The following is a 141,287-nucleotide window of genomic DNA, read 5'->3' as shown; positions in this document are numbered from 1 at the left end:
AGCGGTAACTGAGGTTCACTATCTACCCCCTCAACGAAAGTCACGGTTAGTAAGCCTAGTGGGAAACAGATGTACTGTGAACTGTTTTATGGACAATCACCCAGCTAAGGTGTTGTGGGATTCAGGGGCACAGTCCAGCATAGTAAATGAAAACTGGCGGCAAAACCACCTCCCTCACACAGTCGTCAGACCTGTTTCAGAACTGTTAGACAATGAGACGCTCACAGTGTTTGCTGCAAATGACACACCCATTCCCTACATTGGTTGGATAGAAGTCAGCTTCAGACTAGGCAGTGATTTGTCCCCAACCAGTGAGCTGCAAGTTCCAATATTGGTATCCAGTGACCCGGCTGTGGCCAGTGATCCCATCATTGGCTACAATGTCATTGAAGCTATCGTGAACCAGGAAGAAGTAAAGACCAAAGGAGGAAGAAAACAGCTAGCACACTATGTGAGTAAAGCATTTGAAATAACTGTACGCACTGCACATAATGTTGTCAAGCTTGTGCAGAACAGCAGTGAAGGCCCAGAGACAGGTGTGGTAAGGACTGGTGTAAGAAGAGTGCCTTTGTCAGCGAACCAAGTCACTACAGTTTATGTACGGGCACACGTTAGTTCACATGCCCGGGGCCAAGACATGCTCTTTCTACCTGATGGAGCTGACCCACAACCAGAGGGCATAATATTCAGTGATGTACTGGTGAAAATCCCAGATAGAAAAGTACCATATGTGCCCATCCCTGTGACTAACACCACAGACCACACCGTTTATCTGGAGAGCCGTAAAGTGATTGGATACCTTGAACCAGTAAAGACTGTATACGCAGCTGGCATCCAGGCTAAAGTAAATGAGCTGACACAAGAGAACAAAAATGGTACAGAGCTAAAGTCACACAACCCGAGTAACACACAGACACGAGAGAACCAACAGAGACCAAAGTCATGGGACCCACCAGTGGATCTCCAGCATCTGGATGAAAATCAGCGAGCGGCTGCGAGGAAGATGTTGCGAGAGGAATGTGAGGCGTTTGCATATGACAGTGACGATGTCGGCTGCATACCATCCCTGAGGATGCATATAAGCCTCCATGACACAAATCCTGTGAAAAAGACTTACATGTCCATCCCAAAACCCCTGCACAACGAAGTGAAAGAGTATTTGCAAGACCTGCTTAACAAAGGCTGGATCACACCATCACGGTCCCCCTACTCATCACCTGTGGTGTGTGTCCGCAAGAAAGACGGCACTCTCCACCTTTGTTGTGACTTTAGGGAGCTCAACCGCAAGTCAGTCCCAGACCGCCATCCAATCCCAAGGATCCAAGACATGTTGGATGCTCTGGGCGGGAGCTCCTGGTTTTCTGTGTTAGACCAGGGTAAGGCGTACCACCAGGGTTTCTTGGATGAAGAAAGCCGCCCCTTAACCGCCTTCATCACACCCTGGGGGCTCTATCAGTGGGTACGCATTCCCTTTGGCCTGAGCTCCGCACCCGCTGAGTTCCAGAGAAGCATGGAGCACTGTATGGCAGGCCTCAGAGACACTATCTGCCTCCCATACCTGGACGACAACCTGGTGCACAGCAGCAGCTTTGATGAACACTTGGAACATATCCGCCTTGTCCTCCAGCGTTACAGAGAGCATGGCGTTAAGCTGACCCCAAAGAAATGTGAACTGTTCAGGCGAAGTGTGAAGTTTCTGGGAAAGCTGGTAACAGGTGAAGGCTACACAATGGACCCGGCAGAGTTGGCCCCGGTAATGGCGTTAAAGGAAAAGACACCTGCAACCATCGGAGAGGTACGTCAAATGCTTGGTTTCCTCTCTTATTACAGGCCTTTCATCCCCAACTTCTCCCGTGTAGCCCATCCACTCTACAGCCTGCTCAGCCCTCCATCTTCTGAGAACTCTGCTCCAGTCTCAGTCGACAAGTCCAAAAAGGAAGTGAAGAAAAGTAAAGGCCACTTACCATCACGGGCGCCCATTCAGTGGACGACCTCCCACCAAGAGACATTGAACCAGCTTGTAGATGCACTTACACGACCCCCCATTCTCGGGTACCCCGACTTCACAGAGCCTTTTGTGTTACATTGTGATGCATCACAGGTTGGGCTAGGTGCTGTTTTGTATCAGCGGCAGCAAGGCAAGATGAGAGTCATAGCATATGGCTCCCGCACCCTGAGTCCAGCAGAGAAAAAGTACCACCTGCACTCTGGCAAATTAGAGTTTTTGGCTATGAAGTGGGCGATTTGTGAACGTTTCCGGGATTATCTGTACCATGCCCCATCGTTCGTGGTGTACACTGATAATAACCCACTAACATATGTGCTCACTACTGCGAAGCTTAACGCCACAGGTCACAGATGGGTCGCGGAGCTGGCCAGCTACAACTTCACCATCCGCTACCGTCCAGGCAAGACCAACGCAGATGCTGATGGGCTGTCGCGAATGCCGCTGGACATTGACAGCTACATGAAGAGCTGTACAGCTGAAGTTGGACAGGAAGCCATAAGCGCATCAATGGAGTCTGTAACGGTGGAGGAGAGAGACCCTTGCCAAGGCGTTGGAGTTATCCAGGTGAGTGCTCTGAAATTAATCAAAGATTCTGACACTACCCAGTCTTTTACACCAGACCAGATACGCAGAGCCCAGGAAGCAGATGAAGTTCTGGCAAGAGTGCTCTGGTATAAGTCGCTGGGTAGAAGACCAAGTAGAACTGAGGTGAAGTCAGAGCATCCTGCAGTAGCTGCACTACTCAAGCAGTGGTTGAAGCTTCACGTCGACCAGAATGGTGTCCTGCGTCGCCAAACATCACGCCGAGAGCAGCTACTGGTCCCTAAAGCCTATCGTTCCCTGGTTTTTAAAGAACTCCACCAAGACATGGGCCACTTAGGGGTGGAAAGGACGCTCGACCTGATTCGAGACAGGTTCTACTGGCCGCAGATGGCGAAAGAGGTTGAACACTTTGTTACAGAAGAATGTGAGTGTCTTAAAGAAGAAGAAACCGAGTAAGCAGACCCGTGCACCTTTGTCCTCGGTCCAGTCCACTTACCCATTCCAGCTGGTGTCCATAGACTTCCTTCACCTGGAAAAGTGTAAGCAGGGCTACGAGTATATACTTGTTATCATGGATCACTTCACGAGGTTTGCCCAAGCCTATGCAACGAAGAACAAAGCAGCTAAAACAGTCGCTGACAAGCTCTTCAATGACTTTGCACTCAAGTTTGGCTTCCCAACCAGACTACACCACGACATGGGCAAGGAGTTTGAAAACAAACTCATGGCAAGACTGAAAGAACTCTCTGGTATCCAGGGCTCCCACACGACACCCTACCACCCACAGGGTAATGGACAGGTGGAGAGATTCAACCGCATCCTGCTGTCCATGTTGCGGACCCTGGAGGACAAGGAGAAGGATGATTGGAAAGAGTCGCTAGCTAAAGTCGTCCACACGTACAACTGTACGAAGAATGAGGCAACAGGCTACGCCCCATATTACCTCATCTTCGGACGTTCCCCACGCCTGCCCATCGACTTGCTCTTCAACCTGAAAAGGGATGAAGCTCATGTGGACTATGATGACTATGTTAACTGCTGGAAAAAGAGAATGCAGGAGGCGTACACAGTGGCTTCTCAAACTGCTACCAAGGAAGCTGCTCGAGGCAAAGCGTACTACGACAAGAAAGTTAAAGGGAGAGATCTTCAGCCTGGGGATAGAGTGCTCCTCCGAAATCTCACTCCTCGTGGTGGTCCCGCGAAGATCCAGTCCTTTTGGGAAAACCAAGTCTACAAAGTGAAGGAGAGGAAAGCAGATGACAGTCCACTGTATGTCATCAGCCCTGAAAATGGCCAAGGCAGAGATAAAGTGGTGCACAGAAATCTCCTACTGCCCTGTGACTTCCTACCAAGTGAGAAGCCATCAACACAGACTGTTCAGCCCCAAAAAGACTCTCCGACTGTGACAAGGAAGAAGTTCAGACCTCCGCGTAGACAGCAGCAGCCAGGGAATGGCGACACATCGGATGATGACGAAAGTGGCACCTTCCAGTGGTACCTCAGGCCGGTTCCAGGGAGACGACAGAGGCAGACTCCGCTTAACCCTTTGGCAGAGTCCTTCCAGCCTCATCTGAGTCTCCACTGTCAAGAAGAGGATTTGCCACTACAGAGCGAAGAGGATTTGCCACTACAGAGCGAAGAGGATTTGCCACTACAGAGCGAAGAGGATTTGCCACTACAAACTGAAGAGACTGGGCCTGGGCAGATCCAAGGCCCTGACTCTGACAATGACAGGCCACTGAGTGGTGATGCTATGACTGACATTCTAGCTGCAACTGGTGGTGAGACTGACTCTGTGAGGCAGCGACCTCAAAGACAAAGACAGCAACCAACGGTACTGAGCTATGACACTTTAGGTCAGCCAACTTTGGTTCAGAGGAACTGTACAGTGACTACGGCTCAGGTGATCGACTGTAATGGCTTCTGGAGACCATGGGCTGTGGGAGTGTGTTAAAGCTATGGTTGAATAGATGATGCACACAGAAATGTCAGGTGACATTTAATTTTGTGGGGGAGAGTGTGTCTCCAACAGTGTAACACATCCTTCAAGAAAAACATGATTTTCATGCAGGACAATGCTCCATCACACGCGTCCAAGTACTCCACAGCGTGGCTGGCAAGAAAGGGTATAAAAAAAGAAAAACTAATGACATGGCCTCCTTGTTCACCTGATCTGAACCCCATTGAGAACCTGTGGTCCATCATCAAATGTGAGATTTACAAGGAGGGAAAACAGTACACCTCTCTGAACAGTGTCTGGGAGGCTGTGGTTGCTGCTGCACGCAATGTTGATGGTGAACAGATCAAAACACTGACAGAATCCATGGATGGCAGGCTTTTGAGTGTCCTTGCAAAGAAAGGTGGCTATATTGGTCGCTGATTTGTTTTTGTTTTGTTTTTGAATGTCAGAAATGTATATTTGTGAATGTGGAGATGTTATATTGGTTTCACTGGTGAAAATAAATCATTGAAATGGGTATATATTTGTTTTTTGTTAAGTTGCCTAATAATTCTGCACAGTAATAGTCACCTGCACACACAGATATCCCCCTAAAATAGCTCAAACTAAAAACAAACTAAAAACTACTTCCAAAAACATTCAGCTTTGATATTAATGAGTTTTTTGGGTTCATTGAGAACATGGTTGTTGTTCAATAATAAAATTATTCCTCAAAAATACAACTTGCCTAATAATTCTGCACTCCCTGTATAACAGATGAGATACTATAGCTGCTATAGTATTTCATCTGTTGGGTCAGACCACAAGGGCCAGTCTTCACTGCCCACATGCATCAGTGAGCTTTGGCCATCCATGACCCTGTTGCTCAGACCACTTTTGACAGATAATGACTGCTGCATACCAGGACCACCCAACAAGAGCTGCAGTTTTGGAGATATTATGAAGGAGCTATAAAGATGAAAGATTATTTAAAGTGACACAAATTTCTTGCCAAACAAGTCTTTCTACTCTTACTTGAGACAGGGTTTTCAATATTTCAGCATACACTGAACCCCACCTTTTAAAAAATGAAGTATTTCTTGGGAAGCCTTGGGGAGAAAGTGTCATGCAGTTTGACTTACTGAAAACGCAACCTAAGCTTCTGTTTCTCTTTGACACAGGCTCAGCATCATCTTGCGGCACCTTTTCCAGAGTTCAACACTGAATTGTGGGGAATTGTGTGTGTTTTTACACACTCCTGATACCAGTGTTGGTCAAGTTACTTGAAAAAAGTAATCAGTAACTAATTACTTCCCCAAAAAAGTAATCCAGTTACTTTACTGATTACTTATTTTCAAAAGTAATTAATTACTTAGTTACTTTTTAAAAACACGATTTACAACCTGAATAGGTGATAAAGTGATAGATCTTTGAGCCCAATTCTACTTTTTCTGCATAATCCATCATACAAAATGTAATCAAATGAAAAAGTCTCTTTTTAAAACTTGTTTTATCATTTTTAATCTTTTAACTTTATGCATCAAGCAAAACATTTAATTATATGCAACATTCTCTGACTTGAATAAATTAGTTTAATATTTAAACCTATTTTCTGCACATTCCAGCTCATAAAATAAAATATTTTGTGTGTTTACACTCAGTCTTTCAAATAGATGCAAGTAAAACACAGCAGAAAATAAATAAAGTCAAAGACTCAGCGGTCCTGTTGCTCTATTTTCACCTGTAAAGCAGGAGTGGGGTAGGCGGAGGGTTACCCTGGTGCAGGTGTGCCGCGGTCAGTGGAAGAATCCGCGAGTTTCTCTGTGAGTTTCCCATTACGTCGTAGCTACTCGGTGCTTGTTTGGAAGTTTAGGGGTTTTTTTGCTGTAAAAAGAAGTTTTCTTCCCACGCACAGCGGACACTAATGTTTTTGTCACTTTTTATGGAATCAAACTCAAAGTAAGGTCAGTACTTCCACGCTTTAAACGCTGCACGCTCATACTCTCTCTGCACTCGATATGTGATGCACTGTTGATCTGCACACAGCTGTTGTCACGAACGTCGCACTCGCTTACGTCACTGTCGTGAGACACTCGCAAAAAATCACGGTTTTAGTAACGCAGTAACACAGCGTTCCTACGGGAAAGTAACGGTAATCTAATTACCGTTTTTGCAATAGTAATCCCTTACTTTACTCGTTACTTGAAAAAAGTAATCAGATTACAGTAACACGGCAGAGATGGGCAGTAACACGTTACTTGTAACGCGTTACTGCCCATCTCTGCCTGTTACAGCTGAACAGGAGTCATGGGGTCACTTTTCAGCAAAAGACAGCAGCTCTAGCTTTTAATCATTCTTATCGTGTTCTGTGTAAGCTATTTGGAAATTGAGGGTTTACAACAGAGTCCATGTAATTCCTAGGCATTGATTTCTTGCTAGGTGAGTACTGTACAAAGTGAGTATTCCTCCAATCATTTGTGCTCTTGAATGCCATCTCGTTAGAGACTCAGAGATAAGCTGATGTGAAGATAGAACAAACTCAGCTCGTCTGCCTTTTAGAGGAGTAAGTGCTGACTTCTTTTCAGTAAACTCGTGTATAAAGCCTTTGTTTTAAAATATGTTTAAATCAGCCTGTGGATGATATTCTAGTCTTAGCTTGATTTGTATAAGAATCCCTGCGTACATTTCTGGGTTAAAGAAAGTTTAAAAATTTTTATTTTACCCTATAAAATATTAATTTCTTCTATTCTTTTAGTTGTTAGGTGCCTATACAATTTTACCATGAGGTGGATTTGTTTCCCCACTCCCAGAGTTCATTTTTGAGTTTGTCACTCTTACAACAAGCAGGCAAACTGGAGGATGTAGAGCAGCAAAACTCATCTTACAGTGACAATTTAAAAAGTATTGTTTTTTTTATCTTAGATAAAATAATCAAATTAGAGCAACTAAATTAAGAACTAAAACTTCAATAGAGGAGAAATAAGAACAACTGCAACCTTCAACCTAAGTGTTCACCCGTGTACTACAGCCCTGAAACTTTCTTGGGATTTCCTTGAGGAGCACTTGGAAAAACAAACGTCTGACTCAGTTGTGGGTTACTGTGGGTTCACCCTAGCACAAATGTAGCCTCAGATTAGTGTAGCACAGCAAGCGGTTTTCTTATTTGTAGGCACACAAGAACAAGTTTGAAATGACCAGCTGGCATGTTAGTGGCCACTGGTGTGATCAAAGTGTGCATATGTCAGCCAACCTAAGAGAGAGAGAAACTGATTAGCTGAAGTGCAGCAGCTGTGCCAATCACTTACACCTGATACAGCTCGAAATCACAACTCACTACCACATGCACTTTACCCTGCCCACACAGAACTACAAGCACAGAGTTGGATTGAGCCCCTGTTTGAACAGAGAAGATGCGTGTCTGGAGAATTCACAGCATGAACTCACAGCGTGTGAGTGTGGTGATATTGCGTGCCATACATTGCTTACAACGGGGTCCATGATTTGAGTCCTTTGCTGAATTTCCCTTCACTTACAAAGAAATGAACAGTCTCTAATATTTATCGTAGTTCCATCAAACCCACTACACTGCATTGCACATCACTTACTGAAAAAAGTATTTGATCCCCAAGCAAAATATGACTTAGCACTTGGTGGAGAAACCCTCGTTAGTAAGTACAGCAGTAAGACATTTCTTGTAGTTGGTCACCAGGTTTGCAGTCATCTCAGGTTCCCTCAGGCCCACTCCTCTTAACAGGAACTCCCCAAATCGTTTAGGTTTTCTGGCTGCCACATGGCAACTCAGCTCCCTCCACAAACTTCAAATTCAAATAAATTCAAATTCAAATTTTATTTGTCACGTACACAGTCATACACAGTATGATATGCAGTGAAATGCTTAGACAACTGCTCGTGACCTAAAGAAAAAAAGAAAAGGCTATGAATAAGTTAGGAAATAAATGTGAAAATTAAAAAGGGTAAATTTAACTAGGAAGGAATAAAATAAAATATATAAATTAAAGTTGAAAATAAAATAACTGTACAACAAATACACAATACACAGTATAGAACTATATAAGAATGTATGAAGAAATATAAATATATATATACACAATAACAGCAGCTGTACAAGTATTAACTGGAAATGAAGAATGTAGTGACCAGTGTTGTGCAATCCACATTATGTCCTGTGCAGTGCAAATATGCTTAAAGTGATTAAGTGATGAAGTGAAAACAATGTCCAGAAAGTCCAGTGTGTAAGAACTGTATGTGTGGGTCAGTACTGTGGGGTGGTGTGATTGAGAGACCGTATCGCCTTCCTATAGTATTGAGGCCTGGAGACTGGCTAGGTCACTCCATGACCTTAATGCGCTTCTCCTTTGTTACTTTGGTGGTATTTTTCACACCATTGCCAAGTTGGAAGACCCATCCAAAACTCATCTTCAGTGTTACGGCTGAGAGAAGAGAAGGTTCTTGTTCAAGGGTTTACGGTATAGTTCCCCATCCACTGGCCCCTCAGTGCAGTCCTGCTGTAATCTTAGCGGGAAAACGACCCCAAAGAATAATGTTTCCACCTCAGTCTTGAATATGTGTTCTTTGAGTCACACTAAGCATTTCTCTTCCTCTAAACACAACAGATTGAGTTGATGCCAAGGAATTTAACTCTCCCAAGCCTTCTCTGAATCATTCAGATGCTCACTGGCAAAGGTAAGACGGGCCTGGACATGTGCCGTCTTGAGCAGGGAACCTTGCCGGCGTTGCAAGATTTCCTTTAGATTTCCCCCCTCATGTAGTTTTGGGCTGATCCACCACGTTTCTCATGATCATCTTCACCCCATGAGGTTAGATCTTGCATAGACCTCCAGACTGAAGGTTACTGTCAATGTAGCTGTCACCTTAAAACAGAATGCATGAAACAGATCAATATAATACCAATTTTATCAGTTTTCAGTAACATCATTCATTCAGCACATGAAGGGGCGGGAGAGCAAAATACTATTTTCATTTCAAAAGTGTAAGCTGACATTTTCTGTTGATTGGTTAGGTCAATGAATTACTTTGTCCTTTCAAAGCAAATTAAAGAAAGAACGGAGGGTGCGAGAGAAATCAGCTAACTTTAGAGGCTGATATAGAAGAAATCTTTTTCTCTGAGTTACTGGCAGAAAGCACACGCAGTAGTAGTGACTTTATTTCAGCTAATGTAAACTCATTCATGATGTTTGTGTTATATTATAGGTTGTGACAGGTGGATTACTGTCAGGGGGAAGGAGCATGGCCCACCCTGCATGTGTTTGTCTGTTTTTCATTGTGCTTACCTTGATACCTAAAAGCCTAAGAAATGGTCACCAGGTGTTGTGCAATTACTTTTTTTTTTGTTTTTTTCATTTTTAATTGTGGGAATGTTTACGTCCACAGAGGCTAAAGCGGTATCTATGACTAGAGTCAGAATACGCTGACACTCGATGTCTTATTCTTGTTTAAAAAAAGTAGTTCCGCAATGAAATTAGTGCTGATCTTCGTGACATAACCTATTTGACATCATTTTACACTTTCTAGCAACAGAAAGTTTGAGTAGACGAATTATGTTCCATTATTTTCTCACTCTGGAGTCTGTTTCCTGCCCCGATGATCCAATGCATTCAGACAATGGTAACACTATAGCACAGTTATGTCAGTGTGGTGAATAGAAAAGTTACAGGCCTAAACTGTGACACTTGTAAACTGGACATTTGTGCATTGGAGTATTAAAGGAAATTCTTCATATTTAAGTCTTGCTTGTACTCCTCAGCTTGTGCTGGAGTTCAATTCAATTCAATTCAATTTTATTTATATAGCGCCAAATCACAACAAAAGTCGCCTCAAGGCGCTTCATAGATACAGAGAAAAACCCAACAATCATATGACTCCCTATGAGCAGCACTTTGGCGACAGTAGGAAGGAAAAACTCCCTTTTAACAGGAAGAAACCTCCAGCAGAACCAGGCTCAGGGAGGGGCGGGGCCATCTGCTGTGATTGGTTGGGGTGAGAGAAGGAAGACAGGATAAGAAACATGCTGTGGAAGAGAGACAGAGGTTAATAACAGATATGATTCAGTGCAGAGAGGTCTATTAATACATAGTGAGTGAGAAAAGGAAAAACTCAATGCATCATGGGAATCCCCGGCAGCCTACGTCTATTGCAGCATAACTAAGGGAGGATTCAGGGTCACCTGGTCCAGCCCTAACTATATGCTTTAGCAAAAAGGAAAGTTTGAAGCCTAATCTTAAAAGTAGAGATAGTGTCTGTCTCCTGAATCCAAACTGGAAGCTGGTTCCACAGAAGAGGGGCCTGAAAACTGAAGGCTCTGCCTCCCATTCTACTTTTAAATACTCTAGGAACAACAAGTAGGCCTGCAGAGCGAGAGCGAAGTGCTCTAATAGGGTGATATGGTACTACAAGGTCATTAAGATAAGATGGGGCCTGATTATTTAAGACCTTGTATGTGAGGAGCAGGATTTTGAATTCAATTGTGGATTTAACAGGAAGCCAATGAAGGGAAGCCAAAACAGGAGAAATCTGCTCTCTCTTTCTAGTCCCTGTCAGGACTCTTGCTGCAGCATTTTGGATTAGCTGAAGGCTTTTCAGGGAGTTTTTTGGACATCCTGATAATAATGAATTACAGTCGTCCAGCCTGGAAGTAATAAATGCATGAACTAGTTTTTCAGCGTCACTCTGAGACAGGATGTTTCTAATTTTAGTTGCTTGCCTCTCCCGGAGTTGGCTACCTGCGTCCTGTGGCTCTCTGGCACTCCTGCCCTTTGGCTTTGGACCATAATTTTGCTTGGTAAAACTGCATGATAGGACAGAGTGTTTAAAAAAAAGAATAAATAAATAACTAAATATGGTCGACCCTCCTGAGCTTCTATGTTGCCCAGAGGGGTCCATGAACAGGGGTGGGAACTTTGTGGTGAACTAAGACTATACATGGATCATCAAGGTTACTGACATCATAGGTCACTACCTCAAGTTGAAGAAGCATTTCTGTCTGACATTGCTGAGCCTGTGTCTCCGTTGCTTGATTGTGGGCCCCCTGGTGAGGAGGTAGGGCCGGTGTGGAGACTGACTAGGCCACGCCGAGACCTTAATATGATTCTTCTTGAGCCAGTCCTTTCCACCTCTGTGTTCGACAGTAGGGACTGTGTTCTTGGAGTCATAGGCAGCATTCTTCCTCCTCCAAACTCGGCAAGTTAAGATGATGCCAAATAGCTCGATTTTGGTCTCATCTGACCACAACACTTTCACCCAGTCCTCCTCTGAATCATTGAGATGTTCAAACGGGTCTGTACATGTGCTTTCTTGAGCAGGGGGACCTTGCAGGCACTTACAGGATTTCAATCCTTCATAGCGTAGTGTGTTACCAACTGTTTTCTTGGTGACTACGGTCCCAGCTGCCTTGAAATCACTGACAAGTTCCTCCTGAGTAGTTCTGGGCTGGTTTCACACCATTCTCTTTATGATTGAAACTGCATGACGTGAGATCTTGCATGGAGTCGCAGACTCCTGCACACCTGTTGCCAGGCAGCCAGACCCAAGTTGGCTCTTGCTTGTGTCAAAGCTGATGCATCACCTGTCGAGATCGGAAATACAGAACAAGTTAATCAGAATTTTTCTGATCCCTTGTGTGACAGTGACCAATGTCACAGCAAAGTCAAAGGATTAACAATTTTCTTATGACAGTCTCACAACCTTTATGTTCTAGAAGCCACCAATGGTGTAACGAACATAATGACTGGAGTCAGTAACACTGGGTATAATTGGATGCCTGAGGAGCAGTCAGCTTAACAAAAGAGTCATAGAGCTTAAAAGCAGGCTTCAGAACAAAGTGAGCAAGACCAGCCTTTGTTGACTTTTCCCCCCCAAACTATCAGCCTGCTGACAGGAGGCCTGTTAATCAGAGTCAATTAGCACTTAAAGCTTCAAAGACGCAGAGAAAAACAAAAAACTGATGCTGTTATGAAAAGGCCCCAGTCTGAAGGCTGCCTCATGACATCAGCTGCACTTTGTAATAGCATAATTGCGATCAGTAAGTCGAGGCATGTCCAGCTGTCACACAGGGATCAGAGGCTTTTCATGGTTAATCACAGCTTTCATGGAAGTCTAATTGCTGCTGAAGGTAAAAGAAATACTAAACAGAGTTCATAGCAAGACCAGGGGAGTATGTCAAAGAACCCAAAACTTCCAAATGTAATTCTTTCGATAAGCAAATGGCATTTCATATTTGGTTAGTACAGACTGCAGGAACTCTATGCAAGCAAGCTGGTTACTGATATTCAAAATAATATCAAATTATCACCCTTACCATAAAATAAAGTTAGTATGAATACATTTTTGTACATAGCTTGGGTCATATACAAATTTGTAAGTTTAACAAGAGCCTATGAGGAGGAACAGTGACCAACTCCCTGAAACTAAGACTGAAGTCATTAGGCATCAATTCCAAATCCATTTTGATACTGATTGCCTACCAGTTACAAATCCAAATGTTACTGCTACAAAGTAAAACACACGGTTTACATGCTTAAGGTGTTGGAGGGCCACACAGGCCTCTCTGTAAGAGAGGGTCTGAAAAAAGGTGAGAAGCAGCTGGATCGTGATGCATGCTCAATTATCCAGATCCTGTTCATCTGGACGTGGCGTTTTCAGTGGGAGAAACATTTCGAAGGTGAGTAACAAAACGTTCCTTCCACGCTATGTCCAGATGAACAGAATCAACCTTTTGGGAACAGCAGCTGTAGCACTTTCCTTTGAGTTTATTAAGGTTTTAATAATTTTAAAGATTTAATTTCACTAATTATAATTAGGGCTGGATCACGTGACCCTGAGCCATCCTTGAGTTATGCTGCTATAGACTCTGTCTGTTGGGGCACTCCCCTCTTTTTATTGCCCATGGGTTAATATTCTATACTGCAAGCCATTAAATGTAGTCTTCTCTCTACCATAGTTGGTGTTTTTGTCCGTGTCTCATTTGTAAATCCTTTTTTATTTCTGTCTTTTTCTTTTTTTTTTCTTTTCTTTTTTTTGGGGGGGGGGTCTGTTTTTTTTTTTCCCTCTAACTCCCCAACTGGCCACGTTAGATTGGCTCCCTGAGTATACTGCTGTTGGAGGTTCCAGTTAAAAGGCTGTTATGAAGTTATGCTATGAAGTGGCTCTATAGTCTATATAAATAAAGTTTAACTCAACATAACTAAAGTAATGATGTTCTAATTATTTTTGACACAGGATCTCACAGAAGAGGATTGGGACCACTGGCACGTCTCTTTTTTCTCTCTCCAGAATTCTGAGATTAAAGTCACATTTCTGACTTTTTTTCTCAGAATCCACCACTGCATCTGATATATTTGCATTCTGCTTGTTAATTTAATGCTTGGATGCTGCTGCTCCAAGCATGAAGCTTTCTTTGCACAGTTTATGGGCTAATCTGAAGTCCACATGAAGTTTGGAGGTCTGTGGTGACTGACTCTGCAGAAAGTTGCAAATCTCTGCACACCATGTGCCTCGGCATCTGTGCCCCATCACTTCATGGCTGAGTTGCTGTCATTCCTAATTGCTTTCACTTTGTTATAATACCACTAACAGTTGAATGTGTAATACTTAGTAGCTGCTCACAACTAGACTTGTTGCACAGGTAGCATCCTATCACAGCACCATCATAAATGTTTGTAGAAACAGTCTGCATGACTAGGTACTTGTTTTTATGCACCTGTGGCGAGTGAATACTTTAGGCAACAGCGTGTACTCCTCCAGATTAGTTAACACATGGCAGAACAGTCCTAGTGTACTAAACCATCCTACTACCAGCCAATTACCTGGCACAACATGGAGACTGTTCACATGCATCATATCAGCTAACCTTCAGATGAAGTAAAGGTTAAGACCAGGCAGACCAACCGAGATTGACAACAAGACTATGACTCAGTGCCCCACACATGGATACTGGAGTGCGTGGCACCCTGTTACTGGGCCTTCTACAGCCATATTTTATCAAATTACTCACATCTCAATCAATCAAAGCTTTATTCGTCACATGCAGGTTGCCCTGCAGTGAAATGGGACCCCCCCCCCCCCCCCACCCCCCCCACCTTACACATATAGCACAAACATTACATGGGGATACAGGTCGGAGATTGGTAGAATCAGAGAAAAAAACATTGAAATGTACACTACAGTGGGGAAAGTACAAGAGGAAAAAAGAGACCCCTACTCATGCTGTGCTTCCATGGTAGGACAGCATGAGAACAGGAAACAAAAAAACTCCTCTGCACAAAAAAGCACATAAATGTCCACAGCACAACTTTGTGAAGACATGACAAGCCACAGGGGTGGGTGGGGGGTGAGGAGTAATCCGAAGCGAACACAGCAGCCGCCCTGCACAGCGCTACCATTCCAGCGCGGCACACAGACCCGCCGCGTTCCCTCGCAGGAAACAAGCATCGAAGGCATTGGAAAGGGAGGGGGGATGATGGGAAGAATAGCCGTAACACAGTCGTTATCAGGGAGTGATTGTTCGGCTCCAGCCTCGGGCCTGCAGCTGACGCCGTGATGGGGATCCGCAATGTTCATGTTGATTTTGTTCATTTCCATGCGAGCAGCCCAGGAGAATTTTCAGGCTGCTCTTTACTTCTCGTTGAGAAAAGGGTGTCAATAGCATTCAGAGACCAGTTGGTCAAATCCATAATTCTCTTTTAGGTTTTAGAGAACGACAGTGGGAGGCTATTCCAGGGAAAGTAATGCACACAAGACAAGACAAGGACATAGAGGCTAAGCAGGGAAGATAAGGGTGAGGAGAGGAGAAAAGTGATATATTAATATCTAATATATTAAGGAAAATAATGGGAACAATAAAATAGTATTAAAAACTGCAAACTTGGCCCAAGTTTCACCTTAATCATGTGTCATGCATCGTGTAGTATACATGGGGTAATGAGCTCATGACCAGCTCCTGATCAGCAATCATATGGTCACAAGAAAATCAAACCTACAAATTTCTGACCCCTGAGATTCAGTCGTATAGTTTGAGCAGAAGCTGAAAAACGCGACTGAAAAAAATCACACAGTGTATGCCCAGCTTTAGTAGCTCAACCAATGAGGAGAGGGACCTCCAGAGACTCTCAGATACAAAAGCAGTTCAGACACAACAGAAACACAAGACCAGAGCTGTAACAAGCTGTGAAAGAAGAAATACAAGAAACAGATGGAAAAAGAATACAGAAACATATGAACAAAATAACAGTTTTATTGAATTGAATTGAATTGAATGAATGCTTTATTGGCCATATGCAGGTTGCCCCGCAGAGGAATAGGACCCCCCCCGACTTACACACACAACAAAGACATCACATGGGAATACACTTGGAGATCGGCAGCGTTGCAGAGAAAACACTGAAAAATTACACAACAATGGGAAAAGTACAAGAGGAAAAAAAGAGACCTTTTCTCACGCTGGGCACCTATGGGAGGACAGCATGAGAACAGGAAACAAAAAAAACTCCTCTGCACAAAGAGCACATTAATGTCCACATCACAACATTAGAGCACGTGACTAGCCACAGGGGTTGGATAGGGGGGTGGGGGGTAATCCGAAGGAACACAGCAGTCGTCCTGCACATTCTCAATTATTTTCCTGTGAAATGTTTCTTTTTCTTTTCTTTTTTTAAATTCAATTTGTGTTTGCAGTTTTTAATACTGTTTTATTGTTCCCATTACTTTCCTTAATATATTAGATGTGAGTAATTTGATAAAATATGGCTGTAGAAGGCCCAGTAACAGGGTGCCACGCACTCCAGTATCCATGTGTGGGGCACTGAGTCATAGTCTTGTTGTCAATCTCGGTTGGTCTGCCTGGTCTTAACCTTTACTTCATCTGAAGGTTAGCTGATATGATGCATGTGAACAGTCTCCATGTTGTGCCAGGTAATTGGCTGGTAGTAGGATGGTTTAGTACACTAGGACTGTTCTGCCATGTGTTAACTAATCTGGAGGAGTACACGCTGTTGCCTAAAGTATTCACTCGCCACAGGTGCATAAAAACAAGTACCTAGTCATGCAGACTGTTTCTACAAACATTTATGATGGTGCTGTGATAGGATGCTACCTGTGCAACAAGTCTAGTTGTGAGCAGCTACTAAGTATTACACATTCAACTGTTAGTGGTATTATAACAAAGTGAAAGCAATTAGGAATGACAGCAACTCAGCCATGAAGTGATGGGGCACAGATGCCGAGGCACATGGTGTGCAGAGATTTGCAACTTTCTGCAGAGTCAGTCACCACAGACCTCCAAACTTCATGTGGACTTCAGATTAGCCCATAAACTGTGCAAAGAAAGCTTCATGCTTGGAGCAGCAGCATCCAAGCATTAAATTAACAAGCAGAATGCAAATATATCAGATGCAGTGGTGTAAAGCCTTGGACTCTAGAGCAGTGTAGACGTCTTCTCTTGTGTGACAAGTCATGTTCTCTGACTACCAATCCAATGGATTGGAGTCTTGGTGTGGCAGTTGCCAACAGAAAAGTGCTTGTATGACTGCATTGTGCTAAGTTTCACATTTTTTGGAGGGGTAATTATGGTGCAGGGTTGTTTTTCTAGAGTTCTGCACCTTAGTTCCAGTTAAAAGAACTCATAATACTTTAGCACACCAAGACATCATGACTGGGCCCCAGTGCACGAAGCAAGGTCCATAGAATGGTAAATGGCCTGTATTTGTATAGCACTTTTACTTTTGAAGAAAAGTAACTTTGGTGTGGAAGAACATGACTGGCCAGCACAGAGTCCTGACCTCCACCCAGTAGAATACCTTTGGGATGAATTAGAGGAGAGACTTTGAGCCAGGCTTTCTCATCCAAGTGCCTGACCTCACATATGTGCTTATGGAAGCATGGTCAAAAAAATCCCATAAATACACTCCTAAATCTTCAGGAAAGCCTTCCCAGAGGAGTTAAAGCTGTTATATATATCTGATTCTGATTCTGATTCTGATATAGCTGCAAAGGCTGGTCTGAAATCATATTAAACATTTAGGATTAAGAATCACACGTCACTCAAGTTCATATGTGTGAGAAGGCAGATGAGCAAATACTTTAGGCAAAATGATGTATCTCTGTTCACAGAGACCCTGTGGTCAGGTTCCACCGAGCTTTAATAGTCCACTTGATAATTCTAATACGGGTGTAATACAAAGGGAGGATGCAGATGGGTGGACAATGGAGACACCAGATAAATACGATGCAGTGTTGGTGGGCAAAGTGGATTTCTCTCTCTCTATTTCACTGTAGTGTGAATATTTCTGTCAGTGTATTTGGATGAGATTCACAGCAGGGTGATTTAAGATAGACCTGTCAGCATGGAGACATACTGACTGCAGACAAGAATGCAGCTACGCTCCACCAACCAGCACACACACACAACCACTTGCTGCATAACGTTTCAGTGGCTTATGCAAATTGAACACTATCTCAAACACACACACTTGGATGCATGCAGCACAGCAGAGTGTCTCAGTAATGATTTCAGCGCCTAAGGCGAGGCAGTACAAAGAGGCCAGATGCCACGCAAATGCTATTTACAACACTTGAGTTGGAACTTTTTTAAATAAACACCATCTCACCTGTTATCAGCTAATGACAGTGGAGCTGATATGGATATGGTGCCAGCATGTACATGCAAAATGAAGACATCTTGAGATTAAATTTGTCTCCCTACCTCTGCCCTGTCAGTCCATCACAAATGCTGCAGAACATTGTAAATGTCAGAGAGGAATCTAAGAAGCTAATCGGAGTACATGCTGTGTCAGAAAGGAATGTGAGAAAGTATTTCTCTTCAAATCTCCTTCCAGTTGAAGAGAACAAACAGAAAAAAGTGTTGAAGTGCCAGGAAAGAAAGGTGCCAAGAGATGCTACACATCTAAAACACATCTAAGCTTTGGCATTTCATGCGTACCTCTTTGCTTATGTTGAGCTGAAATGCTACAGGCATTTAAAATATATTAGCCACAGTATGTTTCAATTTTTTTTCATGTGTTTTAGGATTTTAGGACGTGTATTTTTTTTAAATTTATGTCAGTATTTGCACTATCATGCACTGCTTGTGTAGAGTACCAACCAGACTACAATTTTGTATTTACCATTTCCACAGTACCAGTGATAGATGGACTGTTAGTCTAAGTTCAGTGTAAAGTAAAACAGTCATTGTCAAGTCAAATGTAAATGTATAAATAAGGGTTAAAAAAGTCCAAATATAAAGAGATATAATGTAAAACAGGTTAAACCAACTAGGATGCTTAGATGATTTATGTTTAACTGTATTGTTGGGATACTGATATCGCTAGCTAAGCACTATTTGCAGCTGTCAGAATGTGTGTTGGTCTAAACTCTGCTTTAGGTCCCAAAGTCAAACGAACACTGTGGCATCACTGAGAGTTACAAACTGTCTAAATTCTTTCATCTTTAATAAAATGATCAGCGTGGCTGCTCTACCAGGGGTAACAAGTGTAACATCCAGGCATCCATGAAAACAGGATTTATTAGATTTAACAGAGTTAGAAGTTAGCAGGAAGTTAGCTCGCTAGCTTCCATCTAAACATGATATAGCATGTTCTGACTGAGAGATTTATGAAGCATTCAAACGCACAGCTCTGCTATCACTTCCAACATAAATGAAGACAGAAAACTAAACAGCAGTGACGTTTGTAGGGTTACTGAAGTTGGGCTAGCTTCTAGGGCTGGACGATATATCGAGTTTTTAAATATATAGATATATTTTTATACGAGATATGAGATGTGACAATATTGTTTATATTGATATAGTCTATTTTATGTTATAATTAGTGTGAATGCTTGTAAAAGCATTCACAGTATTGTTGTTGTAATCTTTATTAGTGTGAATGCTTGAAAAGCAAAGTTTGTTAGTTTTGAGTTCAGCATTAAAGCTGTTTTTTGAGTTCAGGTTTTGTCTCCGGAGTCTGCACTATGGGTCCTCCATACCTGCACACAGCCTAAACATGACAACGACAAGATGGACACTGCAGCTATCAAACAGGAGCTGGTCGGTAAAACTAAAACATTTAGAGATTACTATTTTAGTGCTGTTAGCGTTAATCACGCGGATCACCCCTTGCATGGGACTGCACGGCGTCAACGCGTTCATAACAAGTTACTGCGGCTCGGCCCACGCAGCAAATCGCTGTTAATGGAGATTTGCCACATTAATGCAGTTATGGCGTTAACGTCATTTTAACATGATCATTATACTAGTTATTGTAACTACTATTTGGAGTGTCAGATGAGCAGCAGAATAATGTATTCTGTAGAGAATGTCGGGAAAGCGTCCCAACTAAAGGTTGGAGCACTACTACTATTTTCACCATTTAAAACAGCGCCATGAAGTGCAAAATGAAGAGTGTGAAACTGTGTGCTGTATCCCAGACCACGAATTCGCCCACCCTCCTGCCCCGAAAAAAACACCTTACAAATCTCGTATACCGTATATGTTGGGCTAGAAGCTTACACTAAAATCCTTTCATTTTCTCAAAAATCGACAGTGCGCTTTATGTATGAATTCTGGTTGTGCTTACTGACCGCGAACCGAGTTTATGTGGTACACGGCGCTCAGAAATCTGTCAAACAAAATGTTTTAGTGCGACTTTGCTAAGCTACGAAGCCGCACCGCTTGATGGATTGTTGGAGCATTAGGGCTACCGTAGTCTGGAGCCTCACTGAGTAAGACGTACTCTGCTTCAACATAATATTACCGTATTGTGTGTGTATAAGGACCACAAATGGCACCTGTTTAGAGACACGGTTACGAAGCAGATTTCGAACTCCAGGCTGTCAGTCACACAGTAGACCAGAGAACCGCTACAATGTCTGTCCTTGTTATTATGCTCAGCGTCTATTAGTTTACATTTTGACTGCACAATTGTGAGCTTTTTGTTATGCACAAAAACAACATTGTTTTCTTTTATTTATGGAGCATTATTATTTAATAAATGCTGATAATTTATTTCTGAGTAATGTTTTCATGTACATCTGCGCTGTATGTTAATAAAAGTGCCTGTGTGAGATCTGGGACACAGCTTTGATTAAGAACTCTCTTTTTGTTCTTACTTTATGGCTTTAAAAAAATATCGAGATATATATCGTATATCGCCATCCAGCTAAAAAATATCGAGATATGAATTCTGGGCCATATCGCCCAGCCCTGCTAGCTCCCATATATTGATGTGCTACATGGTGGCTAGCTACACAGCTATGTTAGCATGATATAAATATATTAGCACAGTGAAGCTGGAGGATGAATGCTAACCCTTTTCGACTCGATAAAAGTTAGCGTGAGGGTTCCTGATGGTTAGAGACAAATGCAATCGCATGGCAGGATGCTGTAAACGGACCAAACTTCAGTCAGGAGAACAACTGAGATAATCCATCCACAATATGAGGTTAGTCAATAATATACTGCTGCATGGGCTGTAGTTACATCGTAAGGGTTTAAAAACTGAACTTTAAAATGAACAGTGATGATAAAAATAATGAGCGGCCGACAGTGATCACTGCCTTTTTTAGGGCCTTATTCTGATTGAATAGAACAAGATGCATGTTAAAAACACAACAGCCACACACAAAAGGCAGAGTTGTTTGGACCTGGAAGCAGGGTTCATACGTCATCATTTAAAGACCAGATTACAGCATCGTGCACATTTTTGTATTTAATTCAAGCACATATATTGCTCGAGGTTGGTAATGTTTCATTTATGATGAGTAACTGTTACGAAGAAGAAATGAGAAACAGAAGGGACAAATTTCCAATAATATTTTTACATAAATGTTTATTTTCGGTACATTTAAGCTTGATGGTCTAAGTTTATGCTTATTGATTTGTAGACCAAAAGCTAAAGTGCATTATGCACTAAATAGTGATGTTTACTTACCTGTCAGTGAAAGGAAAGAAAGGAAACTGACTTGAGACGTTGGTTTAAAACTAACAGAGGATATGCAGAATTGTTTCAAATTTCCATTATTTTGTATATATGTAAATATTTCTAAATCATTTACAATGAAGCTGCATCATGTCTGACTATTTATTTATTCTCTTTTCAGGATGTAACATACCCAGTAGCCATGTCATCATGCAGTCCAAGGGGCTTAAGACTAAAAAGGGCTGTAAGTTCCAGTCTAATTCCATTTGCCTCTAGTCTGAAACACTTTAGCTGAAATTGAATCTTGCTTTCCTTAATCATCTTTTTTCCCCTTTCATCTGCTTCCTTTAGGGGTCACTGCAGTGGATCATCGGCCTCCATCTCACCCTATGCCAAGCATTCTCCTCTGACTCATCAGCCCCTTGCATGTCTTCCTTCACAACATCCATGAACCTCCTCTGTGGTCTTCCTCTTTTCCTCCTGCTTGTCAGTTCTACATTCAGAATCTATTGTCCAGTATATCCACTTTCTCTCCTCTGCGTATGTTCAGAACATTTCAACCGTTTCTCTCTTGTCTCCAAACTTCTCATATCCTTCTGATATACTTTGATTGTCCATCCTTGTCACTCCCAGTAAAAATCGCAACAAAAGGAACTCTGCCACTTCCAACTCAGCCTCCTGTCTTTTCATCAGTGCGATCGTGTCCAAACCATACAGTATAGCAGTGGCACCCTGTTGGTCATCAGCACTGGTTCATTCTTGAATGTTTGATTTGGCAGACGTTTTACATCAGACGCCTTTCCTGACACAACCCTTTCCTGTCGGTTTTTAGCTGAAATGCAATCAGTTTTTTTAAATCATTACTTCCATTTCACATTGTCATCTCTACCACTCCCTTGGGCCACCTTGCAATTATCAGTAGGAGGTCCATTAGTCTAGTTACTTCAGTACTTTCTGCTTGGAGCAAAGTAGTCTGAACTGTCTGAGTCACATCAGTGATACTTTGCTCCAAGCAGAGCACTTTGGGCAAACTTTATGTTTTTTAAATGTGCTATATAAATAAGTTGGATTTGTATTTGATGTTTATTTCACTTTACTTCTCATGACTGTGGGAAATCAGTTTGTATTGGGGGAAGACCTACCGGCTTCTATGCAAGAATGGAAAGAAGGCACGGAACAGTACAAAAATAAGATCTGCTCAGGACCATCTGGCACTATTTATAAGGTGTCACCTTCTGCAGACACTCTGAAGAACAAGAAGGAACCTTGGCTTTGGCCGAGGGCTCGTTTGTCCCTGCTGCATGTTGAAGGACTTACCCAAGTGCATTCCACCAGTTGATCCAGGTTGCACTGGATTAAGTACCACCAGAAGCAGTTAATCTGATTATGTTGCTTAATGATTTACTAAAGATAAGGTTCACTATAGTTAACTTTACCATCAGGGTGAAGAATATTTGCGACTCTGTTTGTGGCTGCCATGAACCAACTGCTCCAGGCAGGATGATCACTGTGAGGGCCCAAAACAGGACAGGATAAGACCCCTACAGACCCTTTGGGGATTATAATTACTTCGTGGATCCTAAGCTTGATAAGAAAGATGGTCACCTGGGCCCAGATGCATTTTAAACAAAGGGAAGTCAAGAAACCTGATGATACTGAAAGGAAAAGTCAGTTCAATTCAAGTTTCAATTAAATTTTATTTATACAGTGTCAAATCACAACAGTTGCCTCAAGGTGCTTTATGTTGTAAAGTGAAAAGCCTACAATAATACAGAGAAAACAGAGAAAACCCCAACAATCATATGGCCCCCAATGAGCAAGCACTTTGGTGAGAGTGAATGGTTGGGGTGAGGGGAGGAAGACAGGACAAAAGACAGGCTGTGGAAGAGAGCCAGAGAAAAATAATCATGATTAAAGGCAGAGAGGCGTATAGACACAGTGAGTGAGAAAGGCTACCAAATAAGAAATTCTCAATGCATCATAGGAAGCCCCCAACAGTAGTGATGTGCGATACCACTGATTTCCTTTCCGATCCGATACCAAGTAATATTCAGGGTGGTATCGACGATACTGATCCGATACCGATACTTTAACAAAAACTTATTTTATTTATTGTATCTCAAATTATAGCGTCATAATGATTACAGGACATCAGATTACTTGTTCTTATCACTTAATAATGCAGAGTTCATCATATAGAAATAAAAAACCTGAAGTTGTGCTATTTGAACACGTTGCCTGCCTGCAGCACTAAAGGACTCCGTGAGAGACGTCTGTCTCGCCCTAGCAGCACCTGTCCCTGTCCTCCTCTTCAGTCTCAACGTAAGCTCGTCATATTCTGTGATATGAGTTACTCTGAGGTGTTTGACGAGGTTAGTGATGTTGCCACAACCATACATGCCAACCCTCCCGATTTTTCCGGGAGAATCCCGAATTTCAGTGCCCCTCCCGAAATTCTCCCGGAGCCACCATTCTCCCAAATTTCTCCCGATTTTCCACCCGGACAACAAAATTGAAAAACCATATCGCAGAATTCATAGCGCGGCCCAGCCAATTCCAGTCTCCAACAATGGCAGCAGCGACTTAGTTTTAATATCACTCTTATTTCTCTTTCTGGGTCGCAAAAAACTTTTAACATATTTTCAGGTGAGAATGTAGCTGTGTGAACTTCAAATATCTGAGCCGACACATCGTCTTCAAACCCCCGCGGTCGTTAAACATGATATCCCTTGTGTGGTGTTCATATTTTTGTTACTCAGCCAGTGTTCATGGGTCTGGTGGACCCGCTAGAGTTTTGGCTTTCCAAATTAACACTATCAAACAATTTTATGTTAAATTACTCAACAGATGTTTACTTCATCCCAATTACAAACCATATGAACGGCAAACATGATTATTTTTTTCCCTTTACCTTTGTTAGATCACATTTATGAATTAATGTGCTTCTCGTTTTTCTTTTATGTAAAATGTTATAAAATAAATCAGTTATAATCAAGTGGAGTGAGTGGAAAGACAACACATTTACATGTGAAGCAATATGTTTCACAACTAAATGGGATCAGCTGCTCATCAATGGTGACATTAGGCCCAGGGATGTAAAACAGGGGGAGGTGGTGCACACACTTATCCCACACTGTCCTGATGGCAGCTAGCTTGTCTCTCTGCCGTCGAGCTGGTCTGTCGTCTCGGTTATCAAAACGAATAATCCTGGAAATTTTGTGAAAGTTTTCCGGAGACATTGATGCACAGAAAGGTTCTTGCCGGTTTCTGCATCCCACAGGATTCTGTGGATTCCCCTTTGGACCTGAAAACTCCTGCATGGATAAGAACCTGTTACGGATTCAAATATTGGGGATATTCATGAGAACACAGGCATTTTATCTTCTAAACGCTATTCAGTTCATTTCAAACCCCAAAGTAGGCCTTTGGGGTTCTTAGATGAATTTGGTCCATCTCCTTCCACCTCTCTCCAAAAACACACCTTCCTTCTAGATTACTGCAATCCAGAATAATTTTCTGGATGGAATCTGGGATGAAAAGCTCAAATGAAGACTTGATGTCCTGCACATCAGCCGTGTTGGACCTGGCTTATCACAGTAACAGCTCTGCAGGGTGGCTCATTTCTTGGGCAAGAAGACCATTCAATTTCACCAGTTATTGACATCCATATTTCTTCACTTGCTGTCTGGTGGGCTTGTTCTGGTCCTGGAGCTGGCTGCTGATGGGGTACTCGTCTTCGTTTTGTTACTAAATGGTGCTCAACCTCATGCTCTTCTTCAAAGTCACTGTCAGACTCTGAATTTTCAGAAATGTGAAATATTCTGAAACCTCTTTGTCAACATCATCATCCGAAGCCCCTCTCTTTCCAAAATCAACTGGATGGCCCTCGCAGCAGATAATCTTTTGCCATCTTGATCAGTTGTGATAAAGAACCACACTGGCAAAGTCTTATTTATAGTATTATGCTCCTAATTTGCAGGTGGGACAGGGTATGAGAAAATTTGGATCCCTCAAGAAAGAGGGTAAAATGTGTGGGAATGTCAGAGCAGACGTGTTGATAGTTGAATTTTCAACAATGTTGCAACTTTGTGCGGAGCAGGAGGGGAAGAAAACACTATCAGCAGCACCAGAAAGGAGGAAGACAGAGTATGGGAACACAGGACCTACACTTTCAATACTTTTATTAGACCTGGGTCCAGTGGACCCGAACACCTTGTATGTAATGTAAATGCGTGGGGGGAGGTACAGTATGAGGTCATTGAAAATTAGTCCGGATTTATGTTCTTCACAGAAAATAAGCCAAAGCCAATGAATTTCAGGTTGAAAAAATAATTCATTGTTTAATTTTTCTTTTGAAAAAGCTGAAAACGGGTCTCACAGACCCGAACACCATACAAGGGATATATAAGTCACTTTGATAACCTAAAAATGTTATTGTTTGGCTTTTTCAGTGTTTTATTTGTTCGTGAGTAAATCGGTTTGGCTGAGATTAAAGTTATTAGATTAGATTAAATTAAATTTAACTTTATTAATCCCTCGGGAGGGTTCCTCCGGGGTTTTCACACGGCTGAATAAATGACAAACAGAAAACTGATTAAACAAAGTGTGAGACGGTCGAGAGTTTGCGTTAGTGCCCGGTTATATTTTAGATAGCAAGGAGCAGACGGCAGAGTTTCAGTCCGCCGAGGGAGCTCGTGCCATACTACCCGGCTTTCTTTAGACCACGAAGGCCGGTCCTCAGGTGGAAGCAGCCTCTGAATTTGGACACCCGCGCTGTTTCCGGGCCGACCAATAATAACGGTGATTTAATGTATTTTATCCGATAAATAAACACTGTAAAATATATTTATCCTCCCAAACAGCCCTTTTGAATGTCTCCCTAATTCTGAGGTCTCAAGGTTGGCAAGTATGTTCACAACACCTCACTTTTTTTGCCACATGTATCGCAAACCACGTCTCAGCTGTTTGTGGAGGTAAAACAAGTCCGCACATGACTCCAACTACGCTCAGCCATTGTTGTGAGTGCGCACGCCAAGGGGCTGCGAGACATTTATACAGACGTATTTCACACAGTTCCTTATGAAAGGCGAAAGAGGAAGTAGTTCCTTTGAATGTAGACAATCCGAATGATATAGTTTCTTTCCACTGTGTTCCTGTTAATGATGAACTACAAATTTACCCTAAATTACTAAAATATCGATATTTTAATGTGAGAATCGATTCTAGAACATAAATGATTGGTATCGGAGGAATCGATATTTCAGGATCGATCCACACATCACTACCCAACAGCCTAGACCTATTGCAGCTTAACCAAAAGAGGATTCAGGGTCACCAACTTTCAAGCCTAATCTTAAAAGTAAAGAGGCTGTCTGTCTCTCGAATCCAAATTAGAAACTGGTTTCACAGCCAGGGGCCTGTCAGGACTCTTCCTGCAGTATATCCTGCAGATTAACTGAAGGCTTCTCAGGGAGTTTTTAGGACATCTTGATAATAATGAATTACAGTCGTCCAGCCTAGAAGTGATAACTAACTAGGTTTCCAGCTTCACTATGAGACAGAACATTTGTAATTTTAGAGATATTGCACAAATAAAAGTAGTCCCACGTATTTTTTTAACATCTGCACTGAAGGACATACAGTGGGGCAAAAAAGTATTTAGTCAGCCACCGATTGTGCAAGTTCCCCCACCTAAAATGATGACAGAGGTCAGTAATTTGCACCAGAGGTACACTTCAACTGTGAGAGACAGAATGTGAAAAAAAAAATCCATGAATCCACATGGTAGGATTTGTAAAGAATTTATTGGTAAATCAGGGTGGAAAATAAGTATTTGGTCAATAACAAAAATACAACTCAATACTTTGTAACATAACCTTTGTTGGCAATAACAGAGGTCAAACGTTTACTATAGGTCTTTACCAGGTTTGCACACAGTAGCTGGTATTTTGGCCCATTCCTCCATGCAGATCTTCTCGAGAGCAGTGATGTTTTGGGGCTGTCGCAGAGCAACACGGACTTTCAACTCCCGCCACAGATTTTCTATGGGGTTGAGGTCTGGAGACTGGCTAGGCCACTCCAGGACTTTCAAATGCTTCTTACGGAGCCACTCCTTTGTTGCCCGGGCGGTGTGTTTTGGATCATTGTCATGTTGGAAGACCCAGCCTCGTTTCATCTTCAAAGTTCTCACTGATGGAAGGAGGTTTTGGCTCAAAATCTCACGATACATGGCCCCATTCATTCTGTCCTTAACACGGATCAGTCGTCCTGTCCCCTTGGCAGAAAAACAGCCCCATAGCATGATGTTTCCACCCCCATGCTTCACAGTAGGTATGGTGTTCTTGGGATGCAACTCAGTATTCTTCTTCCTCCAAACACGACGAGTTGAGTTTATACCAAAAAGTTCTACTTTGGTTTCATCTGACCACATGACATTCTCCCAATCCTCTGCTGTATCATCCATGTGCTCTCTGGCAAACTTCAGACGGGCCTGGACGTGCACTGGCTTCAGCAGCGGAACACGTCTGGCACTGCGGGATTTGATTCCCTGCCGTTGTAGTGTGTTACTGATGGTGACCTTTGTTACTTTGGTCCCAGCTCTCTGCAGGTCATTCACCAGGTCCCCCCGTGTGGTTCTGGGATCTTTGCTCACCGTTCTCATCATCATTTTGACCCCACGGGATGAGATCTTGCGTGGAGCCCCAGATCAAGGGAGATTATCAGTGGTCTTGTATGTCTTCCATTTTCTGATGATTGCTCCCACAGTTGATTTTTTCACACCAAGCTGCTTGCCTATTGTAGATTCACTCTTCCCAGTCTGGTGCAGGTCTACAATACTTTTCCTGGTGTCCTTCGAAAGCTCTTTGGTGTTGGCCATGGCGGAGTTTGGAGTCTGACTGTTTGAGGCTGTGGACAGGTGTCTTTTATACAGATGATGAGTTCAAACAGGTGCCATTCATACAGGTAACGAGTGGGGGACAGAAAAGCTTCTTACAGAAGACGTTACAGGTCTGTGAGAGCCAGAGATTTTCCTTGTTTGAGGTGACCAAATACTTATTTTCCACCCTAATTTACGAATAAATTCTTTACAAATCCTACCATGTGGATTCATGGATTTTTTTTTCACATTCTGTCTCTCACAGTTGAAGTGTACCTCTGGTGCAAATTACTGACCTCTGTCATCATTTTAAGTGGGGGAACTTGCACAATCGGTGGCTGACTAAATACTTTTTTGCCCCACTGTATATGCTGGTCAAAAATGACTGGAGGCCAAGGTAATGTTGTAAGCATCTGGTTAGATACCATATTTCTAAGATTTTCAGGGCCGATCCAAATTAAGAAGCAGAAAGTTAGAGGTCATCCAGGTCTTTATGTCTTTAAGAAATAAAGTTTAACTAATTGGTGTGTGTTATCTGGCTTCATGGAAAGATAAGGTGTCAGAAAACCCATTCAAGACCAAGGCATCCAATGTCTGGTAAGAACTGATAGCACCCGAAAGGAAACATGGCACAACTTAAAACAAGGCTCAAGGAAATCAATACCATAACTTGAACCTTCCTGATTGGAAGGTTCAAGTTATGGTGTTTCCAGTATGGTATCATACCCAGAATCCAGTGGTCTTTTCACCAAGGCAAGCTCTGTAAGTATGTTGCAATTGTCTGAGGATGAAAGTCGGAAGGGTCTTGAGTGTAGGTAGTAATTTTGTGTATGTGTGAGGGTGAGCAGAAGGGAGGTGTGAATGGTTGTCTTTCAAATCTGCAATAGAAGGTGTTAAGGTCATCAACTAGTCAGGGATTCTTCTCAGGCTACGTCCACAGTAGCCCGGAGAGGTTTGAAAACGGTGTTTTCAACTGAAAACGCTCCTCGTCCACACTAACGTTTTCAGTCATTTTCACAGAGTTGTGCGTCCACATTGAAACGGCCGAACATGCTTCCGTTCCAGTCCTGCGCATGTGGGAAACGCAAGACGATTCGGCCTGCCTCATTTCCGTCTGCCGTTTATTTACTTTTCAGACTCTTTGAAACGTCGCGGCAAGATGTCAAGGAAAAGCACCGAGTTTTTTTTAAATGGACCAACAATGAGCTGGAGTTGTTGCTGCGAGCAACACAAAAGTACAAAGTTGCAAAAGCCAGTGAGAGTTAAAGAATTTGAAGAAAAGCTCTCTGGAGCACGTGCAGACTGATGTTAATCTTTAATAGGGCTGTCAAAACTGAGAGCAAACAAAACAACTGCTGTATAATGCCCTCCGCTATCTTAGTTTGATTGGTCACATGACTGCACCATATGACTAACGTGTCATCGTTTTGGAAAGTTTGCATTTTCGCTGTCCACACTGCGACGCGAATGCACCGCTTTCAAATGTATGCGTTTTCGAGAGCGCTTTCAAAATGCTGCGTTTTCCATCAGTGAAAACGGCGTCTCAGTGTGGACGGGAGGCCAAAACGGAGAGCAAACAAAACAACTGCTGTATAATGCCCTCCGCTATCTTTGTTTGATTGGTCACTTGACTGCATTACATGACTAAAATGTGTCATCATTTTCAAAAAGTCTGCATTTTCGCTGTCCATACTGCGATGCGAAAGCGCCGTTTTCAAATGTATGCGTTTTCAAGAGCATTTTAAAAATGCTGCGTTTTCCCTCTCAGTGTGGACGGGAAGCCAAGACGGAGGGAAACAATGCGTTTTCAAACAAAAATGCATTAGTGTGGACGTATCCTCAGTGTGGGGTGAATGGACTCCCGTAGCTGGTGACGTGTTGCAGGGCTCCAAGCTAGGCAGGGTTGTGTTGGCTAAGAAGCTGCTTTTCGCTGCAGCTACCCTGATTTCCTTGCTCAGCTTGTTTCTGGCCTACTTGTACCCCCGGTCCTGTTGCTGTAGCCCTACTACTTGGACTGGCACAGCTTCCTCAGAGTGAACCATGGTATGTTATTATTATATGTGCAAAAACTCTTAGTCTACACACAGAGGTCCTCACAAAAACCGATGCATAACCTCACGGTCAGTGAGTTAATTTAGGTCAGTGTGTGCAGCTTCAAAAATACTCCAGTCTGTGCAGTTGAAGCAGGCTTGTAATTTCTCCTTTGATTCATCCACTTCATCGTTTTGATGTCAGGCTTAGAACTTTTTCATTTTTTCTGTTGGTAGTTATGTGATCAGCAAGTCCAAGAGCTGCACAGGGAACAGCGTAATAGGCATCCTTCTCAGATTAATTCACTGTGTGTTGTGCCCAGGGCTGGATTGGCACAAAAAATCAGCCCGGGCATTTTGACTAGAGACCGGCCCCCCAGGTATTAAAGCCATAAAGCCTTTGAATGGAAACAGATGCTGTTGTGACAGTGATGCACAGTCTTGTTGGTATATGTATGATTTCTATACATTTTACGTCAGATAAAAACTTTGGTTGTAAGCTTCAGATAATTATTTAATAACAGTGAGACATTTTAAATGAGAATAAGAAACTATTTCTTTGTGCCCCCCTCTCCCTGTTAATGCCCTACCTGCCCCCCTGGCAACACTTTGCTAGACCCGCCCCTGCACAGTTACCAGCTGTCAGCTACTTAGAAAAGGATCCTGGTGTTATTTGTCTCTCAGAAACAGTTCATAACTTCAACTCATTCATGTCACCTAAAAGGTAAACCTGTTTCTCCATCACCTGTTCAGCTCTGATGATTCAGTAAGGACATCTCCTGGTTTCATCTTCATGTTTCCCTCTCACCAGATAACCAAACCAACATCATGACCAGCAGCTTTACAGCTGTGGCTCCAGCAAACATCAGCTGATACTAGAAATTAATATTAAATATATTCTAACAACAGCTGATCAAACGTGCTGCTGTTGTTTAGCGCGACATCTGCTGGTTTCCTCTTTCTGGCGCAAAGTGGGCGATAAATAAACAAGAGAGACGATCAGCTGATCATTGATCAGTTTCATGATTGAAGTAGAAACATGAGAGAGGGAGGGAGAGAATGAGAGAAGAAGAGGCAGCTGTGCAGCGTTACGACAGAATAACTCCAGCTTTGTGTCTTTTTCCATTCTAGCTGAAGTTCGGGACAAACTGTGTTCTTTTTCAGCTCAACACCAAACGCGTAATAATTTCTCTGAATACGGGACGGTTGGCAACTCTAATAATTAACCTTATGAACAAAATAAATTTTACTATTAGTAAATTCATAGCAACAGCTGTATAGAAACTCCGTCCTGCTAGCTAGTAGCAGTACGAGTTATTGTAACTGACTGTAAAAAGTCAGCACAACGAAAATAAACTCCACCTAAACTTGGTTTATATCTGACCCAGATGGACTGCAGCTCATAACTTCTTACCTGAAGTTCAGTTCACCTGACGCTCGGACCAGCGGCCGCCTCGGGTCTCTGCTCCTCCTGCCTCCGATCTCCCTCATCCACCTGCTGGCCTCCACCACTTGTTAATTTTACTGAATCTGAGGAAGCTCCGCGATGCCACCACCAAACATCTAGTTATTTTTACACACCGGCCAGCATCTGGCCAGTCCAACGCCTTTCATTGTTTATACCGTTACAAAAAAAAATAATAAAAAAAATGCCCGGTATGCCCGATGGCCAGTCCAGCTATGGCCGTGCCATCAGTTAAGCCTTCGCACGCGTGCCCAGGGTTGCCGACCCCTGGTCCAGACTAATCTGTATTTCCGAGGCTAACTGTAAATTGTCCCATTTAGGATGTGGCTAAAAAGCAGAACCCAGCCCTACCTACAAATACAGAGGGAGATCTTCAAAGGGCGATCGACATGTTTATTTTTTGCAGTTCAGTTTTAGAGTATATGAAAATCTGTAAAGAGTTTTTAGGATAAAATTATTTAGTTAAGGGTTAGGAGCGAAGTGACTCCTGAGTAATGAAAGACGGAACCTCTAACAAAAGCCACATAACCAATAAGAATTTATTGTCACAAGCACAATTTGTTACACAAAAATTATGGGTCACATTTACACATTTTATACAGATCTAGAACTCAATGTACAATTAACCTACTAACTAAATACCAATAGTTAAATATGCACTCACATTGGACACGATATCATTAAAACCTACACAAAAATGTACTGTGTGAAAGTAACACGAGTCGACATAAAAATCACATTATTTACAACAACATAAAAAAAACAATAAAACCATCAATTTGAGATCTTTAGCAAAAGGATGTTTGAAGGTTCTCCCATCAGTCTGAGACATTATACAATCTAGCATGTAAAAGCTCCCCCACTACAAAGTTTTAGTCTCTTAATCGTTGAAAAGATTATAAAGTAATAAATTCAAGTAGCGAGAGCTGAAGAACACCGAATACACTAGTTTATACTGCGCTTTGCTAGGACGGTATGGCGGTTTTTCCCTTTTTAAAGCAGGCTGGTGTGATTAGCAGTTAGCTTCATGAAGTGCACTTCAAGCCTTAGCAACTTTCTGCAATGAGATTTTTGTAAAAAATTTAGTTTTATGTATACAGAGAATCCTTCTATGGGCGCATCAAGTTTTCTTTCTAGAGATTACGACATCACTACATATAGGGTAATACAAGAAAGTTGATGGAGAGAGCGTTTGCAGCATCAACCGGAGGTGAGCGTCTCATCTCCTGCTGCTGTTTGGCAGAGTTGGTAATGATGTGCAAGAGGCCATTTCAGACAGATGGAGGTGGACATCGTCAACCCTTTATGCAACCGGTGATTCTGCCATTTGTGTGGCACTGAGACATTTTCTCTGTCGTGTTGAGTAGTGATACATGGAAGCTATAACAGAACTGAGACAAACAGACCCAGTTAAGGTTACTGCTACGCTGGTGTAGAAACTCTGTCACCATTACACACCGTATAAAAGAGGACCACAGGCTCCGGATCTTAAACGCAGAGGCAGAGCAAAGATGCCAGACACTTGCATTTTTCCCCTAATAACCAGCAGTCAGAGTGTCCACCTGATGACAAACTAAAGTGAGAATGCGTGGACGTCGAGGGGACAACGGCTTTCATTCCCCTTGATCTGTCAATTCAGCATAAACACTTCCCCTGTGAGATTCTGCTCTCAGTTAATAATTTCAAGTTACATCAAGCACAACAAGATGCTGATTTAGTAAATTATGGTCCTCACAAGAGTGAAAAAAGGAAGAAAAACGTGTCCTGGCCGATAACTTGTGGCTGACAAGCCAACAGGTATGCAGTGCACTCAAAATCAGACTGATGCTTTGCTTACTTACGGTTACAAAAAAGGGAAATGAGAAGAGTGCTGGGACTTTGCTAACCGAGTGTTATTGCAGTCCACTTTTTACAGTCTTCCACATGGATGCAGCTAAAGCTTGTGTCAGTAATGACCATTTACACACAAGTCTGTAAGATAGGAAGTATAAAATCTAATATAGTAGCAATCATTTCTGACAGGTGTACCTGTAATCTGCTTCTGCTAACACTAATTGCAGAAAGCAGTTTTAGACACTTTTTGAGAGCGAACCAAAAACAGTAATGTTCTTTACGCCTGACAGAGGCGCCTCTCTGCAGAGATGAGGTATGTGTATGTTCACTGGTACATACTGCAGATCCTGGAGCCTAACCAACAGTGCGCTGTACGTTTGTATGTGTGCAAATGACGATGTCCACCCAGACATTCATCGTGACTAACATGGCTGTGTTGGTGATTTAGCTATACAGAAAAACGAGACAGAACATGAGATAAATGCATACATCAGTCCAGTTCTGAGCAGGAGCAAGATGGAGAAAGGCGGATATTACTCAGAGAAGGGTGGGAACATCCCAAGATCAGCAAAGTCCTCGATGTTATAGTTGGCTGTTCCCTGGGTGGGATCTCCAGCCATGGGTAACATGTCCTGCAGAGACACACAGGGATGGAGAGTCAGAGGTTCGAGGTGTGCAGAGGACACGGCTCTTATCAGACATATTACATATCTGTGTACACTGGTCAGCAGCCAGCAGCTGGAAGGCTGACCAACTACACAGAGTCCAGCAGCAGGACAGTCTCCCTCAGCATTACCTGGAAGACTTCTGTCTGGCTAGGGTTGGGGTGTGTGTGCTGTTCCCCAGTCTGCTGGGAGTGATGCTGATTCTGCCACTGGGACCAGACCTCACTGGGGCGACCCTGGAACTGGGCTCCACTTTGACTGCTTTCACCGGACACATCTGAAAACACATTTATTTATTCGTGAAAACATTTCTGACAGATCCTTTGATGCACAAAGTATTTAGAACAGAATAATCCTTTAATTGTCCCACAAGGGGAAATTTGGGTGTAACAGCTGCAAGAAAGACACATATACAAACAAACAGGACACAGAACAGAAACATACACAATGTTTACATATTTACATCAAGGACAGTGGTTACCACAGACTCCTGTACCGTAATTAAATAAAATTCAATTAAATACAGATAAGAGGCAAACCCTGGTTATAGTGTGAATCGGTTGATAACATGTGCAAGTTACAGCGCAGATGTAAACATCTGTGTTTGTTGGAAGCAGTCTGACAGCTGCAGGGAGGAGGGACCTGCGGAAACGCTCCAGGATTTAAAAATGGTAGAGAAGGCACTGACTTATTACAATATTTAATAAATCTTAAATCCAAGAAGAACTTCTTTGACATCATTTGATCGGGATTTGAAAACACCCTACTGTAAACGAACCACGGTTGGCTGTTCGGCTAAAACATCATTGTTTGATCAAATCTCTTGCTCAATATAATATAAATATATTTTAAAAAATCCAAACCCAACAAAGCTAAGCAGGTTAGGTTTGTCTTTTTTGGCCACATGCTAAGAACTCGAAGATGCAATCTTTTCAGATAAAGCTCATCTTAGTTTTAGTTTTCTTTGTTGAAAGATTTTTCATTCTAAAAAAGCCCGACCCAAACCCTGACCTATATGGGTGTTGAGAAATGCTGCCGTTGCCAGGAGTGTTATTGAAACTCGCCAACTATGCTGTTGTGATTTCAACAGAAAAAACAAAATAAATGAAACACAATTCTACAAGAAAGCAAAGAGATTTCCAACATGTAGTTACATTTTGTGTTTTAATCTAAAAACACCACCACACTCCATTTTAAGCCCTTCACCAACCTTATTCCACAGGGAGTCACAGTGCCCCCCCCCCACAGGATGAGCAATGCATTTATTTTTCCTGATGTTTCTCCATAAGACACAGCTAATGTGTTTGGCCAGTTTTTTACTATTGCCCTAGAGCAGCACGTTAACAATGTTATAGAGACCAACGCAACAGTTTCAGATAAATCTTTCAATTTTATTTATATAAAGTACTAAATCACAACAACAGCTGCCTCAAGGCGCACAAAGCTCCCATTACACCCTAAACAGATGGACTCGACATTAACACTGCTAACTACTGATGGGTAGTATTAATCAGGGCCGCATGTGGTGCGCTTGCCTCATAGGAAGAAGGTCCTAAGTTCGACTTCGCCACCTGGTGGGGTCTGTCTGTGTGGAGTTAGCATGTTCTCCCTGTGTTAGCGTGGGTTCAGTCCACAGTCCAAAGACATGCAGTTAGTGGGATAGCTTAACTAACCCTGACAAGGATAAATGGAAGAGACTGGATGATTGGATGGACAGGCTTAATCATACTGTGGCATTAACAGCAGTGGAATTAGAAGGAATGATTGTATTAGTGGATTTTAAAGAGACATTTGATGTGCAACTAAAATCAGACATTTTCCAATGAGGCGTGTTGCATCTACCAAAGATGGAAAATCGAGTCGGAGCTATGAAAGACAAACTGATTTATTCAGTATCTGATGTCAACTCTGAGTAACCTGCTGGACCAATAACTCTGGTCGATTTCAAAGTATTACCCAACTGCTATATTTTATGATGTATGCATTTAAAAATGTATTTTATTTAAACTGATATGGGGATGCTACATTCAGGTAGAGTACATTAGTGCAGTCTGTGCCTGCATGTGGTGGGGACATTGCAGGAGTGTTTGGACCCGTTGATAAGGGTCAGACAAAGATGCGTTTAAAACACCAGTTAAACCCATAAACCCATTAACTGGAGCACACACAGCGACAGTTTATCATAAATGTGTAACGTATATACATCTATAACATATGCAACACTGACACCGTCACTGACTTCATGAACAGGTGCATGAGGTTAAGACAGTAAATCTTTCCCACTAGTACCTCCTTGGAAGGACTCGCCACGACTCTACTCTGATTGACTTGTTTTCCGTTACAATCCGGTACAACCTAACTGCGTTGCTGTCGTCATAGCAACGCGTATGAATGTCCCGCGACATGAACCCTACAAAAAAGGTGAACTTTAAGGACTTTGTGGCTTTTCTTCAGACTCGGGGGAACACGGCGTTGTTCTTTGGAGCCATTTTCCTCGTGTCCAGGTTTCAAAGACGGTAGTTTAAATTTTAGTGAACAAGACGCTCTCAAGACTCATCGAGTGACGCTACCGACCGGCATGCAGTCTGATGACGTCACAGTTAGTAGCAGCTTGGATCGCTTGGAGCCCCGAGCGAGGTAGCAGATACTATGACCCTGGACAGATGGAAAACCCTGAAGACCGTGGCGCACCATGCTGAATCGATCTGAGTGGGTACTAATGGAAAAGGGGCTTAAACATGGAAGGTGCATGGAGTTAATTTGGCAATAGAGAGCACAAAAGATAATCTAATGTGCGTCTATTAAAAGACCATCAAGTGGGAGTTTTGAGCTTACTTGAGTCCGATAACTTTTACAATATACATAATGAGTCGGAGCAGCTGGATGTCTGTAACTGCACTGTAACTCTTGTGTTTTCCATGACCCTGTTAGCCAGCCATTAATGCTGTGTGAGGTGACCAACAAAATGAAATGACTGATGTTACAGTAGGTCCATTAAGTAAGAGTCGACCTCTGAGGACTTTCGGTCCTTGATGTCTAATCTACAACCTGTCACTTGATGCCATGTTGTAGCTCACAGTTTGGGAAAGTTCCTTTCACTGTCCAAACTCTGCGTACACAATTTAAATTGAGCAGTCGTGTTCGGCAGTGGATAAGAAGGTAACGTAAGTATAACATTCAGTAACTTTACAGGAGTTCTGGTCAAACAGTTGCCTACTTATTGTATTCCAGCTGAATAGCTTTTTACATTTTTTTAAGAAACTTTAATTCAGAATAAAACCACTGGGCTCTACTTATGAACACTGTGAACATGATGAATGTCAAATATGCCCAAGAGCCGAACAGTCGTGTTGTAACCCTGACAGGCTAACCCATTAGTCAAACTGCCTACCTCGTGATTTAGACTAGTGTCACTAAGTCAGTCAGCAACTGATAAGAGTCACTGAGTAAAAACGGTGAAAACGTGCCAACATGACAAAGAAAGAGCTGCAGGGCTGCACCGAGGCCTAGTAGGAGATTAAAAAGGCTTTATTTACATTTTAGTATAGTTAAAGAACATGGAGTTGGAACTGGATAAACAATTACAACAGATCCTGTTTACAATTCTAGAGAAAAGATACAGAAACATGATCCCCGAAATGTTTCTAATTGAATGTATAATGCCAAAGATTACACATCCCATCAGCAGTCATCTCGCAACATGAAAAAAAAAAGAAAATATAACAAAAAACCCTGTACTTCACCTAATCTTCCAAAGAGAAACATGTCAAAATAATGTTTGTTTGTTCAGGACATTTCTATGAAGTATTACTAGTATTGCTTGTAAAGCAAACTATGTGATTCTGTGAAAATAATGCGATACAATGGGTTTTTTCATATCTTGTCACTTTAAATAATACAATCTATTATCAGCCCAGGTGAGCCAACATTTTTCTTTTTTTTGTGCTAATATTAAACCTTCATTTCTTGTACCCCACTTAGCCTGTTATTAGACTCTGGCTGCTCTATCACGGCAAAAACCTAATTCATAATTATTCCAGGAGGAAACAAGTGCTGCTAATGATTCTTTCACAGCTTTACTTATTGAAACCTTTTATGACTGGTTTCACTGGTGCCCGGCAGCCTCGCTCTGTCAGTGCGCCCCAGGGTGGCTGTGGCTACAATGTAGCTGCCATCACCAGTGTGTGAATGGGTGGATGACTGGATGTAGTGTAAAGCGCTTTGGGGTCCACAGGGACTGAGTAAAGCGCTATACAAATACAGGCCATTTACCATTTTTGGTTTCATCTCAAAAGGATCAGTTCTGGTTATCTAAGCTCCAATAAACAGTGTAAATTTGGGCTTATACAGAAAGGTGAATTAAAGAAAGGCGGTGTGCTTAAACAACTAGAATAAAAGGGAAGATCTTACCCGTTTAAAAAAAATACAAGATAGTAATTTACTGAAAAACTGGTCGATGCATTGGCATATCAAATGTTGTATACTTTAACCTTCTGGAGTCCAGGGTATAATTGGCCGTTTTTGACTACTTTTGATTTTACCTCTATATTTCACCTTTAAAATATGTTTTTCTTGCCTTGTTTGGTATAATTATTTTCACCACAACCTCAAATATCTGAAATTTGAGTTATTTTTTCATTTTGGTATACTATATTAGCACAGTTGATCTAAATTCAGACAAAAAATTCAAAATCTGAGTAGAAAAAAGTTCTATTTTTTACTGTAAAACCCACAAACATGTTTAACGAATGATTTTCATAACTTGGAATGCAAATAGAAATTGTACATTTCTAAAAATTATGCACAAGTTTTGCAAACAACAAAGTTATATGGTACTATTTACCTAAAAATGCAGCAAAGGCCTCAGGCGTTTTTTACATAACCATTTAAATCTATTTACAGAACAATCAGCTGTGCTGCATCAAAGAAGAAGGCACACAAATTATTTGTGCCGGTCCAAAAATGTAGTTTGTGTTCAGTATAAGACAGAGGAGAACAGCACAGGCCTGAACCTGCAGGTCTGACAGCAGGAGGTGCATCAGTCCAGTTTTCCATGTTGGAACAGCGTTTACACTGGAATCTGCCTTTGACGGCTTTTTTAGAGCAAATCTGACATTCAGCAGTCTCACTGACACACAATACAAGACAATAACTACACAACACACTAACTACAGCCTCCAAACACGCTGAACGTCACTAATGTCTCACATATGGAAACTCGCTCTCTCTCTCTTTCGCTCGCCCGCTTTCCGTCGCGGGTGTCACTCCTAAAATCTTCCCCTTCTCCCTAAACAACCAAATGTCACATGTTGCCTTATCATTTTTTTGATTGGCTGACATGTAAACTCTAACACCAATAGGGAAGGGGTGTTTTTTCTTTTTTCACTGGCAAGCGGAGAGTGTTTGCTAGCGCTGTCTGTAGAAAACGCCGTTTTTACCGTCCTTCCCGCTGTAAACGCCGCTGGTTTGTTCAGAAAAAACGTCGCGTGTATTTTTTAAATCATAACTCTGGTTTTACGTGGCCCATCGACACAATTCAAAAACTGGTATGTAGACTCTGACGTGCTGCATCTTGTAGCTGTGTCCTCTTAAATTGGTCATGTGATTTTGATGCGCCGGCGCGTCCGGCGACCCCAGAGGGTTAAAGATGCCAGTGTATTGCAGACTGCTGTCAACTGAGTTCTGTCTTCTTAGTCCTCCCAGTTTAAAATAATAATAATTAATAATCCTAGCTCTGCCTGCACCTGCTCAATTATAAGTTTAGGAAAATGCATCAATTTGTTGGAAAACATAATTACACATTAATGTGTTTTCAAAGAACGTCCACACGTTTCAGGCTTTGATGCAGCTACAATAATAATAATACAATATTAATAGACCTACAGATTCTTATTAAACACTGCAAACACCACAAAACATCTCAGCATGGAAAAAGCTCAGGAAACCAGAACTTCATTGAAACCAAAAAATGATTTCATAGCTCCCACACACAGATGCAGCTCTGCTTGTAAAAATACTGATGTCTATGAATGGTGGCTGTCAGACAGTCAGACATCAGTCTCCTCCTGTTCTGTCTGCTCTGCTTTCCCATCCATGTATTTACTTCAAAACCAGGAAACTGAATCTTAATTGAACTGAATATGGAAAATATAAGCCATGACAACCAATCATTGTTTTTTCTTGAAGTTGGTAATGCTTATCCATTATCTGTAATATACAGACCTTTTGTAGAATACATACAACATGATAAGCATTACTTGTAATTAACATGATAAATGGTAAACAGACTGTTTCCTATATTGTGCTTTTCTACTCTCCGGAGCACTCAAAGCGCTCTACACCTGTTCACACAAACGTTCTTCTTTTAGTGCTTTCTAGCTAACATTCATGCATGTTCATGCTCCCATGGATGCAGAAGATGCAACTTATCGTTAGTATCTTGCCCAAGGATACTTTGCATGCAGACTGGGGGAGCCGGGGATCGAACAGTAGATGATCTGCTCTACCTCCAGAGCTACAGCTCGCCCACGTTAAAAGATCATGCTAAGCTGAAGCTAAAACTACTTGTGGTGTAACTGCATGTAGCCTGTAGTGTTTTACACACATACAGTGGTGTGAAAAGGTCTTTGCCTCCTTCCTGACTGAAAATGGCACCAAGATCTGGATTATTATGTTTGGTTCATGGTTGTAAAGATTTATGCTTTCTTTTGAAATCTTGAAAGCAACTTTAATGATCGTACTTTCATCTCTATGTGCAAATGTTCCACAAAAAAGTTCCCCTCCGTCAGTAAAGACACTTTCAGACTGTCGGAGGCAGAATGACCTTTTTCTATATGTGTGTCAAAGAACCACGAGAGTTTGTGAAGCTTTTTAGGATTTTTTTTATTTAGCTCCTGTTACACTGATAGTAAATACTTTTTCAACATAAGCATATGCTGGTTGTCTAGATACATGCTATAAAAAGTAGAAATACTGGTAAAACATTAGTGGCTTAATGTTTGAGCCTATTTGCTCATCAGGGTTAGAAACCTGAAAACATCCTTCAAACTAGGCCTCCAAAATACAGTAGAGGCTCAAACAGGATTATGACAGTATGAAAGGTTAAAATACAAAGTATTAGTTCACAGTAAGCCAGCTATTTCACTGAATGGAAAAAGCTGCTCCGATTTATTGAGAGCTCAAAGCTCTTCCTGCTACGAGCCACATTTTCCCTTTTCTCCATCCACACAGCTTTTTATTCCTCCAGCTGCTTCATCTACATTTACACATCTGGTTGAAGAAACACGTATGCTGACATGGAGAGGACAACTCCACAAACACACTAACGGTCCAGGACGTTGGAGCCAACATCACTTCACACGTCCTATTGGGAGAGGCGAACTATTGGAAACTACATGTGGGATATCTTTAGCACTGAATAATGGAATATAAGTCTTTCCTGTGATTACCTCAAACCCTCCACTATTAGTGTAAATACAGTAATGACACACCTCCCAGACTCTGCTGCCATGTTAGTCTGTGAACACACTTTAACAAGGTTCAGTCACAACAAGCACAAACAGGACTCCTGAGTTTATAATGTAAGGTCCTGTATGGGAGAAGCTGTCTGACTTTATCATTTGTAAGGATATTAGCTGTCACAAAGAAGCATTGCAGCCTCTCTAACACACTTTCTTTCTTTAGCAGCTCCACTGTGCAGACAAGTCTTTTTTCTTGAAGATGCAAATTATTTTCTTTGCTACATGAATCATTATAACTGTTACCTTCAAGCATTTCCACTCCACAGAAATTACACAACTGAACTCCTTCTCTCACCCCAACCAATCACAGCAGATGGCCCCGCCCCTCCCTGAGCCTGGTTCTGCCGCAGGTTTCTTCCTTTTAAAAGGGAGTTTTTCCTTCCCACTGTCGCCAAAGTGCTGCTCATAGGGGGTCATATGATTGTTGGGTTTTCTCTGTATCTATGAAGCGCCTTGAGGCGACTTGTTGTGATTTGGCGCTATATAAATAGAATTGAATTGAACTGTACAGTCGATTCACTTCTGCATTCTATTTTTCGAATGCTTTCAATGCTGAAATGAATTTTCAGACAACATCATTTTAATAGGAAGAAAAACCTTTTGACTCAGTCTGGGATTAAGTGAAGATTCATACTGTTATTTAAATACTCTGTGAAATAGTCACTAATCATCACTTAATAACAAGTCAATCATTTGAAGAAAGTAACAACGAACTTTTATGTTGTCCTTTGACAGATGGTGGACTGTGGAAACTCGCTTGTTATGCAGCTCGTGTGTGGGGAGGATGGAAATCATGTAACAGTGGGCTGTACCTTTATTTGTACCACATGACAGGATGTGAACATGCCAGTAAAGACCAAGTTATACATGTAAACAGAACACAATGAGAATAAGAGGCAAACAGACGTGCTTACCAAAAGCTGTGCTGCGGTTTGTCAGTCCTGAGTAGGCATTGCCGCTGGGGGAGGAAGTGGCCGGGGAGGACAGCGGACTGTAGGAGGCTGGATCAGTCTGGTAGCTGTGGCCAGAACCAATACCAAAAGGACTGGACTGGGCTTTACTGGACTTTAGAACAAAGACAGTGGTTAAAATCCACCTAAACGTAATAATAATTTTCTCACATATCAAACCAGCATATTAAGCTCATAGCTCTTTGCACATAAATCTATTTAACGCTTCATTTTTTTGTCTCCACTTGTTTATTAATGCTATTTGTATTTGATCTGTTTGCACATATTAACCTGCATCTGTGTGGACAGCAGAGAAACAATTTCATTGTACAGAGAAATGCTTTTACTTTGCAAACACGACAATAAACGCGTTGAATCTTGAAACAAAGCAAACCAGGGTTGTAGTCTACATCTATCACACATACTGAATACCGACCCTTTAGAAAGAAAATACATTTACTTATTTATCCGCCTTTGAATCCAAACTTAGCTAAATGACTTTGTACAAATTATTTTCTATGACAGTTATACATGCGCTACACCAATTTAACTTCACCAAAGTGCTGCATATTCTGTTATTTGGGCACTAATTTCCAGACTGTGGCATACAGCATGTTAGTGTGAGGGAGAGTGTGTTTGTCCTATACGACTTTATCAGTCGTTCTGTTGCTGTGGGGGAAGTTTTGCCCACTTTACAATCTGGCTTCAATTATTTGAAGTTTGGTCCAAACACAGCATTTTAATTGGGTTGAGGTCTGAAATTTGACTTTGCCATTGCACCTCGAGTTTGTCTTTGGTCCAGCCGCTCTGTTATAAATTGTCTGCAGATGTCATTTTCATGTTGCACGACCCAAGCTTTAGGCCTCAGACAGACGGCCTCGCATTTGACTCTGGAAACGTGCTCGACTCAATGTCTGCAAGGTGCTACTGTGCTTGACCTGCACCTGCCATGACGTCCAGTTATGTTGAGGTCGTTAGTATACAGGAACCGATTGTTACACTTGCTGCTGATCAGTTAACAATCTGCCTTTGATTAGCAGCACCTGACAACTACTCATCCTCTTAATTCTGATGGAAGTAGTGAGACGTGTTTTGGTTTTTTCTTTTACACACTGCTTCTCCGTTTCGCCAGTTTTCCTGAAATACATAATGACACAGCGTGACCTCATGGGATGATATGCAAGTAGCTTATTGTAAGAGCTTCTGTCCGTCTGTTAGCAGTCCCACAGTGTTCAAGGTATCCTGATCAAATTTTATACGATCAGCTCGAGTTGATTTTCTTTTTGGTGAAAATTGGGTCAAAGTCAAGACTAGTAAAAACTTACTTGGTTTGCATAATTGATTACATGATTGTACTTATATATACTGCATCTTTGATAGGTATTTGTATTTTAAGGTATTTGTTCTTATTTAATGTTGTAACTGCCCGGCGACAGGAGATGGCAAAGAGCTGGTTGTTAAATTTAGAACACGAGGTCTTTTCTCTTATTAGGTAATAATTTTGATTGTTTCATCCAACAGTGTTTATCTCTTGTATCATCTGGCTGTTTTCTGACTGAACAAAGAATTCAGTCCAGTGGAATGACCTGACAAGTGTGGCCGTGCATGTGGAAGACGGATGAGCCTATTAAGAAACATATGCTGCGTGCAAGTCACTTTGCAAGAATGTGAAACAGAGACACAGAATATGGCAACAAGTCCATCTGCTAACAAGCACCAGAGTCTGGGGTACAGGAGCAGCTGACTCTAGGTATTTATTTAACTTTAGAAATAAACACTGTGTGTGTGTGTGTGTGTGTGTGTGTGTGTGTGTGTGTGTGTGTGTGTGTGTGTGTGTGTGTGTGTGTGTGTCTTCCATTCTACTGTTAGAAATTCCAGGAACCACAACTATCCATCAGTATAAGAGCAGCGTGCTCTGTTAGGACAATACGGTACTATGAGGTCTTTAAAGTGAGGACATTCTGCCTGGTTTCTTAGAGCGAGTTCTTAAACTGAGAACTTTGTCTAGTTTAAGGGTTAGTATTTAGCTGTGAGGGTCAATTTTAGCGCACATAGTCACATAATAATAGTGTGTGTGTGTGTGTGTGTGTGTGTGTGTGTGTGTGTGTGTGTGTTACCTGTCCAGAGAAGGGGGGTCGGTTCCCTGACCACGCTACCTGGCCTGGATTAAGCTGTCTGGAGATCTGAGCTAGATTTTGATTGGCTGAACCTGATGGCTGGATGTCGTTCACACCAGGGACATGGATCACAGAAGAACTGCTTACATGAAAACATGCGTGTGCGCGCGCACACACACACACACACACACACACACACACACACACACACACACACACACGCACACACACACACACACACACACACACAAGACAAAAAACAGGTAAGTTATACTCCACCTTTCTATGGAGGAATACAGTGCAATTAGAACCAGACGATGTTACCAGTGTTCCCAGTCCAAGGAACATCATGTACCATGAACATGTACCTGAAAGTTTTGCCCGAATGTCCCTGCTGAAAGGGAGAACTCTGGGAATAGAGCTGCTGTCCTCCAGCTGTAGAGGAGGGAACCATCATCTTCTTATCTCCCGCTTCACACATGGACAGGGAACCAAAACAACAGATGATTACACTCTGAAGTTAATAATGGGTTTGCTAAGTATGCTGGACCCTCTGCTAACACCTAACTGTGCACTTGCAAACTGTCTGCATGTCATTGCCATGGTTCCTGCATGTATTCAGTTAGTGATGCAGGGAAAAACAAACAAACAAACGGTGTGTCCGTCTCCCGTTAACAACAGCTTGAGTTTGTCAAGCTGAGAGGCCAGTAGCTTTTTCTAGTTGTCTGCGCAGGTGATTTATCACTGCAACAAATAAGCCGCGTCTCACTGACCAGCAACAGAAATGTGGTCCAGTTTGTGTTGTTGAACAGCAGATGTGTGTGCGTGTGTGGACGGATATTAACATCTTTGTGGGGACCTAAAATTGGAAGTTTACTATAATTGTGGGGACCAACATGCGTGAGTTTGAAAGCATTGTCGAGCCTCAAAATGTTACAATGTTACAATTAGGTTATGGTTAGGGTCAGGCATTCATTTTTGATGGTAGAAAAGCAGCTAGGGAAAGCGTGTCCCCACAAGGATATAAAGACACGTGTGTGTGTGTGTGTGTGTGTGTGTGTGTGTGTGTGTGTGTGTGTGTGTGTGTGTGTGTGTGTGTGTGTGTGTGTGTGCACGCCTACAGCCGGAGATGCTGGTGTACATGTCAGCAAAACGTGGATCTCTTTCCTGGGAGAACAGGGCTTCTGTCTTGTCGATGTTTTTTCCAGCCTCATGAACTCCACTGCCAACGCTGGCCACAGGTACCTGAGGGTACAGGTTTGCGTTTCAGGCATGATTTAACCAAAAAAAAAAAAATGCAGTAAACACATATCTCAGGCTGGATGCTGATTGGTTTAAAAGTATATTTTAAAAAAACAACTGCAACCTAGACAAAATGAAGACAAGCTGCTGAGGTTTCTCTTATCAAACACTGCAAACATTTTAAGAAAAAGGAACAACGTCAGCAACCATCTCAGTTGACCTCACTGCTGTCAATGCTTTCAGTCATGTTTGTCAAGCAATGGAAACAGGAAGCCACAAATGTCTGGTTTTTATGTAAATCCTTTCACATAAAAACCCTCAAAACAGGCAAAAACATCCAAATGTTTCAATTACATCGAATCCCAAACTCCAAAGAAGAGGGTTACCTGGGAAAGGTCGTAGGCAGTCAGCCCATCTCTCTGTTGAACCTCGAGCTCTGCCTGCTGCTGTTGTAGCTGCCTGCAAAGCACCACACAAACACTTCAGACATGTTGTACTTACCACATGATGTAATGATCAATTACATCAATTCTAAGTTTAATACAATAAGTATTGAAAGAAAAATAGAAATATTCATATAGAGTATAAAGTACAGGCACAGCCAAAGACTTCATATCAGTATTTTTCAGTTCTTCTGATTCCAGGTTGTTGACAAACATGCAAACATATTTCTCCTGAACACTCGAGAACCCTCAACTCAGCATCTTGCTCTGTTGAAGAAGACCTACAACGTACAGCGAGTCCAAAGGCTGCCAGCAAAATGTCCAGTCAAGCAATGAGTGCGTCAACACACAGCAGGGCGATTTACTCATGAGTACATTTTGCTAAAGAACATTGTGACTGAGCGACACATGGCAATTTCTTCATGAGAGAATTTGTTAAATAATAATAGATCGATGCATCCATTATTCTCTGCTTTATGAAAGGAAAACAGAGAATAATCCATCCCAAAAATCAGACTTTGATCGGCGTGTGTAAAGAAATAGGATTATACAAAGTGCTCTGTAGAGATTTTATCATTATTCAGTTTGCATTAGTTCCATCCTCAGCTCGATGCACTGCAGCATTATTTGATCTCACTTCAGTTGTAGAAAGCCTTAATAAATGCAGGAGGTACACTGGAGCATCTCCACAGCAGGAAGAGGAAATACGAGCTGACAAGATGAGTAATAATCATTTCTTTTCACTCGATTTGTCAAAAACTGTTTTTGTAATGAAATAATTGTTAATATGTGCAAATAGAAATTATTTGTTTTCAAAAGAAAATTAGCATGTTTAGAAACACAACGTTAAAAATCCCTCGTTCTGTCACTCTGTAACTAACACCAGTCTCGTCAGCTGAAGGACGTTGGTTTGGTGCAACATTGGCTGGTTGAGCATTTATTACATATATGATAAGACAACATGTCATGACCTTGATTGATCTGATTAAGCTAGTCTGAATATAACTGGCAGCACCCTGCACTCACTGACCCAGCCTGAGCTGAAATCAGACCAGTGCAAATAAATTAGATGAACAACACCGACCCATTGGTGCCGCTTTTATCTTTAAAAAGAGAAGTGAGGGGAGTGTCTGACGACACCGTTAACTCCATTCCTCCACATTCCTGCGCTGATGCAGAGTCAGCAGTGAAGAAACTAGCTAATATTAACCTAACGAGTCCACTATTTACTAATCTTAACAAAGGACCAGTACAGCAGATATTCTGTACAACCACACATAGCAGGGCAAAAAACAGACTCTGCTTGTTACAGTGAAGTGACCCTTAATGTTTTGAAGGAGCCGGACTTTCTTGTAATGTTTATAGTGATGTTCTCCAGGCTGTCTGAATTTCTTTCTGTATTTTTCTTCGGGCAATGGCAGCTTTTTTCACTCATGTTCACATTTATTTCCCCTTTTGTTAATTCAATTTAAGGAATGAATGACAACTTATCAAAGAACCACTTTTAAATTCGAACTTTAGGCTTTGTAACATTTAGCCTGTTCCAAAAACACATCATTTCTTCCCATTTCCTTAGTTGAACATCAAGAAGGTGATTCCCAAAGAGCTATTAGTCAAAACGTGTCACGTGTCAGCTCGCTATGCAGTAAAATCTGAGTAACCTGTGCCTATGGAGGACAACAGAAAAAGTGGCAGGTATGTGAATTTCAGGTCCTTAAGGAACAGGAAAATGAAATTCAGCAACAGGACCTTAGAGACACATCTGGCCTTTCAGCTGATCCATCTACTGTTCACTGAATCATAAATTGTGTCAATGGAAAGGTGACTGTCAAGAAGCCATTCTTGACACTAGAGCCATCAGGAGGGGTCATTTTGATCCCATCTTGCAACAAGATGAGATCAAATTTTATTAGCAACTTTAAAAACCCTCAAGGTTACATTAGTCATTGTCATTCCTTGAAAAAGTTCATTTGTTTAATCTAGTTTGACATTGCTATTATACAGCCAGCAACCTGCCCAGTTCTCCACACGTTCCTCACACACTCCCCCGTTCTGACTCACCGCTCAACCCGTGACCTATTAGGCCCTGCAGTAATTATTCATGTTTTATCTAACTACATACAGCGGGGAAAATAAGTATTTGACACATCAGCATTTTTATCAGTAAGGGGATTTCCAAGTGGACCATTGACACAACATTTCCACCAGATGTTGCCATCAAGCCAAATATTGACGTCATACAAACAAATCAGAACATATAAGTATACAAGTTAAACCACAATAAATAAAGTGAAATGACACAGGGAATAAGTATTGAATACATGGAGATAACAAGGGGCAAAATGACATAGAAAGCCAGGAGATCACCTGAAATCTGTCAGTATTGATAGAGAAATCCTGTCCCCTATCAGTACTAATTGATATCAGCTGCTTTAGTCCTAATTGATGGCCTATAAAGGCTCCTCATTACCCAGAAGGCACACAGGAAAGACTTCATGATGGGTAAAAGCAAAGAACTCTCTCAAGATCTTCGTAATCTTATCGTTGAAAAGCATTTTGATGGGAATGGTTATAGGTGCATTTCCAGAATGCTGAATGTTCCTGTGAGCACTGTGGGGGCCATTATCCGGAAATGGAAAGTGCATCAGTTCACCATAAACCTGCCACGATCAGGTGCTCCACGCAAGATCCCTGTCCGAGGAGTCCAAAGAATAATCAGGAGGGTTCTCCAAGAGCCAAGAACCACTCGGACAGAACTTCAGGAAGACCTTGCATCAGCAGGTACTGTTGTTTCAAAGAAAACTATAAGCAATGCACTGAACCGCCATGGCATCCATGCACGCTCACCACGCAAGACTCCATTGCTGAACAAAAAGCATGTCAAGGCTCGGTTAAAATTTGCGCAACAGCATTTGGAGAAGCCTGTGGATTATTGGACGACTATAGTATGGTCAGATGAAAGCAAAATTGAACTTTTTGGCAGTCATTCTACACACCATGTTTGGAGAAGAAATGGCACTGCTCACCACCCCAAGAACACCATACCAACAGTCAAGTTTGGGGGTGGAAGCATCATGGTTTGGGGCTGCTTTTCAGCAAGGGGTACTGGCAGACTTCATATTATTGAAGGCAGGATGAATGGAGAGATGTACCGGGACATTCTGGATAAAAATCTGCTGCCATCTACCAGGAAGCTAAAAATGAAAAGAGGGTGGACATTTCAGCAAGACAATGATCCCAAACACAAGGCCAAGGAAACAATGAAGTGGTTTCAAAGAAAGAAAATCAAGTTGCTTGAATGGCCCAGTCAATCACCTGACCTAAATCCCATAGAAAATCTATGGAGAGAACTGAAGATTAAAGTTCATAAAAGGGGCCCAAGGAACCTTCAAGATTTAAAGACCGTTTGTGTGGAAGAATGGGCCAGAATCACTCCTGAGCAATGCAGACGACTGGTCTATCCATACAAGAGGCGTCTAGAAGCTGTAATCACCAACAAAGGCTTTTCTACAAAGTATTGAATAAAGTGTGTTCAATACTTATTCCCTGTGTCATTTCACTTTATTTATTATGGTTTAACTTGTATACTTATATGTTCTGATTTGATTGTATGACGTCAATATTTGGCTTGATGGCAACATCTGGTGGAAATGTTGTGTCAATAGTCCACTTGGAAATCCCCTTACTGATAAAAATGCTGATGTGTCAAATACTTATTTTCCCCGCTGTATATTTATTCAGCAATCACATCCAGCTACTTTTGGCTCCTTTTACACATATTTTGACACAAAATATGTGTAAACAATAATTTTTTTCCATCCACTCCAGAATTCACTAATTCATGAGTGAGTCATTAAATATGAGAGGATGGGGTTTTAATTTAACAGAGTTAAATACATTTTTAAAATATCAGGGAGTTAAAATGACCCCAGTGGGTCATAAACATGGGGGGCTCCACAATGGTGCTAGGCATCTTGTCACAATTGATGAATGAAGGCCACAGGCCGAAACACACGGGTCAAGTAATAAAGCTCTTCTTTCACTACCAGTGTTGCTGGAACTTCAAACTCTTTATAGTTCTCCTTTTACCCCCACCCCCCCACCCACCCCACTGTAGCCATTTAGATTGATGGTCTTAATACATTTGAATTATTAGATAAATAGTGGAACACAGAAAGAACATACTTCACATTAGTGTTGGTGCAGATGATGTACTCGATCTCGTCAGAGTATGGGTTCTGAAAGGTGAAACTGCTGGTTCGGATCAGCATCCACTCTCTGTTTTTCATCCGGAAACGATACATCACTGACAGGACCTGACCCTTCAATTTCACCACCTACAGAAGCAAGACAATCACAGTTTAATACAGCACTGACCGTGTTTTATCAGGCAAGTTGGTGACAAGTGTGTCAGAAAATCAAAATAATATGACAACAGCTTTTTTTGTGTTTCATCTTAGAACAATTCACTTTAAGTTTGCAGTTGAGGGAGTGTGAAACATTCATTTATCAAGCATGTAATTATACCATTTTAGCATGCCAGTATTCACCAGGCCAAGAACAAAAGGGGGAACCTATTTATTCCATTTAAGTGCTTCAAGTTGTCAAGGAAATCAGTTTGATCTGGCAGGAGAATGTTAAAATATATCATTTGCAGCCGTTTTAAAATGTCATTTAATAATAAGGTTTTGAGTTGAGCTGTCACAGTAGTGCTTTCAGTATGACCCGAGTTTTCTTTCTCTGAGGAAATCACTCGGCCTATAGTCTGAATAATGAAAGCTCTCCAATTCTTCTCAATGTGAAATGCATCCAAGTTGACTTTGGGATGGAGGAAGGCCAGAGTAGCACAGGATTTGTTTCCACCCCCAACAGACATGGGGAGGAAAGAGGAGACGAAAACATTTTCATCTTGTAAAATCCAGCCGTGAAAAACTCAGTGATATGTTGTTGCTATCAAAACAAATGCCCCACATCACAAAGTGAAATAAATTACATAACCAAAAATAAATGTACCACATGGCTTTATCAATGAGATCGATCAATAAACCACACACTCAAAATCAAATAAAGAAGTTACCAGATATCCCTCCTGCCTATTTTATTGGGCACTTAGAGAATTAAACTTTACTTCATTACGTTATTTAATCTGCATGATCCGGTATCCATTTGTCACAAAGCTGATTTTTAAACTTTGGTATGTAAACACAGAAATAAAGTGGAGTGACGTCTTTCTCATTCTGTGGTAGAGAATATGGAAAGATTTTCTTTGATCTTTGGAGGTGATCATTATTGATCTCAGAGTCCTCACCCAATAACTTTGAGCAAAAGGCGCTTCTACCCCGTATTTTGATCATTTATTGAAATACGTACATCATAAGTACATATACTTGTGAATTACCCTTTTATGTTTGCGTGGTTTCATACATCAAAGTCAACTTGATAATTCTGTCTGATAACTTTTAGATAATTTGACCACAAAAACACCTGCCCAAATGCAGTGTCCGACTGGTGACTGAGATAACAACACTGCCTGTGTGAGAAGGGAGGGAACAGTCCAATTTATCCATTTTGTTCTGCTTATTCGGGGGCTGGTTTGTGGGGGCCTAAGCAGAGAAGGCCGGACCTCCCTCTCCTTAGCCATCTCTTCTAGCTTGTCTGTGGGAACACCAAGGGATTAACAAGCCAGCCAAGAGATATAGTGTCTCCAACATGTCCTGGGTCTCATTTTTGCTGTTTGGCTGGACCATTCCAGTGTGAGCTGAAGGCCAGCACCTGATGAAACCAACAGAACCATATCAACTGCAAAAAACAGAGGTGAGATTCTGAGACCAACCAAGTGGAAGCCTTCTGCCACTTGGCTATGCCTAGAAATTCTGTCCATTAAAATTATGAACAGAATCGGTGACAAATGGCAGCTTGGCGGAGTCCAACACCCAGTGGGAACGAGTCCGACTTATTGCTGGGAATGCTGACCAAGCTCTTGCAGAGATTGTATAGCGGTTGATATATGGCCCATAGCAACAGGCCTAACGTACTCCCGAAGCACCTCCCACAGAATACTTTAAGGGACACTGTAAAATGTCTTCTCCAAGTTCACGACATGCAGACTGGTTGGGCAAACTCCCATACAACCTCAAGTATCTTTGAGAGGCTGAGGAGCTGTTCCAGTGTTACGCGGTTTGGACAAAAAGCACATTGTCCCTCCTGTATCTGAGGTCTGAACGGACAGACTCTACTTTCCAGCACCCATGCATAGACTTTCCCAGAGAGGCTGAGGAGTGTGGCCCCCCTCTAGTTGGAGCACACCCTCTGGTCCCTGTTATTAAAGATGGGAACCATCGCCCTGTTCTGCCAATCCAAAGGTACCGCCCCAGATCTCCACAGAACATTGCAAAGGCGTGTCAACCAAGACAGCCTTACAACATGCAGTGCCTTCAAGAACTCAGGGTGAATCTCATCCACTCCATGGGCCCTGCCACCAAGGAGTTGCTTTACTGTCTCAGTGACCTCACCCCCAGCGATGGACAAGTCATCCCCCTAGTCCCCAGATTCTGCTTCCTCTATGGAAGACGTGTCAGTGGGATTAAGGAGGTCCACTGCCTGACAAAATCCTCAGTTGAGTTGTGAAGTCTCCCAATAGGATGGCACAGTCCCCGGGTGGGGCACCCTCAAGCACCCCACTCCGGGACTACAAGAAGGCCGGGTACTCTGAACTGTCATTCAGCACATAAACACAGGCAGAAAGTCAGGGCCGTTCCCCAACCTGAAGGTGCAGGTAAGAAACTTTATTGTCCACCAGAATAAATGCAAACATACAGGCAGGAAGCCGAGCAGATACCGAGATACCCACCCCAGCCCGCTGCCTCTCACCAAGGGCAACTCCAGACTTGGACAGATTAGAGCCTCTCTCCAGGAGACACTATCCAGAACCGGGTTCCAGAGTCCAGGTGTGTTAAGGTGAGCCAGACCTTATCTAGCCAGTACTTCTCAACCTCTCAACCAACTAGCTCAGGTTCTTTCCCACCACAGAGGTGACAATTTATGTCCTAATCACTTGTCTCGGTAGCTGGGGATCAGTCCGCCAGGGTCCCCGCCATTGCCAATCACCTGGCATACACTGCACAGACTCCTACAGCGCCTCCAGCTAAGGCCTGGCTCTAGGGCAGGGTAGCAGAATTGTTCCCTTGATTTTTCACTCATAGCGGTCTTCTGAATCGCTCTTTGTCTTGTCCCTCAGCAAGGACTAATTTGCCATGGGAGAAAGCCCCCCCAACAACATAGCCGCGGGGATCCCTGGTACACGCAATTCTTAGAGGGGCAATTAAGTTTATCAGAAAAGATTTTGTACAAGTAGTACAAACTCATAATGCAATCATAGTTTGGAAGTTTGGGATCTTAACCCTGTTGGAGGTATCGTTAGTGGCTTTTCTTAGTATCCAAATCCATGTGTCCACGCATGTGGAATGTTTCCTCTGCATCCATCCACAAATGTGCCCCATATTAGAGAGCGGTAGTTGGAAAACTTACACTTTGATGTTTTCCGAATTTATGTGAACTATGCACCAATGGGTTAGGCCCAGAACTCTGTTAGAGGCAAAGGTTTTAATCACCAAGTCAAGTTATGATATTCGACCAGAGTATGTAACCTTTCAGAAAATTAAAGTTAAGCCCCTACATGATCACAATCAGTTTTACTTGTGACTGAGAGAAATGAAAAAGTGGTCGACTTAAGCACAATACACAATCAGTAAACCCAATCATTCAACCATAGAGATGCCTGCTGAGAGACAGCTTATGGAACACTGTGTCTGTGAAAGAGTTGTTGATGTACTTTGTATGTGTGTGTTACTGGATTTCTCTTCTCCCCATTACTTATCTTAGACTGATCAAGCCTGACCTTTCCTGATCAAGTGTTTGCTATTGTACTTGTGATAGTGATCAGTAACTAAACACCACAACTGCTGTGTTTCATTGTTTGAGCTAAGCTCAAAGGAAACAGGAACACATGGAAAAATCCACAGCAGATGAAAAACTACCTGTTCGTCTAGGAATAAAACATGTTGGATGACTGATGCTGACAGGAAAGAGCTTCATGAATGTGATCAATGGATGGATGAGCCTTTAATGACTGCTTCAAAGTAACATCCAAATTTTCTCTATGAATGTATTCAGCTGTGTTTATATCCTCCCTGCCAGCCCAGGTAATCTGATGTAAAAGCTTCTTCTGCTGACGGTGAATGAGTACAGAAAGATGAAAAGCTACAGTGCAGTCTTACCTGTTGAAAACTTTCTCTCAGGTGGCTCTGGTCTTCGGGGTGGCAGAACTCCAGAATATCTTTCCCCAGCAGGTCCTGAAGGACAAGAAAACAGTCAGTTGTTAGGAGCTTATTCTTGCTTCAATTATACCACATTAATTTGGGGTGTATGCATTTATTTTCCTGGCAGATATTATAGATGTAATTATATTTGAATAAAGTGACTAAAAAGAAAAAATATCAACAACAATATAACAGTTATATTAGAGTGAGATGACCTTCAACAAACAGGATGTGTTTTTGTATCCTAATATAACAAACAGATGACTCAATTGTATTTCTTAAGTCAGTCAATAAAAGTCTATATGGGCTAGCAAGTAGTTGTGAAATGAACGTAAATTCTCTGTGTTCTCCTTCTTCCTGTTTGCACTTTTGTAAAACTATTCTCGAGTGTTGTGCTGGGTCACTCATCAATCATCCATCCATTTATTTTCTTAACCCCTTATCTTCTTCGGTGACATGGCAGGGCTGGAGAATATCCCTGATGTCACTAGGTGAGAAACAGGGTACGTCTTCCAGTCCATCCACAAGGCAAACAAAGATAGCTGCATACGCTTAGATACAGCCTCTTTGCAAAAGTGTTTCGATGATTTCGGAGATGTCTGCCCAGTCTCACGGCAAAGCGTGGGATAGACCCGCTCGCCTCGCAAGCAATCCCACCGACAAAGCGCAGGCCCCGGTACACAGCTGTAGTAACCCCCGCTGACTTCTTTTACTGAGGTTATATTTATCGGTGTTTTATTTCCTGATGTTCTTATGTGTCCTACGTGTTTCAGTATAATTCTGAATTATAACTAACATTAAAAACATGTTTAAGGAGGAGAGAGAGCAAATAAATTCGATTAACATCTGATCTTTGGGTTTTTGTTCAGTAATCAGCGTGACCTGTGTATAAACGCATAAAAGAGATAACGTTGGTGTTTCCGTCATGTAGTAACTGCTGGCTTTAACTGTACAAAGGTTGTTCGACACTATGAAACACATACAGACTTCATGATGTTCGGCTAATATTTTTATTGCGAATATTAATCATGAGGGTAAACGGCCCTGTACACCACGGAGCGAGGTCAGCATATCCACGATATCCTCAGCTCTGAGTTAACAGAGTTTCCCAGCTGACTATCTAACGGTCATCTACGAATATGTCACGGCTCATATCAGTATGATTTTACAGAAAATCATCCGTATTACTGCCAACTATTCCAGAGACGTGAAAATCTACAGCATAAAGAACACAAACATATAGCAACACTGTAACAGAGATGAAGCGTCAGTTTGTCCAGATCAAAGTGGAATGAAAGTGATTGGTTGAACAGGTGTGATCTGTGTTATCTGCATTTTAATCAGCGCAAGAGACTCAGCAGCAGATTAGAATAACAGTTACACATTTAATAAATCACCAAATGAATCCACGCAAGAAACGAGCAAACCTGTTCTGACAGTTTGAGTTTGTATTCCCTCAGCTGCAGACTCGCTGCTGTTTAAATGTTTGAAAAGGAAGATTAGATATAAACAAACGTCAAACATAGACTCAGTCTGCCTTCACATTTGATATGAGGCCAGCACGTATAGTGGCTGTGTCCTGTTTTAAGATCATACGTGTAAAATTGTTGTCTGAGCTGCATGGGCAGTGTTAACCCCGCCCACTTAGTTTGATGTGTGAGGCTGACAGATAAAATTATTTCAAGGAGCGAGATGAAGGGGACAAAAGTGCCAAAATGAATTAAATAAATAAATCATTAAATAATTATTTAAATGTGTCAAGAATTAATTAATTACATGTGTCAGAAATATTTATGTAATTAATTATTTCCAATTTTAATTAATTATTTAATGGTGTATTTAATTCATTATGGCAGTCCTGGCGTTCCATACTTACTATGCATTATTTTGCATTATTTTGCACTGCATAAAACACATTAACAACATGATAACTGTCGTCTTTTTTCATGACATTCATAGCACAAAGTCTGACCTGAGGCTGATAACCAATGACACTGATGCAGCGTGGATCCACAAAAGTGATGACACCATCAGAGTTGTGACGTGACAGGAACTCTGTGGGAACTGACAGGCCATTCATATCCATTGAGACTGGAGAGCTGGTCACCTGAGGAAGCCCCACACACACACATTTAACGCCATTTAGGTGTATGAAGAAGAGATTCAGGAAGGTTAATGGGGGGTTATTACAACCTTCTATTTGGTGATCTGACTGCCAAAAGTGGTAAAGAGAAAAACTGTAAGCAATTTGTAGTGCTTCAGTGAAAACACAGAACAAAATATGTATGATTCAATATCAACCACAATTTTGAAAAAACACACTGCGTAAAAGTTGCAAATTGATTTACATGAAATAAGTATTTGATCCAATATAACAGCCAGGATTCTGGCCCCCAAAGATTACAATAAATCAACATTGCACAACAATAAATCAATTACAGATACTCCTGATATCAAAATATTATGTATATACATCAAACTTGATCACAGATTTCTTTTCCTCTGCACCACCATGGGCAAGACCAAAGAGCCGTCAAAGGACGTTGGGGACAATACTGTAGACCTGCATAGCACTGTGAGCAAGCCTGAGCTTGTCTGATCTCGGAGGCTAAGCAGGGTTGGGCCTGGTTAGCATTTGGATAGAAGCCGTCTGGGAATTTCAGGTGCTGTAAACTTGGGGGTGGTTTAGGGGAAAATCCCTGGCTGCTCCAGTCTGCATGCCAAATATCCTCGGGCAAAATATTAACCCAAAGTTGCTCTCCGTATGAATGCTCGATAGGAAAAAGCAGATAGAAAGTGCTTGTTTGAATGGGTGAGAAGGTGGCAACTTGTTCATAAATGGAAAAAAAACCAACATCAATCGCCTTCAGTCTAGAGCTCCATCAAAATCATGGCGCATGAGGTGAGGATGATTATAAAGGCAGGTGGGACCACATTCATTAAGAACACTGTTGACAGAGCCTTCAACTTTCAGGCCGCTGTGGAACCAGTGTCCAGTTTAGACTGGAGGCAGACACCCTCTACTTTTAAGATTAGAATTTAAACTTTCCCTTTTGATAAAGCCTACAGCTAGGGTTGGATCAGGTGACCCTGAATCCCCATGTTGCTGGTGTCTTCCATGATGCACTGACAAACAAGCTGTGACAGATGGCTGCCCCTCCCTGAGTCTGCTTCTGCCAGAGGCTTCTTCTTGTTTTCCTTCCCAACATTACCAAGTGTTGTTCATAGGAGGTCATTTGAATGTTGGGGTTTTCTATGTGTCATGGTAAGGTCTGAAAACATAAAATGTCTTGAGGCAACTGTTGTGATTTCGTGCTATGCAAATAAAATTGGATTGAATCACAATGTTGCAGTGTCTGCAAATTCCCCAGCCTCAAGAAGGCACATGAACAGGCCTGTCTTGAGTTTGCCAGTGAACATCTACATGAATCAGAGAAGGCTTCGGAGAAAGGGCTGTGGTCAGATGAAAGAAAAATCTAGCTCTAACTCGACCTGCCATGTTTGGAGGACAAGAAATGCTGAGTATGATTCAAAGAACACCATCCCCACAGCCAAACTCGGAGGTGGGAAACATGATGCTTTGGGGTCGTTTTTCTGCTACTAGACGTCTTCATTGCATTAAGGGGCCAATGAACGGGGACATGTACCCTAAAACGCTGGACAAGAAACTCCTTCCCTCAGCCAGAACACTGAAGATGAGTCGTGTGTGGTCTTCCAGCATGATAATGACCCAAAACATACTGCCAATGCAACATAGGAATGGCTAAAGAAGAACCATAATGTCAAGCAGTGGGCTACCCAGTTTCCAGACCTCACTATAGAAAATCTGTGGCGCTGAAGTTTTGAGCTTCCATTTGGCAGCCAAGAAATCTAAGTGACTTCAAGAGTTCCTGTTAAGAGGAGTCCAAATCAATCCTAAAATGTGTGGCGTGGTGCGGTTTGTGGCTCAGCTGGTTGGGTTCAGGGTGTGGTGTCAGGGAAGGCTGTTTGGCAGCCAGTCATCATGAGCCAATCATGCCTCCCGTATTTTAGGAGGACGGCAGAACCTGGAAGGGAGGTGAACTTGAGGAGCAGAAGCAGACAGCGAGAGCGAATGAAACAAGATTGCAGTGAGTGGCTGGAAAGCTGCACCATGATGAGTACTGGGATCCAAGCAACCTTAAATAAAGTGTCACACTGGTCAGAGCTCAAGTGCAAACATCTTACTGCTGGGCTTGCCAACAAAGGTTTCTCCACCAAGTACTTCGTCATGCTTCGTTTGGGGATCAAATACTTCACACAGTGAGATGCAAATCAATTTATAAATTCTATGTAATGTGTTTATTCTGACTGATATTCTGTCTCTCTTCATAGCTGTTGTTTGATACTAGGGATGTGCTTAACTAATTGTTACTACTGTCACTAGTCGGTACCAAATCTACTATATGTTTAATCTAATTGTTTTACATTTAATTGATGCCCAGTGTCGGGAAAGATTGCAGATAAGAAATGGCTCTCCCTTAGCGATAGGGTGAGGAGTTCAATCATTCAGGAGTCGTTGCTCCTCCACATTGAAAGGAGCCAGTTAAGGCAGGTGCCTCCTGGGTAAGGTGTTCAGACCAGGGAGGTCCTATCGGGAGGAGATCCTGGAGTAGACCCGGGACTCAGTGGAGAGAATATAGCTATCGCGTGCCTGGGAACGCCTCGACAATACAATACAATATAATATTAAATACAATGTAAACATCTCCCATAAATGAGGATGCTAGGGCAATTCAATGAGAATTTAAAATAACCCCTAAAAAACGAATGTATTTCACTGTACATTCATTTTAAGTTATTTGTCTAATCAACATTGTTTGCCTCGTTGAATACGAAAGACAATTATATATGTCATGGCGCTGGAAATACCTCCTCTCGCTCACTGCTCTCCTCTCTGTTTGCTTCTTGTTTTTGTGCCTGAGTAAATGTAAGACATGTACACCTGAAGTCCATCAACTCATCTGCAGGAGTACATCTATCCCAGTTCACTTTACATTGGATCACTCTTCCCACTGCTAAGTTACAAATACTAAAGCTATGCTAACATAGAGCTGTGCGATATGACCAAAACCTCATCTCCCGATATAAGACATCTATCGTCCGATAACGATATAAATCACAAAAATGTAACATTTGCTGTAAATTCTGTGAATCTCGGGCAGCTCGACTTGCGTGAAGTGTTTCCAGCTGTGCGTCATGTAGCTGGAGTCGAGTGTTTTAACCGATGCATGAAACGATACATTTTTAGACAGAAGTTGTAACAGCCGCCGTTTTCTTTGTGAGTATTTATTACACGGCGTGCTGCGGGGGAAAGCCTGTTCTAACGTTTGCGTCTAAGCTTTATTTTTTAACACCTGGCGGCTCTTTTTTACTTCTCATCCGTAAATAATCTGCTCTTTCACGTGATTCAGTTTATTTTGAAAAGTCTCAACAGGATCTTGCGCTTTATTGTGAAAGGTTTATGTGGAACATAAACAAGCGGACACGTGATGGTTTTACTGTTGTTGTTGCTAACCACAACGCATAAATACAGGTGCTTGTCCGTCCGTAGTGTGGTTATATTAAATATAAGAGAAAGAGAGAACTTTAAGAAATGAATATAAACACTACAGTGACATCAGAACCATGAAAAAATATTACCGTAAACAGTTTATTTTGCGACACCACGAAACAAACGATAGCGTAAAATGCAACATAGACGTTTTTATATCGTCATCCATATATATGGTTATATCGAACAGCCCTGTGCTAACACACACCTGTGATAAAGCTCTCGGCACACATCTTGCAGTTATTCATTCAACAGATCATTGGAGAATTTTATGCATGCTACACATTTACATAGTCTGCCACTTTCTGAACACGTTACAACAATATCACTTACAGTTGCAGAATAATCAAGGAGGGAAGAGTCCTATTCATCTTACAATAACTCGCTCAAATTAAGTGAGCTTTTCAGAACAAACTATTCTTTCAAAAATTTCTAACGGCAGACTCTACGGCTAGCTGCTTGATTTTATACACCTGTGGACCTGAAAACACTGGTATTCAAAGACAGAGATGTTCTGTCCACATGGAATACATAAAAACACACAAACACAGCCATTCCTTCCATTTTATCAAAGTGTTTAAATTGTTTGTGTCACCACACACCTGCAGTCTTCCAATAGCCACGAGGCAGTACTTTCCAGTCTGACCCGCCTCTGTGTCTTCTTCTGGTATAGTCATACCTGAGCACAAGAGAAAGGAAAAGAGCAAGGTGTGAAACATAAAGTGTGTTTTTTGTCGAGCACAGACAGATCCTTCTGTGGGAAGTGTTTACTCAGGAGAAGAGATTTTTCAGTGAAACAGATTAGCTCTGAAGGCTTAGAAGTGGTGACATTAAGCCCTTTCTGCCAACAGTCATCATGGGAAATGTCAACTCTCTGCCAACTTAAAGTGATGTGCTGCAGATATTGGTTGAGACTTAGTATACTGTGAGTAGGGCTGGGCGATATGACCCAAAATTCATATCTCGATATTTTTTAGCTGGATGGCGATATAAGATATATATCTCGATTTTTTTTTTTTACGCCATAAAGTAAGAACAAAAAGAGAGTTCTTAGTCAAAGCTGTGTCCCAGATGTCACACAGGCACTTTTATTAACATACAGCACAGATGTACATGAAAAATTACTCAAAATTAAATTATGAGCATTCATTAAATAATCATGCTCCATAAATAAAAGAAAACAAGGTTGTTTTTGTGCTAAACGAAGAGCTCACAATTGTGCAGTCAAAATATAAACTAAAAGACGCTGAGCGTAATAACAAAGACAGATTTCACAGCTGCTCTGTTCCCAAGTTTTGCTGTGTGACTGACAGCCTGGAGTTTGAAATCCGCTTCATAACCACGTCTCTTACAGGTGCCATTTATGGTCCTTATACACACACAGTACGGTAATATTACGTTGATGCACAGTACGTATCACTCCGCGAAGCTCCTCGGTAGCCGTAATGCGCCGACAATCTATCAAGCGGTGCAGCTCCGTAGCTTACCAAAGTCGTACTCAAACATTTTGACAGATTGCTGAGCGCCGTGTACCACATAAAATCGGTTCGCGGCCATCAAGCACAACCAGAATTCATACATAAGGCGCGCTATCAACTTTTGAGAGAATGAAAGGATTTTAGGGTTAGCGCTGTTAGCTCGTTAGCGCGGTTAGCTCGTTAGCATGTTTAGCTCGTTAGCACGTTGATGCCGTCCAGCCCCACGCATGGGGCGATGCGCAGTAACTCGTTAACGGAGATTTGCCGTGTCCGTCTTGTCGCTGCCTGCACGTGAAGCGATGGGGGAGGAGGGGGAGTTGTCTTCAGTGAAGGCGAGGCGGAGTAACGTTGCGTAGAGACAAAAGTGGACGAAAGAGAGGCAAACTTGCGGCTCCACAACTATAATTATAACGTAACATAGACTATATCGATATAAAGGATATTGTCACATCTTATATCTCGTATAAAAATATATCGATATGTTTTAAAAACTCGATATATCGCCCAGCTCTAACTGTGAGTGCAGTCTCATATGTTTTACTGAAACATGGTTGAATCATCGCCCGACTTCAATGTGGATCTAACTGGTTTCACCCTTATATTGTATGGTAATGCCAAAGATTGTCTGCAACTAAACTCCCAGTCAGGAAATGGACACCTGATGCTGCTGAAGCTCTGAGGGCGCCTGCTCTGAGCGTGCTAGTGGAAACAGATAGATTGACATGAACCTCTGTAGACACACAATCATACCCACAAAGACTGTATGCTGTTTCCACAATAACAAACTAGTGACATGAAGGCAATTTTCAACCAGAAAAGGGTAACGTTTAGAGATGGATGGGGAATCTGTGCCATCTCTGGCTTCAACAAAAAGAAAAGAGCCATTTAAGGAGCTGATGGACTCAACCAGTTCTTCAACGGATTTGACTATATGGTCACACCCAGTCCCACTGCTTCTCCTCCTCCTTGCATTTCTAATATGGATCAGGTACTTCCCCTCTCACACCTGTGCCTCTTTTACGTCACAGAGGCATGGGTGAGACTGGAGCTAGGAAGCCTAAGCTCTGGGAAGGCTGATGGCCCAGAGGGTGTGTTCAAAGCTGCTTGAGGACTGTGCTTCCCCCCCTAACTGTGTCTACTTCTCAACAGGATCTTCAATCTGAGTCGACACTGTGGAAGCATCCTGTATTCTGCCAGTACCAGTGTCCACTTGAACTGAACGACTACAGATCAGTGGCCCTTACACGGCACATCATGAAATCCTTCCTCATCTGGGGGCATTTGGAGCTGATGTGAGAGTTATGTTCTTTGATTTTAGTGCTTTTAATACCATCCAACTAAATATGCTCAAAAACAAGCACACAGACACGGGACTGTATTCCTCTGTTTCCTGGATTACAGATTAGCTGACAGGAAAGCCATAGTTTGTCAGGTTGGCTAACTGTGTTTCACCCACTAAAACCTTTGGTTTTTAATCCTCATACAAAGAGCAGAGGAGCTACGTCAGACAAAATTCAAGCAGTGAGAAGTAATCTACTGGCTGACATCCAGTCCATCATTAACCATGAACCCCAAAATGCCCAGACTGGATCAAGGAAGCCCTTTCAGCTTTTCTAACGCATGCACTTTGTGATAGCCAGTTATGGGCATTCGCTATAATATCCTGGATCAGCCAGCGCTACCATTGTTCACTACTATTTTGCTGTGTCAGCACATTTTAAATATTCTCCGATGCTTTGACCCCAATCATAACTAACCAATCATAAAATGACCTTTAAAACATTGTTTTCCATTTCTGCAAACGCCACATGTTTGGATGGGCTGAGATGTTTTGAGTGAAATCTGTTCAAGTGAAGCCTTTCATGTCACGTCATAATTCCAGTTAAAAACAGAAGTTAGACCACAAAAAGGCAAAAATAAAGAAGTTAAATCAATTCCTCTTTCATTTTTGCCAGAAGTCACTGATGAATGAACTTTGTACTGTGGGATGAAGCTAAAATACCTTTGGCAAACGACAGCAGGAAATACAAATGCACAGACAGACAAAAATCCAAGTTCCAAATAAGACGATGACTTCATCGTCATCTGTGGCTACATTTCTCAATGTTCAGCCAACACCAAATGCACGCTCATTAAAGTGGAACTGTGCGTGTCTGGATTTTTCATAGCGTGTCTCTGTTATCCATCTGAAGTTTATAAGCGTCTGTATGTTGCTTGATACCCGATGTATTGTGTCCAGAACATTCCAAAGGAGTATTTTTAGCTCAAGGAAGAGAGACCATATGTCCCTGATTGCAAAACACATGTGGAATTATTCCAGTGAGAACCCCGGGAGGAATTTTGTTGTTTTTATTTGGTGTTGCTCAGTCTCATCGCTCTACTTTGTCACGTCATCAATTTAGACACCTGGTCTGAGACCACGGCAGCATACCACGCACGTGCGTGTTACATTGTAAATACGGGCTTTTCCCCTCATGATAACATACGGTAACACAGCTGTAAGAAATCTGATTTATGAACAAATTTCATATAAATCATACACGGAGTTCGACCAACATTTGGGAGAAGCAGATTTGTTTTTAGCTGGATTGATTTTTTTAAACTCCTATATAAACTTTTGTGTCTTTGTCAATCTTCCTTTGCCTCTTAAAAATTACCGCTGGCTTACAAAAGTTCAAATAAATGGTAAAAAAAGGCAGCTCCTAGATAAAATAGCTGGGCGACAGTTATTTTATCTGTAAGAGGCATTTGCTTAAAACTGGGGGTCCAAAGAAAGTGGTTCATCTTCAGTTTGAAAAATGTTTGCCAACACTTTACCCAACCGTTTATATAAAAGATGGACACAGCCATGTCAGCCTTCAGGTGAACACTTTCACTTTTGCCGTCTTGGTATTTTGAAACTAGTTGCAAGGAATGAGCAGTGGTTCTCTTTTAATCCTCACTCGGCATCGGACCCAAACCTTCTGGCATCACCAGTGGTAGCTCCTCCACGGTAGGTCCGTAAATGCCATGTACATGTAAAGACCAGTCATCTGAAAGACGTGCACCTCAAAGGTTTTCTGTTTTCAGACTTTATATTTTTACATTTTGTGTGTGTGTGTCATGTTGAGGAGAAGGCCCTTCTGTTTTTGTTTCCCCGCTGCTATTAAAGCTTAGCAATATTAGCTACGACTATCACTGGATCCTCTCAGGGGAACACTGAGTTTAAAGACAGGTTAACAACATCACTTGCCCAGCTGCAGTTAGCAATCTTCAAAGAGATGGTTAACACTCCTCCTTCATCTTTGGCAGTTTTCAGAGAGCCGGGGTTACATGGTGGGCACTTCAGACAAAGATCCATCCGAAAACATAATGTACAAAATTAACTTCATGATGTATTCAATAAGGCTTGAAATTAGTGAAGACCATCAACTTATAACAGCAGTGTTTACGCGTTTACAGTCAGGACACCAAAGACAGTTTTCAAATTCACACTTTGACACAGTCTGATTTCATTTGAAACCAGATGACTTGCCCTTTGCTGTCTGTTAGAATGAAGGTTTCGACATGAAGCACTTCATGTTATAAAGACAATTCACACTATGGGGCCCTGCTCTCAAAAGCTGACACAGAAGTAACACTGTGTGTTTTGGATTTAAGAAAGAAGTGCTTAAAAGTAGAGTTTTTAAAACATGTCTAGTGCCATCTTGTGCCAGTACAGCGCGTGACATCATTGGCTGGTTGTGGGCAACCAACCAAGGTGCAATCTCCTCAACAATCGAACCAAAGCGGTCAAGTGTCTTTTGATGAAAGACATGAAAGAACATATGATTGCCTTTATGGGGAAGATCTCTGAGGCAGGGCATGCTGAACCAGCCCCACCACCCACTGGTGAACAACAGTGCTGGTATTTTCCAATCTTTGGAGTTTATTACCTGCGTAAACCAGGCCAAGTACAAGTAGTGCTCAACTCCAGCGCATGATGCTGTCTCCCTTAATAACATCCTGTTGAGTGGAACCAACTTAAATACACTTTGGCACTTTTAAACTGACAGTTTTACCTTTTTTGTCTTCCGACAGGAGAAGCCTTTGACCTGTGGGGGTATTTTTTCCACAGTCAAGCACAGCAGCACAAACAGCATATTTGATCTTTCGGGATTTGCGACCCCAATAGCAGTACAGCACCAAGCGATATTCAGGGAGCTGTGCACTGAGCATTGCGAATGGGCCCCAACACCAACTAAAAACGTGACACAGTGAAAGAAAAAAAACCTCAAAAGATTATGTCCTCAGAACAAAGTTAAGAAATGTTCTCATTTACACCGAGGAGAACATAAAACAAAACTCATATATTCCCTCAGTTGCGGTCCACGTATGCTCCAGTGCAATTAATACATAAATAAGGCTCAAACATGGATCTGATGATGGATCTGCAGCTTCACTGCATATTCAGTGTGGTAGATGAGATGCAGCTGTTTGTTCATCCACCACCTGCCACTGGGCAAGTGCTAACAGAAATGGTTATGGACCGAGTTGGTAATGAGGGTCATTTACTTTAATCAGCCGTGTATATCTGACATTTTTGACTGTGCTTAATGGTTTCACTAACTGGTTTTACTTTGCGGTTTACTGGCCTTACTTTTTGACTGTCTTTTACAGCTGTTGCCTGTTGTGGTATCAGCGTCGCTCTTAATTTTTGCCATACAGAATTATGCAGTTGAAAATATCTGGAACTTTAAGGTCTTGAACAGGTAAACAGTGAACAGTGGAAGGATGGGACTGCTTCCGTTTGTAAAACACCATCAGTAGTAAGAGCTGACTGAAGCTGTAAAGTTTCTGTTTCGGTGTAAGTAAATGTTACTACTTCTGATCAACAATGTCTTTTGAGCCTTGGTATGTGTTTGCAGGGTTCCATAATAAGTAACGCTACTGCTCATCTCACTCGTGTCTGCAGCCACATACAGCATACCCAAGCCTTTGTGGACATGATGCTGATCCTCATGTTTTCATGTGTTTCAACTTAATCTGAAGTGGCTCTAACTCTGTGCCAACCACAGGATTGGCTCAGTCCTACTCTCACTGTCGTTGGACTTTTGTGTTGTCTGTCAGAACACAGACAGAATGATTTGTACTGACTTTATATTGGGCATCGCTCATTTCTATCAAAGAAAATCTATTTTAACATTTTGTCCCCCAGTCCAGCTGAGCTGTATAGCACATCTTCCTGAGTATGTATCATTATGGCTGTGACTCACCCAGGTAGAGCAGCTCATCTGCTAATTAAAAGGTCACTTGTTCATTCACCAACAGATGGAAGTACCAGCCCTGTTTCCAGTCTGCATGCCAAAGTATTCCTGGGCAAGATACTGAACCCTGAGTGGCTCCTGATGTGTTCATCAGAGTGTGAATGGGTGAATAACATGCTGTATAAAGCACTTTGAGGGCTAAGGTAAAGTAGAGAAGCACTGCATAAGAACCTTTTACAGTGGGAGTGAGAAAGGGAGGCTGAGACACGCAAGCTTGTTCTCATTGTAAACACCCAACTGTCCGCTGGGAAACCCATCAGCCAAAAGACACAGTACAACACCACTCCAGCTGTCAAAGACTTGAGAAGATGTAATGTTTCCTTTGGACTGTATTTGAACATGAACTTGACAGGAAAAAAAGCCTTTTGTCACAAGACACCAAGAAACTGTTTGAACTCTGTAGATACAGAGATACAGCTAGACTGAAGTCTTGATCCAGAGCTCAGCAGAGGCCACCACCACATCTCACTTACAAGAACTCTCAGTAGAAGTGTGATATGTATGAGTGCGCTCTTGTTTACCTGCAGGGGGCCAGGCTTTGATGTAGCCAGTGCAATGCACCACAGAGTACTGAGCCTCTCCTTCTTTTGAGGGCCCGAGGCCATTCCTGACAAAGGAGGGAAAAACCAAAACATGTTAGCAACACAGACAGCGCTACATTGCAGTTTCATTTTTCCGTTGAAAGAAACAAGTTTTACACTTAAAAATGAATACAACATAATGATGAAATGAGAAGAGAATTTCTGATATAACTTTTTAGTTCCTTAAAAATGTACCCACAACTCGGAGTATCAGGTTGCTTTGGTGGAAATATGATTACACTGTTTATTTAAATCTTTAGTACAAGAAGAACTCGAAGGCTCTGACTGTTAAAATAAAAGCTCCTTTTTAGGAAAATATTTACTGTATAAAGGTTTAGTTGGTAACAGCTACAAAGCTTAGTGTCTATATTCCATTCAACCCCAGAAAAGTCAGGAGTTACGCCTGGATCACAACCATGGCTGCCATTCAAGCCTTAAACATACCTGTATCGCTTTCTCATGTTAGCCAGGCGGTTTAAGGAGATGTGATCCAGAGGAGCACTGCCACATCTACACACAAACACACAACACAGACAACAGTGTTACAGAACTGCAACAGAACAAAGTGTGCACATCTTGAACTACAGATGCCAAAATGAGACAGTTACAGAGTACTCACTACTCACAGAGCTGTCAGATAATTCATCCATTGAAACATTTGTATGCTGATCGTTGACTATTTAAAATATTAAGCATTTGTTTAAACTCAGAGAAACAGGCTGCTTCAAACGTAGCTCATTGTGGAGCCGATTCCCTGCGTAAGTACTTTTTTCTCCAACTGAGTGCAAACCCTTGGCACCAGAGTTTGTGAACGCATGTTGTAAGATCACATATTGGAAGACAAAAGTCTTTTCAAGAGTCATCAGTCAAAATTCTGAAGTATTTATATTTCAATACTAAATCAATCTTCAAACCAAGGAAAATTCAATGAATTTAATTTAGTGTTGGAAACATTGGAAACTAATTTGCTGAACAGTATCAAAGGATTGTTGGAGCTGAGGTGTGGAACCAACAGAATACATCACAGTGTCATCAGCATAAAAATGGAAATTGATACTTGTTGATGGCCCAGAACTGATCCCTGGGGAACACCTGCAACCACACCAAGGAAGGTACTGCCTTCAGCCTTCACACATCACATTACCAGCACAATAAAGAAGAAGGAGGACGAAAACAAAACAAAACAGTGCACGGTAAATGGACTGATTCTTATATAGGGAGTTTTTACTGTCCCTCAAAGCCCTGCATACCAGCGTCCCCACCCTTTTTTTGCGCCACGGACCGGTTTATGCCCGACAATATATTCACGGACCGGTACCGGTCCGAGGCCCGGGGGTTGGGGACCACTGCGGTATACAATATGCCTTCAGTCCAGTGGTTTTTATGCTCGCCACGTGGCTTGCGTCTCAAGATGATTTTCAAATCACATTCTGTGTCACGAGACAATCTTTGTGGTGCATCGGCCGGTCGTGCACATCTTAAATTTCATAACTTGGTGCTTTGTGCCGCGGCCGATGCAGCTGGGTTGAAGACACGAGCGTACTATCATGCCAGTTTTTACCACCACTTTAATAGTAATCCTACACAGAAGCTACACTGACACACAAAAAGAGATGTTGCAAACTTGATTTTGTGAAAAGACCCACTTGGCTTTCAGCGTTAACTTTTTCGTATGGCACGATATTGTCTGATTGGCGACACCTATCGTTTAGGAGCGGCTTTATACAGTGCAGCTAATATAGTGCAGCGGATTGACTGCATCTGAGCGATGAAGGCACAGCAGAGAGCAAGAGTGAAGCGACCAATAGCAGCTTCAGTCACCTTTTTAGACTTATTCATGCAAGCACTTTTTCCTATGCTTTCCTAAGGTGTTCTCTAATATCTACACACATTCATACTCCAATGTATCGGAGAGCATCTTGGGGTTAGTATATTGTCCAAGTTAGGGATCGAACCACCAGCGTCCAATCAGTAGACGACCTAATGGACATAATGAAGGTGACACTGCTACCATTTAATAACTAAATCGATATCTGCCTCAAAGGTGTTGCAAATGTGTAAGATATGATCCACAAGTGTAAACTAAGATTTGTGTGTATTTATTCAGCTTTGGATGGAAAATAGTTTGTTAAACAGTTTTACGTGTCGTCACATTGCTTCATATTTCTGTGTGGATTGAAGCACAACTTCATTAGCCTTTAAAAGTTACCTACAAATTATTGTACACGTTTGTAAAGTTCATGCTTTACATCATCTCACACACATTTGCAGCACTTCTGAGGCAAATTTCTCTCCATAGGTTAGTTCTGCAGATGAACGTTACATAAACGAGACTCAATCTAATAAAGGCTCCACAGAAATGTTAGCCTGGTGATCATGCTGCGTTCTCCTTTAGTGCTGTTTCTGCATGTGTCACAGAGGGGATGCATTTCAGTGTTTCCAGCATGCTGTTTGCATTATGAAGAGCCAGAATAGCAACAGGAAAAAAGTCGACAGATTTCTGAGAATATAACACACTGAGCTCCGTGCAACTCTCAGGCCTTTGTGACAGATCCAGACCAAACAAGCTAAGAGCACACTCTGGCAATAACAAAAACAGCATGTTAGGGGAAAAAATGGAAAAGGTGAGGCTTTTCTAAGCTCTCAAAGGAGTCAGTGCTGCTTTCATGTCATTTCTGCCAAAGGGTAATGAGGGCTGTGGGGCAAACCGAGTCACATCCTGACACAGAGAAAAAGACAAATTTAGAAACAAACTGGATTTGCAAAGGGTCTGAAGCGATGGCGTGGAGAGAATATACACAGAGGGAAATCCTAATGAGCTGTATACAGAACATCAGCCACCTGGTAAGAAAACTGTGAGACAACATTTCTAGTAATATTACTTAAGGATAAAAAGGCATATAGCCTGAGCATATGTGGTGTGAAAAAGGTCATTTAAAAATCAGGTATGAGCCATATATTGGATTTTTCTTTCGTGGCATTTAGAAGCCTGGTGAGTGCACTTTCACAGCTGACTAGGTACAAATCTAATGTTACAGAAGAATCAACAAGTCATCACTGTAAAATACCTTATCGACAAAATATACTCACACTTCGAAGACTTGATTTAAACCCACTGTATCCTAATCTTAGTAAAGTCAGGATATGTTAACAACGTGTCAAACTCAAGGCCTGCGGGCCACATCCGGCCCGGCGGACATTTATATCCGGCCCGCGAGATCATTTTATATAGATTTATTATTATTGTTATGCATGGCCTGGCGATATGAGGCGCTAATAACACACACAGATCCCATAATGCAGCGCTGCAGCCTCCTTGCTGAACGCTAGGCTACCTGGGAACATTCCCGCGTCAATCAAGTCAAACTTCTGTTATTGTGAAGCTCGCCGCTCACAATGGTGGAGAGAAAAGATTCTGAAAGCAGAGCCTTTCAGCACCGGTGGGAGGCTGAATATATGTTTACAGACATGCTGGTAAACCCATGAGTCTTATTAGTGGAGCTAATGTGGCTGTAATGAAGGAATTTAATTTAAGACGGCACTGCGAGACAAAACGTCAGGATAAGCTGAAAAACCTAAACGCAGAAACTACAGGAAGTAGAACCTGACATTTCAGCAGACGTTTGTCACCAGAGCAAAACCACAAAGTGAAGCTGTTGTGAAAGCAAGTTTTATCGTAGCAGAGGAGCCAAATGAGGCCGGTACCACTCTGAAGAGCTGCAGGATGAAGCTGTGCGACGTCTTCCGTCCAGACAAAAACGCAGATTTTAGCAAATGTGAGCCTGAGCAGAAACACGATTGCTGATCGGTTTGTGAGACGGCCACTGATTTAAGAACACAGTTGTGTGAAAGAAGCAAAAACGTTATTGCATACTCTCTTACTGTGGATGAAAGTACAGACATGATGGACACTGCACAGCTGGCCATCTTCATCCGTGGAGAGGAAATATTGGACATTAATCGATGCACGGGACAACGACAGGAAAAGACATTTTTTTTAAACGTATGTCAAGGTGAAACTGTCCTGGGACAAACTTGTTGGACTTACAACAGATGGAGCGCCGGTGCTGTGCGGTGAAAAAAAGCGGACTAGTCAGCAGGATGCGAGTAAAGATGCAGGAGAAATGTACGCTGAGTTAACAGCACATCACTGCATCACACACCAGGAAACGCTGTGTGGTAAAGTCCTAAAAATGGAGCATGTAATGATCACCGTGATGCGAACTGTAAACTTTATCTGAGCTAAAGGTTTAAATCAGCGTCAGTTTGAGTCTTTTATGTGGGAAATGGATTCAGAGTTTGCCCACATTCCTTCATGCAGAGCTCCGCTGGCTGAGTTATGGGAAAGTTCTCAAAACAGTTTTTGAGCTCAGCAAGGAAACCTGTCGGTTCATGGACATGACATGTATGATACGGTGAAGGCGTTTCACGTGAAGCTGTCACAAATGCACCAGTGCAACCTGCCGCACTTTCCCTGTTGCAGTAATGTTGAACCAAGAAGGCGCACTTTGCTGATAAGCTGAGCGCACTGAGTTCACGCGGCACTTTGGTGACTCTGAAGCACAAAAAGAGAACTTCAAGCTGCTTCGCAAACCAATAATAACCAAAGGAATAATATTCCCGTCTGTTTTTATTCATATTTATGTTTAAAAAAACATGTTTTACTGTGTTCAATAAATGTTTTTCTTGTTTGGCCCACGACCTAAAGTGTGCCTTGACTTTTGGCCCCTGTGCAGTTGAGTTTGATAACCCTGATGTAAACCATGTAAAGATATCAGGCCTTCAGGCCTTATTAGCGCATTGTCTGTGTTATTAGCAAATCCCTATATCAATGCCCCACAGTAAATCTCTACCTTATCGTGATAGAGCGGTTTTGTCTGTCCCAGGGATCCCAGGGGCTATGTTGTCATTCAAATTGATCCTGGGTGAGGGACCAGACAAAGAGGGATTCAGAAAAGCCCTATGAATGTAAAATCCAGGGAACAGTTCACCCATCGTGGGATAGGGTTACCAGGGTCCTGCCCTGGAGCTCGGCATGGGGAGTTTGACCCGAAGGAGAGCACCTGGTGGCCATGCCTTAGCCTACGGGGCGCAGCCAGGCATACCCCGAAGAAGCGACATGAGCCCACCCTTCTGTAAGCCCACCACCTGCAAGAGGCACCGTAGGCAGATTAGCATTCAGCGGGAGACTGGGGACATTAAGTGGACCATGTTCAGCACATGAAACTGCTTCACTGAGCTGTGGCAGAAATGTGGCCGGTGCCTGTCGTCGTGGTAACCCTAAAACCAGATGGTGGACACTGGAGATGGAGGGAGCTATCATGCTGAAGGAGGAGTCTGAGGATTCTGTGGGTGGAGCCTGATCCATTGCTAGGAGCCATTCGGTCCTCATACAACCGTTGCAAGAGTTTGGACCACAGACAATAAATCAGACTCATTGCCAGTGGGTGTTGGACGGCCCTTTGTCACTGATTCTGTTCATAATTCTTATGGACAGAATTGCTGTCTATATTTGAAAATCACGCATCTTCTAGATGAGAAACACCATTTGCATGAAGTCTACCTGAGCAACTCCAAGTCCAATGCAATAAAATAAAACCATAAAATATCATTTGCTGGACTGTTCAATTGGAATTGCGTGAGATGCATGACAAAAGGTCAATAAATAAACCTCACAGGATCAAAGGTTTACACTGACAGGCACGACATGTGAACAGACTCCTGATTTTTAGTGGTAAGTATTCATCAAAAGGAGCAGTGGTGGTGCCATAGTTGAAGATGTTAAGGTTGTCAGTGGGAGTGAGCAGGATGGACAACATAACATTAGAGAGGGAAGGTTGGGATAGTTTGGACATATGCAGAAGAGAGATGGTGACTCTACTGGACAAAGGAGACTGAATATGAAGCTGCCAGGCAGGAAAAAAGGGGAAGACCATGGATGTACTGAAAGAGGACGGGTGGTGTGACAGAAGACGATGCTAAAGACAGGGTGAGGTTGTGGCAGATGATTAGCTGTAGTGACCCCTAAAGGGAGTCAGTGGGAGAAGCTGGAAAATTCTCCAACAATGTAAAATGTAACATTTTAAGTAAATGAGGCCATTACTGACTGTAGCTAGGCTGTTCCTACAGCTGTGACTTTGATTGTGAATTATCATTGTAGAGTCTTTACCTTTCAATACAAAGTACCTTGAGGCAACTCTTGTTGCGATTTGGTACTATGTAAATAAAACATAATTAAATCAACACATCATTCATTCATTATTCATTAATTTAAAAAAACAACAACATAAAAATAATTGATAATAAGCCTATTTGAAAAAAATACACATTTTTGAGGTTTGACCATTAACCCTTTAAGACCTACCATAGAACCAAGTCCGCCAGAGCTTATATTATATTTTTACATGCTGTAGTGCCATTTATGGGAGCATTTCAAGTTGATATACATCAATACAACCACTACAGCCTAAATTTTAATAATATGTCTGCATTAAGTGCATAGTAATTACGTAAATTGCAAAAAAGTGCAATAAACTACAAAAAAATTGAAAATCGTTTTTGATTTTTTAACATATATTTCTAGTTAGAGAAATTTAAGAGGCTTATCCCTCAAAACTGTAAATACAAAAAAGTTGCACAAAATAGTTTCCCACCACAGGAAATTTATTTTGAGTGTCTTTATAGTTTTGTTTTTGAAATACACCAATTTTTATACACTGCAGGAAAAACGAAAATAAATAATAATAATAATAATAATAATAATAATAATAATAATAATAATGGATACTTTATTGATCCCCATGGGGAAATTGCTTGTTTTTCTCTGCATTTGACCCATTCACTCAGTGAAGCAGTGGGCAGCCCACTAAGCAGGCGCCCGGGGAGCAGTGTGTAGGGACGGTACCTTGCTCAGGGGTACCTCAGGGTAGCCGTTAAGTGGATTCGAACCGCCGACCTTCCGATCATGGGGCGACCACTTTACCTACTGAGCTATCCCTGCCATATATTATAGTGCAAATTTGCAAAAAAGCAGCATCTGCATCAAAATAAACTATTTCCAGCAGTGCAATATGAGTCCTCAGCATTCCAGAAACCACACAGAAAGTCATAAAGTCAAAGATAACTTTTAAAAACACCAGCATAAGCTCATGAGGCCTTGATGGTAAAAAAACTACATTTCCGCGAAAATGACGTCACTTCTGGTTTCGGGCAGGACATGGCGGACATGCGATAGTTCGCGCTGATGGACATAGGAAGTGTTACAAGCAGCTGATCGGATCGGCAAAGCGTGTTTCTGGAATATTATGTTTTTGTTGCTGCAAGTGCTTTTTATGCAATTTTTGCAAAGCTGTATGTGGAAGGAGACTGTGACCGAGGACAAGCTGATGGCATAAGATGTAAGTACAACTCCTCCGGTTTCATATGCAAAAAGAATTATTGTGCTAGCTCACGCGGTTGCGGTGCTACCGGGATTTAAAAATAGTTACACAAAACGGAGCGTGCCCGCTCTGACCGGCTCTAAAGGGTTAAAAGAAAATATCACTGTTTTATTCACATAGCTTTACATGGACTACACCTCCTATAAGGTGTCTCATAGGCACATTTAGACAAACTGTGCTGTCAGTAAACAGCTTACCAGTGGTAATAAAGCAGTGCTCTACTCTGCCCACATTGATGTAAAAGTCTCACAACAATGACAGATCCCCAACCATTTCTGTGACCGCTTAACTTCTTTCTGATGTGACGTTTATGGGATCTGCTCTGGAGCTAGATTTGCATCTTATATTTCTGGTATAAACACATCCATTAACTGTCCCGGTTTAAATTAGATGTCATTGTCAGTGTTACCTTTTTATAGCTCCTAACACAGTAGGGAGGCTGTTGTGGTTGCAGGATAAGTGACTGCACTCTGCACTTAACAGGCTGCTATTGCTATTGTGTGGACTAACGCTGCAGTGATTAGAGGGAGGCGTAGAGACACATCATTATAACCAGGCTTCCATTTCCTTTCGTCAGCAACCTCAACATCTCAATAGATATTACACTGAACGCAAGTCTCAATCTTGGTCTCACCACTGCCCTATAGGTCTGAGATGACCTATTTCTAAAGGGATCCAGGGGCAACGCAGCAAAGACTAAAACAACAAAGTAGAAAAAACAGAGACGCTCCCTTCCTGCTACAATACATCAAACGCTGCTAAGAATCACTTCATCTGTGCTCGCTTGCATTTCAACAGATTTCAGTCTGCTGACATGCAAGCTCAAGTTGAAAGCAATGAAAGAGCAGATTTGGCCTTACATCAGACTACCCTGCTTTCCCCAAACACTTTAACATTACCCAAATAAATGACTGATGCAGTGATCACTAAAAAGTAACCACTTGAAAAATTCCATGGATCACGTTTACATTATATATGTAAACAATCTGACAAGTAAAACTCATCTGGAATTAAACCCAGAGAAACTAGTAAAATCACACTAACGGCCAAGCTAAACATCCCACCATCTACTCCATAACCGTGCATATGAAGCTTAACCCGGTCGTTACTGTACTATCATTTTGAATGGTTGTCCGTCTTTGTCTTATGTGCTGTAATATAACTCTGAGCTCAATGCACTGCTCTATAGTGCAGTCATTTGTGGGCTGGGGCTCTGGAGGGCCACAAAGGTCGTAGCTGAAATTTAAGTATGTATATTTGGGTGGGCCCACTGGAAGCTTTGGTTTTTAGGTAGCCCACAGCAGTCTTGACTTTTGGGTGCTCGAAAGGCACAAAATCAAAATCCCCCCTCCCCAAAAAACAACTTGGTCACACACACCTCATTCGGCATATGAAGGAGCGTCGGGAGCCCATGCACATCCTCATGGAGGATTGTTGTCCTTCCTTCTTCACCGTTCCCGTCTTCAGGTCCAGAATTCGCCCTGTTGACACACAAACAACATCTTTAATAATAATATTACACATGTATAGTCTGCAACAACACTGCCACGGTCCTGGGTCTTTCGCCCAGTGTTCTGTGTTTTTTGCTCTTTTACGTTCGGTCCAGCACTGCTTTGTTTTTCATTTTGAAATCAGCTTTAAAGCAGTTTGAAGCATCTGGGTGCTAATCCTGAGTGCCACAGTGTTTCATGACAGAAAAACGCATCAAGTGGACATGTAGTTTTATGAGTGGCAGCAGGCGGGTCTGTCTCTATTGATTGTAAGTGATGGCTCGAACACAGTGAAGCTAAGGTGTACTTGTGTACTTTTGCTTTGACAGCAGCAGTGAGTACAGGCTCATCCTTTATCACATTCAAAAGAACGTGTTTACTGATTTCCTCTGTGGTAATGAACCAAACAAATGGCATTGGGTCAGTTTCTGGGGAGTAGATCCATGCAGGACCTTGAGATCAGAATCTATTCAGAGTAAAATGTTTGTTTGATCAACATCAATACTGCCATTTTAGCAATATCCAATCAGTCTGTTGTATCTAGAATGAGTGTTTCAATAAAGCTGCAGTAAAAAGCCTAATTAATCGTCCTGTGACTGACATCAAACCACTTGTGGGATCTAAGTGCACATTAAATCCCTCAACCAATTCTCTTCACTGGCACTGAGACGGGGATGAAAAGAGAGACATTCGAATTGAAGGCTTGAAGAGAAAGCTGATTACTGAGACGGCCAGAAAAAAGCAACTTCACCGACCTCTCAGAAATCCAGTTCATTACTTTTAGTATCCAGAAACCATGAAGCTGACTGGATATTCACACTGGGGGTGGGCGTTATATATTTAATATACTCAAGGAATCCTGAGTTTTCCCCACATATGACGGCTTTATCGTACCCATCAAGTATAAAGTGCTTAAGCGGAAAAAATTCACGTCGAGTTTTTCCCCCTCATGCTGCAAATGCATCATTAATTATGTTGGAATTTTTAAGATCACTCAAGCTGTTCAAGAGTTACGGTAGTTTAAAGAAACACTGGACAAAGCTCTCACAGTGGCAGGTTAGTGGCTTACACAAAGAAAAAGATGGGTTTTTTCACTATTGTTATAAAGACAAAAGAGTGCCTTTTTATTTCGCTTTTAATTTTGTCTCATGACTTCTTGCTTGACGTACTTTTGATGATTTTTGTTTCTTAAAGGTGCTGACCACAGGAAGTCTGAGTGCAGCTGATGGTAAAAAAAAACACACATTTCAATTCATTCAGATTTTGTTTTTATTCAAAGTAGAAAAAAGTAATGAAGGGTCCATTTGAATGAGTACAGCAGTGCAACTTTAGGCAGTAAGTGGTTGAAGACAACAGTTTTTGGAGGTTATGTAAACATATTGTGATATTAGATTTTTTACACACAAACTTAATGATCCATACAGACGAAAGAAGGTTAAGCACCATAGTAAACGTGGACCAACTCACTCGTCACAAAAGAACCCAACAACGTCTCGGTTAAGGACCAGAGATTCAGCTATCATAAGGTACAACACACCTTCAAACTGCTTTATACTCTAAGGTATTATATTAGACACACAAATAACCAGCTGATCCCCCGTGAGCAGCACCACATACAACAAACAGGACAAACTAAAAACTACAGGTGCAGCTGTAGTTCAGGAAGGAGTGCAGGAAGTTTGCTTCGATCCCTGGGCCAGATGTTACCGGGTGAGCAGCCGGGTACACCAAAATACCGTCACAGGGAGAGGCAGACCATCACTCACACCTGCAGTCAGTCTAGAACCACCTAACCCATAGGTGTCAAACTCTGGCCCGCGGGCCAAATTTGGCCCGCAGCCTAATTACATTTGGCCCACGAAGCCAAACCAAATGACTATCAGAGCTGGCCTGCTGGTATCATACAGCTAATATATATATTGTTTAGTATTAAGCTTTGCTTGTTCCATATTCAGTTTTTCAGCAAAACTTGTTTGAGTCCATAAGAAAAGATTCATTCTCATATCTGGAGGAAGATTTGTTTTCCAATAAATATTAACGTCAGCCCGCGACTTTGTTCCAGTTTTGAATTTTGGCCCACTGTGTGTTTGAGTTTGACACCCCTGCTCTAACCCTAACCCTCTGCCACACATGTTCGCCCCATGTCTGCAAACTCCACACACAAACGCCGCAGGAGCTTCTTCCTGTGTAGCAACAGTGCTACCCGTCGAACACCACGCTGCCACCAGCATTCTGATAATCATAATCAAAGACTGTACTCGTCTCTTAAATCCAAGCTGGGAGCTGTTTCCACAAGCCTGACAGCCGAAGGCTCTGCCTTCGATTTTACTTTTAAAAACTCTAGTAAGGAAAAACTTCCAGGATGTTATGGGTCAACTGAAGGATTTTCAGGGAGCTTTTAGAATAGTGAGATAAGGAATTACAACAGATGAGTCTAGAAGCAACAAATGCAAAAGTATTTGTTGTATTTCAGCATCACTCAGAGACAAATGTAAATGGCCTGTATTTATATAGCGCTTTACTAGTCCCTAAGGACCCCAAAGTGCTTTACATATCCAGTCATCCACCCATTCACGCACACATTCACACACTGGTGATGGCAGCTACATTGTAGCCACAGCCACCCTGGGGCGCACTGACAGAGGCGAGGCTGCCGGACACTGGCGCCATCGGGCCCTCTGACCACCACCAGTAGGCAACGGGTGAAGTGTCTCGCCCAAGGACACAACGACCGAGACGTATTGTATTGGTATGTTAGAAATACTGGCAGGTACTAGTTGAAGGACATATCCTCATTAAAAGTGACTGGGATGTGGTTCTGGGGACTTCCACAAAGTGTACTGGGCTAAACTAAATATGAATAGAAAAATAGCATTAATATTTTTGTGTGCCATAATAAAAAAGAAAGAAAGATGTGAACTGTACTACGACCTTCTCACCAAAAATAATCAACTTTCTGCAATGAGCTACAGACATCAGCAACTCCTTTGGAGAGTTTTGGTCTACTGGGAGCTGACGGATATTGTTCAGTCCTTCCACATCAACAAACTGGAAAACCATGCAGCCACGCACACGATGAGGAGGAGAAGAAGAGGAGTGAATTAAACTCAACCCAGTGACTTCAAAGGCTGTGTGCGTGTGCTCATGTGCTTGTGTACGCGTGCATTCTGGTGTGTTTTCATCTGCCAGAGCTCGACACGGGGATTACTGGGTTACGTGGATTACACAGTACTGCTGGGTGTTCAGAGGCACTCTGGAGTCCACGCACAGACCAACAGGCACGCTTTGTGGTGATCCAGACTACAGTCTGCAGAAGGAGGTTTAAGAAAACAATGCTGCCCTCAAGTGAGCAATCCAAGTATTGCAGAGGTTTTTAGAGTTCCAATGTTACTGTCAGTCTTTCAGCTTTAAATACATCATATGTATGCAGCTAGAATTATAATGTAACACCAAATATAAGAAAGATTAACAGCAGATTTAAACCAGACCTAAATCTTAATAATAGTTTCAGAGTTCCATTTCTAAATGCTAAATTAAAATGCCTTTGATAAATATTCCACCCTAATCTTAAATGTTCTCCTCTTCTCCCCATTTTGATTCTTCCTCTGTGTCCAACGTTACAATAATGACACTCAGTTCTGCGAGGTGGAGAGGAGTGGTAGATTGAAGAAAGCTGCTCATCTTCCAAACAGCAAGAACCCACCTGTGATCTCCCTGCGTGACAGTGACTCCAAACTGTGGAGCTTCACAAATAAATAACCAAAACATAGCTGGCTGTAGGACGGTTTCAACTGGACCTGAAGCTTAAATGGTGGTACGAATCAAAAATGTCAGAACAGAATGAGAAGGAAACCCAAATGTTTGTGACTCAAGCCTTATGCCGCTGGGTTGAGATGATCAGCTGGCCAGATCAACCACTTCTGTCGTACTGTGTTATGATGAATCCAGTCTATGAAGTCTCATCAACAAATCTTTTCAGAATAAGAGCGAACCCTTCAGACTGTGATGAATATCAGAGTGTTACTTGTTCTAAAAGGTAAGCGTAGTGCAGCCTGACAGGTGGTGAGTGTGTGTAACAGGTGGTTGTAAAGACGCTCTGCTGCTCAAATCATTTTACGAAACAACAATGATCAAAAGTACAACACGTCAAGCTGCAAGAATTATTTGTGACGATCCTTTCCCTACCTGTCATGGAGTTCTCTGAGGTGCTGAGCTGTTCCCTCAATTTGTCCACATCATCAGGGTGGACCTGCTCGTACAGAGTGCTGCCAAACCACTCAGACTGGGGATGGTTCAGCACTGGTGTCACCGAGTCCGATACATAGATGACCCGACCCGTCTCTGCAGCAACCACAAACAGGAAGCCATCCGCCGCCTCCAAGATCAGGTGCTTTAGTTCCTACAGGGAAAGAAAGGTTGATTAACCAAGAAGCACAAACAAATAGACAAAGACAAATCAAGCTAATTTCAACCAAATACACAGTGAAAATGTGTTCAACTCAAATTAAGATGTAGTGAGTAAAAGTAAATGTTAATAAAGCATTTAAGTAGATATAAATGTTTATCAGAAGATGGAAACTCTTGATTAACTTAAAATAATTACAGCTCTGGTAATGTTGAAGAAATAGGTTTCCTGTTACTTTGAGCTATAGTCATTGAGATCTGGTAGCATGGCTCCGTGCTGCTGCTCCGTCTGCATATATGGCCGCAGGCAGGGAGAACAGCAGCAAGGGCATGACTGTCAATCGATGCAGTATTAAAGTCAGAAACAGCATGAAGCAGCTGCTCGTTTCCAGCTTGCACTTGGAATCTCTCACGCTTCTTGCGTTTCTTCTTCCTGATGTTGCCATCTCTTAATGTAGGTGTATTTTTCATTACAGCCATCTTCCTCTCACCTGGTTTGCCAGCACCAGTTTGTTTACCTGCATCTGGAAGTCCCACAGGATCTTAACTTCATCCTCAACCACCCTAAGGGGTGTGTCCCATTTTGACCTCAGGACTTCCAGGCCATACTCAGTGCAGATGTTTCATAACACTTGGTTATGGCGTTCTATGTATGCCCTGCCTGCTAGCATCTAGCACCCTGCTCTTATGTGCTGCAGGGATATCGAATGCAGCAATCTTGTTGATCATTTGGCTGAGGGGGGTTCAGGCCTATGCACACAGAGAGAGCATCTCCTTGGTAAATCCCACACTTCATGCTGACTTTTGGCTTAAAGTTGTCCTCTGGTGTTGTTGGCCACATTCCCACTGAATTTCTAATGAAGGCTCTTAGTGTCCTTTTGGTCTTGTATACTTTTAGGCATTCCAGGATCCATGCGTGAGGTACTGAGTCATTGCCTTTCTTGTAGTCAATTCAGGCAGCGCACAGGTTGGTTAGTCTAGTCTGAAACTCTTGAAAGTGATGGGGAATTCCGACAGCTCCATATTGTTCTCTCTCGTCTTCTCAACATGTTTGTGGTTTGCAAGATTTACGAATCTTGAAGCTGCTGCAAGGAGCTGTGACTGCAAGGCGGTTGGTGCCTCTTGTGATGGTAATTGCCATGAAGCTGTAGAGATGTCCTGTCAGCTTAAGCTTGGTTAAGCATCAGGTGGTTGCCTCCAGCCCTCACTGGAATCACCACCTCCAAATCTGTGGCCGTGGTCCTCAGCCAGAAAAGGGTGGAGTGCCCGCTCTGCATCAGTGTGCAGCTGCTACTTATCCACATCGAAATGAGTCAGTTGAGATAGTTCGGGCATCTGACAAGGACGCCTCCTGGGTGAGGTGTTGCAGGCATGTCCCAGGACCAGGACACATGCTGGAGTTCCCCTGGATAGACTGGATTAAGTGGCCAGGGAGGAGGAGGTGGTGTGGGGTTCTCTGCTTTGGCTGGTAGCCTCCACGACTCAGCCGCAGATAAGGATGGTTGTTTATATCAGATTTACAGCATTTTTTGGGAATGGCATAGTAATGCATTTGAAAATGAAAGTGGGCTGATTTTAACTCCATTACAAAACACGTTAATTATTCTTTCTGAATCATATTTGTTTATATTAAGTGTTGTTAGTTCAAGGATGATAAAACATGGTGTGATTTTGTTGCATTTACTTTGTGTGTAAGCAAAATGAAAAACAGTAAGTAGCCACAAACTGTTTTTAATTTAGTAGAACTTGAGATGTTGGTCAGAACAACAAGTTGATCTTATTACTTTGTACTCAGAATGAGTACGTTGCCCAACTTAGTTATCTTAAGTAACCTTTACTTAGTTTTTTTGAGGCAATGAGTTTGCATAATTGTTTTTTTTTAGTTCTGGGAACGAATGAGATTTTACAGCGTGCAGATTTTTGGTCACAATGGTCACCAAGTGCAGTTTAAAGACCTCTTTTAACAAAAGTGGTCTTTGTTGCACACTAGAAGACAGACAGTATATTGTCAAAAGCATTTGCTTGTCTCCTTTAACATAGATATGAACTTGAGTGACAGCCCATTCTTAATCCTGTCCGTCCATCCTTTGCAGCTGAAACAGCTTTCCACAAGGTTTAAGTGCCTGTTTGTGGGAATTTTGGACCATTCTTCCAGGAGCACTTTGTGAGGTCAGACACTGACATTGGCCAGTCAAGTCCTTTCACACCAAACTCGCTCATCCACGTCTTTATGGATCTTGCTTTGTGCACAGGTGCACACTAATGTTGGAACAGCAAGGGGCCCAAACTGTTCCTACAACTTTGGGAGCATGAAATTGTCCAAAATGTCTTGTTATCCTGAAGCACTACGATTTCCATTCACTAGAACACAAAAACAGCCCCACACCATGATCCCCTCTCCACCAAACTTTACACAGTGTAGTCCGACAGTACTGTTCTCCCAGCAACTCGTCCATCTGATTGCCAGACGGGGAAGGATGATTCATCACTCCAGAGAATACGCATCACTGCTCTAGAGACAACTGGCAGCATGTTTTACTCTCCTGCATTCGACACTTTGCATTGCGCTCTGTGATGTAGTGCTTGCTTTCAGCTGCTTGGCCATGGAAACCCAATCTGCAAAGCTCACTCTTCTCCTCTACGCTAATCTGAAGACCACGTGAGGTTTGGAGGTCTGTAATGATTAACTGTGTAGAAAGTTGGGGACCTCTGTGCACCACCCACCTCAGCATCCACTGACCCCATCCTGTGATTTTATTTGGCCAACCTCATCCTTGCTGTTGTTCCCAGACATTCCCACTTCAACTAACAGTTGACTGTTGAATATTTTGTTGTGATGAAATTTCACAATAAAAAATATTTTTCTATGCCAGTTTCAGTTCCACTGCCATCCATCTTTTTGCTGTGAGCAGCTAGAGCTTTGCTCCTCTGACAGTGCAGTACCTGCTCCGTGAGAAAGGAAGGCTTATAGGCGCCATCGGTAGATGTGTTGCCCGTCCCTCTCATGGACTTCATATGGGAAACAGCCATGCGCAGGATGGTCAGCTTATCAGGTTTTCGAGCTAAAGCACTGCAGGTGGGGACCATGTCTGACAGCTCGGTGATGTATTGGGTCATTTTGTTGCGCCGGCGTCTCTCAATCTCACTGTGGTTCTCTCTACAACAGAGAGAAGATCAGTTAGGTGCTTGGAAGATGCAAGTTGAGAACCCCTTGCAGCCTTGGGATGTATCTTATCAGGATGTTTTGGAACTTTAGATGAATAACTGTACAATTTGATCTCAAAGATGCCCTTTGTTGTCAAATTATTATTCTTTATTTTAACAATTCAGTGTTTAAATATTCATCTAAGAAGAAAGCAGTGACAATAACACAGGGCACAAACAGTTAAGGACTTCAGTGGCTCCTCCAAGTATTGTTAAGTACTCTATTTGTAAAAAACACCTATTAGTCTTAATCCTGGACATAATCTCCTGCACTCTGACCATTATTATACAAACAGACACGAGTCTACAACGGCCAGATTAGCTGGTCCCACTTTATTTGGGGAAGACACAAAAACAACCAATGAATCTTTAAGTTGTGTGTGCTCCATCGAGCAGGTTACGCTGCAGACTTTACAGATTTACCAGCAGAGAAAGGTTTTTTAAAAAATCCATCATATCGGTGTGGATATACATAAAAATCATGCTGGAGCCAAGTTGGCAGTTTTTATTGACACCTCACAGATTCTCATGAAACTCGCGATTCTCAGAAAATTTTGGGTAAAAATTGAAAAATAAATGGATAAAATAAAATACAAGACAATTGCACAATACCAAAATAAAACATACCAAGCCTGCATAAGCTCAGCACACAAGGGAAGCTCTCGGCTTGGCTTACATCTGTCCCACATGTTGGGAATCCAAGTATGGAAAAAACCATCCTGGAAATCTTGTTAGATGTAACAGCAAAGGTATAACCACAGAGTACAACTAAGGCTCTGTGGCTTCAGATAATAGTTATATTTTACATTTATGGTTTGGCTATACTCATGAAGAGCCAACAAAACACAGAGTGAAGCCAAATCTTAATGCAAGGCTGATAAAGTGCGCTTCTTGCTCGTTTCTGTTATGTAGCAGGAACGTCGACCATGCTGTGAAGCACCCTGTGAGAGGAGAGAAGACTTGCAGTATAAACCTCATGATTCTGGAATTTGCTTTTTATTACTTATGATTATTTTAACTTCGTATGAATTCATTACTGAGTTTACTTTTTCCCCAAATTCCAGTGTCTAACTTTACCTCCCTGTTTTTAGTTTGTTTGGTTCCCTTTTGTTTGTCTAACAAAGACCTTCGTGTTCTACACGCCGCTGAACAATCCCAAAGCCCTGCCACAGGATATAAGGCTAAAAAAGAGACTTCAGTGTTGCCATCTTGGATGTGGTGCTCCGATTACCTCGCTGTGAGCATTTCTAACAACACAGAAGTGTTTTTGTTGTTGTTAGGATCAAAGTGTCTGTTGATCCCTGCATCAATGCAAAATCCTCTTTATGCCCAGCTGGCTAAGCCTACCTGGCGTATCTCTCCTTATCCCCACCAGGATTCTGATCATCATCATCATACCTGCAGAAAGGAGAGGACACAGCATGTAACACGCGTGACAAACATGTAGATACAGAAAAAGTATCAAGAGCAGCTTCACTGTCCATATTCAGCTGCCACGCAATACTTCATTACATGTTCAAGATTGATGATCAATGCGACAAAGTCTGATGTACAAAAATGGACAACAAGATGGTTTCTCAGGTCATGTGTGTTTTTAGGATTGTCACTTGACTCAGCAGTGACTCACAACCACTACTACTGCCACGTCAAGGCACCAACGAACTGAGCCCAGTTACACAGGAGGGTGTTTGCCTCCTTTTTAAAATGAAATTAACAATCTTTTTAATTGTTTAATAAATTAAATTAGTGTATCGATCCACTTCATGTTACAGCACGCTACAATACACATAAACCCCAGCATTCAAATGTCATCTAGTGTCAAATTCTACATGAGGCTAGAAAACATCTTGATGGACCACTCATCTCATGCTAAACATTTACTAGAATTTCAATCAAACAATAGCTCATAAGCAAGTTGCAAAACCCCACAAACCCACTAGTGAATATTGTTTCTATGATTAAATTAAGTCCACAATATCTGTAAAAGTCTTTAAGTTGTTCAGATTCCAACAAAAAACAAAGAAAAATTAAATAATTAAACTGGTGAATCTGCACCGTCCAACCTCAAGGTGAGTGTGGGAGGAAATGTGACGTATTTGCTTGAGCTTGTATTTTGTTTGTAAAGACATGTCACCTTCATCAGTTCTTAAAACAAATATTAGACCGCATTCAACCCCTAGCAGGGAATATTACCTGACTGAGAACCTTTCACACTCTGCCTGTACACAGGGCAGTGTGTTTGCTCATCCCTCTAACCTTCAGTTCAGGTGTTATAGCCTAAAACAGTACCAGCTCTCCCCACCCACCATCCCCCCTCAAAAATAAAAGTGAATTCCTTTTTTCAGTTCATTCTTTTGTGTCATGAAATAAGATGCAAGGTGAATGAAAGCTGTTGCATATGGGAGAAAGCAACGATGAATATGCTGGAGTGGAAACAGCAGATGTACAATGTGCATATGCAGCGGCACATCCTTTCATGGTATGCCTTTCTCAATCCACATGGATCAGACATGAAATGCAGTTCCTTGTGTAGCCAGCAGAGAGCAGCTCCTGCTCTCCATTGTCACTGTTCAACTTCACAGATTCCGTCAGCTCCAAACAGCACTGACTGCTATACTTCAGAACTATCCTACACACTCACACATTACATTGTATTAGAAGGAACAAATGAAAGACAGGCTGAAATGAAAGGAAGTTGTGAGAGGACACTTGAGATGCAGTGAGAGGAAGACTCGAGTCCCCTTTATGTAAAAGAAAAAAGTCCCGATGTGTCCACATCAGTTACAAACAGGGTATCAGGAGGATTCTCAAAACAAAATGGGAATTTTTAGAACGATACCTCAAATTAAGGGACCAATTTAAACCAACATAACTGCTACTTTGTTCCAAGAAACCATTAACAACTCATTGCACCTGCCGGTACCCTGAAACAAAAACTGTGTGGTTTTCATGAACTATGTACTCAACAATTTCAGACAGTATGTGTGCCATCTACTGTGAATGTTCTCACCTTGAAAACTTGCTAGGCCCCTCTCCATCTTCATCATCAAAGTCCATTCTGAGAAACAACAACAGGAAAGAGAATTACCACTTCTTAATTTAATTAAGTATGTTTTTAATAAAAAATTTAAAATATTGCATAAACGTATCAGAACATAGCCACAAGCTACGTTTGGCCGACAAATTACAAGCAATTTGTAATTCGTAAGAAGAGGTAGAAAAGCTCCTTTGTCATTGATAGAATACCTACCAATGGTTGGACAAAGCTGGACTCAAAGACAGCGGACGGTAATGAAGAGAAGCAAATGTAGTCAGAAATGAGTGGACTGAACTACCAGAAGGCAACACTGCAGACATTGAGGACAGCTACAAGTACCTAGGAGTCCCACAGGCGAATGGGAACCACAAAGAGGCTGCTGAGAAAGCTGTAACCACCAAGTACCTGCAAAGGGTCAGGCAAGTCCTGAGGAGCTGAACGGTAAGAACTGTCAACACCTAGGCCCTGCCTGTGATCAGGTACCCTGCCCCTGCTCCCTTCACTTGTGAACAAGACCCTAAGATACTTGAAGTCCTCCACTTGGGGCAAGAATCTGTCCTTGAGACAGAATGGACACTCGACCCTTTTCTGGCTGAGGACCGTGGCCTCAGACGTGGAGGTGCCGAGTCTCATTCCCACCGCTTCACACTCGGCTGCGAACCGTTCCAATGTGAGCTGTAGGCCATCACCTGATGAAGCCAACAGAACCACACCCTCTGTGAAAAGCAGTGTTGAGATTCTGAGACCACCAAAGTAAAAGCCTTCCACTAGGTGCAGCAGCTTCAGCAATCAGAATCAGAAGGACTTTATTTATCCCCGAGGGGCAATTAAGATACAACAGAGCAGCATGGCGTTGAAGATAAGGACAGGGCATAAACAGGCACACAGAATATACAGTATATACACAGTTTTAAAATTTAACTGACTGAAGAGGTGAATAAATAACTGTAAGTGACTAAAAGTGAGTCAAGTGTCACTTACAGTTATTTATTCACTTTAATTTGGAGATGCTGAACTCAGGTGCAGACTCAGTGTCCCCAGTCTCAGATGCTGTTGACGCTCTGCCGGAGGTGTGAGTTTAAGATCTAGTGGGCCGGGGCCTCTGCTAGGTGTTCCCAGCACACCCTCACTACACGTTTAGGTGCGCCAGGTCTGTCCAGCATCCTTCCCCAGCAGGTGGTGATCAGTTGACAGCACAGCTCCTCTCTTCACCTGAGTGTCCAGAACATTAGGCCACAGGTCTGGTGATTGATGTTCGAATTTATAATCGTATGACCAGACCTGCGGCTGAGGGTGTCTTGGTGCCACGTGCACTTCTGCTCGGATACGGTGTTCATTATGGACAAACTGTGGTTTACAAAGAAGTCCAATAACAAAACATTGCTCAGGTTCAGATCCAGGAGGCCATTCCTCCTAATCACGCCCCTCCAGGTCTCACTGTTGTTGCCCACATAAGCGTTGAAGTCTCCCAGTAGGACAATAGAGTCCCCAGCACCCTCAAGCACCCCCACCCAGGAACCCCAAGAAAGCTGGGTACTCTAAACTGTGGTTCAGTGCAGAAGTGCAGGCAACAGTCAGGACCTATTCCCCAACCAAAGGCGCAGGGAACAAGCCCTCTCATCCACTGGGAGAAACCCCACATTACAGGCAGCAAGACGAGGGGATAGTACGATACCACCCCAGCCCGGTACCTTTCACCAAAGTCAACTCCAGACTGAGACAGAGTCCAGTCTCTCTCCAGGAGAGTGGTTCCAGAGCCCAGGCCGTGCATGGAGGTGAGCCAGACTATATCTCGCTGGTACCTCTGTCAAACTCATGCACTAACAGGCTCCCTCCCCACCAGAGAGGTGACATGCCATGTCTCAGTCACTAGTTTTGGTAGTTGGGGGTCGGTCCGCCAGGGCCTCCGCTTCTGGCCGCCGCCCAACACACTTTGCTACCAACCCCTATGGCGCCTCCTGCGAGTGGTGGGCCAATAGGAGCATGGGCCCATTTCCCTTTCTCAGGGTTAGGGTTTGCTGTTAAGAATACTTGCTGGAGAATTAAAACTGTTATGCACACTGTCTGCAGGCAACAGAGAAGATTTTTAGCTGTTCGTTACCTTGACATCATTTCGAAACCACACAAACACGTGAACACGTTCACATACACTCTGAGCTGGGCACATACAGCAGGAACACCATAGACAGGAGTAAACTGTATCGCAACCTTGAGCCATACCTTACTTTCTACATTGCCTGTGCATGGGTTAAGTGCACCGTTAAGTGTAAACTGACCAACTAATGTACAACAAACAGAAATATACAAAGTCTAGAGCAATCGATGTGTATTCCAGATCATTCTTGTAATTCTGTGACTTCCATGCTAATGCGGTCTGCCTTCAGTATGAGATGTGGTTCCATTCTAAATGAATCCTTTTTAAAGTTGAAATGACAAATTCAAACAACTTCTTCCATTTTCCACTAGAATATTTTTCATATAAAGAGGTGAGAAAATATCCTCGCACATTTTATCACTCACAGAATAAAATGTGCGAGGATATTCACAGAAACTGTGAATGACAGAACAGTATTAACAGTATACAGTTACTTTTTCAGTTAATACTGTTAATGAATCACAACTCGATGGAAGGGACGATCATTGTTGGCTTTTTCCTGCAGAGAGAACAGCTGGACCTCACAAATAGTATCTTGTGCGGAGAAACTATTCTTATAAACGAGTCTTCTAAACAATATGCTTTCAAAGTTTGAGACACCCAAACTTCTAGTTTTTCATTTAAACCTTGATTGTCTTTCTGGTATTGAGATTGTGAGATGCAACTACGTGAGCACCCACGCTTCTTAGAAAAATCAATAAGTATTATCAATAGACACAATGTGTTGATAATTACTATTGATAATGGGAAAATGCTGAACTACTGCATTTTTCCATTATCAATAGCAATGAATCTTGCTGCATCAACAGAGCAAGAATCAGTTCCATGTCCCACAGTGGGACCAACTCCACTGAGCAGTTTGCAATTAGCAAGTGGTGAGTTTATTGCAGCGAGTTGTCTAGTGTGTAATCATACCGCTGTGAATTAGAAATACCAACGTGTTAAATCTTGCACGGTTCCAACGAGGATGAGAGAGGCTTAGCATTGTTCCCAGGAGTGATAAAAATCGCTCTTTGATGGTGTACTCATTGCCCAAAATCAGACATGTAGGTGCAGATACATTTAAAAGCAGAAGACAATAAGAAAATTTGTCGTGTCAATACAGTTATGCTGCAGTATAGTTGGGTTGCGGTCACGTGGTTCTGATGACGTGCGGAGGCAGCGCGATTTTTGAGTGGAGGGCGGAAGTAAACATGGAGGACACTGTGGAGAGTCAGGAGAGCAGCTATTGTGCAACTTTAGACCCCGTTTCTCGGGAGAGATATAAACAGATAGTTAAAAAATATATCGGACGTGATCCGTATTCTTTGAAAATGTCCGAATACACCACAGAAGTAAAGGATTTGCCTACTATCGAGGCTGTGGATATCACCAACTACTTGGTCCTCCAGACTTCTTACTACACTAGGCAGCAAATGAAAGCTTTCAAGAGTCTGGAGGCGTACAGTTTTTTTGTCAGCGGGTGGGTCCACAACCTTGGAACAAAACGTCTCCGTGATGGATACAGTTTGGTGTTTGCAAGGGTGAGTGTTTGTTCTTATATTGCTTTATCTTAAACACGCTAACAGTTAGCGGTAGCGGCTTTAACGTCAACAAACATGCCACATCCTTAGGACTTCGTTAGAGTGACAGTTGTTTGTTTCAAGGTAAACCATTCTCAGCGGTCTAACGAGACACCTCTGAAGACTTGGGTAATTGCAAAGGAGGATGGAGAAGTGATTGCAGCTCATTGCAATTGTATGGCAGGGTTAGTAGCCTGTTCTCCACTGTCACTAGGCTCAAATCCGGGCTCTCAGCCGTCTGTTGCATATCCAAAATCGCCTCTGCACATCGATGCTGTTCTGCCTTAAGCTTCATTCTTTTCTCTCGTTTGAGAACTGATTCCGATCTGGGTTTTCGTTCGTAGCCGAGATTGACCGTCGGAGCCCAGTCCTCCGACTCTTCGTGATCCAAAGCACTTGGGCAGCCTATAGTCCCAATCAAGTCAATATTAGACTACTAACTTAAAAGCACTAAGTAAACGAGAATTTAACGACTACCTAATGCTAATAAGTTCGTTTGCAAACATAACATTACCTCTGACGAAGTGGTCGCTGCAGACACGGGCATTGGCAGACTCTGCTCCTCCCGACTGTAAACGTAAATTTAAAATCCATTTTTTCCTACGTTTTTCAGTTAGAATTTTCCATTTTTCTCCTCTTCGTTGGGCTATTTTTGGTACCCTAAAATACCGTTTATCAGTTTCTCTGGTCGACCTACTGGAGCATCCGTAAACACAACAGGACATAGGCATTTTGCGTACTGTCTGTCTGTGATTTTGCGCTTATCTTTTTCACTTCCGACCGCCAGTCAAATTTCGCGCTTTACGTCGACGTCACGTCTACGTCAAATGAAACCCAGCTATTGAGGACACTGCGAGAGTCCTAAACCTCAATACAATTACACCGATTGCATTTACTAGTTCAGAATACAGTAAATTTAACACTAACAGGATTTAAAGGACTGATGACCCAACAAAGCTTTTTTGATCCTTTAATTTTAAAGCTAATTTCCACAGCATATCAGCAGTAAAGACACTCACCCTCCTGATCTCCTCTTGCCCCCACGACCTGGGACGGCTCCACCCATCCTCACCGGTCCAGATCCAACAGCTCCTGGCATTGAAACTGTCCCTGGCAACTCACTGCCCATTTCTGGAAGATATAACAGAGGGAGGACTAACTATGGTTCTAATCTTAAAGCAATATAATTTGCAGCTATAAAACTGTTTCTATGCTTGTGTGTCCTCTGTGTGTGTCTTCTCCATTGCTTAATATAAACTGTAATTTGCAAATGTGCATTTGAAGTACTGTAAGATGTGTCAAATATTCTAAACTACTCACATGTATGTTTACATTGCTTTTATGTTACAGTGCTGTTAAAAAAATATTTGTCACACTTTCAGATTATCAAACACGTTTTTAGACATATATATACACACATACACACACACCAGTAAAAATACAGGCTTCCTCTTTTACTCAACATTAAGCTGGTACAGTGTGAGGACCACAGTCTATGCTCCTGGAGTCTCTCTCATCACTCTGTGCCTCTACATCTTTCTGCGTCACTCGCCAGGTGAAATGGATAAGTGAAGCAAACCTGCCAGTATAACTCAGTGCACAAAGTAAATGAATTAAAATTTGATACAGTATGTGTTACTGCACCCAGAGATATATACATACACAATCTCACATGCACACAGACACAAACACTGCACTAAATAAAGCAGGCTAAATGTCTCCTCATTGTTGAGTGCCACAACAAAATGATGATAAAAACCTGATCTATACAACAAAAAGGAACCTAGGAAATTAAAAGCCACTAGTAACACCAGTACAAACATCCCTCATATCAGATAGGTGTCTGTTCTCTCGTAGCTCTGTTTTTAGCCTCCGCCATCTTCTACTCTACTCGTTTCACTATGTTGATGAGACAGTGAGAAGTCTGGAGCTCGACCAGAAAGCCAGAAGTAGAAAAGCCCTGGGGTTAAATCCATTAATGAGCCTTTGGGGAGACTGAAGGAAATGCTGCCTCCTTTCTCCTTTTCAATCACTGCACACCCTTACCCAAGGTTGTTTCTATTCCCGCTCTTCAGTCACGCTTTATTTCTGACCTCCATAGTTTTTTCCCCTAGCCACAAAGCTTAACAAACAGCCCTCAAACAGCAGGATTATTACACACTCAAAATACCACTATACACGTCTTTCAAGTTTCGAGTGAAGCTAGCTAAATAATAACAAAAAAACAAATGCTGCTAAAGACACATACAGTGAAAGTGGAAATTATATCCTTAGTTTTAACCTAAAACTCATTGTTGCACTCAGGGGCAGCACAAAAGCGACCCCGCTTAAGCTCATTTTTAGTTTTAGTCCCCTCGATTTCCCCCCGAGTTATCAGTTCTGTCGCTAGTTAGCTAACATGAACTAATGGAAGTCTATTAGACGCAACCAACCAACCCGGTAACGTAGAAGATGGCGCTGAACATGTTTTTAAAACTTTAATTTTAAGCACTTTAAAAAAAAAACAGCTTCTAAGAGTTATAACTATGTCAGTTTCACAGCGTTTCATCTCCTTTAATTGTCATGGTTAAAATGTTGAACACCGTCAGTGTTTCTCTATACCTCTGCTATCATTTCTCATGATGAATTATCACTTATCATCACGTAGAAGTCAAAGGCCAAAATGTAAAAGACTTGATTTTAAAGGTAACATTATCTGTATTCACAAACTATGTTTACTGAGCAGGTGTCTAAATCGAATCCGAATGATATAGCCTGTACAGGTACACAGGGCTTGTTTGCAATCATACATTAATGCTGGCATGTGTTGGCTGATAATAGAAACGTGCAGAACCCTTAAAAATATATGCCTGAAGTCACCAAGTTTCACTGCTGTATAAATGGACAGTTTAGTCCCTGTGTGTAAATATGGTTTTTGGGGACCTTTTCTGTAACTTAAATACTCCCAACAGCCTAACCTAGTTGAAGCTGGGATCGGCCTGAGCATCCCACAACCCTAATCCAGACAAGCTCGTCTGATAGTGAATGCATGAATCCAATAGAAGTAGTGGGAAAAGCTCAAATTGCTCCATAGTGTGTGAATAAGTGGATGACTGGATGTGTGAAGCGCTTTGGGGTCCTTAGGGACGAGTAAAGCGCTATATAAATACAGGCCATTTACCATTTACAGTCTTGGAGGGATATTCTGATCTGCTGTTATATACTGGCATATACTGGTGTATACTGGTATATACTGGTGTATACTAGAGATGGACCAATACCACTTTTTTATGTCCGATACCGATATCATAAATTTGGATATCTGCCGATACCGATATGAATCCGATATAGTGTTTTTTAATCAATAAAACTGTTTTTTAAATATCTTGCTGCATTTTGTATAAGTTCATACTCAAGTTTAAAACAACAACAACACTAAAGCTATTCTGTTATACCTGTATGCAAAAAAAATGTTTCATAGTTCAGCAATACTGATCAATCTAATAAACTTAGACCTGCACCATCCTCCCTATTCTGGTATTTTAAAGAGTACTTAGCATAAATATTAAGCAACCTAACTAATAGGGTTCCAACTCCCAGCAACAACAAAAATAAATAAATAAAAAATAGGGAACCACCCCTCACGCTCCACCTCATGATGCTTAATCGACGTAATCAACCTTAATTTGATGCAGTGTGAAACTTTTTTTTCAAGAAATGTTAAATAGATTCAACATCTTTCTTCAACAGAACTGCAGACTGCACAGATGGTACCTTCCCAAAGGAAAAAGTACTATAGCTTACTAGGGTATATTAGACTTAATAGTCACTATATACAGTAATGGACTTCTATACATTTTACATCAAATTTAAACTTTGGGTGTCAGATAATTATTTATTAAAAGCTCGACATTTTAAATGAGAATAAGAAAGAAAAGTATGTCTTTGTGCCCCCTTTTCCCTGTTCATGCCGTATCGGCCCCCCTGGCTAAACTTTGCTAGCTCCGCCCCTGCACAGTTACGTCAGCTACGTAGAAAAAGATCCTGGTGTAGAAAGTAATATTAAATAAATTCTAACAGCAGCTTATCAAGCTTAAATGTGCTGCTGTTGTTCAGCCGCTGGTTTCCTCTTTCTGGTGCAAAGTGGGCCAAAAACAAACCAGAGAGACAGACTCGCGACAGAAAAGCCGATCAGCTGATCATTGATCAGTTTCATGATTGAAGTAGCAGCAAGAAGAGGCAGTCGCTCCATATATCGCTTGTTAAGGGCATGGCTATGAAACTAACTTTACTTGGAAGGTTTATGAATTCAATAAATCAACTGACCTTAGTACAGGTGTAGAACAACTTTCTGTTTTTTGATCACTTAGTTAATGGAAAATGATTTCAGCAATAAATAAGACTAGTTTAACTGATAAATGAACAGTCAAAGATCTGACAAGGATGCTCTGCTACATTCTAGCAATCCGGTTGTTCAGTCTGACATCACTAGCCGTGTCTGGGTCTAAACTCCGCTGCAGGTCCATATATCAAACGATCACTGTGGCATTACTGAGAGTTGAAAAACTGTCTGAAGTCTTTCATCTTTAATAAAATGATCAGCGTTCTGCTCTACCAGGTGTAACAATTGAGTTTAACATCCAGGCATCCATGAAAACGGAATTTATGACATTTAACGGAGTTAGAAGTTAGCAGGGAGTTAGCTCGCTAGCTTCTATCTAAATACAATATAGCATGTCCTGACTGCGGGGTTTTGGAAACAAATTAAAACGTACAGCTCTGCTATCACTTCCAGCATAAATGAAGACAGAAAACTAAACAGCAGTGACGTTTGTAGGGTTACTGAAGTTGGGCTAGCTGGTATATAATGATGTGCTACGTGACCGCTAGCGACACAGCTATGTTAGCATGATATAAACAAGCTAACTTTTTTTCCACTCGATAAAAGTTAAGGTGAGTGTTCTGGGTGGTCAGGAACAAATGTAATCGCATGGCAGGATGCTGTAAAAGGACCAAACTTCAGCCAGGAGAACAACTGAGATAATCCATCCACAATACGAGGTTAGTCATTCATATACTGCTGCATGGGCTGGGCTGTAGTTACATCCTAAGGTTTTAAAAACTGAGGTTAAATAAATGATTAGCGGTAATAAAGGGAGGTCAACAGTGATCACTGACTGTTTTAGGAGCTTTTTGAGATCAAATAGAAGAAAATACATAACATTAAACATGTTAACAACACATAGTTAACACATAGCCATATTAAACGCAGACTACTTTAGACCCAGAAGTAGGATTCGTCACGTCATCACTGAACAACCGGATTACTCTTCTGAGCTGCAGTTTGATTTATGGCCTGATTTTTTTTTATGGGTTTTTTTGTCCTCTCAAAGCACACAGACCTCATCAGATCATTTCACTTCTCGTGTTTCTCACCCTCTTACACCAAATGAGTCTGAGCCACAGAATTATGGGAATAATCCTGCAGTGACCAGCCCCTCCCACATCCCTGGGTATCTGGTCTGAGTCAATGTGCCTGACTCTACTGCCATCCCAGGGAAACTATAAGGCTGATTTTTTTCCTCTGGCTGTGCTTAATGACACACAGAGCTCTCACTGCCTGCATCCACCACACATTGGAATGGCTCATTATACAGTTGGATGCAGCCTCCATACAAGACATCTGCACTGACTGAGATCTTCTTTGACTAAGAATAAGAAGAATTTTGTTTTGTCTGCTCCCCGTCTTCTTTTCTTTCAGCTGCTCGATTGAGGGGTCACAATAGCCGCTCATCTGCCTCCATCTGACCACATGCCTAGAAGGCACCTCTGTCACACCAGCCCTCTGCATGTAGTCTTCTCTGAGATCTTACTCTTTTCCTTCTGCCTGGTAGCTTCATATTCAAAATCTTTGGTCCAGTATATGCACTCTCCCTCATCTGCATGTCCCTCTGATTTACTCAGTTCTAATCTTGTCCATCCTGCTCACTCCCAATGAAAACTTTAACATCTTCAGCTCTGCCTCCTGTCATTTTGTCAGTGCCCCCCTCTTCAAACCATACATCATCACTCCTGCTTCTATCCTTCTGTCAGAAATGACTCGTGAAATTCCTCCACCATGCCTGTTCACGCTTCTTCACCTTTTTCTCTGCAGTTTGTCTGCTGACAGTGCCCTTTCATTGTCTGACAGGACTGTTCATTTTTCATTCTAATTGCACCTCATTTCAACACTCTGTATGCAGCAAAGGTACTAATAACCAGTCAGTTCTTTATTTGTATTCCCTTTTCATTTACACTGTCAATGAAGTGACGCAAAGCATTAAGGCTGACCCGTTTCTTCAAGAGAGTCTCTGTCATCCGCACAGGAATAATTACTTTACCGCAGTACTTTTTCAGATTACGTCAACTTGAATTCATTTATGCTACAGTGACATATGATGTGTGACAAGAAAAAAATTCTCAAGGGTGCTCCACACTCACAACCACCTTTGATCACAGGACGAGTGCACAGATCGCCTGAGAAGACGCAACGTTTCCGCAGACAGTCGCTGTCTCACTCGGACTGTTGAAGGTTTGCAAATGATTTGTGTCCAACTAATAAATGTAAACAGATTGCAGAGTCTGTGTCCGTGATCACACACAGAGAACTCAACTCTATTTGTGCCAGCTGAGTTGAGTCCTGGCTATTTTCTTGTACAACAGGAAAACTTGCTGAGGACAAATGGACTTTTTAAATAGGAATCCCTACCTATGTAGACGGCAGAAAACATGTGATTTACCACAGTTAATTACTGTATTATCAAAAACAGATTGCTTGTAATTGACTGCTTGACCCCATTTAATCTCAGACTGTGGAGTGCTCTCTTCTAGGATGACAGTCACAGCTTGAAATCTTTGTTGCTGATGAAAATGGTTCAGCAGCATTCTGAAACTTGCTGAATGAATTCCAGCGAGTCCTGAAGCTGCTGTATAACTTTACCATCATTTCGTGGTTGTTTTCCCTTTGAATTGCCATCAAAATTCAAAAAATTCAACCTATTTAGTAGTATATACTTTCATTCTTTACCAAGTATTAATGTAGCAAACAGGTAGAACTTCACATACAACGTATTTAGTAAACTGGCAAAATGAGGACAATGTATTAGCATTGTAGTGAAATTTTTAGGACTGATTCAAGCAGCTAACGTCTATTAATGCTGATGCTTAACATTTGGTACTGCAGTTGTGTCCGTCTGCATATCTACAAGTATTTGGCAACAAAAAGCATGTTGTGAGGGGTTTTTAACCAACTTCCATGCATGCTGCAACTGCCTGATGCTTGACATGGGCCAAAAGCTGACTGGTGATCGGTGGAGTTTACCAGGAATGGGAGAAAGATTGAAAAACAAAATACCAAAGATCAGGACAGCATCATGAAAAGTGACCGACACCGGCTACAGTGGGCACTTCTCGTTGTTTTTAGCATTTTGTTTCGGTTCTTTGTATCTTATAACGTCTCCGTGCTTGGCTAAGGACCGACAACAGCACAGGCAACAGTAGCCCACAAAAGGTTGTGCATCATATTTCTGACACCTGATGTTCTCTGCATCAGTTGTCAGATGGACACCGTGTCCACGCACCGCCAACGCGCCACCGCCGCTCAACCGTAATTTCCCCTCGACTCTGCAGCCTGTTTGTGGTCTTTAAAAGTTTAGATATATGGATTCAGCTCACTTGTTTTCACCGTGGCTTGACGCCGGCTTGCAGTTACTTGTTTATTTACCCCAAACCAAGAGGAAATCCCAAAGTGCAGGGGCAGACTTTTAAACAGCATTCCGCTTTGTCCAAGCGCCCCGGAACATATTTATCGGCTTTCTGTGCAATAAAGAATCAACAGGCACGGAACAGAGATACACGAATAAGGCAAATGCCGATGTGAGACTGCTCCCCTTTCATAAAAACGAGCATTTAAATATCTTAGAGGCAACACAGCGTATAAAGGGCAATGGGGTACGGCAACAATATGCAAAATAACCTTTTGTATCACTGAGAGAGGAAAGCAACGGGCTGGACAGCCAAACCCGTACAGCTAGCAGTTCTACGGGACACGAATCGCAGCAAAAGTATGACAACAAATGGGCATAAAGCCATAAAATCACACAGCAACCACGTCATTTCGACAGAAGTTGGCTGCAAACCTGGGAAGAAAAGCCTCGCGGTGGTGTGAATGTCGGCTTGGTGGGGGAAGGGATATGGATGCTGGAGCCAGGCTACGGCGGCCTGTCGGAGCTTCGACCTTCTTCAGCAACAGTCGAAACAAAACCCGGCTGCATTTTCTCCTTTACTGTCCTGAACATATCCATTTTATTTCTCCACCAGCACACTATAGCTGCTCACTTACCGGACGGGTTGACCGCAGCCGGGGTTGCCATGTTTCCTCGGCGGAGAAAAATAACAAAACGGCGGCGATGCAGATGACGCACAATACGGCTCGAAAGCCCCCGTGAGAGACTGTCTCTTCTCCGCGGGATTAGCACGCGAGACTCGGTCTAGCCACCAACTACACATCCGCTAAAGCAGCGGAAAATAATGTGGACTCAAGCCGCTAACAAAGCCTGTCTGTATAAATATATAAAGAGAGAGAGACAGATGGATAGATTTAAAAATATATATATGACGTATCTTTAATGAAAAAAAGTGGTTTTAATAAAATTCAAGATGTCTGAATGGTAACACCGCGAGATTTTCGACTTGCTTGAATAAATTAATGTTCTACAGTGTGGACAGTGTACGTAATGCACGGTGCTGTGGAAGCAGGCATCGGTGGTTTGTAGCGGGCTTGTTTGTTGGGACGCTTGGAGGAATACATTTCCGCCTACGCTTGTTCGCTGCTCTTCCTCTCGGCACCGAGCCGTGCAGTCGTGGACTTATTACAAGATCGTCAGTTGTTAACCTTTGCATTTGTTCTGCCTTAAAATATTATCTGCCATCAAGTATCATTGCAGTATCCGTATCACTGCAGGGTCCTGACTGATGTTCGCGCTATATAATAAAACTGAGCTGAGCTTAACTCCTCATTGGCTTGTACCTTTTATATTAAATCAATCGATTTTGGCAAAACCTGAAACAGTTAAGACACAAGTACAGGCCTTATTTTCCCTCTACGCACAGGATAATGCAACCTTCAACAACTGAAAAGATTTCACACTAATTACTGATAATAATTAAGAAAAATAATTAAGAAAAAGACCACCAACACACACACACACAGATATATATGTATATATATCTGTGTGTGTGTGTGTGTGTATGTATACATACACACACACACACACACACACACACACACACACACACACACACACACACACACACATACTTGTAACTGGTCAACATTCACATTATTTTCATCTACTAAATTACATTAGTTGAAAATGATTTCATCAGTAAATAATTAGGTCGAGACGATATTTTATTGTGTGAATGAGAGAAGTTGGACAATGTAAACGCCTCAGTCTCAGCAGATCCTCTGATACTATTATGATCTTCAGTCCTTACTTATTTCACTGCTTCTTATCTTAAATGTAAAATATATTGGGAAGGAGTGGTAACATTTCTGCTTTTAAGAAAGTTGATTTAACAGTTATATAACAGTTACACTTAATGACAACTTCTTTTCTGTAATACTAACACAGCAAAGGAAATTACTACAGTAAGCTTTTAGATGAAAATAAAAATAATATGAAAAGCATATGGATAGTAATCAATAATATTGTAAACAAAGGAACTAAAGGATTGGACTATCTAAACAACTTCCAAATGCAAAATACAATAATCAGTGACATAAAAAAATTGCAAATGATTTGAATGATTTTTACTCGCTGTGGGTCCTGGCTTGGCTAAAGTTCATAACATTTGGGAATCACATATATTCTACCATACTGACAATAAATAACATATTCAGTGTTATTGAATGTTATTGTGTAGCTATAGAGACATTCATGCAAAATGTATGCCTTTAAGTGTTTTTCCTTTTGTTGTTTTAGTTATATTTACAAGTTTGAAATAAACGATTCAATTCTATTCTAGGGTCAGAATTTGGCATAACGACATAAAAGCCTGCTTATAACAGTTCAGCCTGATGATTTTGATGTAATGGTGCAAGGGATATTTTCTTGGCACACTTTCCACACCCAATTTAGCAATTTTCAATTTAATATAAACGCCACCTCCTACCCAAGTGCTAATGCGGACCATCATCTCTATCCCAGAGAGTTCCCATCTTTTGGCTGTTTCCAGCAGGAGAGTGTGGCGTAAGATCAAAAAACTCAGATCATCTCTGATTGGATTCTTGAACCTGTCAATGACTTGGCTGCACTCAGATGTCCTCCCCTGGCCAATTCAAGAGAGTTTGGGATTTGGTAGAAGGAGAAATTCATGTGAATGTGTAGCTGACAGTTCTGAAGGAAGTGTGTAATGCTATTGTATGCCAGAGCTTGGATACACAACTCTTATTAGATAAGGTGATGTTTTGTTTGCATCTTTTTATTGTTGATCAAAAGAAAAATATAGATTCAGACAAACATCCCCAGTTCATTTGAAGCAGATTTAACTTTTAGCCTGATTAATGCCTTAAATAATACATCCCCCTTTTCAAAGTGTAAATGCACATCATCAAATGGCGTAATTTCGTTAACCTTTGAAAACATTCTATCAGTTGTAGCATATGACACCAGAGCTTTTGTTGGCAGTTCAGCAAATACAGTGCCATAAATACTTGCTGCATCTGTTAGGTGGACACACATGCAGCTGCACACTGAGAGTGAGAGTGGAGCAGTGGTAGGGTTGTGTGCTGCACTCTGCACTGCTATGCTTATAAGACTCAGATGCAGAGCGGAGATGCAGCAGCCACCAGTAACTCTTCCTCCTGCTCTCTGCCCATCTGCCCCCAACATCATCTTTTCCTCTGCCCTCCCTTTGTACATCCTTTCCATTAACTTGTCATCCTTCCTTGTCTCCTCATCCACTCCTCTGTCCCATTCCCCCGACTCTCAGTCATAGCAGCTCCTCAGTGCAGAGCAGAGCCGTCCTACCTTCAGCAGCTGCAGGATGTGAGGAAAAGCAGGTAAGAAACCCCAACTGTTGTCAGTGCTGTATTTGAGCAGCACTGTGTGAGATGTTTTTTTGTAGAAATTAAGGAAGCAGTGGATTGTAATTGCAATTCTCCAGTCTTATTTCCGTACCTGAGACTAGAACAGATGGGAGAAATAGAAAACAGGGTGTGTGTGTGTGTGTGTGTGTGTGTGTGTTGGGGGGGTAGTGAGGGTCTGCCTGTTACACCTGCACCAGCATAGTGTCTATGTCCAAAGAGATTAGGTTAAGTTTGCCTATGCATTTGTCATTTCTGATGAAGTGTGGAATAAGAGAAATACTTAGACAGGTACTCTGGTTAAACTAAAAACTAACCCTTAATTAAGGCTGCATGCAGAAGTCATGAGTGGAGGTCAAAAAACAAAAGAATGGTGTGTATCTGAAATTAAACATTTACACTGATTGATCTTGAAAGGTCCATTTGTCATCCTTCACCTGGTTCAAACTGTAAATGGCCTTTTTCTTGTTACTGGCTATTTGAGAAGTCTTCACCTTCCTTTCCAAAAGGTTGAAAACTGCACACTGTCCTTTTGTAAGTGTTCCAGAATCCATCACCTCCCTGCGTAAACTCTGCTTCCTTCCTGTATCTCTACAGATTTGAAAGTTGACTGCTGTTGATGTTGCGCTGCAGATAGCCTGTTCACACTCCTGGTTTCTGTTCAAAATAAAACTGTGGTTTCTGATTTGGCCCTTTCATGACTTACACTACAAGTCAAAAGCTTGGGCACACCTTCTTATTCATGTTTTTTCTTTATTTTTACCACTTTCTACATTGTAGAAAGATAAATGCCACACAGAGTTCCAGTAGCAGACACATCTCTACATCAGCGGTTCAGAGGAGACTGCGCGAATCAGGCCTTTATGGTAGCTGCTAAGAAACCACGACTACGGAAAAGCAACAAGCGAAAGAGATTTGCTTGAGCCGGGAAACACAAGGAATGGATACTGGACCAGAGGAAATCTGTGCTTTGGTCTGATGAGATCTCGGGTTCCACTCGCCGTGTCGTTGTGCGACACAGAAAAGATGAACAGATGGTCTCTACATGCATGGTTCCCACCGTGAAGAATGGAGGAGAGGGTGTGATGGTGTGGGGGAGCTTTGCTGCTGACACTGTTGGGGATTTATTCAAAATGGAAGGCACACTGAACCAGCATGGCTACCACTGCATCCTGCAGCAACATGCCATCGCATCCAGTTTGCTTTTAGTTGGACCATCTCCATGCTGTGTAAGGGCTATTTGACCAAAAAGGAGAGTGATGAAGTGCTGTGCCAGAATGCCTGGCCTCCACAGTCAGCAGACCTAAACCTAGTTTGGGATGAGATGGGCCACTGAGCGAAGTCAAAAGGGCCAATCTCCGGGAACTCCTTCATGACTGCTGGAAAACTGTTTCATGTGAAGACTTCATGAAGCTTATCAAGAGAATGCCAAGAGTGTGCAAAGCACTGATGAAAGCAAAGGGTTTCTGTTTTGAAGAATCTAAAATATAAATCATGTTTTGAGTTGTTTCACACTTTTTTAATAATAATGGATTGCATTTATATAGCGCTTTTCAGGACCCCTCAAAGCGCTTTACAATACCACTAATCATTCACTCTCACATTCACACACTGGTGGAGGCAGCTACAGTTGTAGCCACAGCTGCCCTGGGGCAGACTGACAGAAGCGAGGCTGCCATATCGCGCCATCGGCCCCTCTGGCCATCACCAGTAGGCGGTAGGTGAAGCGTCTTGCCCAAGGACACAACGACCGAGACTGTCCGAGCCCGGGCTCGAACCAGCAACCTTCCGGTTACAGAATGAACTGCCAACTCTTGAGCCACAATCGCCCATTTTGTTTACCACATAATGCCATATGTGTTCATTCATAGTTTTGATGCCTTCAGTGAGAATCTACAATGTCAATAGTCATGAAACTAAAGAAAAAACATTTAATGGGAAGGTGTGTCCAAACTTTTAACTGCTAGAGTACATCTCCAGGTTCAGATAAAAATGAGAGCTTGTCCAGGTTTGATCAGTTTAGTGCATTTGAGTTTGTACTAATTAGCTCATTTGATCATGTTGTGCATTAAGCCAGGTTTGGTCTGGTTTTTGGTGGATGCACTAGGTGTTCAAAATAAGGTGTGTTTGTTTTCCATCAGAGATTAGATGTTTGGACGCCTTGAGAACAATGGTTGGCGTTTGCTTAGATGAGCTTTAGTCATTTGGGTTGCATCGTTTCTCTTTCCCACATTCTGGTTGTGTTGTGGTGTCATGGTTAGTGTCAGTTGCCTCTGGACAATTCTACATGTGCACAGGAATTTGTGGGGTTGCCAGCTTGTAGGTTGCTTTACAAACCTACTTGTGTAAAAGGCACATAAAGACTAGGGGTGTAGTGTTAGTTGTGGTTATGCAGATAGTGGAAAACTCTAGTGGTTTTGCTATCTTTGATGTTTTGTGTCATCCTATACCATGGCCTCAGTCGCAGCTTTTGTTGGCTCTCCTTCTTGGATCTTGTTAGAAAATATACCAAGGAACAGCTGTTGAAAATAGCTGGACACTATGAACTGACGTTAAGGTTATGGTCTTCAAGACAAAGGTTATTAAAGTTGTAGCTGAGAACATAGTTTGGGTTTAGAGCCAGTAGTTGCTCCTCTGGTGACTACAAGGCTTAATTTTGAGCAGCAGGAGCTGCTTTTGATGCAGGGACAGTGTGGCCAGGATGGCCTGTAAATGGTAAATGGCCTGTATTTATATAGCGCTTTACTAGTCCCTAAGGACCCCAAAGTGCTTTACATATCCAGTCATCCACCCATTCACACACTGGTGATGGCAGCTACATTGTAGCCACAGCCACCCTGGGGCGCACTGACAGAGGCGAGGCTGCCGGACACTGGCGCCACCGTCCTGATACGTTTCATATCAGGACGAACTTGTGTCTCATGCCTATGTTTGATTTGGTCTTTATTTGAGCAGGTGGCTAATTTGAGGCAGTGGGTGAATTCAAAACAAACTTTGTTGCTCAATGGTTTATTTACTGAGAAAGCTCAGGCTGGTCACTTTGCATTAAGCACAGAGGGTAGCTTGAACTAAAGTCTGAGTTAATGTTACAGACATCCAGCCACCACTTTCAGTCCTGGCAAGCTAATGTGGAATTTGATGATGATTTGTTGGCTAATTTTAATCAGTAGTGTTCTGCTGCAAATGCTTTTGAAAGGCCTTTTGATTTATTTGTCTTATAGTAATTTAAGAACTGAATATCAGAGCACAAAATTACTAATGTTCTTGAAACAGCAGCTTTAGCTGATGACAAAATATTGACCCACAAGAGTCATGCTAGGGATGTACACCCCCATTGTGACAGGAGAAACCTTAATAGTTGGCATTGTGATAGAATTCCAACTAATAGTGCATTGAAAGCTCTGCAGGCTGTGTATGATTCAGTTGCACAGTCGATAACTTTTTTCATTTAAAAAACAACAACAGCAACTTCATGAGCACAGAGCAAAGTTTAGAGAGCTTAGCCCTGGTGATCTCCCGTTCCAGATACGATTTATGAATCTTTACTCTACCGTATGTTATACAGGCAAGTCTATATCATTGGTTAAAGAAAGGCAACCCAATTGTGCCATGTAAATGTTGATGTTATACCTGTGGTGCATCTGGGACTGCTAAGATGTATATAGGGAACTCTTTTGTACTCTTTTTTCCTGCTCTTTGGTGGAAGCCAGTTTGGACTTTGCGTGTTGGGTGTAATACATTTGTCAGTAACACAGTAATCTAATGCTTAACGTACTCAATTACTTTTATGATAAGTAATGAGTAATGTGTAATGCATTATTTTTCTTGAGTAATGACCCCAACACCTGGCTGTGGCAGATCATAACTCACAAGATGCAAGGGTTTAGATGACCTTATTATATATGGTTGCCTGAAAATTGTGGAACTACAGAATCTAGATGTGTTTGTTAGACATTTGCCTGCATCCAAATGTATTTTAGGATTTACAGATCTTTCATAGGGGACACACAATCCCACACGCAGCTGCTGGAGCATGGCAGTGATGTCAGGGATGCTATAGTGATCCAATTTGGCAATGATGATCTGGCATCATTTCTAAGTTTACATCTCTTCAGTATTGAACAGCAGACATTAACATTTCTTGTTGGAGGTCATTTAAAAAAGAATAAACCCCGACCCCCAGGGGTCGTTTGGTACCGGACCGCGAGATTTGAGGCTTGGGTGTGAAATTTATGGTTTTCAGGGTTTTTATCGATTTTTATCATTATTTTTTTTAATCGTTTTTATCGTTAACAGGGTTTCCTGGGTCTTTTCCCATGTGGTATGAATAAATCTGCTTCTTTTCTTTTTGGTACCGGTACTGGTTTTATTTTGTTGTATTTATCTGCGACACCTTAAAGGCTGGTCTGTGAAAATATTGTCAGAAATAAACCGGTCCGTGGGGCAAAAAACGTTGGGGACTGCTGAGTATCTATAATACATAAACATCTCCATAAATATTCAAATAAATACATATAAAGGGAATGGATGCAAATTACATACAGATACAGATAAATGAGTAAATAAGAATTATGTATGGTATTAAGGGTGTGTGTGTGTTTGGGGGGGGGCATGATGTTGAAAGAGCTTTTAGTGAATTCAGTGTTCAGAGCAGAGATGTGCAAAGCAGTCGGTATTGGTATTTGTTGAGGGGGGGAAGTATCAAAATAGGCGTAAAGATCCAGTTTTTTTGTGTTACAGTTCTAATTAACATTAGTGTAAGTATTCTTTAGTAGTGGTGCCGGTGGGGGGGATTGGTGCTTATGGGGGGGTTGGCAGACAGTACCAGGAATAAGATGCTTTAAGTGCATGTGATTATGCATAACAGATGTTGACAGATGTTTGACATAACTGCCTCTGCTGATCTGACTTTTGCACACATTACATAACAGTTTGGTTTCATCTGCAGCACTGAGTGTAAAATGCTTCCACACAAGTTGATCAAGTTGTTTTGGCTGGTGCAGGACCAAGAGGTGGCTCAGCAGCAGCAGCACTCTTTTCTGTTTGGTTGACCAACTCCATGTGGGGAGTTTCAGCTAAGTTAATGAGTGACGGAAAGCTCTGCTACTAGCCTATATCTTGCTGTCTGCAAAAGACAGAGTAACATATATGTACCATATAACTCCCACAGGTGCATACAGTTCGACACAACAGAAGCATTGTTTTATCCTTTTAAACCGAACTTTAACGTTACTCTGTCAACAGCCTATTGTCTAAATCCGGTCCTTTTTTGCGCCACGGACAATATTTTTACGGACCGGACTTTAAATACAACAAAATAAAACCAGTATCGGTACCAAAAATAAATAAATAAAAATATGTATTCATAACACACGGGAAAAGACACAGGGAAACTGAGGTAACGATAAAAACGAATAAAACCCTATAAACCATAAATTTCACAACCGAACCTTATCACTCACGGCCCGGTACCGGTCCACGGCCCGGGGGTTGGGGACCGCTGGTCTAAATTACTAACAGAGCTACGTAAACAGAGCGAACATGAGAGCACTGCAGACGTCAATAATGCAGCGTAATGGAATCATCTCCCGATCCTCGCTAAAGTTACAAACTGCCTCCGGAACCCAGTTAAGGTCCAAAAAATCTATTCAACAAACATAGTGATGCAGTTCAGTTCAGTCTTGTCTGCGTGGAGCAGCCTGTGTCATTCACCTTTTACATGCACTGCGGTCTAATAAGGACACTCAGCTTTTTGATATAAAGTTTTTCTTGTTCCCGAACACAAATATTTTTAAAAATATTTATTCAAAATAAGTATTCGTAAAAAAACACGATATTCGTGCTCATCCGAATCCACCCCTAGTTCAGAGTTTTTATAGCCTGAGTAGGCAAGTGTGTGTGACCCGTGGAGGGCCAGAGGCACCAAAATGAATGAATTAAATATGCCACGAAGTAATTAATTATATGTTTAATTAATTAATTAAATTATTGCAGAGAGTAATTAACACCACCCAAAAAGTCATTGGCTGCCCTCTGCCAGATCCTCCTGTCTCAGAAAAATCAGGGCCATCACAGGTGACCCCTTGCACCCCGCCCACCTGCTGCCCTCTGGTCTGCTCCTCAAGTCAGTCAGGTCCCACACCTCCAGACTCACTCACAGCTTCTTCCTCTGGGCCATTCAGACTGTTAACAAACACTATCACCCCACACCACACCACACCCCTACCCACCCACCTCACCAATCTGAGCTATGGTCTCAGTAACCCTCATCACTCAGGCCTCTCACATATGGACTCTATATTCACACCACGTCCTTACTTCTTCCAAGCACTTTGCTGTCCATTGTGTGCCTTTCTCTTGTTTTGCATATATTCACAGCGGTGTGGAACACCCATAAGCTTGTTGTACATGTAAACAGGAAACATAATGAGATGCAGACATGATAACACGAGCTTGACAACATAGGACACACAGACATGAAACATGAGAGATTAAGACCCGCAGACCTAACATGACAAACAGACGAGAAACACACTGTAGATATATTCAGAGGGAAAAGGGAACATGAGACATGGACATAACGAAGTACAAAAAGAACATGATGGCTGGGGGAAAATACACATAGTAGATGGAATGGGTCATGGGGGGGCAAGAGGAGGAGACGGTGGACAAAGACATTATTGAAACACATGAAGGGAGACTTAGACACAAGGGGTCTAATAAACAAAGAACTAGAACTGGGAAACAGGAGCTTAAGATGACTAAGTGAACTTAAACATAATCCATAAACATCAAAGTATATTAAAACTCAAAGTCTTGTGCTGAATGTCTTACTACCTTTTGTGGTTTTTAATGTCCATTTCATGTTGATTATTTCAGTGGCTGGATTGGCTTCCAGGAGGATAAGCCTGAAGCCATGCGAGGTCCATGGTGGTGGTCCTTCTCCACCCCCCCTTTGTTTTACAGTACCTGGGTGTAACGTTGGTGAGTTTGTATGTGCTCCTTTTTTCTTCTTCTTTTTGTCCTGAGCAACTGGTGAGTCCAGCTCAGCCTTTCTCTTGTTTTTACTTGATTATTGGACAGATTTATCTGCTTCAGTCAACTCTTGATAGTGATCCAGCCTGCAACTGCTTATAATTTCTTTTTATACATGTAATAAATATATCTTAATATTTAAACCAATGTATCTCACTGGGTTGCATTTTAAAACCTGTGCAGCCTTCTATTTAATTTGCTTAAATATTCCATCTTTATATTTCCTAGGAGTGAAATTCCCCTAGGTGGCAGGTCGCAACTTACTTAATGACAACCCCCCCCTGAGCACATTGCCAGTAGCAAGACCTCAGGTTAAGTAGTTTTGAGACAAAGTTAAAGAGGCGAGGTTGAGATGGTTTGCAAATGTATAGAAGGGATACCGCAGAGACGACTCGTGGAAGTAGTGAAAGAGGAGATGCAAATGGTGGGTGTGGTCTGTAGCTCAGCTGCAGGGGAGGTGTGGTGCAGTGGGTTCAGGTGGCAGTACCGGGGGAGGCTGGCCAGCACAGTTGGTGGTCATCATTAAGTCATGCCGCCACTTTTTCAGTAGCACCGGTCAGAAACTAGAAGAGAGAGGAGAGGAGCTGGAAGTGGACAGCTGCAGACAGCAGACATGACAGAGCAACTGTCTGTGTGGAACAGCTGCAGCTGCTGCTGTTCAGTATTATGGGGAATATGAGCTAGCTGCCATAACATCCTGGAAAGGCAATGCTGTAAATTGGGTTGTTCTGGCCAAGAATAACACTGAGTCATGTTACAGTTGGTGTGACAGAAGTGGATGCTCGGATTAGTACATGCTGAGATAAGATGGAAGCAGAAGATCCACTGTGGTGACCCCTAAAGCGAGTAGCTGAAAGAAATCTCTAAAATACTTCTGCAATTAAAAATCATTAACTAAGTAGTGACTGAAAGAATTACAAATGTGAGTGGCGAATATGAACTTTCTCAGAAAGGTGAATGGCTTCTCCGAGTAAGGAGCTCAAACATTCGAGGTGGACTAAGACTAGAGGCAATGCTCCTCAATATTGAAAAGAACCAGCTGAGGAGGTCCAGGCATCTCACTGGGATGCCTCCCTGTGCCACCTGGGAGAGGTGCTCTGAGGCATGTCCTACTCTGAGGAGGGCATAGACCAAGGACACACTGGAGAGATTAGATCTTTCTAGGCTGGCCTGGAAATCCCCTGGATGAGCTGCAGTAGGTGGCTTGGGAAGAGGAGGCCTGGGTTTCTCTGCTTAGATGCTCCCCCCGTGACCCGGACCTGGACAAGTCACAAAATTGTACAAGGAAGTTATTGATACTGCTCAAAAAATGTAAAAACACCTCTGAATCAGAGTATAGCATGAAGTCAATGAACTTCAGGAATAGTACTCTGCTAGTTAAGTAGCAGAGGGGATTGTTGACCAGGTTTAGCTACTTTGGTGTTAACAAACTTCACAACAGGTGCACTAGAGAGGCAACAATGAGACAACCCCAAAAAAGGAAATGGTTTTACATGCTACTAACATTGCTGCCCTCCTTATCTTTCCGAGTGTTTTTCACTATTTTTGCATTTAGTTTGTCACGGTTCTGGGTCAGTTTGACCCAGTATTTTGAGTTGTCATGTTTTTGCAGGTTTAGTTTAGTTCCATGTGTCATTTTCTGTCTGTCTCTGTGTCGTGTCTGCATCTTTGTTTAGTGGTTTCTTGTTCCTGTTTTATTGTGAAGGTCTGCGTCTCATGTGAGTGTGTTCAGTTTTACCTCTTGTCTCGTCTCGTTGATTACTCCCAGCTGTGCCCCCACCTGTGTGTAATCTCCCTGTGTTTCTCTGTGTGCATTAAAGTCTTTGTAGTTGGTGGTCTGTCTGTGTATTCCACCATGTTTCATCCATGTGTTCCCTGCCGTCACCATCTTGTACCGTCGTCCACCTTGCTTCATGTTTGAGTTCCGGTTTGTATTCAGTAGTTTAGTTGTCTCCAGTATAGTTTAGTGTGATCTCTGTTTCCATTTTTCCACTGGCGCATTGTGTTCAATAAACCACCTTCACTCCTCCACTTCTGCATGTGATTGAATCCTCATTTATTATTTTCATACGGCTCATCTCACTCGTCGTGACAGTACGGAATAGCCAGATATGGATCCAGCGGCAGTCACACCACCCAGGGAGCTTCAGGAGGCCATTATCGACTCTGCTTCTAAATTAATTTACCAGTGGTTAGAGCATGAGGGAGAAGCCCCTCTTTACACTGTGGAAGCCAACCTACAACACCTCATTTCCGGTTATCCCTGGTTATTGGACTCTCTGCATCCGCTCGTGCAGAATTTCGTTCTCCACAAGCTTCACCTACGCCCCCCTGCTACCGCTCGCCTGCTCGCTTCAATGGAGGACGTGCCGTCCGAACCGCTGGACGAAGGATTACCCGGCCTGTCGGAGCCGTCTCCAAGAAAGAAGCGACGTTTGCGCTGTCGGTGTGGCACCCCACATGTAAACAATCGGCTGTGGTGAGTGAAAGGGACGCTTTTTCTGCTGCGTCAGACTCTGTGACTGTGTTTTCTGGAGCTATTTTTTGTGTGTCTTCTGAAGATAACAATAATTTTTCTGTCTCACCCATGGCCACTGCTTCAAAGTCTGTTTCTCCTGAGCCCACGCTCTGTGTTAATGACTGTTTCCATTCTGTTTCCAAGCCTGGTATTATGAATTTAGAGAATGGAAATGTTTGGGACCCTTTTTTTACCTGCGCCGATTCATTCAGGGGAAGTTGTAAACCTCACCGAAACAGTTTTTCCTGATCATGTTCTTCCATCCACACTTTCACCACAGTTTAACGTTGGGTCTGCAATTCAGTTAACCGCAGTTCAGTCAGCCGCTCCACCACCTGTTACAACTTCGCTACCTGAAGCTCAGTTGCCACCAGTTCAGCAGCCTACCCACTCTTTCATTCAGCCTCCATCTTCACTGTCTAATTCTAAGCAGGGAACACACTTCACCACAATATCTGCTGGTTCTCTTAAGCTGGCCATGTCAGAGACAGTTGCTCCCTCTAGGGCCTCCCCAGAGGCTGGGTGTCAGTCACCAGCCAACTCTGGACCCCTAGAGGTCAAGACGCCAGCGCCAGCAGCCTCACTGGAGAACTCACCAGAACAGTCTCGGCTCTCAGCACCCCCTGAGAGTTCAAGTGAGTTCATCCGTCCGCCTCCGTCCTCTGCTGAGTGTATTGGGGAACACTTTCAGCCCTCTGAGGACTGCATCCCACTGTTGCTGCCTGAGTCTAGCCACTGTGCAGCTCAGTCCCAGCCAGTGTCCACACTGGCAGAGGTCTGCGTACTGGCTGCTTCAGTGTCTGTTTCCACTGGAGGGCCCGAGGAGCCCGTCCAGTCTCAAGCCACGTTAGCTGGGGGTTCAGGTGAACCCAGCCAGCGTCCTGCCTCGTCGGCTGGAGGGCCTGAGGAGCCCATCCAGCCTCGAGTGTCGTCAGCTGGGGTTCGGGAGAACCCAGCCAGCCTCGAGTGTCGTCAGCTGGAGGGCCCGAGTCGCCCGTCCAGCCTCGAGTGTCGTCAGCTGGAGGGCCCGAGTCGCCCGTCCAGCCTCGAGTGTCGTCTGCTGGAGGGCCCGAGTCGCCTGTCCAGCTTTAAGCCAAGTAAGCTGGTGGGTCTGAGAAGCCCACCCAGCACCACGCCTCGTCTGCTGGGGGTCCTGGAGGACCCAGCAAGCACATCCTCACATCTGCTGACGGTCCGGGGAAGTTTGTTCAGCCACCACCTGCTGAATCATCCCCTGTGACTTCTACACCGTTGCCTGCATCCACATCACCTCCTGCAGCATCACCTACTGCAGCATCACCACTGTCAGGTTCCGCAGCCGTGCCTTCATCCACACCTGGTCCTGCCTCCGTGACACCGTCTTCGTCTGGTCCTGCCTCGTCTTCGTCCTCGTCTGGTCCTGCCTCGTCTGGTCCTGCCTCATCTGGTCTGGCGGTTGCCACACCGCCGTCAGAGCCAACTCGACCCGTTCCGCCTCGCCTCTGCCGGCCATTTTCCGGGCCTCTAAGTTAGCATCATGGCCTTCGGGGACGGCCTCCTGAAAAAGTTTGTCGCCGCCGCTGGCATCGTGGCCGACCTCCGGACCTGCTCAGTGGCCGCCACTGCCTTCCAAGTGGTCGGCCTCCTGATTGGTTTTGCCTGCGGCGCCGCCGTTGCCGTGTGCACGGCCGGCCTCCAGAACTGTCTTGGTCTTTGTGTTGTCGACCCCTGGGTCGACCCCGTGAACTTTTCTCGGACTCTTGTTGAACTCTAATTTTACAGCATTGACAGGAAGAGGGAGCAGACAGCCCCTCCTTCTAGAGTGGGTGTTGGGTATATCTTGGCGGTAGCCAACTAGGTGTTGTCTCCACAGTCAGCCTGGTATCATGCGGGTCAGCAGAGCAGTTACTCCATTACAGTGTGGTACCTGGATCTTGCGGGATCCCTTTGTGTCAGTCTTGTGTCTTTCAGACTGATAGCTCCTCTGCTTCTTAGGGTTGGCCTTCATTTCTGGCAGGGTGCTGACCTGGTGGGCATGTGCTTAAGGTATTGGACCGCACCGTCTCCCCATGCGCTGTTTTACATATGGAATATGTAAATGAGCGGACAGATAGTCTTGATGTGATAGAAAGCATGCTGTTATTTTGCAACCTTGGTTCTCTGAGTGAGAAACTCTCTCCCCAACTTTAAGGACACTTGGAAACACGTCCCAATGACACTATCAGCGATTTCATGTCTGCACAGCTGTTTTATAGTTAAGCTGTGAGGTGTGGCAGTACTGTCTTCAAGAATTTTATACAACCTGACTAATGGGGGGTCATTCTCCTGTACATGCGGGATATGTAACAGAGCAGAAGAGAACCGAGGTTACACAGTAACCGTTCATATCCTGGTTTCTCAGATTCGTTTTGTGTCTTGTGTGAGTTTTTGGTTGTTCTACTTTTGTGTTTACAAGCTACAGTATTAAAGCTGCTGTGTTAGTTGATTTTTTTTTTTTTTGGTCTCCAAGTCCTGCATTTGGGTCCTGTCTAGAATTCATCTTAAAATCCTTTTGTTCACTAATAAATGCCCTGTCATGGTGCTCGGTTGGCGACCCAGTGCTTTGAGATTTGTTCTGATTTGATGTTTGATTTTTTTCATTTCATTCATTCTCTATTAGTGTTCAGGTTTTGTTCTCAGGGTCTCTAGGTCTTAGGCTTTCTTCCTCTGTTTAGTGTCTACTTATCCCTGTCCAGGTGCTTTCTCTGTGCTCTGTTTCGTGTCTCTGTGTCTGTGGACTTCCTGTTTTACTTTGAAGGTCTGTGTCTTTTGTCTCGTCGCGTTAATTAGGATCAGCTGTGCCTCCCTCCTGTTTGCCATTCCTTGTTTCCGTGTGTGTATACAGTGCGCGGTTGCCTGTGTTTCCTGGTGTCTCTCTTCGTATCTCTGTTCATCATCCCGTGTTCTTCCCTGCATGTTATGGTTTCAGGTTTGTTCTCTAGTTTTCCCAGTTCAGATCTTTTCTTAGTTCTGTCCTCGCCATCCTCGCTTTTGTTTGTTTTCACCTCCTGTTAATAAAGCTTACTTGCATCATCAGCCAGTGCCTGCATTTTGGGCCCTTCTTAATAACTCCACACGGCTTGCCCTGCGAACCTTGACATGCCCCTTATTGAATACTTAGATCAGCTGATGAGTAGGTGTTCATAGTTCAATGTACCAGACTTGCTGCTACAGGTAATTAGACTTTTACCATTGCAGCTCTGAAACAGAACAACATGTCCTTTAAATATGCTATAAATAAACATTTTTCTTTTCTTTTTAAAATTTATTTGTTCTTTTTTCTTTGTTCAGTTTTTAAATGAAATCATATAATACACTATAATAAACATGACTTGTGCATAATCATTTATGATAAAACACATATGTCAGAGTAGAAACCGCTTCTTAGTCTATTAGTCTTTGTTCTGATGTGTCCGTATCTTTTGCCTGATGGCAGCAGTTTGAAGAGATTATGAGCAGGGTATGAGGAGCCTCCACATATCTATAGTATAATACTCACCATATCTCTTTGTTGTGCTTCCAGTCAGGTCTTCAGGATGGTAGCATGGTATGTGGGCGTGTCTGAGGACAGCAGCAGCAGTGAACAGCAGTCATGGAGATGGAAGGTACTGCTGAGCCAGCCTTTGTGGATGTGGACCAGGGCCTGACTTTAGCCTGTGTCGCCTTCCTCTGCTTACTGCTGATGGCCATGATCATCCGCTGTGCCAAGGTCATAATGGACCCATATAGTGCGATTCCTACCTCCACATGGGAGGAACAGCACTTGGATGACTAACAAACTGAAACACATATATACATATACAAGGGGGTAGTGGTGGTTTTTCATTTCACTAAATGACAGTGTGTGTTTTTTTTCTTCTCTAAAATGTTGAAGCTCCAGAACACATGTACTGCTGTACAATCGAAAATTGTATGAAATCCAGACATAAACATGGAATTTACACATCAGCAAAGATTGAAGGAAATGCTGCTGTTTGAAAAACCATTGTTGGAGTGACACTAATACAACCGATACAATAACCTTGGCTTTTGTGCCTAGGGATGTCTTCCAGAGCCTGAATTCTTGTTTGTGTAATAAACACTATTAGTATTTACAAGTGGACAAAACACTTGACTGACCGCACATTTCCCTTTACAACATTACAGACTGGAGAAAAAAAGCAGACGATGATATAAAGAAGAGGACCCTTTCACAAAAGTGGAAACAAAGAAAAATACCATATAGTGTTAACACATAACTTAAGCAATGTTTAAGAATAATCTAAAGTATCATTTTAGTTTATTGCAAGTTTTATTTCTTGGTGTTTTATTTACAATTCTGGAATGCTGACAAATATGATGGAACGTCTGAAGATATTGGAACAGATTAAATCAAAGTCATCATTTGATGACTGATAATTATATGTAGTCATCAACCACAGTTTATTACAGTTGTCCAAAATATTGTTTTTCCCTGTTTTTGGAACTTTGGTAGAAATTAGCAGTAGATAATCATGAAGCCATGAGGTTAACCTCATGGACACCTGATTGATTTTTTTTTTTAATTTTTTTATTTAAAAAAAGCCTAAAATATAGAGATTTGCCATTACTTTGGAGATAATAATAATAATAATAATAATAATACATTTTATTTATTGGCACCTTTCAGACCCTCAAGGTCACCTTACAATGACACGTGAACAATAGCATAAAAACATAAAAAAAATATGTATATATAGTAAACATGGTAAATAAAATTTAGACATAAACAGTCATAAAGGCAAGTATAAAAACTGAGCAGGTAAAAATGGACTAAGACAGATCAGGTGTATGCAATTCTAAATAGATGAGTTTTGAGACGTGATTTAAAAGTGGTGAGACAGTGTGTGGTCTCGGGGCAGAACAACTAAAGGCTCTGAAGAGAAATGAAGACAGAAAAAACTAAACAACAGCAGTGTTTGATGGGTTATTTAAGTTGGGCCATGTGCTACCTGGTCCCCAACAGCAAAGGACAAGACACTGAAAACTGACCAAATTTCAGTCAAGAGATCACATGATGTGATGCAGCCACGAGGTTAACCATTGGTTAATGGTTAACCTCGTGGCTGCATCACATCATGTGATCTCTTGACTCTGCGGCCCAGGGCATAATTTGCCGTTTTTTAATACTTTTGATCGTACTTTTATATTTATTTCACCTTAAAAAACTATTTGTCTTGCCTTGTTTGCTATAATTTTTTAGCACAACCTCTCATCAATTTTTCATTTTGCCATTCTGCGTTAACACAACTGATCTAAAATCACACATAAAACATAAAATCAGAGTCGGAAAAAACTCACAAACATGTTTAGCGAATCATTTTCATACTTTTAAATGCAAATATAAATCGCACATTTTTAAAACGTATGCACAAATTTTGCCAACAGCAAAGTAACATGCTGTTTACCTAAAAATGCAGCCAATTTCTCAGGCGCTTTTGTACAACCCTTTAAAACTACTAAATTAAAGAACAATCTGGTTTCACGATAAGATGCCACACAAATTTGACCATTTTTGCCGCTCCAACAAATATTTTCTGCCCACAACAAGACAGAGGAACAGTCCTAGGTCTAAAAACTGACAACAGGTGTATCACTCCTCCTGTTTTCCACCTGGAGACAGCGTTTACAATCTGCCTTCATTAGTGGCTTCATTGTTTTGACGCTCAAAACAAACAAATGACTACACTACACATTAACTACATAAGACAACAATACACACAAACTACACACTCCTAAAACGCTAAATGTGAAAATACGCTATCTCCCTCGCTCGCTCGCTCTCTCTTGCCTGATGTCACTCCCAAAACTTTCCCGTCTTCCTGCCAAATGCCTTGTTTTGCCATATAATTCCAGGGAACGAATACCTAAATAATCATATTTTTGACTACAGGCCCAAAGTTTCTAAGTAAAAAATGTAATTAAATTTTGATTAATTACATGGCAGGTCATGGTTTTAACAAACCTTTTGACCTTTTAGTAAAGTTGTGTTGGTCCCAGGTCTCATTATTACTATTGAAATGATGGCCTACAAAACTGCAAAAATACACAGTTGTGTTAAGAACATTAGCCATGATCTCTGTTATGTGCTGACAGTATATCGTATGATGTGATTTTGACATATGATGTAATGTTATTTTGGCCATCCACAGTAGACAAATGCAACAGCCCCAGTTACTTAAATATTCAATGCTGTCATCACAAAAGAAAAGGTTAGACCAGCATACTTTAAAATGATTCATTTCTGGACAGAGACAATGGCACTTAACTGATTAAACAAGTTTACTAATAATTTCAAGTACTAGTCAGAACTTAATAACGGACAACAAGATAACATATGAGTGGTTACCAGGCTCTACAGAAAACAAACTGCATTACTGGACCTGTAGGGTCCAAGGTTTTTAAGGTTTTCACCAATACTAACAGATAAATTGCAGCAATTTCAGTCTTCTAAATATGACCCTTGCAAGTTGCCAGACTCATGGAGATGAAAAGCCAAATCACCAGAGTGCCCCTTTATATCACTTATTACACAAATACAACATAACGAGGCCTTTGAATATTACTTTCGCTGTCAGCCACATGTGAAAATTTTATATGTTTTTTTAAATAACTCTGACTTGACAGAATTATAGCTTGTTTTTGATGTAGTGTCTGTGAGGATAAATGCTCAAACAATCTGTAGCCTTTACGACAGCAGTCTTGCTTGATTATGTGCTAATGCATGCTGATGCATAGGATTTCCTCTCCTGGTGGTGAAAGGAATGCACACACCGTGTCCATGCAAAGATAAACTCCAAAGCAGAGATTGAATGTGTCCCGGTTTAGGGCAGTATAGCACTGACACCTTTGCCTGTCTCAGCCACTAGTTTAAAATAAGCTGGGTGTTCTTGTTGCATATGTCTGACTTATATTTGTGCGTAGACTGCATTTATCATGTATGAAATGTAAGATGCATGTTATGAAGTGCCTATGCTCATAATAAACAACAGAGGAGCCATTTAATACAGAGTTCTAGATCAGCTCCTCAAATCCTTTAAAGTCCTTGGACAACTTTTCATTCGGGTTTCAAAATTGTATAGTGTCTTTCTCCACAGACAGCCATGCTCCAGCTACCAGAAAACATATCCATACTCTGATACATGCATCAGAGAGCAACCTGGGGGTGGTATCTTGCCCAAGGGTATTTGACATGCAGCCTGGAGCCTCCAGGGACTGAACCACTAACCATCCAATCAGTAGATGACCTGCTCTACCTTGTATCCCAGAGTCTGTGGGCTACACTCTATAGGCATTAACTACTCGTAGAACTGGTCATCTACCACTGAGGGGTTAAGTGTCCAGCTACTACAGTATGTATGTCCAAATATCTTTGGGCAAGATACTGAAGCCGAGTTGCCCTTAATGCATTCATGTGAATGTGTGCGTGCCTTCTAGCAACTACCAAGAAACAAACAGATAGGCAACAAACTAAAAGACAAACACAGATGATCACTGAAAGGATCAGGTGATGCTGCAACATTTTGTGACAACCGATTGGATATTTACTTCATTTCAGTTCAATGTTATTTATATAGCGCTAAATCACAACAACAATTGCCTCAAGGTGTCACGAAGTGGGATGGACTCAAGCGCAGAAAAGGCAGCTAGAATACAGTTCCGTTTATTACTATACAACACCAGGTGCAAATATATACAAGTGAGAGGGCGGGGGGAATCCAGGGCACAGGGAAATCCGGGAAAGGAGCTCTTCACACACGAGGGACTTCACAAAAAACACAGCACATCAGCAGCCCGCACACCAAGGGTTCCAGGGAAACGGAATTCCTGTTTACAGACAACAAGTGATTAATCCAAAGGGTCAGCGACACGAAAAGGAAACAAGAGACTAGTACTCCGGAGCTTACTACTGAGGTTACTCAATAGTCCAGCAACGAGATGTTTCCAACCACTGCCTTAAGTAGTGGATGAATTTAGGCGATGAGCCACAGGTGTGTGATTAACTTCAGGTGCGAGGGCCAGGGGCGGGAGCCCGCAATGAGCTCTGCCCCGGCGAGACACGGCAAGCGTGAGAGAGGTAGATGTAAACAAGAAACATATGTAGCCAACCTGAGTCAGACACGGGGACCATGACACAAGGTGCTTTATATTGTAAGGTAAAGGTCCTGCAATAATACAAAGAAAACAGATGAAAGGATCATATGACCTCCATGAGCAAGAGTTTTGGTGATAGTGAGAAGGAAAAAAACTCCCTTTTAACAGGAAGAAACCTCCAGCAGAACCAGGCTCAGGGAGGGTTATCTGCCACGACTAGTTGGGGGTGAGGGGAGGAAGGCAGGACAAAGACACATGTCGAAGACAGCCCGAGATAACATCAAATAATTGAATGCAGAGAGGCCTATTAACACATAGTAAGTGAGAAACGTGACTGAAGAAGACACATTCAATGCATCATGGGAATCCCCCAGCAGCTTACATCTATTGCAGCATAACTAAGGGAGGATTCAGGGTCACCTGATCCAAACAAAACTAAATGCTTTATCAAAAAGGAAAGCTTTAAGCCTAATCTTACAAAGAGCGTCTGTCTCCCGATTCCAAATAGCTGGTTCCAGAAGAAGAGAGGCCTGAAAACTGAAGGCTTAATATGTGCATTGAAGGACATGTCCTGGTCAAAAATGACTCCAAGGTTCCTCACAGCGTTACTGGAGGCTGAGGTAATGCCATCCAGAGTAAGAGTCTGGTTAGATACCATATTTCTAAGGTTTTTATGGCCGAGCACAATAACCACAGTTTTAACTAAATTTAGAAGCATAAAATTAGAGATAATCCAGGTCTTTGAGTCTTTAAGACATTCCTGCAGTTTAACTACTTGGTGTGTGTTATCGGACTTCAAGTTCAACCTACAACAGGAGCTGCTAGTGATCTTCTACGCTGCCATCATCCAGTCTATCCTGTGCCCACTAATCACTGTCTAATTGGGCTCAGCTACGAAGCAGGACAGGACCAGACTGCAATGGAGAATCAGGTCTGCAGAGAGGATTATCGGTACTGATCTTCCCTCCATCCAAGACCTGTACAGGTCCAGTGTTTGGAAACAGGCAGAAAACATCTCTGCAGACCCCTCACACCCCGGAAAAACTATTCCAACTGCTGCTTTCAGGCAGGTGTTGTTTACAAAAACCACAGAGACAGTTTCTTCCCTCAGGCTGTCACTCGGAAGGACACCGTGAAATAACGCACTGCTATATCATTCAGGTTGTATACCCATATGCACAATGAACTACACAGTTTTTCATTTACAAGCTATACAAACTTGTTTGTATAGTATCTTAAGACTTTCTGCAAATTTTTTTTCTTACTTTTTATCTGTGAGCTGGAGTCAAAACTTGGAGTGTTCACAAAGAGCAGAAAAATGTTATACAAGAACCAGAGCAGTGAGTGACGTGATTTAAAGTGAAATAAAATAAAATAAAAAGTATTATAGCAATAAAACTGTATTTTTCAAGGGTGAGAAGCTGTTATCCAAAAGTTGACCAAAATGACATTTTGTTGACGACAAAATGTATAAAGACTTCAAGACTTCAGCCAATAGAGAAACACATGAAGGAGGAAAATGATCTGATGGAGACTGGAGAAGATCAGCCAGATGGACAACATGTGTCGCAGCTGAAGTGCCAGAAACCAGGAAGCTCCACCATGAAGGGAAGGAGAATCCCAGCACAGCTTGAGACGTGCAGGCAGGGAGATTCAAACAACAGCAGCAGACCAGCATCCAACTGTAATAGTATTAGTAAAAATGTACAAATGAAAGATTTTTTCACAGATCAATAAAAATGTACATGGGCCAATAAAACTCTGAGCTGAGGGGCTGTTGGGTTGGACAGCGAATTAATATTAACATTAATTATTAACATCTACACCATCACAATGAGTCATTTTCAGCAGTATAACATGTTGCATCAGCGCACAGGGCAAACTTTTCTTTACTGCAGCAACCACATACAAGCAATACAGACACAGACTCACTCATTCACTAACACTTACACAGGCAGAAACACATGCACAAAAATACACACATGGACACACAGGAGACACAAGTATACCTTATTTTATTTGACATTACTGCACATTTGATATGCCAATGTAAATACACTGAAAGGGTTAGTTTTTAGTTGTTGTTTGCAGTTGAACTATTAAACATTGGTTTCCATTTGAGAAATTGCATTATTATTATTAGTAGTAGTAGTAGTAGTAGTAGTATTAATTCCGATCAATTACTCACAAACACACCTCTCTAACTAACCATCCTCTGAGATTTCAGAAGACGTATGTTATTATTGGGAAATGACATGTTAAACGCTCCCTAACTGCTGGTATTTTTCACCTTTTCGGTGGCTCCGTAATGTGCTTACAGTCTCCTTGCAAGCTCGTGATGATCCTCAGAATTACCTCAGATCCAGTTCACATAAAAAGAAAATTCCTGTGTCTTGTAGACAGCTTTCACAGAAACAGGGTCTTTATCTTTGGTTATGTGATATTCTCAAGAACTTCTTATAGACTTCAGAAGGCACAGACAGGTCCACTCCTGTCTCATTATGACTGGAGAACAGGTGGAATCTGTCTCCACTTTCAGGTTTCTGGGTACCCATATATCAGCCGCTCTCACCTGGATGCACTACACTCACCCTGAGTCCATCAGCAGCTGCACTTCCTCCGTGTCCTCGGGAAGAATGACCTCGACCAGAAGCTGCTGCTGGCCTTCTACTGCTCCTCAGTGGAGAGCACACTGTCCTGCTGCCTGGATGTCTAAGGGGCCAAAGCTGAGAACAGGAAGACTCAAATTCTGTTATGCAAAGATTAGTTTCCCTGTGTCGAGGTAAGTGTTCACTGTTCATAATCATAAACTACACCTTTATTGGCTGCTATTTCCAAGCACATTGTGCGCTGTCGGTCCTGCGTGCTACACAACAACATTCAATATTTAGTATTTACTGCTTCCAGTTTGGATTCAGGAGACAGACACTATCTCTACTTTCAAGATTAGGCTTCAAACTTTCCTTTTTGCTAAAGCATATAGTTAGGGCTGGACCAGGTGACCCTGAATCCTCCCTTAGTTATGCTGCAATAGGTGTAGGCTGCCGGGGATTCCCATGATCAGAGATGGGCAGTAACGCGTTACTTGTACCGAGTAGCTACGACGTAATGGGAAACTCACAGAGAAACTCGCGGATTCTTCCACTGACCGCGGCACACCTGCACCAGGGTAAACCTCCGCCTACCCTGCTCCTGCTTTACAGGTGAAAATAGAGCAACAGGACCGCTGAGTCTTTGACTTTATTTATTTTCTGCTGTGTTTTACTTGCATCTATTTGAAAGACTGAGTGTAAACACACAAAATATTTTATTTTATGAGCTGGAATGTGCAGAAAATAGGTTTAAATGTTAAACTAATTTCTTCCAGTCAGAGAATGTTGCATATAATTAAATTTTTTGCTTGATGCATAAAGTTAAAAGATTAAAACTAATAAAACAAGTTTTAAAAAGAGACTTTTCCATTTGATTACATTTTGTATGATGGATTATGCAGAAAAAGTAGAATTGGGCTGAAAGATCTATCGCTTTATCACCTCTTCAGGTTGTAAATCGTGTTTTTAAAAAGTAAATAATTAATTACTTTTGAAAATAAGTAATCAGTAAAGTAACTGGATTACTTTTTGGGGAAGTAATTAGTTACTGATTACTTTTTTCAAGTAACTTGACCAACACTGCCCATGATGCATTGAGTTTTTCCTTTTCTCACTCACTATGTGTTAACAGACCTCTCTGTATTGAATCATATCTGTTATTAATCTCTGTCTCTCTTCCACAGCATGTCTTTATCCTGTCTTCCTTCTCTCACCCCAACCAATCACAGCAGATGGCCCCGCCCCTCCCTGAGCCTGGTTCTGCCGGAGGTTTCTTCCTGTTAAAAGGGAGTTTTTCCTTCCCACTGTCGCCAAAGTGCTGCTCATAGGGGGTCATATGATTGTTGGGTTTTCTCTGAATCTATTATTGTACGATCTACTGTACAATATAAAGCACCTTGAGGTGACTGTTTTTGTGACTTGGCACTATACAAATAAAATTGAATTGAATTGAAAAGTGGGATTTTAAATCTTTTAGAAGCTTTTCAAATATGATCATCAGGGAAGATCTCATTTCATCTGTTTTGTTTATTTCTGACTGGTTTATTTCCTCATACTCTCACCTCTCAAAGAGTTGGGGTCCTAGAAGAAATCTACAAAAATCTGTGAAAAGAAAATGCTTCATTGCTCTTTTCCTACTTTTATCTAGAAATGTACACCCCAATCCTGGTCCAGATTACAAATGTTTGAGTACTCCTTGTGATGTTAAAGGTATTATTTATTTAAATGTCAGAAGTCTTCTTCCTAACCTGGATTCAGTGTAACTTTGGGTGAACACATCTGATTCTGATATTCTTATATTACCTGAAACCTTGCTTACAAAATCAATTACTGTGTAGCAATAATGAGACAGTGTGTCATGACGCTGTTTCTTCTTCACTGCACACTGAAGCAAATACAGAATCACCACCTCCAGACAGCTTTTTTTTATTCATTTTTTATTCAGCTTTTCAGAAATGATTGTCAGATTTTTGGAAGCATTCATTCTTGCATCATCTTTACCCTGTATTCAAGTTTACCAATTCATCTTTTTCCTATTTTTGGTCATATGCATATCCTGTTCCACTGGAGTTTCAGATAATAAGGTCAAAATGTTTACAAGTCCTGAAAAATCAGAATGACCTGAACATTTACATTTAACCAATTTTAAGCTGCTGCTCTGTAAGGTGACATAGAGAGATAATATATTCATCTCAGATCAACTTCTATGGAAGTGGAAGAGCTCCAGTTGGATAATTCTGAATGCAGCTGTGTTCCTGAGGTGGCTGAGTAAGTCCGCATGAAAACAAGACAATAACAGAACCAAATTTAAAATGGATGATTTCGTCATAGAGGGGATACAAAACATCAGTAACACTGATCCTGGTACAGCAGTAACATTGTGATATGATACAGGACAATCTCTCTGCTGGATGGTTATTTCATTATAGATCAGTAACAAGGTCAGAGATCACATTGAGAGAAATCTGCATTCATTCTTTACTAAAGCCCATAGCGCCCCTTTAAAGAGAAGAGGAGAGTGAGGGGGAAGGTCCATGTTGCAGTTTTCCATTGTTGTCATCAAAGCCAAGTGAAATACTTGTGTGAGTAGACATCTGTTTTAGAGCAGCAAAGCTGGAAGGATTGTTCCCTGGCACGTCCCAAAGCCCACCCTGTAGCCATCTCCTTCACAGTAACCTAAACAGAGGAAGCCATTGGACACGTATATGACCAGTGTCATGATGCTGTGTAATACTGTGTAAGCTCGAAAGCTGAATTTCTGACAGGCAATATAAAAGTAAAACTTTCTCTACTTTAGTGAGCCATCTGTTTGTAGTCATACATTTGTTTAGGGCTGTGCGATATGACCAAAATCTCATATCCCGATATAAGACATTTATTGTCCTGACAACGATATATATCAGAACAATTTTAGATTTTCTGCCAATTCTGTGAATCTCGACTTGCATGAAATGTTTTCAGCTGGGTGTTGAGTCTTTTGACCCATGCATGAAACTATACATTTTCTGATATAAGTAGTAAAGGCCGCTTATATCTAAAAAAAAAAGCGAGAACTTTAAGAAATTAATAGAGCCACTACAGTGACCATCACAACGCTGATAAAATATTGCTGTAAATTGTTTATTTGCAACACCACGAAACTGTCACGGCTGGCGGAGTGAGCCGTGTGGTGTGGAGGAAATGGAGGACCCAAAATGCAGCAGTGACTGATGGTACGAGTGATGTTTATTCACAAGTGGTAGTGGCAGAAACAGGCAGAGAGGTATGACAGAACAACTGAAGAAACCTAAACTGGGAGAACTAAATGACAAACCTGAGACCATACAAAAGGGGTGCGGGGCAGAGAGACGCAGAGACAGGAACACCATAGAACGCAGAGATACACGGAGGAACGCAGACGAGCCGACAACGAACACAGACCGACACCCACTAAATATACACACACAAGGTAATCAGGTAATCACACACAGGAGGGAAGAACAGCTGATCCTAATACACATGAGGACCGGAGGACACAAGCTGAACACAATAACAACAGACACAGACTTTCAGAACAAAACAGGAAATCTAGGACCCGAACCGGACACAAGGGGGGAGGACACAGAATAACTAGAACAGAGGGAAATAATCACAAAACACAAAACGCTGGGTCAACGACCCAGCACCATGACAGAAACAAACGGTAGCGTGATATGAAACGATGGATGTTTTCATATCATCATCCGAGCCGATATCGTTATCTCGAACAGCTACATTTGTTTATGTATTATTGTTATTATTTAACTATTTGTTTTTAACAACAATAATAAAATATTGAAATACACTTTGAAACTGAACAGATTCCTTTCATAATGTCAGCCAGATTAAATTTTCAAGTTCAACAAGTCCAAACTTCAGCTGCAAAATTAAGATAAGAGTTTATCTGGAAATGCCTGAAGCACACGAGAGTCCGACAGTTATGTTCTAATTCTTCAATCCTTATGTTTTGTCTATTGTAGTTAACCTTATCTTTATGTCCATGTTGGCATTATGTAAAGATGCAAAAATGTTATTGCTACTTCTAAAAATATTGTCACATAAATCCAAATGATATGAAGTGGAAAGCATACGTTTTAAACAGACCAACCTGATATAGTGACTTCATCTCCATCATTCAAGAAGGTTCTAGTTCCTTCTCCTCCCAGGTCAATGTTCTTAGAGCCATTCCACGACAGCTCAAGCATGGACCCAAAGCTCTCTGGATCCTGCCATGAAACAAACCAGTTGCAATAAGGACAATGGAAAAGCAACAACAGTGTGAAAAGCCCACAAGAGAATTTGCTAATGAGTGATGTTATATAATCTAGCTTACAAACTGAGAACTGACAGACAAAAAGGTACACATTACAGTCATCGAGTCCTAAGCATACTGTGCACGTGGACACTCACAGGTCCACTGATGGTGCCTGAAGCGAGCAGGTCTCCTGGTTTGACATTGCAACCATTGACCGTGTGATGGGCAAGCTGCTGCTTCATGGTCCAGTACATGTACTTGAGTCAGAGAGACAGAAATAAAAATAAAACATTAGTGAATTCAAGACGGGGACAGTCATGGTACGCAGCGGCACAGCACGCTTTTCTACTGTGCACTTTATTTTGTCTTTTTTATGCCTTTTCACTGCAGCTTCCTGCAACACACTGTCACTTTCAGTCGTCAGACATCAGCCTCAGCCTGAACCTGGCCTTTACTTCAGATTCGACCGACATTATCCCACCTGAGATTGTGAGACCACCCAGCGCTCTGTGGTACATTGTCAGAAACAGACAGCCGAGGGAGAGGAAACAAAAGTGGGGATGGAGAACTGATTATCATATCCAGCTGTCAAAATAACAACACAAACCCCTCCATCCATCCTCATCCTCCTCATTAATGACAGCTCCCTCACAAACATCCCTGATCCCTCAGCGGAGTTACCGGTCAGACATTACACTGCCAGGACCGCAACAAAGGAAGGGGGGGGTGCTCTGTGCTTATGTGCTTCAGGACTGGTGCCGTAACAATAGGATTGTGGACAGTCACTACTCACATGTCAAATAAGTGCAGGCCCTTTAATTTACCTCACAAGCTAACGGCAGCTGCATCAAACAGCAGAGAGAGCGCCCGGAGAGTGTCCATAATCTTGCTTTCAGAAGTCATGTTTAAATCTGTGCTCTGTACCAAATTCCAACAACATGTTACATGTGCCACACAAATATGGACTCTATACTCAGAGCAAATCCTTTGCACTACTTCCAAGCACATGGTTCTCCAGTGGGTGCCTTTCTCTTGTTTTGTATATATTCCTGTTGATTGTATATATTTCACCTGTTTGTTATTTATTCCTGCTGTTTTTCTATTTACCTTTTATTCCTACACAGTTAGCATCGAGCACCCATAATTTTGTTGTAGATGTACATTGGCAATAAAGGGCTATTCTATTCTATTCTATTCTATTCTATTCTATTCTATTCTATTCTATTCTAAAAGAGAGCAACTGAAACTTTATACTGATTCTCCATTCTCCTAACGAATAAAGGCCAATCCTTCCTTTTGCAGTCTTCTGACCAGCTGAGAGAAATGAAGAAGTCAACAATGTCAAAATTGCTACAGCTACACTAAATAGATAAAAATGTCAGAACACATTTTACATAACACAAACATTTACAAGAGAATCGGTCTTTCTAAAGAACTCACTGACTTTGAGTGTGGTGCTGTAACAGGATTTCAAATCAGTTCATAAAAATGCTTCCCTTATTCCATGTCTGGTAAGGTTCTCCAGGTTCTCCCGGTCATTGTAGTCTAAGAAGCTTGGTAAGAAAAGCGTCTGAACGTCTTTAAGTTTCCTTGAAGACGTTTCACTTTCATCCGAGAAGCTTCTTCAGCTCTAAGAACAACTGGTGCAGAGTCACAGCTTTTAAGCCCTATGGGAGTGTCCCCCCAAGAGAGACATGGACCCCCTCAGATGAGAGGTGAAACGTCTTGAGGGAAACTTGAAGCAGTCCAGACGCTTTTCTTACCAGGCTCCTTAGACTTCCCTTATTCCATGGCCAATTTTATGTTGTTTCTTTGCTGCAGCAACTCAAAAAACCGGAGCAATCCATGTCAAGTTAAATCAAAGGATTGCTGAGAGCCAAGGCTTTAAATGACTCGATAACTTCAAAATCCCTCTGGCATTAACATCAGCACAAAAACCGTGTGCTGAGAGCTTCACAGCATGGATCTCCATGACTGAGCATCTGTTGCATATATAATGTGTAGATGGCTTACTACTTTTGTTTATACATGCTGTTTTTCTTTAGTGGTGCAGCCAAAGAATATAATAAAATATAATCATTTAAGAATGAAGCAACCATAAAATGCTGGCAAAACAGGCATAGCTGAGACAGCAACATGTCAAGTCCTCTTTAATCGTATTTTATATAATACGGTTTGTTGGTTTAAAAACATGTAATATAGTGGTTCTGGCTCTGCAACCATGAATCTTACCTTAAAGTTGGATCTGCAGATGTTCACAGCTTCAGCCATGCCTTTGCCTTTAACAACAGAACAGAGATTCATTTCAAAACATGTTACTCTCCTAACCAAGAGCATTATTATAGTGAACTAAAACTAAACTAAAAATGTGGGCAAATGGTTAACTGAAATAAAATCGCATCCATCTTCTTCTATTTAGTAGAAATAAGAACTATCCTTAAAAAAAATTAATAAAAGAAATTAAAGCAGCATTGTGTACTTTTAAAATAACTAAGTTCAAATGAAAGTATATAATAAATGAGCTTGTTTTAGGGTTGTGACAGTTTGGTCAGTTGTGTTTGTTGCCTGACCTGGACCGTCAGTGTGTCTGTGAGTCAACAAAAGTGCAACTTCCTTTATGTTATAATAGCAGAGTAGCACTGACACTTTTAAAAAGCAAACTAAAATAAAATATTTTGACTAAAAAGACTAAAAGCTAAACTGAAAAGAATAAACTTACTCTGGCAACGAACTGAAGCTAAACTGAAGGGAAAACAAAGCCTCCAAATGAAACAAAATAATAATAATAATCTAGGATCAAAGTTATTGTAGTCTTGTAGTTTCTAATTTTTATTTTTATTTCATTTGGAGATTTGGTTTTCAGGCAACCACCAGTTTACAGTAAATACAGAAATAATGCTTTACACCAGAAAATCCAATGGGGTCAACCCAATCTTAAACTTTTAAGGCCAGAAAATTCTCATTCTTTGAAAAAAATCTGATCACCCTTTTTGGCTCCTACCTCAAAGCACACTGTGTTCTGTTGATCTTATGTGCTGCACAATAATGTTTAACATTTAGTATTTACTGTCATATTCCCATATATCATTGTGATGTTGTTTATTCTATTACTCTTGTTCTCTTCTGCTTGCTTTCTTTTTTCTTTCTCAGCAGGTGATCCAGGTGATCGATAGATGCATTTTTTTTTCTCTGCCCGTTCTGTTGGTTTTTGTTTTTTGCCCTTCTCCCCCGTCCCTCTTCTCAGCTGTTTCTCTTTCCCTCTTTCTTTCTCCCCTTCTTTCCCCCAGTCAAGTCTGTCCCGTATTCAGTAAGTGAAAATAAAATAAACAATAAAAGGTGAATCAAATGGACCATTACGGCAAGGCTGGGATGGTCAGTTTGGTAAAGTAAATCCGTTGGGCATCTTTCTTTGCCTTTAGACAACAATTCTGATGCAAAAGAGCCAAACGGGACAGGCAAAAAAAAAAAAAAAAATCTGATCAAACTACGAGAAAAATTTGTATTTCTTTGAATATTTTATTCCCAAACCAAACAGCAGAAGATTGTTGTCTATTAAGTGCTAATGCTACCCAGTCATTAGGGTATGAGCATTCATTAAAGTATCTACCAGCTGCATTAGGATGCTGCCTGCATATTGAAACATCACAGAAACTCTATTACTATATATTACTTAACACTGGCAGGGACAGTGCTACTCCTCATGAGAGAACTTGACCATGAGTATATGTACAATTGATATCATGATAGTTTGTGGATGGTACCTTTTAGTGAAACAAACAGATTAATATTGAAAGTATACGCATCATGGTGTTGTAGGTATGGGAGGGGTTCTGGATCCTGTTGGAAGACACAAAATACAAAGCTGAAAAAGAACAGTGAGCAAAAAGAGATGAAAAAGAACACATTTTCATTTCACAGGTTAGAATGATGGAAGAAAAAGGTTGTGAGGTGATGTCAGATGGGACGGTCTGGCTTGTGGTCTTTGCTCTAATTCATCGCAAAGGTGTTCAGTCAGGTTGAGATGAGGACTCGGTGCAGGTCAAGTTCTTCCTTGTCAATCTCACCAGTCAATCCCATCGTTATGGACCTTGATTTGTGCACTGGTGCACAGTCATGTAGGAAGGGATCAAGTTGGGAACATGAAACTGAATGAAACTGAACATGAATGACTTGGAATGCTGAAGCATTAAGAGTTCCTTTCACTGGAAGTAAGGGGCTGATCCCAGCTCCTGAAAAAACCCACCATAATCCTCCCTCCTTTAAGAAAATGACACTTGGCACAATGGCAGTGAAGTACCACTCTTGTGGCAACAACCAAACCCAGACTCCTCTATCAGAGTGACAGAAGCACGATTCATTACTTCAGAGACACGTCTCCACTGTTCTAGAGTTCAAGCTCCTGTTCTGCTGATGGGTTAAGGACCTTTACCGCCTTGTCCAGCATTATTTTAATTTGTTTGTTTTTTTTGCCTGTCCTGTCCAGTACTGTAGCCATCAGAATTATTGTCTGAAGGCCAAGAAAAATGCCGAATCGATTTATTTTCCCTAGTGGACCATTACGTATTTGCTAAACTGGTCTTGATTGACTGGTCCACTTGATTAGATTTTTCTTTACTTTAAGTTATTACTAGAAAGAAGATTAAGAAGAAGGAAAGTGAAGTTGGGAAGAGAGTTAAACGAATGAGAGGGGACAAAAATAAAGGAGAAGACGGGTAGAGAGAAAGGACACTGAAAATCTACTTGACCACCTGCTGGAAAAAAACAACCAACAAGAAAACAACACAGCAGGGAAACCACAGCAACAACCAACATAAGCACAAGTAACAGTAAATAATAAATACTGAATGTTGAGTACATGTTTCTACACCTGTATGAACACATGTGTGTACACCTGTGTCAAAAAGTGGGTGTGGGAAGTCATAGCCCCGCCCCCCCAAGAAGCAGGCATGGAGGAGATCCGGGCCCCGGACATCTGGAGGCCGCCCAGAGCATGAGGACCACCGCAGGGGCAATCACACCACCCACTCAGAAAAGACCTGAGAAGTGTCCTAGAAAGAGGTCACCCAGCAGCCACTGTACAGAAGCCACAGGGCGACGGGCCCAGAGGCTCCACTGGCAGCCGGCTATGCCACCAGGAGTGAGCCAGTACTCACCCAAGCATAACCACCAATGCACCGGCAGCTGGGGGCACCAGCCACTGGGAGGGTGTGTGGTGGGAGGGGCCTGAGATGTTCTGAGAGAGGTGGAATCTGAGACCTGACCTAACACATAGATATAGATGAACAGGCACACACAGACACAAAGATCCGTTCCCACCCTCATGCACACATATACAAATACTCAGCACTTGCCCAACATGGACACACACAGAAATAAATGTAGTACACACGCTCACACTCCCCTCTACATACTCTATATTCCAGGCACAAGCACCCCCAGAGGAGCAATCCCAGACCATGGACATGGTTCCCTTTACGCTGGGGTGGAGAAAGAAAACCACCCCGGGTCCTGCAACAGCAGGGAAGCCCACCAGCCCAGACTCAGACCAGCTTCTCCTCCCAACCCTCCACCCCAGATGGCAAACAGAGAACGGGGTGTGTGAAGAAAGGAAGCCCCTTCCTGGAGTCAGCTCACCCCCCGACCCCCATGTGTGAGCCGTTCCCTGATATCCACCAAGGACAGTGGGTGCCTGGGCCCATCCAGACTGAGGCCCACAGCAGCAGCACCACCAAGCCACACAGAGCATGAGGAAGCCCCATCCATGCAGTTAACTCCCAGACTGCATAAGACAATAGACGCCCAAGCTGAGTTCATCTTTTGACTCGATGCTATAGTCTGATTCAAATGTGCTCCTTAATTCTTTTTGAGCAATGTACTACATGCCGCTTATCTTTGTTGTTGTTAATTGAGAACCTTATGTTCACCTGAATGGGGTTAGGCTCAGCAAAGGGTAACAGTGCCTCCATGGGGACGACCCAAGGTGAAATAGTTGTCCCAAAATTCTTCCCCAGGAAAGGTCCCAATGGAACATACTCCCAGGCCTGGATGTCCCTAGCTGAGAATAAACACAAGTGAGAGAAAATTAGGAAGGTTATTCTTTTTTCTTTCCAAATTACTTTGCAGATTATTCAATCCACTCTTGTGGCAAACCTTTAATTTAATAAGTTGTATTCCAGGACACAAATTTCCAAAGTGCATAATTATTGGTTAATACAAGAGTTCAAATATGGTTGTCCATTCATAAAACTTTGTGTTCTTCGTTGCCACATTGACAAGTGTATACTGAGATAGTCTATACGTTGGTCGCACATAGTATTGTCATGATCCTGGGTCTGTTGGCCCAGCGTTTTGAGTTTTAGTTTATGTAAGCCCTTCAGGTTTCCTAAGTTCATTTGTTATCATGCCTAGGTGTTTCTAGTTCTTATTATTTCCCCCTCGTGTTTCCAACTATGTTAAATCTCCCCAGCTCTTCATGCGTTTCATGTCTGTGTCTTACGTTGTCAAGTTCGGGTTGTCATGTCTATGTCTCATTATGTTTCCTGTTTTATTGTGAAGAGGTCTGGTGTTTCTGTGTTCATCGTGTTCAGTCTTACTCTCCCACTGTGACGTCATTATGTTCATGTGTGCCAGCTGTTTCCCCATGTGTTCCCACTTCCCTCATCATCCTCCTGTGTGTATTTAGTCCGTGTGCTTTCAGTCATTTGTTGTCAGGTCGTCTGCTCATCCATGTCAGTTCACTATGGTTAAGCTTTTTCATGTTTTGTTATTAGTTCACCCAGTTTAGGTTATTGTTTAGTTTTCACCGATGCCCGATTATTTTTACCCTCGTTGCTAGCCTCAATAAACGGCTTGTTTTGTTTATCCACACTACGTTTTGGTCTGCGTTTGAGTCCTCCTCTGCAACACATACGGTCTGCCCCAGCCAGACCGTGACAAGTATACGTCCAGATTAAATATCTTTGTTTCAAAATCATGCAGAGTGTAATGATTTGTGTATTTATGTCAGTGAACACGAACAAATGCATTGCCTTGTCACGGCCTTTTCATGTTTTGCCATGAGAATTGGTAGTAAGGGACAATTCATCCATTCTATTTATTAATTAATCAATTTTCCAAGGGACATTTCTAAAATACACGCACAAGCACATGTTTAGTCTAAGTAATGTTTTATATGTACTAAAACAAACTGTTGACAAGTTAAATTTAATCTTGATCTTGAAAGGTTAGTATATCCAGTTCATACCTGGTACCATAATTCATTGTTGTAATCCAAAGTTTCATATTCACTGTTCCTCAGATTCCACTTCATTTAGAAACTGATTTCTTTTGATCTCACAACATTTTAATGTTTAAAATTACATCTTTAACAAATCAGTGATTAGAAAAATATATTTTTAATTAAATTAAGAAAACATTTTCTACAATTTAAAGCTGCAGTGGAGACCGTCTAATTAAATCGTCTAGATTGGTTCAAAGTTGCATTAGCTACTGAGGTACCAGCATGGCCGCCTACAGGTTTAGTTTTAATGAAGCTGGTTCCTCTCATGAAATCTAGCTGCAGTTCATAATTAGACAGTGGATGTTGTTTAAGTATATTATACAACAGTTTGTGTAAGTATATATTTTCACAAACAATGACTCAAATGGAGCTGTGGCAGTGTAACAGGACTGTTACTTACGAAGAGTAACTCTCTGCTTTGGGGGTGACTGTAGCTCAGGAGTCAGAGCAGCTCCGCTAACTGAAAGGTTGGTGGTTTGATGCCTGGCTGCTCCAGTCTGCATAGCAAATATCCTGTGGCAAGATACTAACCTCAATTTGTTCTCTGATGCATCTATCAGATTAAAAATGTGTGTGAATGAAAGCACTTTCTGGGTTACTTATTCTTTGATGTTCAAAGAATGTATGGGTCCATTTTGAAATGTTTGTTTCGTGCTGGCTATAGTTTTAATGCCAGTCTTCTTTCAGAATCTTTTTCTGTTCTTGCACACAGATACATTTCATTGCCTGAGCTTTCTCCACTGAAAAAAATACTTTATAAACAAGAAGAAAGCATTGCATTTAGCTTATTGTGCAGTTCTATGGGAGAAAGTTTACATGGCAAATATTCATAGAAAGTCTGTGGTGAAGTCTGCAGCCTGATGTCCTGAGGGCATCAGCAGTCGTGTATAAAGTAAAAGTGACATCAGTTCACCTTCAAGCTGCATATTCAGCAGAAATGTCACAGGCTGAAAAACCTCTTACCACTGTACTGTTAGGAGGAAAAGCTGGGGACTAAAGTGAAGAGTTCACTAGTAAGACAGGATGTGCTTGAAATATCAAAAGTCCAGAGAATATGTTCCCTAAAGACAACTCCCTACTTACTGGATATTTTAAGAGTAAAGTTAAATTCAAAGGTTTTGTACATTTAGCTTTTTTTCTTTTTCCTACGGCTTGTATCTCTCTGACACTCAGACACGAGAAGGCCTGGCTTACAATCTCCGCTCTGATTCATCATAAAGGTGTTCTATCAAGCTGAGAGGAGGACTCTGTGCAGGCTAGTCAAGTGCTTCCTCAGCAATGTCAATCTCAGCATCCACTGCCCTGTGATTTCACATGGCCCACCTGTCAGGGGTTTTGAGTTTGTTCTGTATTTTTGAGTTTCTTGTGTAAGGTTTGTGTTATTCTTATTAGGGTCTAGTTGAGTTGAGTTGAGCCGTTACTATCATCTGTCTCCTTGGTTTTTGTGTCTTGTTTCTTGTCTAGTCCGTCATGTGTTTTAGGTCTGTGTGCTCCATAGTGTCAAGCTTGTGTTGTCATGTCTATGTCTCTCCATGTTTCCTGTTTTATTTTGAAAGTCTTGTGTTGCTATGTTCAATGAACATCTTGGGATAACAAAGCAGCAATATCTGCTCCTGTACTTTAGACACATGGGATTCATGTAGCCTCTCTCCAAGTACCAATAAAAGACAAAGCTACAATAGTAGTTGTGTTGAAAAGGCACAACCTGTACTCCCTGAATAGCCTCCCAAATCACAGCCGGGCAGGGCAGAAGTAACTCACCCAGTGTTGTGCAGAGGATTACAGAGTGCATACATATAAGACTAAACAGCAGACTTGGTTTGTTGTGGAGGGTGGAAGTTCATGACTTATTTTTTCACTTTACTTTAACCGGAAATAAACTTTCAGTTACACTTTTAGTAGCTATAGCTATGAAAATATGAAAACAGCTTGCAGCATTCATAGCATGTAAAATTACAATCTATGAATATAAAAGGACAATTAGCTTTTACAACCAGATACAATGTGTCATTTGAACATAATTATTTGAGTCTCATAGGTGTTCTTATTGAATAGCGTCACAACCACATGTGAAATGTAAGATTCTGTGTAAACCTTAGTTTGACTATGGCACTGCAGTTGGTGGCGTACCAATGTGTTCTCTAGTAACGTTTTGGGAGTCCCCCCTTCTTCTCCTGCAGATTATCTACTATAAACATTCCCATTTCTGTTGCATAGTAAAACCATCTTCAAGCATTTACAACATGAAAATGTTGGTGAGGTGTATTGTTTAGAGACTCTTACCACTCCAGTCATTCATGAGTACCATTCCAAAGATGTGTTCATGGGCTTTCTGGATAGGAATGGCTTCCCCTAGCGGATTACCTCCTCCAACAAAGAATGCCTGATCACAAACAGAAGCAGTTGTGAATATGAAAACAACTAAATACTGAAGTACAATACTGAATATTCTGACCAGAGAAACTCTGATCTTTCTCTCAGTTAATTCAGATGTTGAAATTAAATTAATACAATTACAAATAAAATACACCTGGGCTGTTAGATTAAACAAACACATTAATCACCATCTCCAGTTCAATGTCCAGCTTCTTAGATGGGCCAAACACTGGGGGTTTTGCTAAAAAGAAGAACAAAGGCAACAGTTATCGTCAGCTACGAGGTGAGACTGTGCCTCATGTAAACATGTGATGCGAATACAATAAAGAATCCTTGAATTATAAGGATCTTACTCTGATCAGGCCTCATCTGGCCTGAAGGGCGGCGGATGGGAGTCCCAGAAACAACCACTGATGATGCCCGGCCATGGTATCCCACAGGAAGCCTCAACCTGCATAATACAGAACTCAAGTCACTACAACAAGCTGCTGTGCCGCTTTAAGTCTGCAATGTGCAAAATGGATAGGAAATTGATTTCTGGCAAATAAGCTGCATCATTTCCAGTTATCTTCGAAATGTACAGTTAGTGACAACAAGAAGAAGATAAGGGTAAAGGCATAACCTGCAGAAATGAGACAAAGGTACTTATAGTTGAAGATGAAATATTAACCATAGTAAATAATGACTCATTTAATTATGTAAAAAAGCTCAATGTACGCGAGCGTGTGGGTAATTCTTCACAAAATATTCCAAAAACAAGCATTTTTAGGCATGTAAATAATGTTGAATACTAAGAAATTTCAAATCACATATGTTGCTAAATGGCAAAATGTCTGACTTTGAGATGATAAACCCCACGGTAGCATTTCTGTTTCAGTTCAGCAGCATCGATCGTTGGTCACGTTCATAGTTTGATTGCTGGTTTTCTGGACTTAATTGTCTTCTGAATCATATTTTCAAAGTGTTTATATGCAATAAAATCCAAAAATAAATTCGCTTTAGTAACTTTGACACAGTCACATCTGCTGTAATATTTACACAGATTACTGTGGTTTACAGAAATACTCATTTTGGCCATGTCATTTTCAGGCAGTAACCTCAGAAAGACTGTATGGGCGTTTAGTTTGGCAGGTGTTTTGGTAGCAACCAGGGACCCCATACAATATATGACATGTTGTGGTTTACCATTTGCCCTTTGGAGCTTTTAAATGGCTTCATTTTATAAATGAACTGTTAAAATGAAGTGTTAGGTAACTTTATGCAACCTTCACTGCCTGAGATGAAATTATCCAGTACAGTGTGTCAGAGGGGCACACAGTTATACTTAGCATTAGTCCCCTGAGAGCGCACGTTGTGACAGAGGGATTCAGTGGGGATTCCTGCAAGTCCACACCAAAGCTCTGAAGTACAAATTAATTAGGCAAACCTTGTAGTGGCCACAGTTTGTGGACAATTTGAAATGATCTCTTTTAATATTACTACACATTAAGGCCTCCCAGTCAGCATTTTCTTCATTGTATCAAGTGTTTACTGTTGGTTGGATTCACATGTACCAGTTTGGCATCAGAGCATTCTCCTTTCCCCGGAACATGATCCCAACATTAGTGGCATGATCTCTGGAGGAGTAGAAGTCCGTGTAGTCTCCTATGAAAAACAGACAGTTCATGAATGGGATGGATGCTTTCTTTAACAAACATTTGCAGGAGCGGTCTGCATGCCTAGGCACTTGATTTAGTGTACCATTTCGAGATTAAGTATAAAAAAGCTTATTTTTGCTTGTACTCTCTGCCGCCTGCATTCTGGGTCCACTATGTGGTTCTCCACCCAGTTATATTTGCTCTGTCACAGCTGTAGTAGGCTGTAAAAATGTGTTCTGAATTTTGCAAGTGTCTTGAGCCACTGCTATAGAACCAGCAATGTCCTTGTAAAAGAAGAAACAGCATTATTTGATGTGTGTGTGGCGGGGCGTGGTTTACGATGCTGCTGCAGGTGCGCTTGATCCACCTGTGCGGCATCTGCAATGACGCCTCGCCTGCTTAAAAGTTTGGAGATGTGGTTAACAATGTGGTTGTTGGTGTGTTGAGCTGGTGGCGGGCTAGCTGCAGCTGTGTGTGGATGTATAGCAACCGTGTGAGTGTTAATAAAGTATGTTGAAAAGCATGTTTATGCCACCGGGCCTGCCGTGGTCCTTTACAGTGTGAAATTAATCAAAAAAGGCTTTGTACACAGGTGTGTATAGATATGACATCAGAACAATGCAGAAGGTGCTTGCAGGCACCATTCCTGCCATTTTCTTTGGAAATAATGATATTTCTACATGACCTTGAAATTTTGAGTGGAAGTTTATATAAACTCGTCAACCACAACATTAAACTCAGACAGGTCAAGTACAATGACATTAAATCACATTAACTGAAGTTTGATAAGCGGTTAAGAAAATGTATTCATGAATGAATGGTATATACAAGTGTGTATAAGTGTACTCTGAAGTTCTTTGGGCAGTCAGTAAGATTTAAAGACTAGAAAAGTGCTGCAGTCAAGAGAGACTAATGACTCTCTCACTGCGTCCAGACTCAGCAGCTACGGCGCGCTGCCAGAGACCCTACGTATGCAGTTTAACAACCGTTTTTTGCCTTTGCTATCAGAACATCATGATAGCGTGATTACCTGACAGAAAATGACAATGAAGCCACATTTTTGCACAGGTTTGGCCTGTGGTTCTAAACTTTTGATCAGCTGTGAAACAGCCTGTTTCAATTTAAGTGTTGTTTTCAATAAATTGCTCCAAAAAATATTTTGTCTCACTCCCAATTCTGCTTGTTGCATGTTGAAGCTCTACTTGGAAACTTGTTTTGCAATGCCATCTCTTCAATAATCATGCAAAATATGTTTGTTTTTTGCCATTTTTCAAGTCGTCTTTAACTTTTAATTGTGACTGTATACAAAAGCAAGTCCATTTTCATACAACAAAATCTCTGATAAGAGAAGTTTAGGTGAGGCTTACCAATGTTTGCAGGAAGGTGCATGATGACTGCGCTTTGATGGATAAATGCTCTGCACAGACAAAGGAAAGAGGTGGATATTAGCAAAATAAGCTTTCTCAAAAGAGGATACACACACTTATGGACATAAAATCTCCTGAAGACTCAATAATGCAAAGATACGTTTTGCTTTGTTTTGTTATATGTGGCTCAAAGGGGATTAAACAATACAAAACTGCATTTACAAACACAGACACACTTGTAGAGTGCAAAAAAATCCAGAACCCCCCCCCCCCCCCCCCCCCCCCCCTTAATATTCTGGCAGCTTTGCACCAGAAAAATATCTGAAAATAACAAAATCTATCATCACGTAAAACTGTGGAAATTTTCTGTAATTTAAATACAATAAATGTGTGTGACGTGTGGGATACTAAATTAGACTGCAGCTGTTTTAGCTTTAAATTTACTAGAATCACAGACTTTGTATATTAAAAATAAATGCAGTAGTAGTATTAAAAACAATGACATTACCTATTAATATGGTAAAACACTGATCTAATACAATTATCAGGCCTCTAACAGCAGAAAAGTACTCTTATTAGTTGGGCTTTATTATGTAATTTAATGTGAACATTTTTGTACTTTTTATCCATAATTAATGCAATAATATTCTGTACCGCCCATTAAACAAAAGTCACAATATTTTTATTAAACGGGTACAGTGGTTTAAAAATACAGCAAATACTGTTTATTTTTATACGGACTGTGTAATAGGTTTTTACGTGTATTCTAGCATAAAGTTAATGGATTTACCCTTTAAAAATTATCCTTGTTATTGTAATTATAATATATTGTTAACTACAGATGTTATAATGCACATACTGATCAATATGAATATTGAAAGAGACCATTTTATCATTTTATATAACTTTTTCAAAAATTAGAGAACAATGAGATTTTGTTTTACAGTGCCATCTCTTCAATAATTAGGACACACTTACTTGCTTTGCCTCAGCATTTAATTCTGTTAACAAACAGACCACAACAGAAAACTTCTAACAATCTGTCGTAAAAAAACGAAAGTGCTTTGTTCAAATGGCTGTTAATGAGCCATAAAAAACAGCAAGTAATTAAACCTAGGGTACACTAAATTTAGAGCCACACTGAATATGGCAAGTTTTCCTGGTGCTGCAGACACCTAAAGATATTTAGGCACGTGCAGACAGCAAAGTTATTTTTCAGTCTAGTTGACAACAGGCATAGTTTCTATGGTAGCTCGCTCTATCATTAGAAAATAACCACTACAAACTTCACTGGTGGTGGAGTCTGAGTACACCACATCTCCAACTTCCTCACCTAAACTGTTACAACTGGAGTGCTTAAATTTTGGGCGAATATTCTAAATACCATTAGCCACATTATAATAGATAGATAGATAGATAGATAGATAGATAGATAGATAGATAGATAGATAGATAGATAGATAGATAGATAGATAGATAGATAGATAGATAGATAGATAGATAGATAGATAGATAGATAGATAGATAGATAGATAGATGTGGGGCACAGAAAGGAATGGGCAAGAATACTAGAGGCACAAAACAACAGCTCCTGGTAGACAGAGCAGTCGTCCAAGACTGCAAGAGCAGGCTGACCAACCTGTGCACTGCCTCGATTGATTAGAAGAAGGCCAATGACTCGATGCCCCACACCTGGATCCTAGAATACGTCGAACTGTACAATATCAACAGGACCCTAAGAGCCTTCATCAGGAACTCAAGTTTTTATAACATGGTAGTTTACTTGATCATACTAACTTTAGCTACTTACCTACCTTTAACTACTCTGTCAGGGGTATTAATAGTTAGTAATAGTTAATAGTATGATGTAT

At 41.9% G+C, this 141,287-nt stretch overlaps 2 protein-coding genes across 6 annotated transcripts in view; both read right to left on the bottom strand.

The window, feature by feature from the left end:
• Positions 1-32,329: 32,329 nt before the first annotated feature.
• Positions 32,330-99,789, bottom strand: arnt2 (aryl-hydrocarbon receptor nuclear translocator 2). Of its 5 annotated transcripts, none has more exons than XM_026184348.2 (20): positions 99,463-99,789; positions 92,123-92,234; positions 87,360-87,407; positions 85,697-85,747; positions 84,089-84,302; positions 80,927-81,140; positions 76,630-76,732; positions 68,257-68,322; positions 67,753-67,838; positions 61,071-61,147; positions 56,869-57,003; positions 54,855-54,929; positions 50,764-50,915; positions 46,522-46,594; positions 46,015-46,138; positions 45,262-45,364; positions 44,894-45,035; positions 42,741-42,891; positions 34,438-34,583; positions 32,330-34,273 (listed from the first exon to the last, which is right to left on the bottom strand). In XM_026184348.2, exons 1-20 carry the CDS (start codon positions 99,491-99,493, stop codon positions 34,175-34,177), a joined length of 2,202 nt encoding a protein of 733 aa, XP_026040133.1. In that variant the 5' UTR covers positions 99,494-99,789; the 3' UTR covers positions 32,330-34,174. The 5 variants fall into 5 exon arrangements, with proteins under 5 accessions (XP_026040133.1, XP_026040216.1, XP_026040289.1 ...); XM_026184431.2 differs by having other exon boundaries at positions 44,894-45,032; XM_026184504.2 differs by lacking the exon at positions 99,463-99,789 and adding an exon at positions 99,260-99,398.
• A 24,720-nt stretch (positions 99,790-124,509) lies between these two features.
• fah (fumarylacetoacetate hydrolase (fumarylacetoacetase)) overlaps positions 124,510-141,287 on the bottom strand; it is a 20,137-nt gene continuing 3,359 nt past the window's right edge. The window contains exons 4-14 of the mRNA XM_026184228.2: positions 139,417-139,466; positions 137,966-138,056; positions 136,766-136,863; positions 136,601-136,653; positions 136,320-136,419; positions 132,682-132,812; positions 130,519-130,594; positions 128,990-129,036; positions 126,913-127,014; positions 126,611-126,728; positions 124,510-125,160 (exon numbers count right to left, since the gene is read on the bottom strand). Of these exons, the coding sequence (XP_026040013.1) occupies positions 125,084-125,160; positions 126,611-126,728; positions 126,913-127,014; positions 128,990-129,036; positions 130,519-130,594; positions 132,682-132,812; positions 136,320-136,419; positions 136,601-136,653; positions 136,766-136,863; positions 137,966-138,056; positions 139,417-139,466 (943 nt within the window). The 3' untranslated portion in view covers positions 124,510-125,083. The remainder of the gene's footprint in view (positions 125,161-126,610; positions 126,729-126,912; positions 127,015-128,989; positions 129,037-130,518; positions 130,595-132,681; positions 132,813-136,319; positions 136,420-136,600; positions 136,654-136,765; positions 136,864-137,965; positions 138,057-139,416; positions 139,467-141,287) is intronic.

Source organism: Astatotilapia calliptera, chromosome 1 (genome assembly GCF_964374335.1).
Source record: "Astatotilapia calliptera chromosome 1, fAstCal68.1, whole genome shotgun sequence".
In the NCBI taxonomy this organism is placed as follows: domain Eukaryota; kingdom Metazoa; phylum Chordata; class Actinopteri; order Cichliformes; family Cichlidae; genus Astatotilapia; species Astatotilapia calliptera.
This window is presented reverse-complemented; position numbering and strand designations above follow the sequence as displayed.

Coding starts and splice junctions, on each gene's coding strand:
- arnt2 (XM_026184348.2), bottom strand. CDS start 99,493: ATGGCAACCCCGGCTGCGGTCAACCCGTCCG. Junction 76,733..80,926: donor CTCAGAGAACTCCATGACAG/GTAGGGAAAGGA, acceptor GTGTGTCAACAG/GGCGAATTCTGGACCTGAAG. Junction 68,323..76,629: donor TCCTTCATATGCCGAATGAG/GTGTGTGTGACC, acceptor GTTTGTGTGTAG/ATGTGGCAGTGCTCCTCTGG.